Here is a 144,179-nt window from a genome sequence, read left to right on the forward strand (position 1 = left end):
GGAGCAGAAGCACTTCTTTGGGGAAGGACATGATTCTACAAGCTTGAGAGTACCCTACATTTCTCAGCTCAGTTTCAGTTTTATTTTTTTCTAAAATGTCTAGCCCCCTCCCCTCACTCCATATGAGATTTCAGGAATGACTCTAAATTGCACATCTGAGAAATTTGACTCAAATCAGTTATCTAAATGTGGGACTGATAAAGAACTATCTAAGTAGCACTAATAACTCATGACAAGGATTGTATTGCCTTCCCACCCATCCCCCAATCTGAGGTAACTTTTTAATTGTCAAGTGTGGTGATGAGCTATTTCACAAGAACATTAAAGATTTCGCATGTAGTTCCCAATCCTAAATTTATGCACGCTGAGCGCAGAGATCGTTCTCTTTCATCCAAGAAACAAATTTCACAATAAACAATTTATTACTTTTTAAAGCATGGTGTAAGAAATAAGATACAGCATAAAGTCGATATTCTCAGCAGTTTACTTCACAGGACCTGGCTTATTTTGAAAGAAAAAACTCTGTTTTCTTTTGTTTTTTAGGCCCTCCTTTTCCCCAAACCTTTCATATCTGGGAATGGGGAGGTTTAGATCAGTGAAGGTAAGAGGGACAGGGGGGTGGGGGGCAGAGTTGTAAGTGCTAACGTAAGGAATGGATTCAATAGGCAATGAATATTACACAAGAAATGCTTACCTCCATTCATTCTCGTTTTCAAATTTACCATTTATCAATTGAAATAGATTTCTGTTCAACATTTTCCAAGACCGTGTAAAGTAAGACCAATGATGTTGGCTACCATTCATCTACCATGTGGCAAGCATTTTTCTTGCATTATTTTTGATACTCTCAACAATCCAACTAGATAGTTGATACACTCATCATTTTATTATAAAGAAATTGAGAATCATAGTACATTTGTAGCAAATAACCAAGTTGGAATTTCAATCCAGGTTTGTCATCTTTTTGTAAGGATTTCTTGTCTCTTTCAAGGGATATCACTGAAAATACTTTTCCCAAGAGAGGTGCAGTCATCAATGAATTATCTGGTGCTGTGACTGAGTTACATAGTTGATGCTCTAGAGCCCACATTTTTTTTTTCTTCTGGCTGCATCCCTTTGGTCTCTAACACTGGACTCCTTTCTCATACCATTTATCAGACTTCTTTAAACTATGTTCTCCTTCCAGGAAAAAACAGAACAATTAGAACTTATTCATCCAAAGTCATGAATTTTCATAGATATACTTTTGCGATAGAACAGAAGACAAAATGGGCACCTGGGTGGCTCAGTAAGTTAAGTGTCTGACTTCAGCTCAGGTCGTGGTCCATGGGTTCGAGCCCTGCGTTGGGCTCTGTGCTGACAGCTCAGTCTGGAGCCTGCTTCGGATTCTGTGTCTCCCTCTCTGCTTCTCTCCCACTCATACTGTTTCTCGAAAATGAATAAATGTTAAAAAAAAAAAAGAACAGAAGAGAAAAGCATTCAGTTATTATTTTGCAATATTACTATCACCACGTTTTTCTATTCATGGGAGTTTTTGAATATAATGTATACAAGTGACTATGCTGGGAATTGCAAATGTGTACACAGATGTGTACAACTTCAACTCGTGGATGCATAGCAGAATTCAGTAAATTTATCATAGCATTCTCATGATTCTTAACCCATTGATTAGAAAGAATTATCCCTGGAATTAAATGTTCTTGCCATGTCTGATGTATGCAGTGGTCTTCTTACTAAAGTTCATTTATTTGCTAATATACTGGCTGGCTACACATTTGAGGAATGCAAAGGTAACTTCCATACCTAGAAGACATCAAGGAATGATCGAGGTTGAGAGGTTTCCAAACTGTGGTCATCAATAATCTCTTGGGAGCCTGAGAAGACAGTGAAGCAACCAGGCCTCACACCTGCAGTTCAGCTCAGACAAAGCAACTCTGCATCTATATAAAATGAATATATATATATATATATATGAAATTTAAAAAGATACATATTGTATGTTATCATACACATTTTATATATTTATAGAAATCCATGTAGGTTTTCTGGGGTATTAAAATGGTTTTACTGGGGTATCTGGGTGGCTTAGTTGGTTAAGATCCGACTCTTGGTTTTGGCTCAGGACATGATCTCAGAGTTCATGAGTTTGACCCCCATGTGGGGCTCTGCGCTGACAGTGTGGAACCTGCCTGGGATTCTCCCTCTCTTCCTCTCTTTCTGCCCCTTACCCACTCTCTCTCTCAAAATAAATAAAAATAAAAACTTTAAAAAAATGGTTTTATTGCTAGAAACATTCTTAAAATTGGTTATTTTGTCAGTCCCACTGAAAATATAGATGATCACTCTGATGTCCCAGGCATACAGCTACTAAGCCTAAACCAGAACACCCATTTTTTTATCCTGCTCTTTCCTAGATTAGCTGGTATTTATACATTATATATATAAACCTCTTCTAGGAAAAATATATCTAATTAGAAATCTCTGAAAGGATGTGTGTGTGTGTGTGTGTGTGTGTGTATTTTTAAAGGTAACTTTGGGGGTGCCTGGGTGACTCAGTTGGTTGGGCATTTGACTTTTGATTTCAGCTTAGGTCATGATCTCACAGTTTGTGACATCAAGCCCCACATCAGGCTCTGTGCTGAAAACATGGAACCTGCTTGGGATTCTCTCTCTCCCTGTCTCTCTGCCCCTCCCCATTCATGCTTTCCCTCTCTCTCTGTCTCTCAAAATAAATCAATAAGCATAAAAAATAAGTAAAAAACAGGTTAGTCTTGCTGACTTGTCCTTTTATGCAGTTCAGATGTGGTAAGATAGTTTTCCCAACCTCAAACTAGAAGCTTAACATTTGTCAAGTATGCTTTTGCCCGTGAGTTGTAATAATTTTTGCTTCCTTCAGGATGGCATCTAGAAAAATCAATGATGTGCTCAAAGGGAAATTCTGTGTACATGTTTTCTTTTATTTTTTAGAACATGTAGCCTCTTCAAGTAAGTTTGCATATTCTTTCAAGTAAGCAAAGTGTTGAGATGAAATATTTGTTTGACTGAGGGAGTTTAAATAGGTGGCTCTGTTTTTAGAATGCTGTCCAGATATTACATTGATGTGTATTTTAAACAGCATTTATCCTGTGGGAGCACCCGGGACCTCCTGTTTACAACTAGAGCCTTCTGATGCCTGCTATTTCTTGCCAAAATATTATTGCCTATTCTTAGGCTTCAAACCAATTTTTGTGTTTCTCCCCAGAGATTCAAGGACAGAACAGGGGATGGAATATAGAAAAGAAAATTCATACTTGGTTTTAATATTTTCTCCATTCTTTCCCCTGGTTTCTTTCTATTAACATTGATAAACACATTGGGATATCAAAATGGGAAACCGCAGCAAATTAACAGCAACGATAATAATAATAATAATAAAACCTGGTCAGAATTTGGGTTTGAATGTCAATTTCACTGTTTATCAACTCTGTGGTTTAGGACAGATTACTACCTCTCTTTAAAGCTTTTGCTACCCTCTTGTAAAATAGGGATTGTAATACATATATGATATGGGTATTAAAATTCTATGTCTAATACATAATGGGTATTCAGAAAACTTTTAACCGAATATGAATGTGATATTATAACTAACAAAAAATCCATTAATTCCAAAATATCCTTTTTTTGCCATTATGGATAGAACTAGAATAAGGAATCTTTTTTTTTGTATTACATGAAAATTACAATATGCATTAAGTTATAATTATCTACGGAATGAAGAAATAAACATGCAGAAGCAAACATACATTTTATAGGATAGCAAATTTACCCCATAAGATATCCCTGAAAAATGGGCACTAGGACATGTAACTTTTGGCAGACAAGTGAAAGGTCAAGAACAATGTGACTTGGAACTGACAATCTCAGTAGCCAGAGCCATACCTTCGTAACTAAATCTAAAAGCATTAGTAATTTGGACAGAGCTTACCAAAATGATGGACAGGGTCACTGAAAGGTAAAATTAACAAAAGCTTAAAGATAAATTATATTAGCTGGTTGATTCTTCCCAGGTTCTACCTATGTATTGACGTTTTGGAAAACCATGTAGTAGAGAAACAGAGCAGAAAGGGAACAGTGCTTACTGAATTATGTGGTCCAAAAATTGTGTTAAGTATGCTTTGCATGTAAAAATAAAATCATTCTGGAAATCATCTTCTGAATGGTAACAGAAAACAAAACAAAACAAAACAAACTCCCCCACTCCTCTCCAATAGCAGAAGGATGCTATTAAAAATGGAAGCTGTTTCATTACATGTGTATTTAAAATGCTAAGTAGCCTAAATTTATTTCTTTTCATCTCATATCCATAGATATAGAAAAAAATGCAAGATCTTAGTGAATTAGAATCATATATGAAGTGGTATTACTTGCTAAGTTTGCTATAACTAAACCTTGCTAAGGTTGCTAAAGCCACAGACTGGGTGGCTTTAACAACAGAAATTTATTTTCTCACAGTTCTGAAAGCTAGAAGTTCAGGATTAGGGTATCAGAGGGTTGGCTTCTTCTGAGGTTCATGAAAGGAGGATCTGTTCTAGGCCTCTTTATGTCCTTGTAGATGGATGTTTTCACATCGTCTTCCCTCTGTATGTGTCTATGTTCAAATCTTCTATGTCCAAATCTCATAAGAACACCAGTCATATTGGATTAGAGCCCACTCTAGTGATCTCATTTTAACTTATTTACCTCTGCAAAGATCTTATTTCCAAACCATAATCACATTCTGAGGTATTGGGGCTCAGTTAGGACCTTAATATATGAATTCTGGAGATGAGGGGCCAAATTCAGCCCATAACAACTACATTCCTCATTTCTCTTCTTCACAGAAAATTGAAATCTTCTTCACAGAAAATTCACAGAAATCTTCTTCACAGAAAATTCTCTTCTTCACAGAAAATTCTTCACAGGAATTGACTTGGTTGTAAGACATGTTCCATAAATCCTCAATAATAATAATTCAAGAACTCTTTCCATCAAATACACAAAATAAAACTTTGTTTAGCTAAAGATGCCATAAAGAAGTAGTTTTGTAAGTTAAGTCAAAACAGAAACCATTCACATTAGAATACTTTGGGCATTTGAACCAGAACAGACCACAAAAGCTAATTTAGGTTTGAGGACTGGGTGGAATGATCACTCAGATACAGGGTCATTTCCTCTTTGGTTTACAACCAAACCAAAAACATATAATCAAAGATATATACCAGAGTGGACATGCTCTCTGTCATCTCCCCTTATTCCTACCAAAAACCTGCCCAAAGTTTGGTGGGCTCATCAGGTAGACTGAAAATCTGTCAGTTCGGAGGATTCCCAGCTGTAGTTTACGTACACTGCAGATGTAAACTTCAAGATGTACTTGAACCGAAGATGGTGGGCATGGATGTGGATGATGGAGGTGTGTAACTTCATTATTCAAGCATCCACCCTATTTCCAATAAGGAAATTCTTGCTAAGCCGTAGTTAAGTACCTGTAAGTTGTATTTCTTACTGTGTCATTGGGTCTCTTGAGGGTTCAGGGAATAGGTGTGCTCTATAGCAGTTTTCCAATGAAGCATAAATTTAAGTGTGCATGAAAAGCACTTTGTAAAATGTAAAGTACTACATCAGTTCTCTAATCTGAATGTTGTAAATAAATAAATCAGCTACTATTTGTATTTACATCTATATTTATGTATGTGCACACACACATACATACATTGAGTATGACTATGTTAACAGGCACTTGCTAAGGATTAAAGATTGAAGAAGTCAAAAAAGTAATGTTATCCCTTTAGCAAGGAATGTATAGTATAGCAATTTTGACATAGTTTGCATAATGTTAGTCTCATCAAGACCACATACTTAATACCAAAAACAGTTGCAAAAAAGACTCAGTAAGCCTCCAGAATTTGGCCATATTTTAGGCAATAATTCCAGGATGCTAAATAAAAACATATTTAGTGGTATTCTGTGCTTATTTCTTCTTTATATTGGAGTACACACTCTCTCCAAGGTCAAAGAGAGAGAAGGTTTTCTTTGCCATTTTCTGCATTCTTTTCCATTGCTGTAGATTCTGACATTTTCCAGTCTCTTTTTCATAGAAATAGGCAATTTATAGGACAAGCCCTTTGAGAAGAATATAAATGTCCCTAGGTCTTGTCCTAAGCAGTGCCAACTAGAGAATGCCAGAGTAGGGACCTTGTGTCAGGCTGTACCTGGCATGCAAGAGTGGGGAATATTCAAATTCTCCATCCCTGCATACAGTCACATAAGTCCAGGTATATGCATAAACTTGCTACTCATGGATCAGAAAACTGGGGTTATTACTGTTATGGTTACAATATTAAAGGGTTAGACAAATTTATCACAGTCTCTCAGAAAACTACAACAAAAGATTAAGGATGAATAATTTCATTAAGTATTTTAATCCAATCTCCAACCTATCTAACACTTAGAGAACATCTCCTCCATGCTTTTGGCTAAGTGTTTTCACTGAGATATGATGAATTTTCTTTCTGTACATCTTCTGTCAGAACAAAGTAGTTATAGCTGCAAATAATGTGCACCAATGTCATTAACCTTCCTGCCTTGCCAGCTAATTAAAGCTAAAGAACAAAGTCATAATTCTTCAGACACTGCAGGATGGGCTTTAAGTAGAATTGTGTGGGCTGTGAATTATCTTCAGCAGTAAATTATTGTGCAAATAGCCCATTAAGGTCCGCTAAAATTGGAAAGGTTAGTACAATTCTCATCCGAGTCTTGAGTGTTTAGTGATAGCCCACTGCCCTGTGGTAGCCTGAAGTGTACATCATGTGCCTCATGAGAAAAGGAAAGCTCTTGTGGTTTTTCTCTTTCCCATTGCACTCTAGGGTGATCTGAGCATCAGTTAAAAATTCTTGTCAAAAATAAGTTTTGAGAGTTCAAGAGTTCATCATCTCTAAAGACCCAACAAAGAATAAGAGTTTTATTTGGGCATGTATTAGAGCTTTATTGCTCTTATTTGGGCATGTATTAGAGCTTTAGAGATTCTGTTATGTCTCTTGAGTCTTATGACTTCTGATAAGCACTGTCTGTAAAAAGAATAAATTTAGCCTACTCTATTCTAATATGCTACATTTGAATTAACACCTCTCTTCTCACATGGACCTCTATTAGAAGGAAGTTATTATTTTGTCCCTGATAATCTAGATTACATTCAAATGGGTAAACAAGTGGTTACATTTGTTGTGTGATAAGTAGGTAAGAGAAGGAACTGGTTCAGTTGTGAATAATAGTGTTCGTGCAACACAGTTTTCCTCAGAGTTTCCAAATATTGATTTATCACCAAGAATTTCCCAGAAAAATACCTACAGTTTCAGGCCCTTGTTCAGCTACTCAGCCACCCATCCTACCCCACACCCCTTCCCATTTCCCTGTAGTGCCTACCTTGTCAGGACTGGTCCTTTCTGTGGACAATACCTCACTCACTTTGACCACCTTAAGAGCTTCTTAGCTGAGTCACAGCTGCACCAATTTCAAGTTCCCCTTGTCACTCATGTCCCTATGGTTTCTATTTGGATTTTTTTCATTGTTTCTCCCTATTCTCTTGAGTATTCCTGAATTTTGAGTGTTTGCTTAATCTAAGGACCCTCTAGATTCCTAATTTTTGTCATGTGAGTCTAGTTTCTTGGCCTATCTCCAGAGTCAATTGTCACATGCTGTTCTGACAAGTTAGCTATTTGAACTTGTACAAGTCTCGTACTCTCTTTGGTCTCCAATTTCTCACTAAAAAATAAGAAGCTCAGTGGTACTTGGAGCCCTTTATTTTAATGTGTCAGTGGGGTTGAATTGCTAACACTTCACATAGAAATTCACCAGTTTGGGCCATGGTTATAGTGACTTTCAGATAAGTGAATATCATGAATAACTGGGATTTAAAAGATCTTTTGTTTTTTTGTTTTGTTTTGTTTTTTTCTAAGAAAGTTGGTTTAAAAAGTATTTCTGGAGTTGTATTGATAAAGAAAAAAATCCAATAGATAACTATTTCAGTAGCTTTTAAGTATTCTAAAGAATATATTTTGGCATTATTTATGACTTATATGAGACTTGATTCTACCTAACTATCCATTTCACATAGTATCAGATTTAAAAATATATATAAATGCAAATTTATATATTTTTTAAAAACTAATATTGTTTTGATCTCTAAACACACACACACACACACACACACACACCAAGGGGTACTCTATATTTCATATATTTCATATATTAGCTCATGTATTACTCAAACCTTATAAGGTGCATACTATTATTACCTCTATTTTACAGATGCACTGACTGAGGAAGCGAGGTTAAGTAACTTGCTCAAGTTTAGACAGAATAGGAGAACCAGGGTTTATACAAGACAATCTGGTTTCAGAGCCTGTGCTTTAAATACCACACCATTCTCCTGTTTGCAACTAATTCTAAGGAAGTCTGAATGGCAGTAAGGTTCCAAAAGACAATAATATTTATATTTATAATACAAATAAAATTTCTAACACTCTCCTTCACTATCTTACTCTAAAAAAAAAAAAAGTCACACAGAATAAAAGTTATATGTCAATCTGTTGATTCTTATTCTTTTTCTCTCCCTAAACACAATCTGCATGGATTTTTAAAAATCTTCCCTACTTTGTTCTTTTCTCGTCCCTCCAAATGTATTTTATTCTTCCCCAGGGGCTGTCTCTCTTTCTCATAGGAGTTGTTTTAACTCCTCTGACTTATTCAATACAGCATCTCTACATGTTTCTTTTCTTTTTTTTTTAAGTTTATTTATTTATTTTTGAGAGAGAGACAGAGAGAGTGATTGGGGGAGGGGCAGAGAGAGAGAGAGAGGGAGAGAGAGAGAATCCCAAGCAGGCTCTGCACCATCAGCATGGAGCCCAATGTGGGGCTGGCTGCATGCTCAAACTGTGACATCATGACCTGAGTCAAAACCAAGAGTCGGATGCTTAACCGACTGAGCCACCCAGGTGCCCCAGCATCTCTACATGTTTCTAAACACAAGTGAGCATGAAGAAAGCCCAAGAAAGAGGCTGCAGAATTCTTGTTAGAGGCAGGTTAAAGAATCATATTACACCTCAACATTTAGTGTCCCTGTATACAGCCATATAACTTCAGGTGTGGATGTTCCACAGGGAACTTGAATTTTTATGGGTTTCTCCATGCTATGATTTCCATCATTAGTTTACTTCTTGCTCTAAAATTCCCTGGGTGATGAAAATGAAGGAATATTTGGGTCAGATATTTGGCCTGTGTCATGGAGGCAGATGAATCAACAAGTCAAAGAAGTAAAAATTCTGGCTTCCATCTAGTCATTGTTTTTCTGAAAACTCATGGTAACAATTTAAAGGATAAAGTCTGCTTTGAAAAAAATGTAAGTTATTGTTTTATTACACATGTATAAATTTCTGGCTCACAAGATGAACTGAATTTTTCACTCTCCTCCTGACTGTTTAAGGGGATAAGGAAACACAATCTAAGGAGGAAGAGATCACCTAAGACAACTTGTTCGTCTTAGAAGAAAAAGAAAATGAAGAGACCTAGACATTTTACATTAGATTTTAGAGCTTAGAGCTTCAGCATTAAAGAAAGGCACATTTGAAATTTGCTTTCAGTAGATGACAAAACTTTCTCAAAAATGGTTTGAAGTTGAATGTTAGGTGGGCAATTAGCAAATGACTTATAAAACCGAGTTGCAATTCATCATCTCAAATTGACAAATTAATAATTGATTTTATTCTTTCAAAACTTTAGAACATGACTTAATCAGCACCTGCTCATATGTGAGTGTGCGGGCTGAGGGAAGAGGGATAAGTCAGGCTGACTCACCATTGGTACAAGACATTTTCACTTCTGCCTGAGACAAGAATGAAACTCAGATGAGTTTACTTCTGAACACACTGCTGACTAATCACTATGATAGCATTTAAGTAGTCATCCTGCATCATGAATGTTTAAAACAAAGCTTTATTTTCTACAGATGGAACTCATAGATTTTTTGTTTTTACTTTATTTTCACATATTCACTAAACTTATAGAGCTTATTAGGAGTTCAACTACTGGGAATAAACTATCAAAGATGCAAGAAAAAAACTCTTCCAGCTCTAGGGATCTAAACATAAATGGTAGATTAGAAAGATATACATAAAAATCAAATACAAGTAGAATAATCCAATTCAGTGATACTTTACAGTTCCTGGAAATTTTCTTATCTGGGTAGATAAAATTGCTTGTTTGCTAAGAACAAACAAGAAAAAAATAACCAAATTAAATGCCAAATATTAAGCACTTAAACAGATATATTTTGTGTCTTGGATACCTTCTCAGATTTTCATTCAGAACCCAGTTATTCTTAGTTTACATACAATCTGAACAACTTTGGTCATATCTTATCCCAACCCTTCACAGATTAAAAGCAACTAGTTAGAGAGTGGACGGCCATCTACATGCAAGGACTTTAAGGATATCAAGGAATAAAAGTAGACTACTTCACAATGAGGTAATAGGCAGAATAATTAAAGACTTAAATGCTCACAGGAATCATATGCAAAATTCCCCCTTAGCCTCCCAATGGTTATGCAAAGTCAATTTTTAGAGCACAGTCCAGAAATATATGGGCATAACTATTACCAGAATTGTCAAGAAGAGGCTTACTACATCCCTTATGTGTGAATTTATTTGAATGGATTTTGATCAAAAATGGTTTTAACTGTTGATATTTATTTAGTTAAATCTTACTAATCTCAAAGATTGCATTCTCCAAAATGGCTTTTTCATAAAGTCCATTTAAGGCAGAAATACAAGAATCATCGCAAGATATTGTATATGTTAAGAATCAAGTATGTGGCAGTCATAGTTTTCTTGTTAGAGTCAAAATTATCTCTGGCAGATGCTGTACCTGGGGTGTATAGCTAAAACCAAACACATTTTTTCCCAGGTTCCACAGTAGCACTTTCAGCTGACTTTCTTCAGAAATACCATAAAACACACACACACACACACACACACTAAAGGAAGATCTAGGGTGGACCTCTTATGACCAGTTGGGTGATAGGAGACTGAAGAAGTTCAGATGGCCCCATAATTCTCCTTGGTGGAGAAGGGGGACATTATCTAGAAATATGAAGACCAGAACAGGTTTAGAACTTATGACCTTTAAACTTTAGTAGCTTCCAGAACTGTGTCTCTAACCCTATCCATTTCCTCATGGGAAACAGTGAGTGCCAGAAGGAATATCTACAATCTGTACCTTTGCCCAAGATGTCAAAGATGATTCATTCTCCTAGAGCAGAGAAAGCCAGAGAATTCTAAGCAATAATGGCTCTTTGGCCAGACTACTACCTGCCGCTCCCAAGGGAGGCTCATGAACAATCATTTCCAGCATCCCCTCTCTGAAGTTTCTGGTATTTATTTTTCCCACAGGACTCTGAGGCCTTGGCAGCTGGATAGCTGTATGAGTCTGTCTCAATCATCTCAACTAACGGCTTTTATCAGAGGATCTGTTCAACTTTATTTTGCAAGCACTGATGGTACACTATTCTTTTTGAGACATACCTCTGAAGGAAGTTACATTGACAGCTACATTGAGGCAAGACACTCTACCACACCACACACATTGTATCCTGCCCAACTCTTTTGCAAGGAAAGTTCAGAGATTAGAGAAGAAACTGCCCATTCATGCCCTGTTTGGTACTTTCGGTAGCTATTATAGGCATTATAAAGTTAACTTCTGTGTAACTGACTCCATTTAGTTCATTTGTTTCTGTTTGCCTGGCTATGAAGAGAGTGTTTGATTTTTCCCTGTCAGAATTCATTTTCCAGGAAGAAACCAAAGAGTTTATGAAAAGAACACACAGAAGAAAAATATTCAATTAGCTTTTTAAAAAATATTAAAGATTTGAGTAAGCTGCCATAGCTTTTCAGGTTTAATATGAATTTTGGAGAATGCTTATAATGATTTTTCTTGGTATTATTACCTGCACCATAGCTATAAAATTATTCTCACATAAGAAACTCATTAATTACTAGTGTCTCATATTATTTTTATGTTATTCCTATTTATTTATTTTCCATTTGGCAATATAGGATTAAAGAAAAATGTTTAGCTGATTAAATTTATTAGTCATAATTAGAATGGTATAATTGATATTTTAACAGATAATTATTTTTCTTTTATATTTTATCAAGAGTATTCTATATTCCTAATTTTTATATCAGCATATTTGAGAATGAAGCTTATTGTCTAACATAATAAAGCTTACATAATAAAAGTCAGTGGATAGATGAAATTTAAGAAATAAAATGCATGAAAAATATTTATAAGTAATATACTTATGATTTGGGAATATATTTTTATTTAGTTATTGTATCTATTGCATTAATTAGTTTATTGTTTTATAGGGGCACATAAGTCGTTAGGGAGCAAATTTTTAGGATCTTTAAGATCTGAAACTCTTTGAAGGGTCAGAAATGTCTTTCATTTCTCTGGAATCTAATACCATGCATAGCACTTGATAGTTCTATGAACCTGGTAAGATGGCTATGTTTCCAACGGATATAATTTCCAAGGTAATTTAAAAATAAATGGATTCGTTTATTCTTACACTCATCCTTTCTTTTGTCTGTGAACATATATTTCTTGAATAGTTACTACATTCCACACATTGTATTTTATGTTGGAGGAGAAGGAGCAATAAGGACATATCCAATGTTTAAAATGCCCAGAATTCTTAAAATAACAAAGGATAATAAGGACACATCCAATGTTTAAAATGCCCAGAATTCTTAATATAACAAAAAATGGTCTGTTTTCTAAACCACTTTAAAAGTCTAGCATAATTCTTATGAAAAAAACAAGATAATAGCATAAACAAAAGGGAAAGTATAAACCTACCTCACTCATATATTATATATAATAATTAAACAATAATGTGTTGAATGAATAATTTATCATGGACACAGTGAGTTCATTCCCCCAAATACAAACATGGTTCAACATTGGAAAATCTATTACTGCAACTTACTACCTATGAAAGGGAAAAAAATAATATAGTATGGATAGATTAAAGACATGTATTGTAAATCTATGAATGAATTAGGAGAAAATAAAAGAGAACATGTTTTAAAATTGTGATGGAAACGTACATTAATAGCATATTCAGAAGACATAAAGAAGATAGACTTACTTGCTTAAGACTTATTTGCTTAAAATGTAAAAACAAAAGACGGTTTTTACAGAGAAAGATACCATCAGTAGAATTAAAATTTAAGTTACAGACTTTTGGTCCTGCGTACAATGGCGTCAACACCCCTTTATCTTCCACTGAACTCAACTGTAACCTGGACAGAATGCATGGCCAGCTATATGAGAACTCTAAGAAGTAAATATAAGACAGATTGGGGAAGAACCAAAATTCAAAGTACCACTGAGCCAGCTGTGTGTTTGCCATTTCCTTCTCCCCAGGTGTGTCCTAGCCAGGACTCAGCACATTGCACAATCCAGAATAAGCACTGTGAAGAAGACAAATGTTCTAACTCAAGAAACTGAAAAAGAAATTCCTAAAACTCAGAGAGAGTTGGGGAGATTTCTTGGATTCTTTCCCCTTCTTTTCCTCTATTACTTTTGGAGGAGTTGTAGTGGCAAGAGATTTTCCTCCCCTTTGTTTTTTAATTGCTATTAAGTTTTCTTTGGAGAAAAACATTCTTTCCTTGAAGGGGAAAAACAAAGTTTGCATACACTGTGACTTGTCCTGGAAATACAACTGGCTCTTCCAGTACACAACACTACAAATATCGAAGTATATGGTAAACATACGAATAAGAAGGTAGCACGCTTCCTATGTACAATACAGTATTTTGAATCCTAAAATAAGCTCCATAAAGTACAACTGGCCAGGCAGAAACCAGTCAAAACCTAGAGGGCCGGGAAGTGTCGTCTCCTTCAATCCAGCTGTGGCTTCAAGAAGGTGTCATCAGACCTGCTGTGCTAATGTTTTCCTTTTCTCTCTGCCCTGATGTGTGTAACCCAGGACAGGGTGGGAGAGGGCAGTTTTCTGGTTGGAAGTTTGCAAAGAGCTGGAACTGGAAAGTTCTTGGGAGATAATAAAGAGGAAGCACTCAGGAAGACCACACTGTCAAGCCATTTGTGACATCCTGGGCTCACCCCCAATCTGTGCCTTACCGGAAGGAAGTGGCATCAGAATTGAAGCGTCAGCTTGGAATCTTGTATGGGTGAAATGTCCTTCAGCACTTAAGGGGAAATTAGACACATTCTCAGATGAAAGGAAACTGAAAGTAGTTCTTGGCAGCAGCCCCGCTTTAGAAGATTGCTAACGGAAGTTCTTCAGATCCAAGGGAAATGATACCAGGAGGAAACTTGGAACATCAGGAGTGAAGAAAGAGAAACAAAGGGAAAATATCTAGGTGTATATAATACTTTGTTTTTCTCCTCTTGAAGTTTGTAAAATGTGTTCGGGTGTTGAAAGTACAAAATAGACCATTCTCTGATGGGAGTCTTAGTGTACGTAGAGGTAATATAAAAAACAGCTGAAGCATAAAGGAGAGAAATTTTAGTGGTAACATTTCCATATTCCAATTAAGTGGTAAAATAGTGATTCTAAACAAACTGAGAAAAAATAAGTATATATTTGTCATTCTTAGAGTAAACTCTAAAAAATTATATAATTATATAGCGTCAAAATGACTAGGAGAGTGATATTTAGAACACTGAATAAGAAGAGTATTAAAAGAAAAGATAAAAACACCAATGGTCAAATGATTTTAAATTTAGAAAAAATATAGTCTTTCTTCAGAGTCCCTGTGGATGTTTCCCATAATATATCCTTGATATTTAAATTTTTTTAATGTTTATTTTTGAGAGAGAGAGAGAGACAGAGCGCAGGCAGGAGAGGGGCAGGGAGAAAAGGAGACACAGAATCCAAAGCAGGCTCCAGGCTCTGAGCTGTCGGCACTGAGGCCGACGGAGGGTTTGAACTCACAAACTATGAGATTGTGACCTGAGCTGAAGTCTTAACACTTAACAACTGAGCCACCCAGGTGCCCCTATCCTTGATTTAAAAAGAGATTATCCAATATCTCTTTAGGGATGTTGTGTTGAACACACACACACACACACACACACACACACACAGACACACACACACACAGCAAAGAGCAGTGAAACAGATTGAGTGAAATAACTGTAGAATTTTTAAATTTTCCTATTATAGCTATTTAATTTATGAAAAAGACAACTGCTGTCATTTTTTACCATCATCCAGTCACATTAAATAATAAATAATTACTAGTTCCCTTGAATGACCAATTGTTAAAATTTGAGCTGCACATGTGTTTGGGTAGATTTGAGGAGCGGTATTACAATTTATTAACATTGTCTTTGTTTTACATTACAAATGCTACATTTCATTAATGTATGAATGAAATAGGCAAATGGTGAAATAGGCAAATTTCTGCTAGATGCTTTATATTCTGTGACTACACTAAAAGCAACATGTATTGATTTTATGGAGCATCTGAAACTCTCATACACTGCTGCTAAGAATATAAAGTGGTATTTTGAAGAACTGTTAGCAGCATCTACTAAAACAAATACATGCACACTCTATGCATTAGTTTTTTATTACCAAGTAACAAATTACCACAAATTTACTGGCTTAAAACAAAACCCTCATTAGCTCACAGCCTACACTAATTCTACCAACCTCCGTTGCAATTTATTGTAATATGGGGCTGTGATAATATATTGAGAGCTCTTTCCAAATACCTTGCTAAAGTCTATGTTCTTTATTTGTACTGAATTTTCTTGAATTAGTAATGTTATTACTAAAGATGTGTTTGCTCTTAAGTTGAAGGATCCCTGGCTCTTAATAGTCATTAGAAATCAGAATGATGTGTTTTCTCTTAGCTGCTTACAAATCACCTACGCATTAATTCTGTAGCAAGATAATACTTTGAAGTATTAGCACTTTTATACCTGGAAATTCCTTTTTACCCTAGGACATGTTCTCCATTAAAACCAGACCTTGAGGCTAAAAAATCCATTGCCTTAGAACTCAGTAGTTCAGGAATTAAAAGGAAAAAGGCAAAGAAGTTGATTTTTTGCTTTGATTTTCAAAATATGTGGCTGAAGCACATTTATGAGACCACTCCTAAAATGGTTTGGGGGCTTATGGATAGCAAAGACCATTCCAAAATGGGCGTAACGAGGCAAAGACCTTAAAAGTGCCTGGCTGTGGACACAAGTTCACAAAATAGTACATGGAGACACAGATGCCATGTATTTTTGGACAGAGATGATAAAGTAGGGGTGGTGGTGGTAAATTCCTTTCTTTGGGATCTAGAACATAGAGAGAAACTTGATAGAATGGAGACATTTCATAGGTTGCCAATTTGGGTAGATCATTATGATAGAGAACCAGAAGAATTCTTGTCATTGATGCCCTATCTCTGTATCAGGTACCCTGAACTTGGACGCACCCCGAGTGTAAAATGGGGAAGGAGAAAACTGTCAATAGGAAAATTCTGGAATTATCAAGGATAATGATTGAAATAATATTGCCACTTAGTAAAATGTATACATTTGTGGACTACCTTATTTCATTTTTATTTGTCTATTGAAGTATAGACACACAACGCTACATTCGTTTCAGGTGTGCAGCATGGTGATTCTACAAGTCTCTATGGTGTACTATACCATACAGCTCACCACAAGTGTAGTGTCAGCATACAATGCTACAACAGTATTATTCACTATATTCCCTGTGCTTTTCCTTTTACTCCCATCACGTATTCATTCTATAACTGTCACCTGTATCTCCCATTCCCCTTCACCCATTTTGTTCATCCCCTCCCCACACCCTGGCAACTGTAAGTTTGTTCTCTGTATTTATAGGTCTGTTTCTGCTTTTTTTGTTGTCTATTTGTGTGTGTGTGTGTGTGTGTGTGTGTGTGTGTGGTTTTTGTTTTTGTTTTTGTTTTTGTTTTAGATTCCACATGTAAGAGAAATCATATGGGATTTGCCTTTCTCTCTCTGTCTTATTTCACTTAGCATAATACCCTGTAGGTCCATCCATGTTGTTGTCACAAATGGCAAGATCTCATCTTTTTTTTTTTTTTTTTATGGCTAAGGACATTTATGGATACTTTTTCACATCCAATTTTATTAATCTGTGACCTGTGAAATTTGAAATTTGCACCAGTCAGTCTGGAATCATGCGTGAAATCAGCAAGTATTTTCCACCACTTTTGGATGTCAAAACTGTGTTTACCGACCTCCAGTCTTCTAATACTGCTTCCATTCTCTAAAATTCTTTAACGTTTACAAAAAAGAACTCAAAAAAGAACTCAATAATGATAAATAAAATTTTCTAGGAGATTCAAACTTATTTGCAGCAGGCAAAATTCTTTCCTACATGTTTTAAAAAAGTTTGCTGTGAGAACAGTTTGAAAGGGTTTCATAGTGAACACCCATATATTCACTCACTACCTATTTTCTACAATTAATATTTTATTATATTTGCTTTATGATCTATCCTTTCTCCCTACCTATCCATCAATTTCTATTATTTTTATAATATACCATTAACTTGAGTAAAATTTTTTTTATGGTTACCTTGTTCTGTTGGTGTAAAATCTATATACAGTGAAATATGACTTTTAAGTATAACATTAGATAAGTTTGATATTTATATCCCAATATTATATTGTCTTAGAAAATTTTTCTATGCCCCTTTCCAGTGGATTTTGACCTACAACCCTTACTATTCTGATTCTTTTAGTATTTTCTCTAGTTTAGATGGACTCATGCAATATGTCCTCTGTGAGTCAGGCTTTTTTCACTTGTGATGGCTTCAGATTTATTAATTTGTTGTACATTAGTAGTCTGCTCATTTTTATTGAGGTATTCCATTGTATGAATACACCATTTATATATCTGGTTTTTGATTATTTCAATTTTTGACTGTTATTAATGAAGCTGCTATAAATATTCTTGCACACATCTTTTTGTGGACATTTGTTTTCATTTCTTTTGAGTAACTATCTAGAAGTAGAATTAGTGGTTCATAGGAACAATGTAAGTTTACTTTTACAATAAACTGCCAGACCTTTTCCAAAGTGGTATCTTATTATGGTTTTTACAAGCTTTTAAATTACACTGTGTTTTGGGTTTGTGTAAATACCATTTCTTTCACTAGAGATGTTGAGGAAAAATAGAAAATAAAAATTTCTGGCTTAATAACACAAGTATTCCTTTTTGTCTAAATATAACACTTAAAAACAATTCTCCATAATAGTTGTTCATTGTATCTAAATTTTGTTTCAGTTTTGACCTCTGCCTAGGGGCATTTTATTTCATTAATTTTAGATTCAAAAAGCATTTGTGAGTACCTAAAAAGGTCTAGAAAAATTCCCAAGCTTGATGGTTAAATAAATATGTCATAATTTCTGCCCTCAGTGGTCTTAACAAGAGGCAGATGTGTAAATAAGCATGTTTAAGGGTTATAGATACTATTTTGGTTGCATATATATATGGAACAGGAAGGCAAGAGAAAGGAACTGTAAAATTTACCTGGTGAAATAAGAGAAAAGCCATGAAAATCTTTGAGGGAGGAGATATTTGTACTTAATTTTTTATACAGGACTTTTAGAAGATGTTATGATGGTTTAAATCCTTCATTACTATTATCTGTTATTTTTATACATTTTGTGAACATAATGGTTTTCTTTCTCTGCAGTCAATATTGTGGAAAGTGAACTGGACAAAAGATGCTCATTCTAGCCCCATCTCTGTCTCTTGGGCCATGATTGTCTTTTTTTTTTTTTAGTGTTTATTTATTATTGACAGAGAGAGAGAGAGCGCACGCGCATCAGTGGGGGAGGGGCAGAGGGAGAAGGAGACACATGCTCCAGGCTCTGATCTGTCAGCACAGAGCCCAACGCAGGGCTCCAACTCACGGACAGAGAGATCATGACCTGAGCTGAAGTTGGACGCTCAACCAACTGAGCCACCCAGGTGCCCCATTATGATTTTCAAAGTCCTCATTTCCTAACTTGTTTCCCTGACAACCCCAACAACATTGTGGGGTGGGGGAGAATGTATGGCAACATCCTTTCTTAAAACCTAACAAATGTGAGGCATTGTGAATGTATACTATCAGTAATAATATCACATACCCTTTTTTTCTTTGCATTTTTCTCAGATGGTCTTCAAAATGCTTCCATGCTCAATGTCTTGATCCACACAGGTGTATATCTACATGAAATATTGCACAATTGCCTCTTAACATGTCTTTTTTTGATCCAGAACACTCATCCATCACCTTATTCCCATTATTAGACTCATCTCTTCAAGTTTGCATTGTATCCATGGAGTTATAGTTACTAAAATGTGTTCTAATCTCCAATGTACCTTGTTTATTATTCCTACCCTGTTTAGTAGCATATGGAGATATGCAAGAAACGACTTGCTTTAGTTTCCTACTGCTGTTGTAATAAATTACCACAAACTGAGTGGCTAAAAAACAATACAAATTTGTAATCTTTTAGTTCTGGAGGTTAAAAATCTGAAATGGGTCTTACTGGATTAAAATCAGTGTTTCTGCAGGGCTGTATTCCTTCTTGGAGTCTTTAGAGGAGAATCCTTTGCCTTGTCTCTTCTGGCTTCTGCTGGCCATCTGTAGTTCATGGTTCTTCTTCTCTCATCCATCTTTAATGCCAGCAGGATAGCATCTTCAAATCTCTCTTTGACTCTGCTCCTCTGCCTCCTTCATCCACATTCAAAAGACTCTATAATTACACTGGGCCCACTGGATACTTCAGGATAATGTCTTTATCTTGAGGTCAACTGATTATCAACCTTAATTCCATCTGGAACCTTAATCCTCTCTTGCCACAAAACATAATTTAAACACAGGTTCTGGAAATTAGAACATGGGTATATCTTTGGGAGTCCATTATTCTGCCTACCATGCTGGTATCACTTTTTGTTTATTTGTATGTTGTTTTTTTTTTTTTTTTACCTAACAGTGTTCTTATTAGAAACCCTTGGCACCTCCCTCACAGCCCTTTGTTCCTGTAGTAACATGTTTTCCACGGTCACTTGCTTCCCAACTTTGGGAGCCTTCTCTCTCCCTTGCATTTACTTTAAAGCTTCATTTGGGCAAATGACTTGCTCCCAGAGCTCGAGAGATCTCAGTCCTAAGAAGGGCTTTGGGCTTCAGTGTTCCATTTGGCTATCCATTTATTTCTCTTGTAATCCATTCCCCTTTCTTGTTAAAGTACTAATATTTAGTGAAAAATAAAAATAACATTTTTATCATTCCTTTCCATTTTTCCATTTCTTTTTCTTCCAACAGTTCAGAAGCTTTTGAGGAACTTGGGTGGCTGAGTCAGTTAAACATCTGATTCTTGATTTGGGTTCAGGTCATAATCTCACAGCTCATGAGATTGAGCCCCAAGTTGGGTTCCTCGCTGACAGCACAGAGCCTGTTTGGGATTCTCTCTCTCCCTCTCATTCTGCCCCTCCCCTACTTATGCTCTCTCTCAAAATAAATAAATAAATAAATAAATAAATAAATAAATAAATAAACAAACTTAAAAAAAGTTTAGATGCTCTTAATAACCTTCATGACCTTAATCATTTATTTTTGGAAGGTTTCAATCATGAGTCCTCAAATAAGAAGTAAAGGATAGCACACAGAAGTTTTAATTAACGGACAATCTACTTACTGTCACCTTCTATTTTTTCATTCCTGGTAGATTTTGTATATATGTGTGTGTGGAGAAGGGGTAACACTAGTTTTTGTAATAGATAACCCTCAAATTTTTATTGTCTCAACATTAGAATTTTATATCTCACTAGCAAATAATACAGTATGATTGTTCCTGATTGGCAAATAACTGTCCTCCATATGGTAATTCAGGGACCCCAGTTCCTTCCCCCTGAAGCTCTGTCAGTCAGTAAGGCCTTGAAGTCCTCAATAGTCCTCAATAGAAGGGAGTACTGGGGATATAATGCATAGGAGTTCTTAATGAACCTAACCTGGGAGTGACACATATAATTTATCCTCAGATTCTGGTGGTATGAACTAGCCCTATGGCCACAGATAAAGGCTTGGTAAATACAGTTCGAGAGTAGACAGCTGCTTGCCAGTGACAACTCTATACTGTGGAAGGGAGAGCATGAACATGGGCAGACCATTAGCCATCTCAGTCATAGCACATTCTTGATTGGCTGTTATCCCTCATACTTTGCCTTTCATATCCACTACCCACTATCAAGATCTTTATTAGTTCTCTATGATTCTTCCCCAGAAATTCTGCACTGTCTTCATATGAGTGGAGAGAGGTGCATGCCCATGGGGTGGTTTGAGACGTGTGGATTACACATATCTCTTCTGTATGACATATTCTTTAACATATCATACAATACATCTGGTTTTCATTCTCATCTCTCTCCCCAGCATTGCCCCATAGAATGTTAGATTTCTGTATTCTTTAAGTTCAGAAGGCTGGACTCCTCCACTGTGAGAACACTTTCATTCTTATCTTGTAGCTCCAACAAAGTTACCTTCCCTTCTCTCCTTTCTCCTACTATTTCTCACCTTAATGTAGGTTTCAATTTTCCCCAGATTCTTCCACTTCTTAATTTTTTGTGTTGCTTTAAATTGTATATCTAATATCAGTTCACCCACTCTGACAAATCAGATTATAATAAAAACATTTCCTTAAGACCTTACCTTTCTTCCTTATGCAGGGCAGCCAGTTTGAATAAACACACAAAGATTCAATGACTGCATCAGGCAGGAGACTTTGGAATAATTCCCTGGGCTTCTATGTGGTCAAGCCTGATTTCTCAACTATTTCCTGTATGATAACTCTTGGTCAATGACATGCTGCATATAATTGCTAAAAATGCATGTGGGTGGTCAATCCCAGAGTTGGCCATTCTCTGGATTAAAATAAATGAACTGAGAAAACAATAGTTACAAAATGGGTTTGGCTTCCATTTTCAAGGGTAAAAAACACAAAGTAAGGTTGGTTATTATACTGTCTTCTTGATTGAAGATAAGTAAAAATCTTTATTAGGGATTGTGAATTTTATTGTTCTAGATTTTTCTATAAAACTGATCAAAGCTATGGCTCATCACTACCAAATCCCAATCTTACTCTAATCAAATATTTATAGGTATAGTTGTACATGATTCTCTGTACAAATTCAGGGGATTTCAAGAATTTTGAAATCACCTGAAACCCTATTTTAGACTTATCTCAAGGATGTATATAGCACAGGGGTCAAGATCATGGCCTCAAAGACTGTCAGCACCAAGCTTTGTGATCTTGAGTTGGTTTCTTCTTTTTTTCTTTTTAAATGTTTATTTATTTATATTGAGAGAGAGAGGGGTGGGAGAGAGAGAGAATGGTCTGGGGAGGGGCAGAAAGAGAAAGAGAGAGAAAATCCCAAGCAGGCTCTGCACAGACAGCCCAGACCCCAATGTGGGGCTTGAACCCATCAACTGTGAGATCATGACCTGGGCTGAAATCAAGAGTTGGATGCTTAACCGACTGAGCCACCCAGGTGCTCTTTGAGTAAGTTCCTTAACCCTGAGATGTCTCAGTATTGTCTTCTTTTTTTTTAATGTTTGTTTGTTTGTTTGTTTAGAGCAGGGGAGGGACAGAGAGGGAGAGAGAGAATTCCAAGCAGGTTCCACACTGTCAGCACAGAGCCTGAGGTGGGCTCCATCTCATGAAACCACAAGATCATGACCTGAACCGAAACCCAAGAGTCCTATGTTTCACTGACTGAGCCACACAGCACCCCTGTCTTCTTTTAAATTAAGTAAAAATAACAGACCCTCTCTTATACAATTGTTATGAGGTTTAAATCAGTTAATGTTTCTAAAATAATGCCAGCTACATCGTAAATATCATATAATTTCTTACTAATTAAATAACCTTATAGTAAATTAATTTATCAGTTATTTTTCTTCTTGAGTTCAAAGGCTCAAAATATAGCAGGTCATTGCTATGTTCTTCTTCATCCAAATTCCTACTTAATGAACTTTTCATGAAGACATTAAAAATTCTATCAGTTATTATACTAGCTAATATGGACTTTCCTATTTTTAAAGTGTCATATCCTTACAGTGATATACATTATTTGTAGAATCAATGTGTGAATTAGGCAATAAACAAAACATCATTTAATTGTATTGGAGGAACTATATCCTTATTATTACAACAAATGAACTAAAAAATCTAAGAAAAATTCTTCTTTAATAATTGACATATATTTCCCAAGAGATGGATTGATTAATTAGCAGAGAACTTGGTGGCCCCTGGATGTGAAAGGTAGAGGAGAATATTGCAAAAAATATTAGAATTTTAAAAAAAGAGAAAAACAGATTGTGCTATAATTTATTTCCCCTCTAGCCCCAGTCTTGTCTTTCTCCTCAGTGGCTTTTATTCCCACCCGGTTTTTAGTAGTAAGAACATGAAACATTATGTCCGTAAACCTGTAAGCAAACCATACTTGCTAATGAGTTTGATTCTCTCAATTTTTTGTTTTCTTGTCTTTCTCTCTTTTATACTATTAATTTTTCATTTAACCTTTAGCCCGACTGCACTAAAATGTAGAGCTTATTTATTTTTCTTGCCTTGCAAGTAGAAGGAGTATGGATGCACATGTGTCTGTGTGTGTGTGTTGGCTCAGGGGAATGTCTCAAAATACAACTTATAACCAGGAGGTGAAAGAAAACTTCCACACAGAGCGCAGTGAATTATAGAAATGAGCTGTAGAACTTGCTGAGCTAAAATAGAAGCAGTTCACAGGTAAAAACTAGAAAATTCTCATTCCTCTGGGAGGAAAAAACTCTCCTGATCTTCGACTATTTTAGTTTATGGGGGGAAAAACTCTGTCTTGAACCATTTTAATACTCCACATCTTAACTCAAAGTATCACAATTCTGCTGAAAAACACAGTTCCCCTTTTGGCACCGGCCATTTAAGCAAGCTAGTTCCTTCTACAATTAGGAAAAGGAGTCAAGGTTGGATATTGCACTGGTGTTCTGTCTTTAATGTTTCTGTGAGTCTTACTTAGTGGCTTCTATTTTGTAAGTGATGATTTCCAGAACTTCATCTGTTCCTGTCCAAGTAGAAGGTGATTGTAGCCTCACTAAATTGCTATCACATTTGTTATGAAAACAGTTTAAACCAGAATCTTGAGAAAAACATATTTTATCGACATTGACATTCAACAAAAGTAATTAAATCAGAAGCACATTTTTGGCTATAATAATGTCTTCCCGACAAATGAAATAGACGTGAATTTAGTATTAAATAAATGCTCTTTTAAAATAAAGGTTTAACAACATTTTGTTTGTTGTCAACTTTTTAATGATCCAAAGGCTGTTTTAAACATGTATTATCATTTCCCATAGGAAAACTGGAGTCATCTGATAGGCTCTGTGGAGAACAAAGCACTGGGTGTGATATAAGAGATCCAGATCTTGCCTCCCCGTAAATCTTGGCTCTATCAACAGAAGTCAAAAGATAATCCACTTATCCCTTTGCCAAAGAGGGTCAAAAGTGAGCCACACTTAAGACTTAAAGCAATGCCACTCTACGTGGAGGAGGGCTCAGTCTCCCCCTTGCTCCTCATAATGATTTTTTGCCATTTTCCTTTTTCACTATATACATGGACAACAAATACAAAAGAAAAAAAAACACACACACACACACACACAACCCACCCACCAAAAGAAAGCAGTTTGAATCTCTTGTCATCAGATTGAATTCCTCTCAATCCTTTAATCTTGTCTTTCACCCTATTTTAGACAATCCCTCCTCTGGTCATATTCTAAAGCCAGTCAGGACCAATAAATACAACACATTATAATTATAATTTCAATTTCACTCACCCTACACTCTGACAACCTTCTCCTAAACTTTCAACTTGTTACCTCAAACTTTTCAACCCCTTCTCATGCTTCATTGATATATTATCGGTTTCAATATTTTTCGTCCACTTGATACACTCTTGCTTTCCTTAGCAAGCTTAAGTTCCATGGTCAGTCACTATAATTAGTCTCTGGCACATACTTTTGACTCCAGGATTACTCTTTGTCTTTGCCTCACACACTTGGCAAAACCAAAACCCTGGTTCAGTCCAACTCTCAGCCCCCTTGTGCCAGCCCCTGTGTAGCTTATTCTTGTGGAGAAATATACAACCATGATAAGCTTGTTCCACTTGACATTCATGAGCATGAAACTCACAGTGAGCCCTTAATATTTTCACAAAATCATTTTAGTGTCCCCTAATCATGTCAATATCTTATTCTCTTCAAGGACTATTTCATATCCTCTCATTTCTCTAGAAACTCCCAAGACCTTTTCCCCTATTCTCACTCTCAGCTGATGGTTTTACTTCTTACCTACCTGAGAAAATTGAAGCAAACCATATCTACCCTCTAACTGCCATCTGTCCCCACAGGCTCAGCCTTCTGATTGATAAACTACCATTAAGCCTACTTAAGCCACTTCTCACCATCTCCATTGTTGCCATCATCAGTTACCTGAGCCATCATCATATGGAGTCTAACCAGTCCTCCTATCTCCCTGCTTTTATCTTTGCCTGCCACACTTAGTCTTGTTACTAAGTGATCCTTTCAATAGCTAAGTCAAATCATGGAACTCCCCTGCTCAGATCCTTTCAATGGCTCCTCATTGCATTCATTAAAATCGCCTACAAGCCACTGTAAGAGAATACAGAGTCAGAGAATACAGAGGGCTCAGAGAATACAGAGAATTCAGAGAATGCAGAGGGCTCAGAGAACAGCCCCTATTACCAGCCACCCCATTATCTTTGTCCTTTGATCACTCCTTTCCAGACCCCCTTTCCTTATTTTTGTTTCTGGAACACTAGAGGGACTTTCCAACATTAGGGTTTTGTATGTAGTTTGCCCTCTGTGTGAACTGACCTTCCTCCATACATGTACGTGTCTCACTCTCTCACCTTCTTCAAGTGTTTTGCAAATGCCCTCTTCTCACTGGGACCTTCGATGACCATGTTATTCAAATTACATTTCTATGCCCCTCAGCATTCTCCACACTTTTAAGTTGCTCTGGCTTTATAGTAGTCACTGAATTCTAACATACTATTTAATGTATGTATCATGTTCATTGCTTATTTATGCTTTCTGCCTGCTAGAATATAAGTTCCATGGGAAAGATGTCATTGGTTTCCTCTATAGATGGATTTAAAGTGCTAAGAGAACTGTGCTGGCTCAGAGTAGACATTCATATATGTTGGATAAATGATGACTATTCATAAAGATTTGATACTGGCATTTATGAATGAATTTCAATATCAAATTTCTAGATCTATATATTTGATGGAAATATTTAAAAGCCTTTAAATTAGGAAAATATAAATTATATGCAAGATCTCATGTACACATACACTCATAAATACAAGAACCAAAAAAATTCAGTGAAGAACTTCTTTCATTTCCACAAACTAATAGACTATTAAGCCTGAGAGAGAGGACAGCCCTTTCACTTAAGCCCTCTGAATAATGTCTTCGTCTTTAACTAAATCATTCTTTTGTGGAACTGGCCATAAGGGCACTTAACTTGGAGAAGTGAAATAGTTTATATGATTTTGCATCTCCTATACTGGGCTTCCAGGTGGCAGGTGTAGGTAAGACATGCCAATATAACACGACATGACAAATCTTCTGCTGAGGAAGTGCAGTTAGAAAAATAATGGCCTTAAATAAAAGTCACCAATCCCCTATTTTAGTCTCTTGGTACACATGTAGTATTAAAATTATAAATTCTAAAATATTTGATAACATTGTAGACAAGAGTTTGAAGAAAAATATAAACTCTCACAAAAAATTAGGACTTCTTAATCTCTCCCTCATGAATAGTTTGGGCAATGTGACAAAAATAAAGATTCAATCACAAAAATGCTATTTTGAAATCAAATTTGGCCTACATTTTGATATTTGTAGGAATGCTGCATGTCTTATTCCCTGTAATTATGTGGTTGGGTTAGATCTTAAAATTAAGTGAAGTATTTAAAGTTGACGTATCAATGGAGAAACATGCCCCGGGGCAGGATTGGGGGGGGGGGGCGGAGTGTGCAATAAGAAAACATACTTTTCTACCTTTAGAAAATTTGACTTAGAGATTTGGGACCGCAGATCTTACTATGATAGTGAAAGTTTCAAAGGTTCTAGTCAGACTGAGGTAGAATTTTTAAAGGAATTCTTTTTAACTATAGTACTTGACTCAGTTTACAACCATGAATTCCAGAACCATGCCCAGGGCCTGAGCCAGAGTCTAAGCTTTCTTCTCTCAGTTTTAAACAAACCAACCAGCCCAGCCCTGAGAGTTGGCAATAGAACAAAGTGGAGGATAAACTGATTTTAAATAATGGTACTTTATTGAAGTCTCCAACTGTCCTTGGACACTTCTTTAGTGCATTTTATAATTATAGAAGTTCATGAGGTCCAAGCACCACTGGACTCAAAGTAATCCAAACATAATGATTGCACCACAGTACCATTGGCAGGTGCCAAGAGTGGCAGGTCCGTGTTTTAATCACTGGGCCCCTGCCTGGGATTCTGGCCCCACTCTCCACACATAAGCCATGGCCAGACAGGGAACAGGAAGGGGCCAAAGTTCACAGCTGAAAGTCTCACCCCTCTCCACATGTTCTTTAATCAAGGAAGAGAGGTAAAGGGTAGGCACAAAAAGAAAGTTGAAAGGAAGAGACAGGACAAAATAGAATAGGGGAAAAGTGAAGAAATAATAAACATGTATTATCTTCACAGAAGTGAGTTAAAATTCTCCAGAAAGAACCAGCATACCTCTTCAAGCCATTTCATCCATCATAGTCATCCTGAGGCAGCTATTTGAACCTAATAGAAAGTGGGTAACCATATGAATATACAGAACTATTTGCCAAGTATTTGGGTATGAAAGACTTACCTCCCCTTCAAGGCACTTCCTTGTTCTCTGGCTGATCCTAAGAAGAACACCAGGATTTGGAAAGGAGAGTCACAAAGAATAACACAAAAATAAAAAGTGACAAAGACATATAGGTTGAGGTTGTATGAGGATGTAGTAATAGGGCCAAAGTCAAATATTCAAATTCAAATTTTTTTCTCATGTTTGGGACATTTGGAAAAAATCAAAATTTTGTTAAGAGTTTTTCCTCTGAATTGACACTTTTTTTTTTTTGCATTGGAATTTTACTTAAATTTGTTTCTGTATCCAATAAGATTTATTTTCCTTTTTTTTTAATTATAAATTGACTGTCAGCCTTAAAATTATGGATTTTACCCCTGAGATAATGAGATTTAATCACATATTTTTTTTGAAATTTAGTAACAAAGTAAAAAACAAATGTAAAAACTCATGAAGTCTAATTAATCCTTAGAGAAATATACATGTAACTTTCTTGGAAAATTGGGCTAAGGTAAACTCAAGTTACTCTTAAGATGTTTATTTCCTTTTGTTTTCCCAACGTGCAGATGGTTCCAAATAGAGTTGCATTATAGACTTGGACACAAATTATTTTAGATTTGTGCTGCTTAAACAGTTGAAGGAGCCCTTAGCAATATTGATAATGAGAAACAGGACTAAACTAAAATGTAGGGAATTGAAATATGACATTATTAAAAATATTTCTATAAAAATAATAATGATTCTGACATATCTAAGAAAGCATTTATAAAGGTCAATAATGTTATTTAAATAATGTTCAGAATAAACCACGATTAAGGGAAAAATCTTTGTCTTCAAATATTTCCTGCTAGAGAAGGAACAATGCACTGGGCATGGCTCTGGGACCCATGATATCTATATGATCTATAAAACAAGAAGGTTGGATGATAATCTTTGGGATCCTTTTCCCCCTTTGAGCCTCTATTTTTTAAGTTTAAGGAAGGAATGGAAAAGGCCAGGGGCAGCAGTTACCTTCTATATGGGTGTTTCCTTTGGAGGAAAGTGAAGCTCAGAGAGTTTAGAGTTTAATCACAGTGAATATGGCTCAGGCCTTCTATTCAAGTCCAGATGAATTACTATATGGAATACCATTACTGTGTCCCTTCTCTTATTTTTAAGTTAGTACTGATAACTTACATTTTGTTTTCCTCGCAGAGACAAGTAGTGAACTGATCAAGAAGTTCAGAAGACTTGTATTGCATGTTGTTCTTTGACAAGGACTCTCTGTCAGGCTCCTCTTTGTCCATCTTTGATGTCTAACCAAGTTCCCTTTACTCATTTTCCATCTTCTCCTTCACCCTGCCCCCTGGCTATGAATCTGCACTGGTCTCTACTGTATTCAGAGTTTAATTCAATCTCTATCCGTTATTACAGTAGTTTTGAACTTTATTGTCATTGTCTTGAGCAATGTCTTCCTTGACATTTGTAACACATGTCTGGTATATAATTTTTCTTTAACATTATTAAACAAAGAGTAAACCAGAAAAGCTCTGGCAATGCCAGAGTGTCTCTCTTTCATCTCTTCTAGAAAAACAGAGGCACTAGGAAAAATGAGCCTGAATCCGTTGCTTCCCATGCAGAGGGAAGGAGAGGAGTAGAAAAATGAGGATCATGAACTCTGGAGCCAGACACATCAGAAATCAAATTCTATTAAGTGGTGTTTAGTGGCTGTATGACTTTGGACAAACCTTCATTTTCTCATCTATCAAATGGCCATAATCATAACACCTACCTCAAAGATCATTATGGGGATTGAAATAAATATTAACCTCTTATTGTTAAGTTTTCAATCAATATTAATAATAATCAGGGATGCCTGGGTGGCTCTACTGGAGTCTGCTTAGGATTCTCTCTGCTCCTCCCTGCTCTCTTTCTTTCTCTCTCAAAATAAATACATAAATTAAAAAAATAATAATCACAAAACCTTTCTCAGAGGAGGGTATCACTCCTACTGACCATCAGGCCCTCATTCTAGCCCAGCTTAGACTTGCAAGAACCAGGCGGACTAAAAGAATGATGCGTGATTGGCAAAACTGAACTCTGGGTTAAGACTAGTTTTGAAAGCTGTATTTATGTTCTAACCCACTGAGGTTGGCACTATCTCTAAGGCAGCAGACTTTTCAACATATTGCTGCTTAGTTGAAGAGATATGACTCAATAAGATGGTAAAGAGGGACGTTCTGGATACTCTGGGTACCCTGCATCCATAGTGAAATGCTCTGTCTCAGGAATAAATGAAGCATTTATAAAAATCTCTTAGACACTAGGGAATCTGAAGCACAAAGACAAGAAGTTAGGTATGCAGCAAATAAATGGAGACAAAATTTCAAGTAGAGAAAGGGGCTAAGTTAATTTAGCATGTTCCAGGCACTGCCTAAGCTTTATGTGTTTCCATGGTATTTACCAGACCGCAAACATGGCCATTGTAGTGACAATTAGAGAAATGCTATTTTTGAACTCTATATTTTCTCTGTCAACGTGGAAATATTTTTCTCTCAAAGATCCAATACTTAATGAAACCTCTCAAGATTTTTTCCATTATCTTTATACCACAATAAAGTTACAGCCACGAATGTGGGAGGTGGGTAGTACAAACAGCAAAGAAATATTGATAAGGCATTTTAAGCCCTGAAAGATTTTTTAAAACATTACTCCCTATTCTATGGGCCAGGGCATTCATGAACCTCTAATATTATTTTTTTTTCTGGGCTGGGTTTGTGGAAAATACAAATACTTTGGAGCTCACATTTGAGAGTGTAAAGTAAAGAAAGAAATCAGAGCCCCTACTCTCTACTCTTTCCTTTATAGTAGAATAAAGCAGGCAAAGGGATATTTAGTCTTGACTCACCTCTGCATCACAGAAATTTAGCATTTCTTGCACCTTCTTTTTAAGTGGTCAGAATATTAGGCCTGGAGATGTAATTCACTGTGACATGCTTAAAATCTGAAAACATTCACTTGGACAATCATACAGTCAGAGTTTACAGGAATGGCTGTCCAAAAAAATGTCTCTAATGAAACATGCTGTTGCAGCTTAGTAGGTAATTACCAATATTTTTATCTACAAGTCACAAAAAATTGAAAGAGTTGCTCAAGTTATAGTATCAGTTTTAGGCTAATGGTATAGAGCAGGAAGAAAAGGCAACACATTCCTCATTAACAGCTTCTGTGTTGTGATAGAGTGTTAATAATTGTGTATCATGTGCCTTCCTTTAACTGATTAAGTACTGTTGTGTGCAAAGGGTATGTTAGAGCTGTAGCTTTGGGGTGAAAAAAAAAATAAACGAGCTGACACAGAAAGTTTGTTCAAATATAATGGGAAAGAAATCATGTTACTAAGAAAGGATTAGGACTGAACACTCCTTCTGTCTATCCGCCCTATCTTAGATTGTTATTTTTTTTTCATCATATATCTTATGAAGTGTTTCTCCATTTCCAGTCATGTTTAGAATACATGGACCAAACATATATAATAAGCATGTGAAAAACATTTTGCTAGAGGTTTCCTTAGCAGCTTGTAGCTGAGCATGCAAAACCCATCCATTTGTTGCACAATTTGCTGACAGTGTACCGTGCACTTGCTGTGTTGCCAAATACAGACCACCCAAAAGTGATGCACAACCATACAGTGCTCTGGTCGAGTTTACAGCCTAGGGACTGAGAAATGCACGAAATAAGAAAACACACAAAACATTATCTAATTGTATACTATAATAAATGCTTGGAGAACAGAAAGCAAGGAGTGATTCAAGAGACTAACAATGGAAGATACATTAAGTTGTCAGGAAAGACTTCATTCAATAAGAGATATATGAAGACAGGGGTGCCTAGGTGGCTCAGTTGGTTAAATGTCCGACTTCGGCTTAGGTCATGATCTCACAGCTCGTGAGTTCAAGCCCCATGTCAGGCCCTGTGCTGACAGCTCAGAGCTTGGAGCCCGCTTCAGATTCTCTGTCTCCTTCTTTCTCTCCACCCCTCCCCTGCTCATGCTCTCTCTCTCTCTCCTTCAAAATAAATTAACATTAAACAAATTTTTAAAAAGAAGGATATATGAAGACAAAAAGCAAAGAGAGGAAGCTATAGCACTCCAGGCAAGGGGAAAAATAAACAGGTGTAAAAAGTCCTGAGGAGAGAAAGTGCTAGAAGAAGGCCAGTATGGCTAAAGTGCACAGACCATGAAGGAGCTAGACAAAGGATGAAGGTGGAGAGGGAGCTGAGACCAAGTCATGCAGGGTCTTGTAGACCACAGCAAGAATTCTGAATGAACTGAATGCAAGAGAGTAACAAAACCCAATTCATATTTTTGAAAGATCTTTCCATTTTCTATGTGAAAAATGCACTGAAGGGGAGCATGGTTGTAAGTAAGGGAAATGTTTGCAATGCTTGTGTAGAGGTATAGCAAAGCAAAGGGGATAACGAGAGGAGCAATAGAAAAAGAATGAAAACTGATTTGAGATAGACTTGGTCAGGCTTGTCATTGTACTTAATGTGGGAGATGAGGAAAAGAGAAGGTTTAAAAGTGAGGAAAAGAGAAGGTTTAAAAGTGCTCAATAAAAACATAAACGATCAAAACAATTCTATAATGTTATATATATATATATATATATTCATATATGTATCAGTACATATATGAATACACACACACACACACACACACACACACACACACTGATGGTACTTTGGGTAACACGGCATACGCATTAGTCAGAACTCAGCAAAAATACTCTTATGACATGCATTCTTATATTATTATATTAAATCTTATATTCTTATATTCTAATATCTTATATTCTTATATTAAAAGAAAAAACCATAAACAGATATTAAACACTAGTTAATTATGTATGCTGAAGTATTTAAGGAAAAGTGTACTGATGTCTGCAATTTATTTTGAAATACTTCATAAGACAAGATGGATTGATGGAAAGAAGGAAGAACCAGGTGAATAGATACAGTATATGATAAAATAGGCAGAGAAAATATCAATGATATTGCCGGTCATACAGTTGGTGATAATGGTACCTTTGGAGAGGTGTTTGGAAATATGTATCAAAAACATTAAAAAATGTAGATTTCTTTGACCTAGTGTCTAATTCTATACATATGTATTATTAAATAATCAGAAATTCACACATTTATTATGTAATTTTTAAAGATAGTGAAAATAAAGGTTGATAAATAAGGACATGGATTAAATATATTTTAGTACATCTATATGACTAAATTCTTTATCCTCAGTATCATTCTGTGGGAGAAAATTAAAGCAGCTGTGAAAAAAAATTCAAAATAAATGCCCAAGTGAAAAAAGTAAGTTTGTAATATGGGATCCATATAGTATTTGAAATGTTAGATATTTTGCCAAAATGTTACCAACTACGTTATTTTTATCTTTACATTTTCTCTATTTTCCACATGTTCTGCAATATTGAATATATGTTTACTTCCTTAATAAAAACAAAACTGTAATTTTAAAAGAATTTTACCATAAGTCATTTAAAATTAACTTAGATACCAAGATGAGCAATATTTATCTGTTGTAGGGTAAGACTAAAATGTAAAAGTAGATTGTGGCTTAGAATTTATAAAATGTAATCAGAATATTATATGGGAACTTTGTTAATTTTTGGCTACATTGAACTCTTAATTATATGTAGTATGGAGAAGCAAACAGTCTCCATGAGGTTTTAGAAATGGCCAAGAGGAGTTGGGGCCAGAAAAAGAAGCCAAGAAGATTGTTGGCTGACATTTAAAATCTCAAAGCAAAGACAGGAAAATCACTATTTACGTAGGACAAGCCTTGATGTGTCTGGAGAAAATTGTTTATATTTTGTTTTGCGATGGCGTTGGGGTTTTGTGTTTTTGTTTCTTTTCGTTTTGGTTTTGGGTTTTTTGGTTAAGGTAACGGAAGATCTATGACCCACTGACCTTCTTATACCACTAGGTTAACCTTTGATTTAAAAAATGGTGGATTCTTTCCCTGGGGCTAACATAGCCCTTCTAAATCTCAGGCTTTCTGGAATTTTTGTCAGGAACCTCAAAAGTCTCTCATGATAGTCTTTAGAATGAGTGATGAAAAATGCAAATTAGGTGAGTTCTGTAAGACTGTTTTCTGGATAGTTAGCCACCCTCACCCCAACCACCTGCCTCCCCTCCAGGAAAAAAAACATCCACAAACCAAAGAACATTAAATTATCTATTGATTGACATCAAGCCGGATAGTTCTCAAATTTATGTTTAGTCCTGTGCTAGTTGATGTCTTCGTAGATAATTTTAATGAATATCAAAATAAGTTAAAATTTTAAAAGAAAAGACTGACTGGCAAGACATTCAATAATAGAATGAATGTCTAGAGATTAACACAGTTTGGAATGATGATATGAACTGAGATTAAAAGCAGGGGTGCCTGAGTGGCTCAGCCAGTTAAGTGTTGGACTTTTAATCTCAGCTCAGTTTTTAAATCTCAAGATTGTGAGTTCAAAGCCTGCATTTGGCTCCACGAGGGGCATGAAGCCTACTTAAAAGAATAAAAATAATCAACAAACAGAGATGAAATATAAAATAAATAAGTGGGAAGTTATCTATTTTCATTGCAAATATCAACTGCATGTGACCAGGATTGGAGACTATTGGTTTAAGCGTTTGTATATAAAATCCAAAGATAGGTGACTGACTGAAATCTCATTATTTGCCAGCATCAAGATTCAGTTGCCCAAAAAAGCTTATCCATTTCAATATGATCCATAGGTCTAGATACTTTTAATGTGATCTATGGGTCTAGATGAACTATTCTGTCCTTAGCATATTATAATTAGGAATATTGTTTAATATGATCCATGGGTCTAGATCATTTTAATGTTATCTATGGGTCTAGATTAACTATTCTGTTCTTAGCATATTACAATTAGGAATACTGTTTTCCACTCTTGTCACATTTTAAGAGCTTACTATACAAAAGACTTACCTAGCTAATGAAAGATTTGTTTTCCACATTGAATACCTTAAGATTTTTCATGGTTGCCAGAAGAATCAGATGGAAGTATAATAAGTATCTTCAAATATTGAAGAGCTACCATTTTTAGAGTGAATTAACTTTATTTGGTGAGGAATCAGAAGGCAAAAAAAGGGCTAAAGAGGGCATTGGTCTTTTCTATATATACTATCATCTCTTGGAAGTCTAGGACTATGTGTTATTCTTCTATTTCCAGTGCTTAGCCCAGTGTCTGTAATACTTAGCATTTGTGATTATTGGTGGAATGAATAAATGAATAGAGAAAGACAGAGTTTTCTACGCATAAAACATTATTTTTTTAACAATTAAAACTGTCCACAGGGAATGTTTTGGTCCCCTAAGTAATATTTTGTTGTTATCTTTTTATCCTTTATTTTTAAAAATTATATGTGTCTTAAGGCATACAGCCTGATGACTTGATGTACGTATACATAGTGAAATAGTTGCTATAGTCAAGCCAATTAACATATCCATCTCCTCACCTAGTTATCTTCCATGTGTGTGGTGAGATCACCTGAAATCTACTCTCCTGGCAAACTTCCAGTATTCAACACAGTATTGACCGTGGTCATCACACTGTATGTGACATCTCTAGACTTATTCACCCTATGTAACTACCACTTTGCACCAGGATAAAACTTTTCTAAAGTTAAAAATAACACAAAACAAAAACTGTCCAAAAAATGGAAATGGTAACAATATATTCACTAGAATGACATAAGCAAAATCTACATTACCATTTTCAGAAGCATCCAAGAAAGAATTCCTGCTTTTGCAGGCACCTTTTTTTATTCTGTTTCCTCTCAGTCTCCTTTATCTACAAGCAGCTATTTCCCCTTATCATTTAAAACTACACTCATCATGGTGTCTAACAAGTTCCCTAGTTTTAAATCTAATGGACACAAATGCTCAGCAACATTTGGCAATCTTGACCCCTTGCTTCCTTTAAGACATTCTCTTTCTTTGGTTTCCATGGTAACACAATCCGCTATTTCTTCTTTTTTTTTAAATACCATCTTTATGCCCATACTTTTCATCTTCCTTTTGGGGTTCCCATTTTTCCCTTCATCTGCATTCTACCCAGAGCTTGCTTTTCATCTCATTCTACAATTCTCCAGTCTTTTATTTCAAGGAGTGCATATATAGTAATGACTCACAGATCTATTTTTTTAAATCCCAGGTAGTTAATTTATGTGTATCTGCTTACTGACCATTCACGTTTGAATGACCCAATAGGAATTCAAATCCAATATGTCTAAAATGAATCCCTTATTCTTATTGCATTCCAAATCTAAGTCTTCTTTCAGTGAGTGATACAACCAATATACTTTTCCAAAACAGAAAGTTAGTTATTATTCTTCACTTTCCTGGACTTTAGTTAATCCACCAAGACATGAGTTCTGAATCCTACCAATTCTATCAGCCAAACATCTAATATAATAGACGTGTCCTCATAACATATGTCCTTATATGTCTTAGGCCTTTCAATTAAACCCTCCACCAATTTCTTAATTTAAGCCATCATGATCTTGCACCTGGATAGCTGCCATAATTTCCCATCTTATTTCCCTGATTTGAGTGGTTTCTTTTTAACACAACAGGAAAAGTAATTTTTGTAAAAATACAAGAATGATGTGTCACTCCTTTCCATCAGATCCTTCAATGGCTACCAATTTCTTTCAAGTTACAGTGCCAAGTCTTTCAGAATCTAGAATCTACTTATATTTCTAGAGTCATCTCTCATTAATATCTGCCTCTCAGATCCTGCATAAGCTCTACCTATTCTTATTAATCAGTTTGAGAAAACACCATGCTCAGCCTCATGCCTGGCTCTTTAGATAAGAAGATTCTATGCTTGAACTAATCCTCCTTTCCTGTTTTGTACCCACTTCAACTCCTTAACTCAGGTGCCACCTATTCCAGAAAAACCTCCCTATGCTACCTCATTTATATACCAGTAACACCCTTAGTCACCCCCTTAGAGAATTCATTATAGTAATTTGTAATTGATTAGTTACTTCTTTTAGTTGCCCTTAGATTACAAACTGTGAACAAGGTGGGGCATGATATGTAGGCCAGCACTCTCTCCCCACTAAATAGCAGAGTGACTGGCATTTAGAAAATATCAAAAATTTTTTTAAGGAAACAAGTGAATATAAAGAAGGAATGTTGGTCAAATAAGAATAAATAAAATGAAACAAGTAATATTTTAAGAGCATGGCAGGCACACACTGAAGGCTATTTAGAGTTTTTGATTGGAATTATGGCAAATAAATACCAACATCTGAGAAGTGATCAGAACGTTAAGATAAGGGTCACCTTAATCTGAATAGGACGTAGTATGAAGGACAAGGAAGATTTATCATTTCCATGTGCCTTAGGGTGAATCCTGAGTTATGGTATTCTGTTCTGTGCATCAATCATTGGAAGAAATGTTTGAAAAGCTGTAGTGATTGGGATAGCACATGGGACAGTAAAAAGTCTTAAAACTTTTATTATCAGAAATGGTTGAATTAATTGGAGCTAATAATCTAAAGAAGGTGAATAATTGAAGACTGACTCCAAATATTTGGCTGAAATATGGCTGACTCCAAATTTTTGAAAGATTCTCCTAAGAGAAAGGATCTGCTCATATGGTTCAGAGGTTAAAGCTAGTATGAATGGGTCTACATGGAGATTGAACATCCTCATCATAGAGGGAAATTTCATATGATCTAGAACTTTACAAAGAGTTTTAAGAGGTAAGACTTCCATGTCATTAAAGGTATACGTAGTATAGAGGACTACTAAGGGTTCAGGAATTTGGGAGTATACGAAGGGTTCGTGATAGCTGATCCCTGTTCATATATGAAGGTTTGTCAGTATGTAAGAGATGGACAAAGGTATGAAGCTAGAGTCTTGCACTCTGTCCCATAAAGGTCAAGAACATAACATAAAATGTTCTAAGTCAAGAGTCAGGGTCAGAACCAGAATCAGCGAGCCACAGGACATAGCAATAGTATGCTACTCAAAAAGAGAATCATGCAGTCCAACCTGGGTCCAGTAGACAGACTTGTGCTCTTGTGGAACAATTAATAAACGTGAGGACCTTGTTTCCCAAACTTAGCCTTTATTTATTTATTTATTTATTTATTTATTTAATTTTTAACTTTTATTTATTTTTGAGAGACAGAGAGAGGCAGAGCATGATCGAGGGAGGAGCAGACAGAGTGGGAGACAGAATCCGAAGCAGGATCCAGGCTCTGAGCTGTCGGCACAGAGCCCTATGCGGGGCTCAAACCCACAAACTGTGAGATCATGACCTGAGCTGAAGTCGGACGCTTAACCAACTGAGCCACCCAGGCGCCCCCCAAACTTAGCCTTTAATCCCAAACACTATGCTGACAGTTATCTGAAACTTCCAAACATTTGATTATTCTCTTCAAATGTTAGACGGCATAAATGACAAACCTTAGCAAACACAAGAGAGACAAACCTCCCTTCTGCAACTAGGTCTTCCAGGTCCAACAAGAGGATGTGGAGGCCTTAACAAGAGGATGTGGAGGCCTTCCATGGCTTAAGGCAATATAATTTTTCTGGAGTTCTTTAAAAGCTGCAAATTGAGGGATGCCAAAGAGAGAATCCGGGACCTCTGAATTTAAAGGAAAGTTCCTAGATATGTGGGCTGCCAGGATCCTCCCAATTTGTCCTCAGCCAGACCCACTCTAGAGTTTTGTTTTCACATCCTCCACAGACCTCATGTCAGTCAGAGCAGTAGGAAGAATCACCATTTGACCTTCCAGTAGGATTTCTTTATGAAGAGCACTGTCCCTTTAGCCCCTCAATATCTAAAATGAAATCTATGGAAATACTTTTGGCACCAGATATTCCTGGGAAATACAACCCCCTCAAGAATTTCATATGCCATTATGTAAATACACTTATTGGTCTTTTCCCTGAGAGTAAATTTTGGTACTTGGTGGAGAAAAGGATATCACTACAAGGGAAAGCGTGTGAAAGGGAAGTGTGCAGATGGTAGTTTCCTCTTCAGAACTTGCCTGGAGAAAGTGTTTTTGCTACAAGAGGGCTGGTGTGTCCCCTTTGCTTGGGACTATCTTGTGAAGATTTTGACTTTGTTTTCTAAAGTTGTCCAGAGTCTACACGGGTTACGAATGCTTTGATCAGCTCCAAATGCAAGGGCACACAGTGCCCTATTTTAGGTGCCAAGTTTGTGTTCTGTTGGAAACCACACTGAATAGTTTGGCAGAATCAATGCTAAATCAAGCAGAGAGATTTCTCATTTTTATGAAACACCCACAAAAGTCAACATTCTGTTTTTTAGCATCTATCCACCAAGTAACAGAGTAATAAAAACAGCATTGGAAAGACTTGAAAGTATTCACAGTATTTTATTCTGCCATCTAATATAATTTTGATGAAATATCCTATGGTTTAGTTAATAAAAACTGAACAAGAAAACAAATATTTATTAAACATCTATCTTGTTCTCAGAAATTTAAGGAAAATATAGAGTACATATAAAAAATTGATCCTATCCTGAAGAGTTAGTAATTTGGTGTATGAGAGAAAGCAAGCATACCAAAAAACTTATTTAATTTACCCAAGGTAATACATATTAGGAAATGGATTTTTCCTTATTCTTGTTCCATACATGACAATCTCTTCTCTAAAATACATCTTGAATCTATTCTTTTCTTTCTTAGTGGAGGTCACCAATCATCTTAGGCCAGGACAACCTCTTTTAAACTAGTCCCTTCAACCCCATCTCCAAATTAATCTCCATATGGCAAACTAATCATTTTAAAGCAAATTCAATTATGCCATTCTTTTACATAAGATCCTTCGAGGAATTTTCATTACGCATTAGAAAAAAAACCACAATCCTCATTATGCTACAAGGTCCAGAATGAGGCAGCCCTGCCCATCCCTCCAATCTCCTCTTGGGCACTGTCCTCTATAGTCCACTTGGCTCAAGGACTTTTTCCATGCTGTAACCCTCTTCTTAAAATATTCTCCTCCCACCCTTCCTTGGAGCTAGGTCCTTTCCATCATTTAGGACTTAGCTTAAGTATCCCCTTCCCAGAGAACACTTCCTTCAACACTGGGTTTAAAGTCCATCTGTGTTATTCTCCAGCTCCAGCTCAACTCCTTATTTCATTCTTAGCACATTATTCAGCTTTCAATTTTTGCGTTTTTTAAAAATCAAATTGCATGCCGGTGTTTACCCTATCCCTTGCCCCACATAAGCTCTGTGAAGCAGGAACCATATTAGTTTTATGCATATGGCTCCCAGCCCAAGTACCTACTTTGGAGTAAGTGTTTTAATACATTTTGTGTGTGTGCGTGGATGACTAAATAAATGAATGCTCCATTTTTAAAAGGTAGGCTCATGTTTTCCAATGTATGTAATACTTCATATAAATATATATCAGGTAATGAAGTAGAGAAGAGAAGAACTGGGCCATGAATTCCATCAGTGAAAGAGAAGTGAAGCAAACTGAGGTATGTGGTTAAATATTCTATCTGCTCAGTCTGTGAAGCAGCAGTTTGGAAATACTGGCAAACTATAGTTTGCTTTTAACAAAGATAAAGAAAAGTAAAGGTTCACATGTGCCCACAGATTCAGGGACAGGTTGATGTAGGAGAAAGGGCTTGGGGCACCATCTTGAAGGAAAGATGGAATTTGAGTTGGATTGGAAGGGTTAGGAGGAAACTATGAGCAAACCATGCAAAACCAAAGATGCAGGAAAGCTGGCATTGTATGGCTTGATGGGATACTAAGGAATCCTAACTTCCTTCTTTTTAGATACCAACATTCCATGGAATTAGAGTTCTGAATTCTCTGTTCACCCACTTAAATACCCTGATTTATTTCAAAGCAGTTCTTTGCTTTTCTTGAAATGTTTCATAGAACATGGCTTCCTTTGACAAATCCATAAGAAGTGAAAGAAACCAGAATGTTTTACTCTGTGACCCTTCCTGATATTTAGATTTTATTATAGATCATGTAATGCTTTTATCCTTATTCATTTGAATGAAAAGTTGGTAACACTTTAGAACATGCTTGCATCTGAGAATAACTCATGGCCAAAGAGGCCCATTCATTAGGGCTCTCTTGTGATAAAGCCAAGAGGGAGAAAAATGTCTGACTTTGTCATTTGGTTAACCCTCCTTAAGAAAAGTACTTTATCCAGCCTCATGTTGTGCATCTTGAGAGGAGACAACCTTGGAGGCTAGGAATTTCAGAACTGGCCTTTCCAGTATATCTAACACTTCTTATATACTGTGTCAGATTCTATTTGTTCCACCCCTTCCTCCAGCCTCTATTACAAAACCAGCTCACTGAACCTTTACTTAGTTTCACAAAACTGCATCCTGATAGCACCTTGCACAGGCTCATTGCAGAGTGCTGCTTCTGCCATGGGCTTCTCTTCTGCTGCAGGGATTTTCTGGGTGCTCAGGCAGGCAAACAAGGAAGCTTGGGGAGTTAATACTGATGACCTCATCCTTGACCAGTGGGCCAGGAACTGATGGATATATGCTTTCTCCTTTGTCCCCTGGTTGGACAGCTCTGAGGCATATGTCATATGTCTTCACTTAAAGTCACATTGGATCAAGCGCCAGCTACCTGCAGTGGATAAATAGGTAGCAGATTCTTGTACTGGCTTTTTTTTCTGGCTTTTTTTTCCTTCTTTCCCACTTTCTGTTTTGTCTCTCTCTTTCTTAAATAACTACGTACAAACAAGCCTTTGTCCCAGGCTCTCTTTGGGGGGATTTAAAGCTAAGACAGCCTTTAAAACAAAGCCAAGAATCAGTAAGATCAAACAGCAAGATGCTAAAAGTACTCACAAAAGCCTGTAACCCAAAATAGCAATGATGCAGACAATCCACAGTTCAACACATCACCACTGTAAACACTAGCCTTTGTTACAGAAATATCTGCCCGGGTAGCTATTGGGGTGAGAAACTGGGGCCAGTTTGGTTAGATAAGAACAGGTTCCCAGCAGAGAAAACAGGGAAGATGGAGTTCTTTAACAACCAGAAGATACCCTGAGGACTGTGGGGTGGAGCGCTAAGAGCAGCATTGAGAAGAATGGTGAGCCGATGCTGAATGCAATCTAGGTGACTCAGTTTTGCCTGGCATCTGCCCAAGATATGTAACTGTAAGGGCTGGCACTCTGGTGCTCTTTCTTTGTCCAGCTTGCTACAGGTCAAAACCATGTGGCCTTTGTACAAGTTAAAAATACTTTTAACAATCTCACAAATGGTTAAAACCAATCCCATAGCATTAACAACAGCAAGCCTATCGTTTTGATATGGGCAATGGGCCATGAATTATGGAGGTAATTGTAGTAAAACATTATCTGGTTTACTCACAGAAAAGGGTAAACCTTAGACTGATAGTCTTGGGTACTTTTAACTCTCTGCTATGCCCTACTTAGCCTGCACAGAATCATAGAGAAAGTGCTCCAAGGAAACTGGGCTCTGGCAGAAGGAGCGACCATGCTAAGGGCAGGAAGCAAGGTCTTCTGGTTTCCAAATAGGATTGAGAAGCTTTCTCTAATTCATGTACCTTTTTGAAAGAAGAAGAAGAAGAAGAAGAAGAAGAAGAAGAAGAAGAAGAAGACCACCAGCAAGGTTGAGTGGTAAAGGCAGGTCTAGGTCACAACAATATAGCCCATTTTTGAGAACTTGTTGTTTTCCTTCTTTTATTACAGACGTGGCTTTTTATTTCCCTCATACATCTGTTTTTTCCTCTACTTTCTGCTCCTCCTTGCTATAAATATTTTTTTGGATACATACATACATAATCACTCAAAGTGTTTGTAACATCCACTCTATTCTCTTTAGCAAACACTTTAGTCTGAAGCTTTAAGGTTTTCAAAAGCATCTTAAAAAGTCAGCACTTAGCATGTTTCCCTACCCCAGCCACCCAGACGCCATTGATTATGTTGTGATTTAATGTTGAAGAGAACCCTCTGCTGGGCTCGCTAGAACTTGAGATTTTAAGAGGCTTGCTCTTGCCTCTTAAGTTCAGCTAATAGCCTTTCTATTGTTCAACCTTCTTTCCTTTATTATTATTTTTATTATTTTTTAAAAACATCTTGATGTTCTGAGTGCCTTAAATATCTCCCACAGGATACTTTTCCCCAGATAAATCTGATACTTTGTAATACTTTTGTTAAACGTTTATAAAAAAAATTTAATACATTCCCATTCTATGGGAAATAGTGATAAAACTAAATTTTCCCATTAATATTATGTAACTAGTTAACCTAAGGGGTCCCAACAGTTCAAAGCTCACGTAAATATTAACTTTAATCCCTCACGTCTGGGGCTTCCCATTGTTAGTTTAACCCAGAGTCTAATAACTCGACTGCCTGAGGCAAATATCCTCAGAAGCCACTGTTCAGTTTCAAAACCAGTTTGGAGCTCCTGAATCACTTCTTAGGCTCTCACTTTTTTTGGCTCACCAATCCTGGTTTTGCTGTTGTCACTTTTTTGTTTTATCTCACAAATATGTATGTGAAATGGATCAGAATATAAATGTGAGTATTTGTGGCCGTTGTAGTTTTCACTTGATTGCTAAGTCTATTTTGACTCATGCAAGAAAAACTCCAACGTTTAGAGTCAGCAAATAGTTTACAAAAGTACTTTCCTAATGGAAATGGTGGAAGAGTCTAAAAGGAGTTAACGAGTGAGTCAGTTTTTATTATATTCTAAATAGAAAACTTCAGATCTTTGAGTACCTTAAATCCAAAGAGTTTAATCCAGCAAATGAATATTCATTACTCAATAGAAGCTTGCTGACAAATGTGGAAAATAAGCTAATAGGAAAACAAAGAGCATGTAAAATATGTTATTTTCATATTGTTTCCTGATGAATGGTTGATTCAATAAGCATTCCCAAATCCTGTCTCCATGCCTTTCTTTATAGAATTAGCCAAATACTTGTTTCTTCAGCCCTCCTTCGCTTTCCTAATGAAAGGGACCATGGTGGTTGGCATCAGCACTCTGTCCTTTGGCCTATCAACAGTAAAGGAAATCTACCTCCAGACTTTTTGTAATTAAAGAAAACAATGAAGTTCATTTGTCTAGGCCACTATCAGCTGGCTTCTGTTATTGTATGCATGTCAACACATTTAAACTGCTGCACCGCTATGTTTAAGATGTGTGATTCCAGGACCAGTGTTTGCTCATAAGGATCATTGTCCTTCACAGACTAATGTGCAAAAAGGAAGCCACAAACAACTATCACTGCCTAATCAAGGAATTGAAATATTCTCCTAATAAAGTATTCTATAATGAATGAATGTTCCTTTATTCAGACAGGATTAATTAGTTTTGTACCGATTAGGATGAAGAAGCAGGATAGAGGGGCGCCTGGGTGGCTCAGTTGGTTAAGCATCCAACTCTTGATTTCAGCTCAGGTCATGATCTCATGGATCGTGAGTTTGAGCCCCACATCAGGCTCTGTGACTACAGTGCACAGAGTTTGTTTGGAGTTCTCTCTCTCTCCCTCTCTCTCTTCCCTTCCCATACTCTCTCTCTCTTGCTTTCTCTCAAAAAATATATAAAGAAAAAAAGAAGCAGTACATAGATTTTATTCATCAGTAATTAAGCCTTTTGTTTGTTTGCTTGTTTTTGCTGTAATATAGCTTTCCTAAGCTTGAGTGGTAGTTTTTTTTATGTGTATTTATTTTTAAGAGAGAGATAGTGAGTGGGGGAGGAGCAGAGAGAGAGAGAGAGAGAATGCCAAGCAGACTCCACACTTAGCACAGACCCCATTGTGAGGCTCAATCCCATGAACCATGAGATAGATCATAACTTGAGCTGAATTAATGCCCACCCAGGTGCCCAGGTAGTAGTTCTTTTTTGATGGGGAGTGCTAAGAGAAATAACTACTCTTAAGTATGTTGGCAGTCAGGAAAAAAAAATGTTGGATTATACATTTAAATGAAGATACTCTAATTGAGAATACTGGGAATTCAGTTATTATGTTCCAATGTCTTAACAATTTCTTTCCTTCCCCCCTGAATAGAAGTGAAGTGAGAACTAGCTTGATCCCTTCAGCCTGGATTCCTTGCAGGAAAATAATTTTTGTACAGAGATAAGTAGTCATCATTGCTCCTCTTACTTCAGTAAAGAGGGGAGGGGAGATATGAGAGAAATTAGAAATTCAGTTGTTATTATCCAAACATATCATTCTTCTAGAACTACCATTATTTGTTTTTTTTTTAATGTTTATTTTTGAGGAGGGACGGAGGTCAGAGAGAGGGAGGGAAACATGGAATCCAAAGCAGGCCCCAGGCTCTGAACTGTCAGCACAGAGCCTGATGTGGGGCTCAAACTCACAAACCATGAGATCATGACCTGAGCCAAAGTCGGATGCTTAATTGACTGAGCCACCCAGACACCCCTAGAACTACCATTATTTGTATAAAAAAGTGACATATTCATTCTTATTAGAATGTTCCCTTTTGTTTAACTGGATGAGAGATTGCTCATAGATCTAATACTAGCCTAGAGACCAAAGAAATTGAGAAGGGCACATCTGCACAGGGCCATTCATATTAGAGCTCAGGGCTCAGAGGATCCTTGGCATAAGACTTGCTGTGTTCAAGACAACACAAACATCTTTTCTTTCAAAAGCATTCAAAGCCAAACATGAATCCAGATAAAGGGTTTAGGTAGAATCTATTTTAATATGTTTCTGTGTCTAAACTTAATGAGCTCTTGAGAATAAATGAAGGAATAATAACTGAATAATAAGGTAAGAGACAAAGAGAAGACTCCTAACTTCATGTGAGAAGATTGAACAACAGGATTTAATTACTCTTATCCCCCCTCCCCTGTTTTAAAAAAAATTCCTGAAAATTCAGACCTTTAGGTTTCATTGGGGCAATAAGGCAAAACTGAATGTCCTTTCTCCCCATGATAAAAAGAAATAATCCTAACTAGACGTATCAGTTTCCTAGGACTGTCATAGCAACGTACCACAAACTGTGTGGCATAAACAACAGACAGTTATACTGTCTCACAGCTCTGGAGGCTCAGTATTTGAGCTCAAGGTGTCAGTGGAGTTGGTTCCTCCTAAGGACTGCGTGGAAGAATCTGTTCTGTGACTCTCTCCTAGTTTCTTGGGCTGTTTGGCAATCATTGGTATTCCTTGACTTGTAGATGCATCACCTCAGTCTCAGCCTTCATCATCACTTGGCATTATTTCCATGTGCACATCTACCACAATGTCCACATTCCCCTGTTTACAAGGATACAGTCACATTGGGTGAGACTCCATGCTAATGACTTTATCTTAACTTGATCATGTTGAAATATCTTATTTCTAAATAGGGTCACATTCACAGGAAGCTAAGGTTAGGACTTCAACAACTTTTGGAGGACATAATTCAACCCATAATATTAACTTAAGGCTCTCAACAAAATAACAAAGAACAAGTAGGCTTCAAGTCCTCCAACAAAGACTCCACGAAGTTCCAGAAAATCTCCTCCCAATCCTGTGTCTTCAGACTTGAATGAAGTTTTTAGAAAGCAACATTTATTCCTCAAATTCCATGTTCAAGATCTTAGAAAGGGAGTAAAAGAGTCAAGGAAAGGTCATCAAAATGAAATAAAAGTAAATGGAATGTTTGGATGAGCAAAATATAAAGAATTGTCACTGCAAACATGAACATTTTATGGCAAAAATAGGTAACATATTAAACAAAAGAGAGATGAAGAACTCAGTCTGGAAAAAATTATAATCCAAACACCATAAGAAAACCTCCATATTAAAGGGGAATTTAGTGAAGACATAAATTTTGAGAAAAAATTATTCAAAGATAAGATTATTACAAATAGCAGAATCACATTAAAAGAAATATTACTGAAGGAAAAAAAATCAAGAATTAAAATGGCATTATTATAAACCAAGAAGTTGGATAGCATCTAAAAGAATAGAAGAGTTCAATTTTAATTACTTATCTTATCATTGATTACTTATAATTAATTACTTATTGCAATAAATGTAGAGAAAGTAGGAAATATATAGAGACAAATGAAATTCATCAAGAGAAAAAAAATACAGAAAAGAGGACAAAGACCATCCAACATAAATGTAATTGGTAGTCTTTAAAATCATTCAATGATACAATGGCTAAAAAGTTTTTGAAATGAATTTATAGGTCACACATAGTTATATGAAAAGAGATAAATATATGTTTATGATAAGTTATAGCTTAGAAAATAATTATTTAAGTATATGGATGGAGATTTGAGTAGCTTATAAGGAGGCAATTAGGGTGGCCTTAGACATCTTTCCACCAGCATACCATGCCAGAGAAAAATAAAGCAGCATCTACATTTATAAAAGTATAGGAAATAGAAACTATAACAAGACATTTATACCTCGCATTGTTCTTCATTAAGTCATAGACTTATTCTTAAAATTACAGAGTTTTCTCAAGCGTGAAAAAATTGAGGAAATGTAGTACCCAAGATCCTTTCCTTCAAAAATTGATTGATGACCAAATGTAATAACAAAGATAAATATATATATATATATATATATATATATATATATATATAAATTAACTGAAAATAGATAATCTTTGCTAAAATATGAGTGTGGAGCATTTGAATACAGATTTTAAAAAAATAACTATGGGACTTACAGTCATATAACAATGTAAATATTATAAACCATAGCAACTTAACAGTATAATTAACAAAACTAAGAATAATAGAGAAGTGGAAAAGTGTAGAGTGTACTAGTTTACTTTGCTTCCAAAGCAGGGAGACAAATTGGTAGTAATTGGTTTTAAAAAAGAAAAAGAAAAAAAAAGGATTTTTTAATTTTTCATTTTTTATTCTTTTTAGGGAAAGTTTAGTAGCTACCATCTTCTGAAATTAAAACAAAAAGTATCTGAACTTTACCATTTCCTTTATTTGCAGTCTGATTTCTTTCATTCTGTTAAATATAATAAAAAATAAATTCAGGACGCCTGAGTAGCTCAGTTGGTTAAATATCCAATTCTTGGTTTCAGTTCAGGTTATGATCTCACAGTTGGTGGGTTTGAGCCGTGTGTCCGGCTCTGCTCTGTGTGGAGCCTGCTTGGAATTCTGTCTCCCTCTCTCTCTGCTCCTCCCTTGCTTGAACTTTCTCTCTCTCAAAATAAATAAACTTAAAAAAAAATAAATTTCAATGTTTTTTGTTAAAAATAGCATGCAAGATGTGATTTTATTTTTATAAAATTTCTTTCTCTGTTAGTGTGTCTATCCTTCTCTTCATATATTTATAGATGTTTGGAATAATCTCTACCTAATATCTATCATAATTTGTTCTAGGTGGAGAAACGTGGGAATTTTTTAATCTTTTGTTTTTCTGTACTGCTGCAATTTCTTCTTTGAATTTGTAGCATTAAAGCAATAACAGGGGTGCCTGGATGGCTCAGTTGGTTAACTGTTTGACTTCAGCTCGGGTCATGATCTCACAGTTCATGTATCTGAGTCCCATGTCAGACTGTGCTGACAGCTTGGAGCCTGGAGCCTGCTTCGGATTCTGTGTCTCCCTCTCTCTCTGCCCCTCCCCGGCTCGCACTCTGTCTCTCTGTCTCTCAAAAATAAACAAAACATGTTTTAAAAATTTTTTAAATAAAAATAAAACAATAACAAGTCAGTTTTCAAAACAATAGAAATGGCTATTTGTATAAGACACTAAACAACTAAATAGAGAACCACTAACCATTTCTGTATCCTTATTCATTTTAACAATCATATCTGCTTCCTCATCTTTAGTTCCATAGTTTTACGCTCTTTGAATTTTGAAGAGTATTATTAGGATGCTTATTAACTTAGGAGCCCATTCATATAGACATCCTGTCATAGTATAGTATGAAATATTCTTATGTTATTGATTCTACACAGAAAAAGAGTTCATATTATCAATTTCCTTGAAGAGAACATTGCTAGCTGAACTTATTTGAGCCTTATTTCTGTAAATGTTGTTGTTGGCATAATGAAATATTGTCAGCCTTCAGCTCACTAAGCATATAATCCCGTCAACTATTAGCTGTCTTCCTCAGGGAGTGCAAACACATTGCTAAGGACCTGTCATCTTACCAAGCTATGACTGATAGCCCCTAGCAGAATACACAAATGAAAAAGGACACAGTTTTAAAGAAGCAGTGTAGAGTAAATAATGTCTCTGTATGACCAGGGAGGGGCAATCTTATGGGAACACTGTCTACTACTTTGTTAAAACTAAAAGAATGCTAGAAGTCCATGTGGCATGTTGTTTTCTTTCCAACTTTCTTCTTCAAGTTTTGGGCAAATTTCCAATTTATTATGGTTCAACTAGAATTGATGCATATTTATAAATATAATTCAGACATTGCAAAAGTTTACTTTTCCTTTCATTGTTCTTATACCTTAAACAAATTGTTCTGAGGGAACTATTGGTACAAATGAGGTCAATTTGTACTTTTGGTTGCTAAGGAGCTGGTCAACTGGTGACCTGATTTCCTTATTCATCACTGTTGGATAAAGTCGCCAATGCACTAAATATTCCAATATGTGGATTCAATAAACAGAAGTTCTGAAGATCTGGTATGCACAAAGCTTCATGCTGAAATGGAGAAATAATTAAAGTCCAGGTGATCTCTTATGTCACTTTAGATTTTATCTTTTTCATAATTTACACACACACACACACACACACACACACACAATGACAAAAGGAGCTGATAGAGACTTTAGACATCTTTTAAAAGTAAAATATTTAAACTTTATAAACTGTCTCTGGTATGATCCATTCAAAATCACCATAATTTCTGGATATAGCCAGAGTTGAAAAGGATAGAAGGAGAACTTTTTTTTAATGTTTGTTTGTTTGTTTGTTTGTTTGTTTTGAGAGAGAGTGTGAGTGGGGAGAGGGAGACAGAGAATCCCAAACAGGCTCTGCGCTGTCAGCACAGAGCCTGATGCAGGGCTCAAACTCATGAATGGTAAGATCATGACCTGAGCCAAAATCAAGAGTTGGATTTGGATGCTTAACCAACTGAGCCACCCAGGTGCCCCAGGAGAAGAACTTTATAGCACAGCTGTATCTAGCTAGCTAGCTAGCTATTTATAGGCTCCACGCCCAATGCATCTCACAACCTTGAGATCAAGAGTTGCATGCTCTACTGACTGAGCCAGCCAGGCACTCCAACATAGTTGTATCTTTAAAATAGAGTACAAGATAACCAGCAAAAGAAGAAAAAAGAAAGGGTCACTTGGAACAATTGTTGGCATTTTTAACTTTGCATCGTGGAAGTGCTCAATTTAATATAAAGATTTTAGGAAAAAGAAAAGGCCATGCATTCATGCAGCATAATAACACAAATATAAAACTGAGTAACTGACATTGCCAGGCAGATCAAAGTTGAAAATGTCAACATCCTATCTTCAATATGCCTTCCATGTAGTAGGTGGGATGATATCAATAAATAGGTAACAGTGATATGAAAAATGACAAACTGTGAATTTTCCAAAGAAGTGTGGTGGCCACTGTGATGTGCTATGCACATCCCCTTCAAGAATGAAAGATTTGTTCCCCCACTGGTGGCAGAAAATCTTTAGGTGTCAGCCTCTGCAGAATTGCCTTAGCTGAAGAGAATCACTTCGATCAAGGACATACAGGCTTGCATCCTAATGATTAATTGATGTGGGGGTATAAATGCCAGCTCCCTTATCTCAACTTCAGAACACTCCACAGAGTGATCTGAGGCCCTCACTAAAATTAAACCAACGTCCATTGCTGCTCAGTCCTGCTTTTTAATCTTTCCTTCCAAGGGTGTTGTTCTCAAGGTTACTCCCTGAGAAATCATCTACATGTTAATTGCTGCTTCCTGAGGAACCAACTCTGTAGAACTTCATATCACTAAAAGTTTGAGAAAGCAGATGGTGAGATGGAATTTTGGAGCTGGATCATTTACCACTTGGCTGGCAGTAAGACCCTAATCACTAGTCTTAGGAGGAACACAGATAGCCCCTGGTCGGTGGCAGTGTAATCATTAAAACTTGTAATGGTGAACTGGGATAGAATAGTGGTGGAAGAGAATTCATTAGCCGGTGTGATATTATCAGGCTTTTGAGAAATGGAGTAGAAATAGCATCTATAAGGACTATGGAAGTAGATAACTCTTGCTAGGTTTTATCGATATGCAGGACCAGTAGGCAGAAGATGAGTTATTATCTGGCTTGGGTAACTGATACTGGTAAGGCTGCTGTCATACAAGCAGTCAGGGAAGAATGTGTTTGGGACAAGATAGTATGTTTGGGATTCTCTTGATGGCTGCTTATCCCATTTTGACAGTAAATGGACAAGTACATTGTGGCTCTCTCTCATGTCATGGAAGCAGTGTTGCTTTAGAAGCCAGAAGACCCAGGTGAATTCTAATGTGAACTAAGTATTAATTATCTATGTGAGTTACTACATAGCTCTGGTTTTTAGTTTCCTATGTATGACATGAGGAGGCTGAACAGCTGATGTCTAAGTTATTTTCAGCATTATTATTATAAAAGAAAAAATGAACACATATTATAGTATGACATTTAAAAGAAGCCACAGATTTCATGTTTTTTTAATGTCGCATTTCGTGCACAGTCTAGAGAAGAAAACATATAACCTTGTGTTTTTCACTCTTTTAGTACAGTAAATGGAACAATTCATTATGTGATGTAAGGAATCATCAGTAAAAGATAAATTCACCAAATAGAAGCAAAAGAGCATATAAAAGCAGAAACCATCAGAATATCTCTACAAGTTAAAGTATCTTGTGCTTCTGTTATACAGATGGATAGAAAGAATTCATACTTCAGAACTGGGATGAAGCATTCACGTGAAGGAGAGGAAGTACCACCTGATTTCTGGAATCTGATTCAAAACAGTTCACAAAAAAAGTTTAATGTTTTAGCATTCTACTGCTTAGTTATAATTTTAGAATGTTTAGTTTAAAAATTACCCGAAAAAACCTAGTAGAGCTTTTCTGGGTCTGGTTTGAAGATGGTCTCTGTAGTAGTAAAATTTTTTAAATCCAGTTAATATAGCAAGACAGAATAGGGTGGGTGATAACCATTCACACATTTTCTTTTCACCACCTGCTAAGATTACTCAGGAAGCTGTAGTGTATATGGAAATATGTCACATTAAAGCCCAAAAGTCCTAATACAAATTACATTCACCTTATGAGTCAGACAAACCACTTAAAATTTCTGTTTTGTTAAATTGATTTTTTAAAAAGTGTGTGTGTGTGTGTGTGTGTGTGTGTGTGTATGAGACAGAGAGACAGAGAGACAGAGAGAGAGAGAGAGAGAGAGAGGGGAAACTCTGAGAACAATGAATATTACTGATAGGTCAGTTGTTGCTTCTTTAATTCATTTAACTTCATTAATCAAAGACTATCTTGTAGGTAATTGGAAACCACTATGAAGTCATTTTTCCACTTCAAAAATGTTGATTTTCTTTATAATAAGTAATCTTAATAAACTTCCATTACCAGGTTTACAGAGATCATAAAAACTTCCACTGCTATATGGTATCAATAACACTACTATCCTCATGACTTAGTATATGAAACAAAAACATCAGGAAGAGAACCCGGTTCAGTATCTTAACTGATCATCATTGTTCCTCATTAGTCAGCCAGCAATAGATCTGGTTTGCCATAAGAGCTGTGGGTATGAGATAATTATATTAACTTCCAAACAGAAACCTAATTCTAAGCACAATCTTAGCATTTGTTGTTGTTGTTGTTTTTAATTTTTAGGATAAGATTAGAATTTGTTTTTTCACTCATCATTCCTTTACCTTACATGTTAACCACATACATGTGATGTGGCTATTTAGATAATAATAATTTACATAATAAAATATTTACTGCTTTGCAGCTTTGGCTCTACACTGGGTCTAAAATATTCTGATTACAGAGCTTTCTCAAGATCTTTGATCTTTTGTTTCATAAGAATTGTGTATGCTCTGCATACATAGTATAAGCCACACCCACATTTTCCAACTTTCCCTCTCTACCTGTTTTTCCCCTGCTCTGCTTTCTGCTATGCCTTTCATTTCATTACTCATTCATTTCTAAAAATAGATGTAGTGACCACTCATTCTTCTGAAAAATTCTGAAACAAAGAAAGATACTATATCCATAAATAGGAAGACTCAATATTGTTAAGATATCAATTTTCCTCAAATTAATCTATAGATTTAAAACAATGCCAGTCATAATCCATCAGGCTTTTTTAGTGGAAATTGATAATCTGCTTCTAAAATGTACATGGAAATTCAAAGGAACTAGAATAGACAAAACGATCTTCAAAAAGAAGAAAATAAGTATTTACACTATCTTGCTTCAAGATCTACCATACATATGCAGTAACCAAGACAGAATAATTCTGGTGTAAATCAGTGAAACAATAAGGCTCGGAAATAGGCCCACCTTGTCAGATTGCTCAGTTGTCTACAAAGGCACTAAAACAATGCAATGGGGAAAAGATGCTGGAATGATGCTGGAAGAATTGAACACATAAACATAAAAGGTAAACATGTAACAGTGTTTTTAGAAGAAAACAGGTTTTTAGGAGTTGGAAGACAGAAGTTTTATTTTAAGACCACAATAATCAATAACCATAAAAGAAAAATTATTTTATTTTTATACTACTGAGTAAATTACTCTTTATCAGAATTTTAAAAAACCTTTGTTCATCAAAAGACACAATTAAGAAATTGAATAGGTAAGCAAAATCCCAGGAGAAAAATATTCACGAATTATGTATCTGGCAAAGGTCCATATATATTTCTGAAGAGGTAACCTACGTCATTAGTCATCAGAGAAATAAAAATTAAGATCACAATAAGATGCCACTCCATACCTACCAAAATGTTTGAAATTTAAAAAGACACAACATAAAATGTTTGTGAGTATATTAACCAACTAGAATTTTCAAACCCTGGTAGCTGGAGTGTAAAATGGTACAAAAATCTTAGAAAAACTTTTGGTAGATTCTCATAAAACTAGATGTTTACCTTACCCTATAACTCTGCAATTCTGCTCGTAGGTAGTCACCAAATAGAAATTAAAATATATGCTCGTATAAAGACCTAAAACAAATGTTCATAGCATCTTTATTTATGTTAGATTAAAAACTGGAAGCAGCCCAAGTGTCCATGAAAAAAATAGATAAATTATCATGTACTCAGCTTTTTCCCAATGGGTTTGCCACCAGAACACAGGTATCATGAAAACCATCCCTAAACCTAAACCAAAATGGGAAAGGAAGACTTTCATATGATCATCATTGTCATTGGACATGTAGATTCAGGCATGTCTACCATTACTGGTCATCTGATCTACAAATGTGGTGGGATTGACAAAGAACTATTGAAAAATTTGAGAAGGAGGCTGCTGAGATGGGAAAGGGCTCTTGCAAGTATGCCTGGGTCTGGACAAACTGAAAGCTGAATGTGAATGTGGTATTGCCATTGATATCTCCCTGTCGAAATTCAAGACCAGCAAGTATCATGTGACCATCATTGATGCCCCAAGACACGGAGACTTTATCAAAAATGTGATTACAGGCACATCTCAGGCTGACTGTGCTGTCATGATTGTTGATGCTGGTGTTGGTGAATTTGAAGCAGGTCTCTCCAAGAATGGACAGCCACCAACTTGTTCACCAGCTTGCCCTAGTGACAAGTCCTTGCCCCTCTACGATGTCTCCAAAAGTGGTGGTATTAGTACTGTCCCTGTGGCCCTAATGGAGACTGGTATTCCTGAACCTGGTGTGGTGGTCACCTTTGCTCCAGTCAGTGTTACAACTGAAGTAAAGTCTGTTGAAATGCACTATGAAGCTTTGAGTGAGGCTCTTCCTGGGGACAACGTGGGCTTCAATGTCAAGAACGTGTCTGTCAAAGATGTTCATTGTGGCAATGTGGCTGGTGACAGCAAAAATGGCCCACCAATGAAAGCAGTTGGCTTCACAGCTAGGGTAATTATCTTGAACCATCCAGGCCAAATCAGTGCCGGATATGCACCTGTGCTGAATGGTCACACAGCTCACATTGCCTGCAGGTTCGCTGAGCGGAAGGAGAAGATTGTCATTCTGGAAAAAAAGCTGGAAGATGGTCCCAAGCTCTTAAAATCTGGTGATGTTGCCATCGTTGATATGGTTCCTATGTGTGTTGAGAGCTACTCTGACTATCCTCCTCTGGGCCATTTTGCTCTTTGTAACATGAGACAGACAGTTGCTGTGGGTATCATCAAAGCAGTGGGCAAGAAGGCAGCTGGAAGTGGCAAGGTCACCAAGTCTGCCCAGAAGCTCAGAAGGCTAAATGAATATATCACCAGTACCTGCCACCCCAGTCTTAATCAGTGATGGAAGAATGGTCTCAGAACTGTTTGTGTCAATTGGCCATTTAAGTTTAATAGTAAAAGACTGGTTAATGATAACAATGCATTGTAAAACCTTCAGAAGGAAAGGGAAATATTTTGGGGACAACTTGTGTGTGTGTGGCAAAAGTCAGTACTTTTTACAGACACAACTTGACCAAATATCTGTCAAAGAATTTTGAGATCCATTAAAACAAAAGTTTAATGAGAAATAAACAAAACAAAAATCAGCTATGGTATACTCAGTCAATGGATTACTATTAAGCAATAGAAATGAACAAATTACTAATACATACAATGTTGATGTGCCTGAAAATTTTTGAGGTACCTGAGTAGAAGATACCTTATACAGAAGTGTACATATTTTATTGTTCAATTTATATGAAGTTCTATAATAGGTAAAACTAATCTCTGGTGGGAAAAATAACCAAAACAGTAGGTGTCTTTGGGGAATATGCAAAAGGTTTGATCAGGAAGGGGCCCAAGAAAACTTTCTCGGAAGATAATGATATTCCTTATCTTGACAAATCTTTGGGTTACATAGATATTCCTGTACAACAAAAGTTATCATATGGTGCACTTAAGATTTGTGCAATTCACTGTATGGCAATTTAAAGTTTATTTATTTGAGAGAGAGAGCACACACAAGAGAAAGAGAATGAGCAGGGAGGGGCAGAGATAGAGGGAGAGAGAGAATCCCAAACAGGCTCCATGTTCTGCACAGAGCAGGGTTGACTGTGAGATCATGATCTGAGCCAAAACCAAGAGTCGGACACTCAACCAACTGAGTCACCCAGGTACCCCGCACTGTATGGCAATTTAAACTAAAAAAAGAAAAAGCTATAAACAAATATTGAACTCTAGTTAAGGACACGCATCCTGAAGTGTTTAGGGGTGAAGGGTACTGATATTGGCAACTTACTTTAAAATGTGTCTGTAATGAGACAGATTGATGAAATGTCAGAGAAATGGATGGTTGGATAGATATGTGACAAAGCAAAGTGAGCAAAACGCTTATTTTATTTTTTAAAAGATTTTTTAAATGTTGATTTATTTTTGAGACACACACACACACACACACACACACACTCACACAGCATGAGCGGGGGAGGGACAGAAAGAGATGGAGACACAGAATCCACACAGATTGAGACACAGGCTCTGAGCTGTCAGCACACAGCCTGATGTGGGGCTTGAACCACAAACTGTGAGATCATGACTTGAGCCAAAGTCGGACCCATAACCGACTGAGCCACCCAAGTGCCCAAAATGTATATTTTAACATCTAGATTGTGTTCAAGTCAAGCTTCTTATATCTTTGAATTTTTTTGTTAATAAAATATGGGATAAAAGCAGTAAAAAAAAATGAAACTTAATTTTAAAATTTAGTGATGCTTATACTAAATAAGCTTCTAATTTGAAATTATCTGACTCAATATATTATATGTATTATGAGAAGATAATTTATTAAATGGCAACAAAAAAACAGAGCCGTGAATGAAAAAACTGTTTGTAAAGTGCTAAAAGAATCCAGAGTTTCATGGGATTGAGTTTGATTTTTTTTTACCCAACATTTTCAGTAAAACACTTGTAACCATGATAGCATATTTGATTTTACCATATAGAATAAGATTCACACTTAAATTAGTATGTAAAATTTTTAAATTGAAAGAGACCTTAGCAATCATCTTTTAATCCCTCTGTTTTAAAGATGTGAAAGCTGATGTCCTCAAGGACTGTGAGTTTACTCTAAGTCACAAAGCTAGTAAATACCGGCATACTTACCAGAAACAAGACAAAACAAAACAAAACAAAACAAAACTGTGAAATCTGATTCATTTCCCTTTGAAGTTCTCTTGTACGAGTGTGAGAATCAGTCAGACCAGCATCTAGACTACCAGGAAGAGGCATCTGTGAGAAGGGAATAATAATGCCTGCTCTGCTACAGGAAATACCAACGCGCTTTGGATTGTTCTTAAGATGGTGAGAAACTTAAATACCACCCGTTATTTTCAATGTATGTGTAATACATCAAGATCTACACTTCAGGTCAGTGGATTTCCAAATGGGACTGATGTACTGGCTGTGATTTAACCCATTATTTCCCATAAAATTTACATCGGTCAGAATGCATAATCCAAGTGACCATGAGAGACAAATACATATGAAAGTCGAGCAAGAAGTGGCTGGAACACATTTAGATAGTTAGAAGGTTCATTAATCTTCACCATAAATTAAATTCTCTAACTGAAGGAGAATTTACAAGTTTTATTTTTGTATACAGTCTTCAAAGAGATTTGGAATAAAACAAATGTATTCAAATGCATAAATGTAAGCCATCCTCAAAGTAAAACATTAAATCTGAAGAAATATATTATTTGATAGGAACATAGCAATAAAATATGCCACAAAAACCCACAGAGTCTAAAGGATTTTCATTTCATGTGGACTCAAAGTATTCCATTTTCATTATTATTTTTTTAAATTTATTTAGAGAGACAGAGAAAGCGTGAGTTGGGGAGGGGCAGAGAGAGAGGGAAAGAGAGAATCCCAAGCCAGTTCCACACTGCCAGCATGGAGCCTGATGTGGGGCTCAAACCCATGAACCAAGAGATCATGACCTGAGCCAAAGTCAGATGCTTAACTGACTGAGCCATCCAGGCGCCCCCCAAAGTATTCCATTTTTAAAATGCTAACTTTTAAATATATATCGGCATAACCTTTACTGCATCTTGCCCCTACAGAGAAGACTAAAAAAGAAAATATGCTCAATAATTAGTTTCCTCATAATAAAATTCCCAGAAGAGCGTTATAAAAAAATAAATGTCAAGATTGCCATGGATATGTAAGAATCTTCTGGGAACTCTGTGGAACACTATTTATTAATATACAGATAAGTACCTTTTATCTATTCAATGGCTGAGTGAGTAGAAAAAATAATAAATGTCCATAGAGTTTTACAATTTTCAGGATATTTTATTTCCTTTTTTTTTTAACTTTTATTTATTTTTGAGGGACAGAGAGGCAGAGCATGAATGGAGAGGAGCAGACAGAGAGGGAGACACAGAATCTGAAGCAGGCTCCAGGCTCTGAGCTGTCAGCACAGAGCCTGAAGCAGGGCTCGAGCCCACGAACTGTGAGATCATGACCTGAGCCAAAGTAGGATGCTTAACCGATTGAGCCACCCAGGCGCCCTTTGTTTTCTTTATCTGATATGATCTTCATAGTATCAAACTGTGCAATATCAAAAGTTGGAGTGGATATTAATATCCTTATTTCACCTGTTAAGCAGTTGAGGCTCAAATATTAGTCTAAAAAATAGCAATGTGCTATTAATAAAATCAGATGATGGAAAAATATATAGTAATTTGTCAGGTTCTCAGAGTAAATAAATATCAAAGACATGTCTAAAACATACGCTTTTAAGCTAGTGTTTTTTCCACTGAAACTTCTATCTACATTTATCACTTAAAGTGCTATCACATCAAGTCATCTTTTTATTTTTGAAAAATCCATTAGTTCCATCAAAGCATCATAAATCTGTTTCCATGTTTTCCTAATATGCTTGACAAAACGACATATAAACATAGAATTCCAGAATAGGGCACGATAAGTCAGTATACTCAAATTGATGGTAGTAAGAATGAAATGGTAAGCACAACTTGGCCTTTCTTGCTCCTTCTTTCTCCTTTCTTTCCTTTCTTCTATCAATTTATCTATGTATCATCTATCTGTCTATCTATCTATCTATCTATCATCTACCTATCTATACTTTTAAGTACATCAGAATATACTATTGTGAAAATTAATAAAAAGAAACCTCCTTTAGAAAGGATTCAGGAGGCAAGCAAGGGAGATCTCGTGCCCTACTACTCATCATCAATTGCAGACCCAGCGGGAGGAAGAAAGTTTTCCTCTTCCTCAACAACAGGTAGCAGCCTAACCAATGAGAGTCATAACTCAGCCAATGAAAAGCCACTATACTTCAAATTCCCAGTTACTCCAAAAGACTTTTTGTTTATGACCGCACTCCCTAGTTCCCTCTTTCCTCTATAAAACAGTCGTCCTCTCCTGTATCTTACTGGTTTTGCAGTAGGTTGCTTCTCCCAGATTGCAATTTTCTTCTATTCCCAAATAAACCCATTGTCTTGTTTTGCTGGCATAATAGCTGGCAGTTTTATTCATGAGGTTAACTCTATTAATTATTTAATAATCTCTAAATAGTTCTTTCCATGTTGGAACATAATTATTTTTTAATTCTGTGTTGGTTATTTTATAAGGAGAGGTACCTAAATCACATGGCTTCACATGGGATTAGGAGAGCTGCAGAATGGAAAAAGACAATTAGGAAAGGAAATAAGTGGGTAGACTTTGAAGGACACCACACCTTTTGAATTCATCCATAATTACAAGGTGTTATGTTTCAAACTCTACTCTGAATCTGGGAACCCAAAGAATAGAATGCTGATTGAATGATGGCTTTAGCCTAAGTGACAAGTTTAAATTTTATTCTCCAGGCATTATGAAGCCTTTGAGTGTTCAAATTTGTTTTGATTTGGTTTTAGTTTTGGTCTAATGGGAGAAATAGGGTAATCCATTTCAGATTTTTATAAAATAAAGTATAGGGTTCATAAGAAAGAAAAGCTGAAAACATGGTACCCGATTAGAAAACCAATAGAGTAGTCAACACAAGAGAATTTAGGGCCTGAGTTGAAGGAGTAACAGTGGATTTAGAGAAGGGACAGAATAATACTTAGGAAGTAGAATCAATAGGATATGGTGAATGAACAGATATTTAAATTAAGGAAAGAGAGGGGTCAAAGATGCCTCTGAAATTCCTCTTTAGAAAAATGACAATTCCAATCAAGCAAACATTGGAAGAAATGTTTGTTTGTTTGTTTGTTTGGCCTTTTTTTTTTTTTTTTTTTTTTTTGTCAAGGCAGTATGTGTTGAAGAAAAGTGATTCAAATTAAGTTTGGAAAATGTCACTTATCTACTCTCCTCAGATAAATTGCAAACACTGTTAGGATTCTGCATGGAGTATAGCAGATGGTGGTTACTGAGGGGGGCAGCAAGGGATTTGCCTTGATACATACTTTATCAAGAGAAGGTAGGGCTACAGAACTGCTAACTCTAAAATGGGTAAATCCGAGTACTTTGGGTTTCATCAGTGAATAGTGGAAGTTGTTTTTTGTTTTGTTTTTTACTTTTATATTCAAAATTGATAGGCAGGAGTCTCTATGTACTTGTACTATGTACTTAATCTGTGTGCTGTATGGTCCCCAGTCCCAGAAGCCCATAAGCAGCACAAAGAAGGCAAGAAAACACTTTCTTCCACTTTAGATCTTTAAAATTTCTGGATCTGTGGGGATGAGCAGAATACTGATGCTGTCACTTTCTTGTAATTATATGTACTTAAGTGCCTTTGAACCCAATGAACTTAGCTCTGTAAGACAAGCAGTCAAAACACCCCCCTTCATACTTCAGTCAAAGGTTGAAAACCGCCAGTTATATTAATTTATACATTTGTTTGGGAATAAAACTTTCTTCCATTTTCCAAAGGCATCTAAACCCAGGCTTCTCCTCACCTAGAGCATCAGAATGGCAGCTTCCAAATAAACTCAACAACCCAAGCCAGGATGTAACACTCTCTTTGTTGTCAACATGGCATCCAAGGCAGCCATCTCCCCCTCCGTACCAATGGCCCCAGCCCCCTTACACTTTTACTTCATCTTCACATTCACCCAGTGTGGTCTGTACATAAAAGAGGAAAATTGCAATTGTTTAGACCCTGCAACTCCCTTCCTGATCCCCTAACTCAAGCATAGGCTCATTACTTTGCTAATTTTTGAACTTTTACTGAAACTCCCATAGAGAAATTGAGAAAAGACTTACTTGTTTGTTCTATGATATCGTGGTATCTATGAAATTTCATATTTAAAAAATTGTTTCAGTGTTTGGGGCAAGGGAGATTCCAAAAATGCTGTCTCAATTTTTTCCCAGAGGAGGACTCAACCCTTTAAATTGTTGGTTAGAATTTGTGGTTTTGCTTTTTTTAAACATCTGCTGCCTACTGTGGCTGTAGCAATCAAACGTTCATTCCATTTTATCATTCATTTGTTAGTTAAATCAGCAGAATCTGTCTCTATTTAATAACCACCCGAAGTGGAAATGAATTAGTCCTATAATTTAAATAGTGAACAAAAAATACACAGCTAATGAACATTTTTTTGGAGTCAGTTATTTTTTTCTATGCTAGAAAAAATGATGTGGAAATGTTCCTATCAGGAGTATCTCAATGAGTATTCTTACAGTATTCTTGAGAATTCAGGAAACATGCTTGCCCATCAGGAAACAGAATTACATGGATAGTAAATTTGTTTGGGTTTCCTCATGGACTCAAAAGCAGTTCCAAGGACCCAGGAATTTTCTATTGCAATTCTCTAATTAATAGATCATATGAATACTAAACATGAAAGGGCATTGTGTAGATAAATCAATTTAATTGAAATTATTTTAGTAATTAACCAACCTCGTTCCTTCCAATTACTCTTCAACGAACTCCTTGTCCAGGCAAACATAAATTGAGTTTCTGGAATTCTGCAAGTACTTTTCTTTAGAAACTTTTCAAATTCCCCATGAAAAAAACTTAAGAAGTATATTTTGTTAAGACTGTCTTGCTTCATTCTTTAAATTGAGCCTAAACATTTTAAAGAAATAAAAGTATCCTCTTACTGAGCTTGAGTTTTTCCATTCTGTTTTTAAAAAGTAATGGCTAAGTTAAGTAGAAAACTACATTATCATTAATATTTGAAACCAGATATAATTTAATAATTCTTACATGGCATGGTTATTGTTTGAAAGAAATTTCAAACTTATTAAAATGACATAATCTGAATGACTAATTTTATTACATTTTGTTGCTGAGGAAATACATGAAGTACTCTCAGCTGTGATTAGAAATTTTAATAATTTCTTATCTGAATAATAAGTGATGGAAAGAATAACTAAATTAAATGACAAACATGCAGGACACTTTCTAAATTAATAGAAAGTGAAAATAATTTATTATTGTTGCATTTGCTCTCAAAGGACTTTGTGGTTTCTTGTTTTGACTGTTTTAGATTTTGCCAATCTACACTGTTGTTTTTTTTTAAGTTGGTTTATTTATTTATTTAAGAGAGAGAGAGAGAGACAGAGCATGAGCAGGGGAGGGGCAGAGAGAAAGGGAGAGAGAGAGAATCCCAAGCTGGCTCTGCATGGTCAGTGTGGAGCCCAATGTGGGGCTCAAACTCATGAACCATGAGATAGTGACCTGAGCCGAAACCAAGAGCCTGATGCTTAACTGATTGAGCCATGCAGGTGCCCCTGCACTTTGTTTTATGGTCACCAGTTTTCCATCTTCAAAGAAATTAGAAAATGTGAAAATTACTTTAGTCTGGTTATTAAAATGGTAGATTATAATTCACTTAAAGTGAAGTTTATGAATGAGTTGCTCAGGTAAGATATGCCATCACTTCCAGAGATCATTAAAAGTAGGCGCTGCTCTGTGCCACCTGATACTGGTGTGTATTAGGAGGGTTAACCCAAGTGTGCACAACAGATTGATGTGAGGAGCCACCGAAGGCAACAAGATTGGTTAAGAAGCGATCTCAGTGCAGGCCTCCAGTTATGGTATGAGTAAGTCACAGGAATAAAAAGCAGAGCATAAGGAATACAGTCAATGACACTGTAATGGCGATGTATGGGGACAGATAGTAGCCACACTTATGGTGAACGTGGCATAATGTATAAACCTGTCAAATCATGACACTGTACCCTGAAACTGTCACGTCGTGTGTCAGCTATACTCAAATAAAATCTATGTAAAGAACTAATCTGAAAAGTTCAAGTGAGAGGTAATTATGTCTGCATTGGTGGTGCAAATGGAAAGAAATGACACGTGAGAGATTTGGAATAGTATTATAAAAGGATATCAGACTGTGCATAAAAGAAAAGTTTTTTAAAAGAGACAATTTTTTAGAAAGTATAAAGGCAGGATGAGCAGAGATATTATTCATAGGTGAACATTCAGAGAAAAATGCTGATACATGACTGGAAGAGCAAAGATTAGTTCAATTGTAAGTTTAAGTTCAGTGTGAGGTCCTCACTGGATGATACAGGTAAAGCTATCCCGTAAGCAAATGATAGTAGAAACAGAGAGAGAGCATAGGACAAAAGTTAGGACAAGTGCTGAAATTTAGTCATCTGCATCAGTACTTTTTACGTTTTAATACAGATATGAATCGTCTAGGACTTCAAAAATGTACCCTTTGTCCTAGTACATTTCAGGTGGGGCACGAGAGTCTGTATTTCTTTTTATTATTATTATTATTATTATTATTTTTAAGAGAGAGAGAGACAGAGACAGAGGCTGAGTGGAAGATGGGCAAAGAGAGAGGGAGACAGAATCCAAAGCAGGCTCCAGGCTCTGAGCTGTCAGCACAGAGCCCGTCGCGGGGTTCGAACTCACAAACCGTGATATCATGACCTGAGCCAAAGTCGGACACTTAACTGACTGAGCCACCCACCCAGACACCCTGAGATTCTGTATTTCTAATGAGCATCCAGTAATGCCCAAACTACTGGTCTGATGACCACACTTTGGATAGTGAAGTACAATTTTTCTCAAATGTCACTACTCCTTGGAATCTCAAAGAAATTTTAAAACAAACAAAAATGACTCCCGTTTCCTAGCCCCAGAAAATCTAACTGCGTTGATTGGAAGTACTGCATTTTAACTCCTAAGGCAATACGAATATGCCACAAGGTTTGAGAACCTTGTCAAGGTGGTAGTTTGAAAGACTGAAAAATAAAAACAATCCCCATTTAGACAGGTGTAGGGAAAAGTAAGACCATAAGGAAAAAAGCAACCGGAAAGATGCAAGGATAACTAGATGGGTTTTTGTATTTTGTAAGTCAAATCAGAACTCAGTGAAATCACTTCTGACTTCTGACTCCAGAATATAGGAGAATATATGATGCTCTAAGTCACTAAATTTGTGGTGATTTGTTTCAGCAGTCATAGGAAACAAATGCACCTATGAATTAGATATAGTTATTGTTTTAGTTCAGGCTGTTCCAATAGAATACCATTGATTGAATGGCTTAACCAGTGAACATTTATGTCTTACTCTTCTGGAGCCTGCAAAGTCCAATATTAAGGTGCTAGCTGATTAGGTTCCTGGTGAGAACCCTCTTCCTGGTTTTCAGAGAGCTGAGGATGGAGAGAGAAAGAGCAAGTTAGCTAGCTCTCTGGCATCTTCTTATAAGGGCATTAATGCCATCATAGGGACGCTACCCTTATTACCTAATGACCTCCTTAAGGTCTCATCTCCAAATACCATCACACTGGGGAGTTTCAATGTATGAACTTTGTGATGGACACATACATGAAGTTCATAGCAGTTAATATCCTGATTTTACAGATGAAAAATCTCAAATACAGAGAAAGTAACTAATTTGCCCAAAGTCACATAACTTCCAAATGATAGGATTTGAACCCTAACAGCCTGATTCTGGAACCGTCAAAATTAACAATAAGTAGGCTTACAAAGGAGCCTTCCCACCATTTTATCCATCCATTTCTAGTCTGTTTCATATTAAAAGGTTGCTGAGACTTTCTTTTCAATTATGTCTTGTGATTTTTCAGCATAATGCTTAACACTAAATGACCTAAGCTAAAATTGAGAATATTATTTCAGGCATAAAATTTCTTCATTCAGAAAATATTAACATCTGCTTATGAAATTCACAAGCATTATACTAGTACCAAACTAAGAGATTTTGATAGTCTTACATAGAACAAACTCCAGCTCCTTGATAAACAATTAAAACTTAATTCACTAGAATTTAGCCTTCATCAAAATCAGAGGATTAGAACCTCAGGGTTCAGCAGGAATGTTTATCTCCTCTCAAAGTAACCATAAAAACAGTGATTCTCAATAGTTTGTGTAGGAATGTAAAAGTTTATTCCCATTAATTGAATTTCAGAGAATAACTAAGTTGCACACACTTTACCAAAAATATTCTAAGCAAAAAGAGTAGTACATACACATGGGCAAAATTCAAACAGTGTAGAAAGGTATACAATGAAAAATGAGATCCATGTGTGCCATAGTTTCTTCCATATTAAATTAACTGTTTCCATATTGGAGGGTGATCATATAACTTATTCCCTAACCAGCATATTTTTAAGAGTGACAAGTGCTAAACAGACAGAAAACCAGTGAGGGGGCAGGTAAAAACCAGGACTTAACTGGGTTAATTGGTGAAAATTGAAGATATTTTCAGGTTTTTCCAATAGCTAAAAATGCTGACATAAGGTTTATTGCATCTTAACGTTCTTTTGTAAGAATGACTACTGAATGAATCACTAAAAATATGTCAAAATCTGTGTGGATTTTGGTTTTGTCAGATATCAGATTACTCTCTAAATACACAACACCACTTTATTCTTCCACCAACAAAGTAGGAGAGCCTTGTTATCCCACCATCTTTCCTATAAGAAATAATACCACACATATTATTTTTTGACAATATATTTACATATTTAATAAATCACTTCTCTGATTTGTTTTGTATGCCTTTAGTTTTAAGTAAAATTTGTTATTTATTTGTTTGTGCATTTGTATATTTTCTGATACTTATTTATTCAAATCCTTTGCCCATGTTTCTATTATTTTTCTATTGTGTATGTATATGTGTGTGTATACATATAAAATATCTGTATATATGTCATATGTATAATAGTATGTATAATATTTCTATTCTAATATTTCTATGCATAAATAATATACATACTGTACTACATATAATATTTCTATTCTATCTAATATTTCTGTTAGATTTGGTTTGTGTAAACTCTGTGAATTCAAATAATTCACCCATTGCTTGTATATGTATTCCAAATATTTTCCTAATAGACTCTTCATCGTTTCTTACAGAATTTTAAGAATTGTACTACTTATATGTTCTCAAATTTATTATTCATTTGCTTATTCTAAAGCCATAGCATTTTGAGCATTACTTTCAAAGAGAATTGATACATAGTCAAAATCATTGTCTGGGTCTTACAAGATAAGAGTTAGGTCTCTACTTAAATGCTCTTCTGAACATTTAGATATGCTCTATCGATGGGCAAAGTCTATACAGGTAATCTCATACACCATCTCCTCTGGTCATAAACCATATTAAGGAAGAGACTCTAGATGAACTGGCTTGAATCCATTGTTACTGCTACTCAAAAATAACAATCACAACAATACCCAACAATTGTGACATTGATAGTGTACCATGAACATCATCTTAGTACCAGATGTAACGGAAAGGAAGAAAATTAGCAAGTACGTTAGTCAGATTTCTACTTGTACTTATGAAAACAGTCCTATTCTTCATTACCTGCTCATCACCGTAGTATGCAAAAGATAATATTCTGCTTTCTCACTAATGCAAACCTTTCCTCAACACTCTCAACTTGTTCAGTGGGCTGTCATTAATTAACAAGGCTCATTGTCTTAATTTAGTTAAGAAGTAATTGACCAAACTATAATTGAACACCACTTTGAATGAAACCTTGATGAGTTATTGTTATTATTTTGAATTTGCATTTACTTTGGATGAAATATAAAATTATTTTGTTAATTCATTTAATTACTAGTCAAAACTAAGTTGAGTATCTTTTATGGGTTAGGAACTGATAAGTTCTTGAGATTCAAGGATAAGTAATGCTGTAGCTACATGCAAGAAATCCAATGTTTAGTTGTGGATTAAGGAAAAAAGGTAGGAGTGCCTGGGTGTCTCAGTCAGTTAAGCGTCCGACTTTGGCTCAGTCATGATCTCATGGTTTGTGGGTTCAAGCCCCGCATTGGGCTCCGTGCTGACAGCTCAGAGCCTGGAACCTGCTTCAGATTCTGTGTCTCCCTCTCTCTCTGCCCCTCCCATGCTTACACTCTGTGTCTCTCTGACTCCCAAAAATGAATAAATGTTAAAAACAAAAAAGAACAAAAAAGGCATATTGTAAAATGTAAAGGTTTTTAAAAATATAATACAATAAATGGAAGAGGTAAATTCAAGTAGAACAAGTATAAAATCATCAACAGAGAAAGACTGTATATACTCAAGTTAGGAAAAATTATCCAGACATCCTACTTATGCCTAATGTAAACAGGAGTTTAAGTGCATTAAAATGTATTTTGAGTGTCCTTTGGAGTTCATTATATACAGGTGACCATAATCCTTTACCGGAAATCATTCATCATTGCAACCAAGCTCAGTTTCAAGGGAGATTCATGAAATAGTGAGGGAAGAAGTGAGTGGACATCTGCTTAACCTGTTAAATAAGCCTAAACAGTTTGGCAGATCACGATGACAAATTTCTGAATCACATTTGCACAGTAGTCCAATTCATTTTGAGAATTTTTAAAATCCCACTTGAGAAAATTGGAAAAAAATCAGGTAGTATCATAAAAAAGACTTTTCATACCAGAAAGGTGAAGAAGAGGAAGAAGTGAAAGGAGAAGAAAGGTCAAAAGCTTCTACAATCCATTTATGAAAACACCAGAATTGAGCAATGGCCCCAAGGCAACAATAAAAGTAGAACAAAATCCCTGAAACATTAAGTATTCTCTTTTGGTTGCTATAGGCAACTAGATGTTAAGCACACAACTCCTAGTTCCTGCTCAATTACCCTGTGATACCCCTACTACAAAGCTTTAGATGGTGTGAACATATGTGTATATGAGTATTTCCGTTTCTTTAATAATACACAATCCTTATTAAAAAGCTAACCTTGAAGATAAGTGATAAAATTCAGATTCTGTGTTATTACAGAGTCTGGGGCAGGAGTGGTGGATTGTTCTTGAGACTCCAAGATTTTCCCAAATGTCTGACTCATTCAAACTCTACACATAGACTTTCCAAAACAGTTTTTATCTCATTTCGAAGTTAAACTTTGACCATATACTGCAGAGCTTTTTATTTGCTTTCAGAAGGGAATTTCTTACCTTATGAGTGTATTTAGAAAGACCCAAGGATTGCTCATAAAAACAGTCAAAATCCCAGTCAGAAGTTGCTCAGCCACTCTCCCGTATGCCTTCTAGAAAGGGCTGTTGAGAAAATTCAGGCCTATTAGCTACAGTCGTTGAGGTTTGTGAATTCCAGTGAGACATAGAAAACCGTCATCTCAGAGATTTAGTAAGCAGGCCTTCTGACCTAACATTCCCTCTTGGAATCTTTTTCTACAGGATGATTTAATAGTTGTCACCCAGCTTGGGCTCTCAGCAACCATGCAGTATAACTATAACCATCAACTTTGACTGGTATGCTCATTTACTACTGGCTAGGGTCTACAAAAATAGTGAAACATGGCCCATTTCACCAAGCAACAAGCTTTATCACCAATAGCAGTGCCAAGGGGAGGCTTGCAAACTGAGTGATGCTTTAGCACTCCCTCTTATCAGTAGCCATGCAACCCACCAAAGATAACCCAAATAAATATAATAGCTATGAAAAAAAAACAGTATTCTTGCTATAGAAACACAGCCCCAAGAGAAGTTTCCTGGCCTCCAGGCTTCCATCCAGATTGGGGTCCATAAACACTCCCAATAGAAATTCTGGATTTTAGTGTTGGAAATTCTGGAAATTAGTACTTCAACCATCTTAATATTTCTATATAATTCAAGGAAGTGAATTATTTATTGAGAAACTATTCTGTTTATTTTATTTCACCTGATTATTTCATCAATGCTTTGAGGTAGATATCACTATTCCAGTTTTACAGATAAGAAAACATACAATGAGACACTTTAAAGTAACAAGATCCCAGCCATGGAACTAATAGTGGCAGAATTAAGATCTGAACCATGCACACCTCTGTGTGTAGAACAGAGCTCCTACTCCATCATCTACACACACAAAGATGTCAATACTGGCTTTCATTAGCTGCTGCATCTCTTTGTTTCAATGTTTGGGTTTGGTAAACCTTAACAGCAGTCAGAAAATATATTCTCGGTCTGAGAAAGATGGCATAAATCCTAATCGGTATCTAAATTCATAGGATCCCATGTGATGTGTTCATGGTTATGTGTTTTGTGCAACCTTTAACTCTTGAAGCTCTCTTGGCCACTGATTACTTTGCAGGACTCTTGCTGTCCATCTTTCTCTAATTTCCTCCATATCTCTGCTGATTTTTCCCATTATAAATGCTTGATGTCTAAATATTTTCAGGATCTTAGAACACCTTCTACTCTTTGATTTGTCCGTAATCAATTCTTGTCCCTACTCCCGACAGCAAGAAATATTCTACCCCTCCGCTATTCTATGCAAGGAATTTTTGTCAATGTCAGCTGCATCATTTACTTGTAGTGGATACAAGCAGAATGGGAAGATATGAAAAAACCCTCTTTTTTCCCTTTTTTCCCCTCTCTGACCTCCCAAAATAGTTACAGTTAGCCATCCTCATCTCTGTCACTCAAGAGATAAGACAACTTAAACTTTTTTCATTTTACAATGAACCTTATCCAGTTCTGTTCTCAATTTCACCTGTAAAAGAACTATCCATTATTCACCCATTATATCTGCAACTTTTTTCACTCCAGTGGCTTTGTTATCATCCCCAAATCCTAGATTAGAATTCCTTCATTTACACTGTTAGCCCAGAAAGACCTGTAGTTCCACTATACACGAGTGTTGGCTATAAAGGGGCCACTTCCTTTTAAAAAGCTAGATAAATAAAAGAATACAATACCTAGGAATAAATTTAACCAAGAAGGTGAAACTGCTGTATACTGAAAACTACAAGATGTGAATAAAAGAAATTGAAGAAGACACAAGTAAATGGAAAGACATTCTGTGCTCATGGATTGGAATAATTAATATTGTTGAAATGTCCATACTACCCAAAGCAATCTACAGATCAATGCAATCTCTATCAAAATTAAAGTGTCATTTTTCAAAGAAATGGAACAAGTAATTCTGAAATTTGTAAGGAGCCACAAAAATCTATAAATAGTCAAAAAATCTTGAGAAAGAAGAACAAAGTTGCAGGAATCACACTCCCTGATTTTAAAATGTATTTTTTTTAAGTTTCTTTATTTACTTTTTGAGAGAGGGAAAGAGAGAGAGTGCCGGAGAGGCAGAGGGAGGAGGAGACAAAGAATCTGCACTGCATTGTCAGTGTAGAACCAGATGTAGGGCTTAAACTCACAAACTGTGAGATCATGACCTGAGCTGAAGTCAAGAGTTGGATGCTTAACTGACTGAGCCACCCAGGCTCCCCTAAAACTATATGTCAAAGCTATAGTTTTTAAAACTATATTATATTGGCATAAAACTATGGAACAGAATCAATGGAACAGAATAGAGAACCCATAAATAAACCCATATATATACAGTCAATTAACTTTTAACATAGGAGCCAAGAATATGCAACAGGGAAAGGACAGTCTCTTTAATAAGTAGTGCTGGGAATGCTGACCTGCCACTTACAAAAGAATGAAATTGACTACTATCTTAACACCATACACACAAATTATCTTTAAATGGATTAAATGCTTGAACATAAGACGTGAAACCATAAAATTCCTAGAAGAAAACATAAGCAGTAAGCTCCTGACACAGGTTTTAGAGATTATTTTTTTAATCTAACACCAAAAGCTGCACAGCAAAGGAGACCATCAACAAAATGAAAAGACAACCTACTGAATACAAAAAAATACTTGCAAATCATGTATCTGAGAAGGGCCTGGTATATAAAATATACAAATAACTCATATACGTCAATAGTAAAAAAAAACAACCCCTAACAATCCAATTAAAAAATGAGCTGAATAGACATTTCCCCAAAGAAGACATACAGATGGCCAACAGGTACATAAAGAGATGCTCGACATCACTAATCGTCATGAAAATGGAAATCACAACAATGAGGTATCACCTCACATGTGTTAGAATAGCTATTATCAAAAAGAAAGAACAACTGTGTACTGAGGAGGTGGAGAAAAGGGCATCTTGGTGCACTGTTAGCTGGGAAGGTAAACCAGTACAGTCGCTATGGAAACAGTATGGAGGTTTCTCGAAAAATTAAAAATAGCATTACCATATGATCCAGAAATCTCACTTATGGTTGTTTATCTGAAGAAAAATAAATCACTATTTCTAAAAGATAGATGTACCCCCAAGTTCCCTGAAGCTTTATTTACAATAGCCAAAATACAAAACTTAAGTGCCCATTGATGGATGAATAGATAAACTGTGGTGTGTGTGTATAACAAAATTATATTCAGCCATAAAAAAGAATGAAATCTTGCCATTTGCGACAACATGGATGGACCTCTAGGGCATTATGCTAAATGAAATAAGTCAAACAGCAAAGAGAAACACCCTATGATCTCTCCTATATGCGGAATATAAACAAACAAACAAACAAGCTCACAGATACAGAGAATAGGTTGGTGGTTGCCAGAGGCAAGGGTTTGGGGCAGAATAAATGGGTAAAGGGGGTCAAAAGGTAAAAGTAAAACAAGTGCAAAAAAGAAACTGAGGTCTGTTTGTATTTAAAAATATTCTTAAGAGGATCAGTCTTCAATCTTTTAAGAAGCACAGACTGAGGTCACTTTGGGAAGTATTTGCAGTAGCCTCCAGCCAATGTTGTTTACTTGAAAACCTTGTTCAAAAAAAAGTTAAGCACACACTTGCCATATGACTTTTTAACTTCACTCCTAGGTATTTGTCCAATGTAAAATGAAAACATGCTCACCCAAAAACCCGTACGAGAATGCTTATAGCAGCCTTTTTAATACTTCTCCCTAAATGAAAATAATCCAAATGCCTTATACTAAGTGAAAGAAGCCCCAGGATATGTGTAAATTTTGGGGGCCAGCGAAGGAAATCTCCACATCCTGGCGCGCAGTGGTTGTAAGCCGTTTTTCAGAAGCGGAATGGCTTCTGAAACACACCTGAAACTGTCCTAGCTGAATGAGACACCCTCCCCCCTCCCTAACCCAGACGGAAGCTTCAGCTCCTGGCACAAAGTTGGGGAGAATTTTGTATTGAGAACATAATTCATTCCCTAGGCCCTTTCTGCCTCCTCCTCAATAATTTCTGGAAATTCTTACACAACAGTAGTTTTGAACGGACCCACCTTTGGAGAACTCAGTTTCCAGAACCTTCCGGCCACCATTGAACCCCCACCTTATGCCCAAGCCCTGCACAAGGTGCTAGAGCAGCAGAGCAAGATAAGAACACTCGGGAATTTGTCCCAGTTGAGTGGGAACTCTGCTCCTCAAGGAGAATGTTTGAGGTCAGCCCTTCCACACTTGCCACACTGCAGCTAATTTCAGAGTGGCAGGGAAGCTGTACAGAGGAGATGCCAGAGATGAAAGAACTGGAGTGGGGTAAGAGCACAGAGACCGGCAGTGGGTGTCCCTGGAGTGTGTGTGAGTCCATGCAAAGCACAGGGTGGCACAGAAGGAGGACACATGAAGGATGATTTTCTCTGATTCAGGCATTTCTTGTGTAATAGCATCTTTGCACACTCAATCCCATCTTAGGATATGCTTCTTGGATGAACTAGAAGAACAAACAAGCATTTATACTACTTACAGGACCATGAAATATTTTTTTAACTGCAAGCCCAAGCTCGGTTTACAGATGAGCTGGTCTGTTACATGAGTACAAGCCATAAATAGACAGTGACTAAATTATACTTCATTTAAAATTTTTTAATGTTTTTATTTATTTTTGAGACAGAGAGAGACAGAGTATGAGCGAGGGAAGGGCAGAGAGAGAGAGGGAGACACAGAATCCAAAGCAGGCTCCAGGCTCTGAGCTCTCAGCACAGAGCCCGACGCAGGGCTGGAACCCACAGACTGTGAGATCATGACCCGAGCCGAAGTCAGACGCTTAACCAACTGAGCCACCCAGAGGCCCCAAAATTACACTTCATTTAGATGTGCCCTTGAAAGATAATAGGAAAAACTTCCCCAAAGGAAGAGCCTTGAACCATGTACCTAGTTATTTATTTTGGGTGGAGGTGGACTGAAATGACAACAATATATACCTAGAGAACAATACACAACCATCTCCACAATTTACCTTTGATTCAAGCCTTCTTGATTCTTCATCCAATCTTATTGGCCTTTACAGTAATTGCTGCCTCCTGGATTCTGATATTTTGGTGCCCCACCCCCCACCTGGCTTTTATTACTTCGTGGCTACAGCTCCATGGATATTAATAACTCAGCTCTACAACCATCTCCCCTACCATCACCCCGGCCTACACAGAAAACCTACTACTGAAGTTCCATTGATGCTGGCGCCCCTTTTATGAACACATTCCTCGTGGATTCAGTGAATAGTGTGTCCTTCTGGATTTTCTCATGGAACATGATTTTCTGCAAGGTCTTCATATAATATATCTCTTCCAGGATGCTTCTTTCAACCTCTTTATTACTTCTGCTGTCTATGAGGGAAACTTGTCCATTTATACTTTGCCGAATTTTGACCATCACTTTGTCCAGACTTCTACAAGTCATTCCAGCAGCAAGTTGTCTTCTGGAGCTAGATCTTGTGTCTTGAGAGAGTGAGCCCAAGTCATGGAATTCTTGGTTATCCAGCCTTACTAAGCACTTTCAAAATTCAATAACAGGCATTCTTCTCACTCCTACTGCTACATACTAGTTACCTTTTGCAAACCAGTTGATGGGCAACATCTTGTTCTTAAATCAAGCTTAGCACAAATCATTCACAAATCCCAAGCTTAGCACAAATCCCATCCATATCATGCCAAAATTTAATGTTACTTTTTGGCCTGGCAGTCAGGACAGAATGTGGAGGCATTTCCTGAAGCAGACTCCTGTTGCCTTGCAATGAGGAGGTACCTGTAGAATATTCTAGCACAGCAGAAGTGCTAGTTCTTACTTTGGAAGGGTTGGTCACCTCAACAAGCCTAGAGAGTTCAGGCGAGCTGCAGACTCAACCTCTACAGAGACATCCAGCCAGATGTTACCATCTTATACTACAGGGCCCAGGCTTTCCCATCAGGGCCTTTATCTCCACATATTGGAATTGACTTGGCCATGCATGGAATGTCTCTAAAACTCTGAAATTTAAACAATAAGGTCCTTGGCCTGCTGCTCAGCAGGCCTTTCTCCCATTGCAGAGGGTAAGGGACTTTTTGTTAAGGCCTTTGGCTCTCACGCATAGCCATCAAAATCAAGACTGTTTTTCAAAGGCCCTTAATCTCTCATTTTTCCTCTTCATGTGATCAGTACAACTTTTCAATAACCAGAAAACTCCACTGTTTTTCCGGACTTCCCTCTCTGTATATTTTAAATTCTTTTATTCTTTGGCCTGTAACATTATTTTTCTACACTAGGATATTCTTCCAAGGTCTTTAGTGGTTAAGCTGCTTCTGTGTTCCAGGTATTTCCCAGGCCCCACCTACCAACCACAATGGTGTCCTTTTCACCTGCAGGGCAGTGGATAAAGTCTTGAATCTCAATCTTACCAAGTGTCTTCTTGGACCACTCTTGGAACCACAAGTGTCAGTCTAGATCATCTGAGAAGCAGGCACCAAGACAGAACCAAGAATATTAGAGATTTATTAACGAAAATGCCTGTGATGGAAAACAGAGCTGGAGGAGGCTGAGAGATCTGTAATATCACAGTGTTGGTCTGATTCTTGTGAAGGAGAGTGGGAAGGAGTAAAGGTGAGGCAGAAGGGTCTTAGATTATGGTGAAGTTCTATATAACTTTATCAAGTCTGACAGGGTGTTCTGAGCTCAAATGATCAATCTATCAGGGAAGTCTCCTGTATACCTTCCAAATTTACCTCTTCTGTATTCAGAATACTCAGTTATGATAAATATTTTACCTTGTCATCTGTGGTATGCTGGTAAATGTGTAATAACTGGGTCTCCAGAAAAAAAGAAAAACAGTCCTGATTGACAGCAATATACCAGCATATCTCATTGCAGGCTACCAACAAGGTATCACTCAGTGCGAAGTTGAAACTAGATGTAGCAACAAATATCATTATATAGTATTTCCACCATATAAATACAATAGACATAAAACCTCAAGACCATGGAAAATAGCAGTAACAAGGGAATAATGGTTATTACCTTTGTTTTGCGTATATTATTTAATTACATTTATATAATTTAATTTTAAATATTGGCTGTTTTAAACAACAACCTTACAAAATTCCTGAAAAATGTGCAATTGGGTCTGGCTAGCCGGTATGAGCCGCTCTACCATACGATTTTTTTATGACCCTTTTAAGTCCTCTTCCCTGGCTTACATCTTCTTACTCCATTCTCCTGAAGAGCTACCTCTACTTTGGATCTTCCCCATCTCTATCTTCTTGATCTTTATTGGCAGCTCCATTTCTATGCCTTTGGTTCTCCCAGCTTAGCAATCCAGAGAAACCTAAATCTGTAAAATAACCAATTCTTCCATACAGTACAGAGAACTGGCAACTCTAGACATCCTAATTAGAAAAATCTCGCCTTACATTCCTGTGCCATCAGTTTCTAGAAGACAAAAATAAAAAATTATCTGCAAGCCTAAACCAGAAGGCCCATCAGCAAGAACATCTTATGTAAGACATGCATCCGTCCTGGTCGAAACTTGATCTTTCAGTTCACTTTAAGGTCTGATATTGGGTTTTCCCAGGGGTAGACTCTGCTACAAGGAATCAAGGGCAAATAGTTTACCTGTGGGATACAGGAGACACAGGAATGCCAGCCAATAAAGGCTACACTACTAAACCATCTACTGCAGGGAGCAACGGGAGTTTGATCCCATGGAGAACCCAGGAAACTGCTAAGCACACATCTAAGAATTTGTGCAGCTCCTGAGAGCCTCTGTGAGAAATGCTGGGGAGGTGGAATGAGGCTGTGAATTTTCCAGAATTTCTTCTCTGCTTGGATAGAGCTTTCCTCCATTCCGATAAAACAGCCCTCAGGAATACATGTACAGATCCCAGCAACTAAACGTCCACTGGAGCACGCTGGAAGATGAGGAGTTGTGGCCAGAGCACTGACAACATCTGCTACCCACAGTAAGGGGCCCCTGCAGGAAAAACTTCCTTGAGAATCTGGGATTTCATCTTTCAAAATGGCTTTGCCCCTTTATCATTACAATTCCAACCATTTTTTTAAAATACCCAACGTAGTCATATACCCCTCTTATGACTGTATGTATGTCTTGTATGTGCAGTATGTTAAAACATAGCATGGAGAAGTGGAATTTCTTTCTACATCTTTTCTGACTTTGAAGATCAGAGTATATTTATTAATATTTTATCAGAAGGGTGTTATGGACTGAATTGTGTCCCTCCCCCCAACTTCATATGTTGAAGCCTTAAACCCCTATGTGACTGTATTTGGAGATACATTTTTAAAAAGTAAAGTTACATGGGGTTATATGGGTGGCCCTCAGTCCAATACAGTATTACTGATGTCTTCATGGAAAGAGGGAAAATCAGGGAGGTGCGCACCCAGAAAAAGGGCCGTGTGAGGACACAATGGGAAGATAGCCATCTGCAAGCCAAGGAGAGAGGCCTCAAGAGAACCCAAACCTTCTAATACCTTGATATTGGACTTCCAGCCGCCAGAACTCTGAGAAAATAAACTTCTGTTGTTTAAGCCGGCCACTCTCTGGTATTTTGTTATGGCAGCCTTAGCAGACCAATGCAAAGGGATACTGTCTCCTCATTTCTCAACTGTAGTATAACCTAGCATAACCCTGAGTTTAACAGTGACTTTGAAACAAATTAGAACCTTTCAAAGAGATTTTCAATTCATTACTCATGAAGGCTATACAACCTTCATATACATAGCACTATAAGTTTCCAAAACATGGCCTCAAAACCAAGACTGAAAATAAAAGTGCTGGAAATTGTTTTATTATCTCTCTCACTTTGTTTCTGACATGACTGAGTTTGGAATGCTGTCCTCTCATTGTGTTTAAACAGCCAAAGGTATTAGCTCAGTCTGAATTTCCCAAATATGATACTCCTGTCTCTACAATATCCAGGAACTCACTTTTATTTATTTAAATAAACCTATGTGTTTATTTTAAGGAATAAAATATTCATTAGGTGTGTGACTTCTGAAGTTTTGGGCTATTTCTCAGTGACTATGATAGTAACTAATTATTTTACATTGATGCTTCGGTACATGCTTTAATTGATCCATTTATATAGCCAATAGCATAAAAGTATGAAGATAATTTCTGTTAAAACAAAAACGGCATCACTAAGACAATAAAATTTTCACATTATTTCAGATAATACCTTTACAAAAATAGAAGCAATGCTTTTCTTGAATATATTATGAATATATTTTCTCATGTCCTTTTAAAAGCTCCAGCTTCTTTTGGTTAGGTCATTATATAGCTAGTAGTTACAATTTGATTTTTAAAAGCTCTTTAAACACATTAAGACAGTCTCATGAAACCTAATCTCTCTTTCCAACCAGAGAGAAGGTTTAGCAAAACCACGGATGAAATAATGGAAAATATTCACAAATTACGTTCAAGTTGTTCCTAATCTGGTCATTTAAAAACTATAGGTAGTACGAGGTACTTTGGGCAGCAAATTCTGCAAAAAAGGATTCAAAACTGGGACTGTAATGACCAGATTGTGCTGATGAGTCTTCATTAGCATCTTCAGTGAACTAAGTGGATACATGTTTTTTTTAGTTTTTTTTTTAAGAGTGACAGAGACAGAACAAGTGGGGGAGGGGCTGAGGGGGGGTGGTGGAGAAAAGAATCCCAAGCAGGCTTTGCACTGCCAGCACAGAGCCCGAAACAGGGCTGAAATTCATGAAACTGGGAGATCATGACCTGAGCCAAAACCAAGAGTCAGATGCTTAACCAACTGAGCCACCCAGGCGTCCCTGGATACACACATCTCCTAAGTGGCCTAACAGACTGGAGATAAAGAAAACAAGAATAACAGAATCAAAATCAGTGTCAGCAGAACAAATATCGCAAAACAATGAAATACATTTACGTGCCATCTCACTTTATGTCTTGCCTCTTCGGTCCTTCTTGACCACCTTCCTTCCTGCCTCATGACACATCTTATTTGCAGAGTGTCAGTTTCCACACAGGATCAATCACCCAGAACAAGACTGGGATGTATTCTGGACCTTTCCTAAATGATACCTCCCATCATTATCTCCCTATATTATCGGGGCTCTTCTCTCAGTAAGATAGTGTTTGTTGCTTTAAATATTTGGCATTATTTTCTATGAGGTATGATATTGCCTATGAATTAAATTTAAACTAAAATTTAGAAAACCTATTCCTAATTAGAAAGACTTTTAAAGGATAATCTAATTCTAGATAAGCCTAGTAGAATAAGGAGTTTTATATTTTACTGTTCTTTTAAGACTGCCTTTCCCCACCTAACCGTAATAACAACGAGGTCCCTTAAAATACTCCCCCCACCCCACACTTTTGCTAGCTGCTAGCATTTTTCCTGGTAATTGATGCCTGCTAGTGAAAGAGGGGCCATGCCATGAAGTATGGAACTGATTGTTAATTAGGTTTCACCATAAGATCAAATGATACCCAACCTTCTTTAAATTCTAAGGTAAAGAAAATACTTACGGTCTTAGTCTGGCTTGGTTTCATTAATGTACTGTGTTGATAGGTAAACACAAAGACTCCATACTTGAACAAAAGTTATCTCCTGTTCATCCACCATGTCCAGAATGGACATAAAGTGAGACTGGCTCCGCGTGTCACACAAAACACAGGCTGTTGTATGTTTCACACCTTTTATCTGCATCCTGTGTATCACATGGTCTTCTTGATTGAAGAAAAGAGACTGAAATCATACTTGGACTTTGTACCATCTCTGCCAGCAAATTACATATATCACTTTGCCTCACAACCTATTGTCTAGAACTAGTCATGGGGCCCTGCCTAATTACAAGCAGGCGGAAGAGTGAAATCCAGCCATGTATTTAGAAGGAGAAGAGAACTGCATATGGATAAGCAACAAAATTTTCTAAAAATAATTCATCTTACTAGACCCCTTAGTAGAATGATAATGAATTGGTAATTTTAAACCAATATAAGCAATTATAAATTATACATATATATGTATAAATTATACATATAAGCAATTTTAAAGCAGTTAAGAAAAGTGTTGCACATATTAAATCACTTTATAAAGCAAACATATCCAATAATATACATCCACATTGGTGTTATGTTCCTGCAAAGGTATATACGTGAGATACTTTTTGATAACTCCTTCTTGAAAATTGTGTTCAGATTCAGTAATACATACCCATGTATGGTTTTAACTTCATAGCTCCTTCTATCTTCTTCTTCTTCCTCTTCTTTTTTTTTTTATTTTAGAGAGAGAGAAAGCATGAGCGGGAGAGAGTGGCAGAGGGAAAGAGAGAATCCTAAGCAGGTTCCATGCTCAGCACAGAGCCCAACACAGGGCTTGATCCCACAACCCCAGGATCATGACCTGAGCCTAAATTGAGAGTTGGACGCTCAACTGACTGAGCCACCCAGGTACCCCAATTTCATAGCTTCTTGGTCAGAGATAGAATGATTGGCTTGATAACTTGTCTATGCTGTAGCTTTACTCCAAATTTTATTTATGTGTGTTTATTTCATTTATTTCTTCAAAAGTATGCAATACTATTTAATGCAGGCTCTGAAGAAAATTTACACAAGTAAATTTCTAGAAATGTGTTAACAACTTAGTCATAGAATGTGTTGTAGTTGGTTGCTTTGAATGCCTACCTGAAAGGATAATACATTTGAAAGTGTGATGTTGGTTCCAAATTTTTATTTAGAACTTTTATTATTCCCTTAAATTCATAATCATACTTATTTAAAAATTTAGTGCAGGAGGATATTACAAAGTCAGCAAAATTTAAATCCCATACAGAACCTAAGTGTGAAAACAGACTGATAATAAGCCGAGCTGATGGCCTGCTGCATATCCTTTTACTCTGCCTGGGAGGCAGTTTTACATTTCTCTAATAAAATGTTTTAAGTTTTTATTTATTTATTTTGAGAGAGAGAGAGAGAGAGAGAGAGAGAAAGAGCGTTCAACAAGCAGGGGAGGGGCAGAGAGAGGGAGACACAGAATCGTAAATAGGCTCCACACTATAAGCAAAGCCTGACTCAAAGCTCCATCTCATGAACCGTGAGCTCATGACCTGAGCCAAAATCGAGAGCCAGATACTTAACTGACTGAGCCACCCATGCTCCCCACATTTCTCTAATATTTGTAATAAAAACAAAGGTACAGGAAAATCCAGGAACTAAATATGAAAATTTTGGAAGGCACAATCCTCATCATAAAAAAAAAGGTGACAAGGAAAGAAAACAAACCATGATAACTGACTACTTCATATTATCACCAGTTGAGTTTTTGAACACACAAGGCTAGCTAAAGACAAATTATGCATACAGAAGGACGTGGTAGACCATATTCTTGGCCCACATTACTCAAAGGCAATTTGTAATTCTTGTTAATCTTACATTTTTTTGCACTTCAGATTTTCTATACCATTGCGGGATTTTTCAAGACAGGCTGTGCACTACCAGCTTTGTATATCTATCCCACTTTCATTTTATTCCTCAGAGGTGTGCTCCCAGATTTAGTTAGTGTAACTATAAAAAAAAGCCACTCATCCCAATGGCAATTAGGAACATGCACAAGCTAACATGACATTCATATTGCAGAGTTCGGCCATTCTCATTTTCTTTCAAAATTGTTGCTGAACCACATAACCTTTCCAGAAGAGCAGATTATTTTAGAAATGCAAGTCAAGTTTTTAAATTTATGTAAAGAGCCTCAGGCATGAGGATTTAATAAGGTAAGACATTGCTTTAGGAATCTATGCTAGTGATCTCCTAGGTTGCCAGACGATCTTTAATGAGGGCTACTATCTTACCCTAAGCCACCGGTCCTGAGCACAGGTGCCTCAATGTTATTAGTACAGGCATTATATAGCATAAGAGATGCTTTGGGCCCGTGCTCTAGAAATCCAGGTAATGTATATGTCTTCTGAGACCCTGGTAATGGCACTGAGATTTCCCTAGTAGAGAATTTTTGGATCTTCTGCTTTTAGCCACTCAAAGATCTTCAGTCAATTCACCAAAGATCTCCTGGAAAATCAGAATGGTGTCAATGAGGTTTTCTGGGGAATATGTCTTGTTTAGTCCTGAGTCCTGGAAGCACTGAGACCCTTGCATAAAAGTATTAGAATGCTTAAGATAGATTAGTACTGGGGCGCCTGGATGGCTCAGTCAGTCAGTTAAGCATCCAACTTCAGCTCAGGTCATGATCTCATGGTTTCTGGGTTCCTGGGTTCAAGTCCTGCAAGGCTCTGCACTGACAGCTGGGAGCCTGGGGCCTGCTTTGGATTCTCTGTCTCCCTCTCTCTCTGCCCCTCCCCTGTATGCACTCAATCTTTCTCTCTTTCTCTTTCTCTTTCTCTTTCTCTCTCAAAAATAAGCAAATAAGCAATTTTTAAAAAAGAGATTAGTACTGTACTTGAAGAATGACCATGAACTACAAAGTACTTTGGCAGAAGTATACTACCAAGAAGAGAGGTTTTCATAATTATTTTTTTCTTGCTTACTTTTATCCAAACAAGCTTTGCCAGACTGCTTCTTGTGTTACTAAAAAGTCTGCAAAAGTTCATAATTCTCCTTTAGGGGTGTCATGGTCAATGTGATGTGTCAACTGAGCTAGGCTACAGTCCCCAAGGATTCAAACAAACACTAATATAGGTGTTGCTGAGAAAGTATTTTGTACATGGGACAAGTATAATCAACTGAATTTAGTAAGGGAGATTATCCTAGATAATCTTGGTGGACCTGATTCAATGAGTTGAAAAGTCTTAGAGGAGCTGAGACTTCCCTAGAGAAGGGTTTCTACTTGTGGAAGCTTTCCTCAGTGCCCCCGCTTTTCCTGATGACCTGCCCTTCAGATTTTGGACACATATTTCTTCATATAGATCTCCTACTGGTTCTGCTTCTCTGCTTGGACCCCAGTTGATGCAAGGGGTAACATACCCAGAAAGCCCTGCACCAGTATTCAGACTAGATCTTAGGCTCCTCAGAAAAACCTCACTCTACACACTGGGAGTGCTGCATTATTAGAAATTTCTGCTACCAATAGTTCACAAAACTGCTATTTATAGACTGAACAAATGCACAGAAATATCAGGCACTGACTTGCTCGCTTCTGACTGTGTAAGGCTGAGGGCAAACAAGACAAAGACGATCCTTTTGAGTGGGTTTGGGCATTCTTATGGTAGCAAACATCTCCACTTAAACGTGAAAGACAGCGTTGTATCAGGTGTGACATGTTTTGCCTTTTCATAGCTTTACAAATGTAGGGTCTACACACTTTCTGGAGGGGAGAAGAGTTTATCTGCTTAATCACAAGGCAAATCAAAGCATTATTAGCTTAATGTAGAGACTGTGCAACAAGAGAAAATATTTTATCAGAGTTTTGTTCTCTACTTTTTAAAAAAGCTATCAAAAATTTAATCAGCAGTATCATGGTATATTATTATATTTTAGACTTTGGAATAATCTGAAATATGCAGATGATCAACACAAGACTCATTCTATGAGCTTGGTCACCTAATGCATGAACAGCATTACAGTCTCGGTTCTCCTGATGGGGAGATGTGAAGAACATGGCTGCCACACCACAATATTTAATTTTAAGGCATTATTGTATCTATTTCAGTTTTCCTTATGATTTTCTGAAAGATAAATGAGTTTTTCCAAGTCAATCATTATACTTCTTTTTATAGGATGATAATCATTATTCGTCCATCATTTCTTCTTTGAGCTTCAGGTATCAGGAAATTTCAGAATAAAATTCAGCATCCAACTATGGTTATCTATCAACTCAGGTTTATTCTATTATTATATTTTACAGCCCCCTCTGTAGTTTTAAATGTTCAGTTTTTATTTAAATGATCACAAAACCAGAGCCTGAGTTGAGTACTTGGGCTCAGGTATCTGTTAGGGGGGTCATTCCCAGAAGGAAGGTGAAGGAACAGGGACAAGAGGAGGGAGATGAAAAGTAGGAGCATTCACAGCATCACCATGGTGGGCAGTGGGACTTGGTTTATTCAGATCCTTATGAGTATACAGCATGCCCCCTGAAGTGCCCTGAAGAATGAAATTGGCACCTTTATCCCGTGAAAGAAACTCACATAGAAAGCAGACTTGTCACTTAGATAATACACTAGCTCCTGTCCCCCACTGATGGAGCCTCCTGGGTTATTTCTGCTGTGGGTGAGGCTTCAGAGGAGGCGTTTAGGGGTAGATCCTGGATCAGGATACTTAGCACGCCAGGTGAGTATGAATCTCAGCTGCTGCTGAACTCTGACAGGCCGAGGAGACTGACGCAGGGCCCCGGAGGCATCTGTTCAGTCACATCATGAATGTGCTTTTCAGTATAGCACTTCTCAGAGTCTTTGGGAAGGTAGTTGAGGAAAAAAAAATACAGACACACACACATGAATAAACTCACATACACATAAAGTGATTACTTACAAGTATCCTCTGCAAGCTTTCCTTTATTTAAGTTTGAACCTATAATTACAAAGAAGAAGAAGGAATGAGTTGAAGGGACGTTTTATAAACAGAAAGTGAAATAAATGCACAGAAAAGTGTCTGGATGAACACACATTCAGTGGTTGCACTGGAATGAAATTTACATTCTCTGCAAGGGCTTTACATAAATTAATAAAAGCATTGCTTCCAATTTCATGGAGGTAACAGAAGCAATCAGGTGATTCTTTTGAAATCCTTCTCCCACCGCTCTACTCATTCACAGGCCCCTGTGAGCACATACCCGGCCTTCCCTCTCATGAAATAGATGAACTGTCTGTGTTCCTGTGAAGTACAAATCTACCCCTTGTGGTCTGTCCCCTCCCGCCGACTCCACTGAGTTTCCCTCTCTTCAATCATTACTCTTCACTGCAGCAAGATTTTCCCCTAAAGGGAACACAAAAGCAAATAAACCTTGGCCTGCTTTCCCCCTGCATTTCCCGCTTACTTTCTCTGCTTCCCCTTACTACAAAATTTCTTAAATGATTTATATATGCTCCCTGCCTGCTGTTTCCTCCTTCCTTCTTCCTTAAATCCCTGCCAGTTACGCAGACCCAACCACTCCACTAAAATGGCCTCCATGTTCCCGATGGAAGCTTCTCTATCCTCACCCTGGGCTTTTCTCAGGTTGGACACAGTGAATCACTGTTCCTACCCCCCGGCTCCCAGGACACCACTCTCTCTTAGTTTTCCTCCTACTTCACTGGCCACTCCTTTTCTCGTGGCATGCCCACACCTTAAGTGAGAGAAGCTGATTGAAAACAACTACAGAACTTAAGCACTTCGGGGTGCTGGGTGGCTCAGTTGGTTAAGGGTTCCACTTTGGTTCAGGTCATGATCTCCTGGTTTGTGAGTTTGAACCCCGCATTGGGCTCTGCGCTGACAGACCAGAGTCTGCTTTGGATTCTCTTCTGTCTACCTCTCTCTCTCTCTGCCTCTTCCTCCCCTGCCACCCCCTGCTTCTCAAAAATAAATAAATAAACATTAAAAAAAAAAGAACTTCAACACTTCCAAGAAAAGTGAATGTGGGATCTGGGTAAGTTGAGAACAGGGAACACTTTGATGTGGTGAACAATGTACAATCCAAATCTCCACAATGTGTGCAACAAACTTCACTCTCTTCCCTCCTTAAGTGCAGTGAGACTGAATTCGTAAAGGTGCCCGGGGAATAAGGAGGGCAAGTAGATTACAATAACAATAATGACAACAATAATAACAGTTTTAAAATGCAAATTTATTCTATAATACAATTAATTAATATAAATCCTATAATAACCAATACATATGAATACATAAGAGACCAACAAAGGTTTCTTAAAACACTGCTCTGGCCTTCTCTCATAAATTTCTCTTCTACATTTTTAGCATGAGTGGGGCAGAAGTCTGAAAGACAACTTTCCTGTAATCACTATAGAGGGTGTACATGATTGGTGGGAGAGGAAATTAATCAGTGGTTTCAAAAATCTCAAAATCCATCCTCAAAATCATCGATTGGGACAAGTGTGGGAAGATAATAAGACTTTGAGGAGCTTAATGCAGTGGTCAGAGGTGCAGGATGGAAAGAAATAAAAAAAACTTAACCTGTCTCCTCAGAAAGAAAAAAAAAAAAATAGTGCCTGAGACCCTAATGAGAAAGCAGAGGTGCTCAGAGCAAAGAGTATCTATCATTTTGACAACCTGCAGGGTGGAATGATGGAAGAATGTCTGGGAAATGCTCCAGAGAAGGAAGAGTGAACTTCCCATAAATGAGATGTATTTGCTACAATGTACTTCTAGCTGTTTCTATAAAAAGTGTCAACAACACATATATACCCAGCAGGCATATTTCTATTCGATACATTCTCAGCCCATGAGTTATAAAAATTAATTGCTAGGACAGTTCCATATGGTTAGGACATCTGCTAAAAGACTTCCCCCAAGCAGATTCAGGGAAATACAATTAAGGAAAGCATGTGGAATGTTTGGAGTCATTTTTATGAGTTTCTAGTTTAGCTAAACTTCTACAGCTGTCGGGCTAAGGTGAAGCGTTGCCAAATTATATTCACATGTACCCACTGACCAGCATCACAAAATATTACTAAGATTCAAAGCTGCATATTTCTGGGCAAGATTTCACCCAGTACAAGGAGATCTCTCTGAAGGAGGTAGAAAATAATAGGAAGTATTTCAGTGCTGACCTCAGGGTTCAGAAGAGACACACTTGGTTTGGTGGAGGCAGCTGTAAAAGCCCCTCAACTCTTGAGAGTCCTGTCTACCTCTCCCCCACCCTCCCCCATCCTCACCCCTGCACCCACGCCCCTTCCCCGGACCACTGGCCATTGGGCTCCCACTGAAACCAGGGCTTTCCCTAAAGGAAGGTCTTACTGACTTGGAAATATTGATGCTAAACTTGCCTTGGAAGGCAGAAGCAGTTATCCTTGCTTCTACCAGCCTACGTAGACGTTCTACCAAACTACGGTTCCCAGACAAAGGTTCTTACGCATTCTATCATAATATTTAATTTTTAAGGACATAGCAAACTGAGCATATCATTGATACCAAAGATAATCTCCAATGTGAAAAAACGCATTATCATTCTTTCGTAATTACTGAAAAAACAGCACTGCATTCCAAACAAGAAAGTGTAGCATGTATAGGAAAACTCTGGCAAAACTATTATGGGAATCAGTTTTTATAATTTGTTTTTCTTGTAATCCGCATATCTCCTTTGACCTTTAGTTCTTGACCAAATGTAGGACATGTTTTTTGCCAAGGCATAAAAATTATTTGTATTTTCAATTTAGTGCCCATTCACACTGGTTAGTCTAAAACCTCTAAACAAATATGGATTTTAGGTAGTTGCATATTTTTTATTTTTATTTTTTTAAGTTTATTTATTTATTTTGAGAGAGACAGAGACAACACGAGTGGGGGAGGGGTAGAGAGAGAGGGAGAGTAAGAATCGCAAAGCAGACTCCGCACTGCCCGTTGCCAGACATGGGGCTTGAACTCACAAAACCCTGAGATCATGATCTGAGCCAAAACCAAGAGTTGAACGCTTAACCGACTGAGTTACCCAGGTGCCCCAGTAGTTATATTTATAAATATATTCTTGTAAACTGGTTATACATATCTCAAGAGAAACACAGCATCATGGAATGTGGGGAATGGAGCTTGGTCTGGTCAATCAGTCTTTGATATTATCCAGAGAGGATGTTTTGATTGGTTATGGAAATATGTGGAGAGAGTTTTCATCTAGCACTTGCCTAACTCAGTGTAATGAGCGTGTTTCTTAAGACTATCTGTTAGCGGATAGAGACAGTACTGGAGGGATCTCTTTGTCACTCTGGGATGCATAGCAAGTTTTTACTTACTATATTTACACCAGTATCAGTGATTATATATATATATATATATATATATATATATATATATATATATCACTGGATTCAGTTTCTTTTTTGCTGTTATTTTTTTTTTTTTTAGTTTTGTTCATGGTTATTATTGTCTTTTGTATTCTTTTCTTGTGATATCTTTGTCCTGCTCTGATATAGTAAAACTAGCCTCTAAGAATGAATTGGGAACTCATTGTTTCCTCTGTTTTGAACTATTCTTCTTTTTTTAAAGAAGAGTTTTTGTGTTGAGTACTATTTCTTCTTTAATGCTTGGTAGAATTGACCAGTGAAGCCATCTAAGCCATGATGATGATGATGATGATGATGAAAATGATCATATTTTTCATTAGTCTTTCTATGCACACAGCTGGTAAACCCTGTCTTTCCTTGGCCCTCAGATTTTGCAGTGAGTTTATGATTGTAAAAATAAAAGGATTTGTTGATTTATTTAACCCTCACAATAACACTCTAAGGCAAGTTATTTTATTACCCTTAATTATAGACGAAGAGCAGAGAGTTAAGCAACCAAAGCGAGTTCACACAACTGGTAAGTGGTGAAGCCAGGATTCAAACCCAGGCAGATGGATTCTAGTGCTCATGATCTAACCCCCCTAAAATTTGTGAATAATGTTCTTGTAAATACTTTTCTCTTCCTTTCTTCCCTGCTTCCTTCCTTCCTTCCTTCCTCTCTCTTCTCTCTCTCTCTCTCTTTTTCTCCTTTCATCATAACAGGCTCTATCAACTGGGTTCACCACCTACTCACACTCCAGAATCCATCTCTTTTGGCAGAAGCATGAAAAATAATTGCTCAATTATAAAGAAAATGAACTGTCTTTTCTTATTTACTGGTTGAGGTGAATTGAATAGACCTCTGCTTCTTAATCCTTTAAAAAGTAAGTAATAATGCAAATAAATTGCATTTTCAAAGGACCCATCTATGCTTTTACCCAAGTATAATTTTTATCTGAGCTTTGAAGAGTTTTATTTAAAATTATGACAAATCCACCTTATACAGTTAAAGGTATGACTCTAAATATCTATTAAGTGATTACATAAGCTAATCGGCAAAAATTCTAATGTTAGACTTACTTCAGGATCCAAGAAAAGTGCTGGTAGATCTCCATTCTCTATTGCCTTTCTCACACCCTACAAATGCCGTCTCATGCCTGGTATTCCGGGTGAGTTGTTTCACATGGGTTGCCTACACACAGAGATCTTCCATATGGGTTTTCCTATGGCAGGGCCTGCTATCTGTTCTCTGCCCTTGAGATCATGTGGGACTAGAGCCATATCCTCCTCCCTCCTCTTTAATTCCTTTGCTTGTTCTCTCAAGCTTCCTTTGGGATCTCTTTACCCATTTGTCCTGATACCTTTCAGGGATGGAAAGTTCTAGACTTTTCAACCAACCCAAGGAAACCTATAGCAGAAAGGATACTATTTGACAGACTGGTGATTCCATCATAACAATAGTGCTATCACTGATGGACAGAGAGAAATCTTTCAAGTCTTAGTGAGTGAAGTATAAATATCCCCAAGCATCATTTCAAAAGCAATCTCCTTACTTGGTGCCCATTCCTTTAATATTTGACTATCATTTTTCATTATTATTTTCGGAAATCATCTGGATAAAAACAGTATGTTTATGGAAAGTCCCCTTGCTTTTACCCAATAAGGCTTTTGAAGTCACAGGCATAATAATGCCATGAACTTGGACAGAGCCCTTATACCAAGGAATGCTGAGTGCTTTCAATAACCAAGTGCCAACTCACCAGCCTGCCTGGAATTTCTGTTAGTAGACCCTTGTTCATTTTCTCTAACTTTTCTTTACCACAAAGTAAGGATATAAAACTGAGATGTCAATATACATATAATTTATACTAGTAAATGCTGTGCTATCTCTCTTCCATTTTGGAAATTTCCCCAGGCTCCCCCCTCGTATCATTGTGTGACTTTTTTTTCTCCAAATGCTTTAATGTTGATTCATTAGAACTAGAATGTTAAATTATAAAATTATATATATATATATATATATAAAATATATATATAATATAATATATATAAATATAAATCCTGGTTTTAAGGTTGTGCTATAGTTAGGCTAGATGTCAACAATGAGGGGCATTAAAAGTTGTATATATATACAACTATATATATATATATATATATATATATATAGTGCCCCCAGTGTTGACATCTAGCCTAACTATAGCACAACCTTAAAACCAGGGTATTGATACAACCAGGCATTGATACAACTATAGAGCTTGTTCATATTTCACTGATCATATATGCATGCGCATGTGTGTGTGTGTGTGTGTGTGTGTGTGTGTGTGTAGCTCTCTGTAGTTGCATCACATGTGTAGCTCTTTGTGACTATCACCACAATTAAGATACTTAACTGTACCATCACCACAAGGTTCTCTTGTCCTACCCCTTTATAGCCACTCTGCCCCAGTCCCAATGCATGCTTAACCCCTAGCAACCACTCATCTGTTTTCCTTATCTATAATTATGTCACTTCACAGACATGTTACATCAGTGTCCTCAGGAATGGATTCCAAGTATGTATCCTTTTGAGATTAGTTTTTTGCACTTCATGTAATTTCCTTGAGGTTCCTCCAAGTTGTTGTCTGTATCAATATCTTTCTTTGTTCTTGCTGAATAGTATCCCGTGATCTGAATGTACCCATTGAAAGGCCATCTGGGTTGTTTCCAGTTCTTGACTATTAAAAAAAAAAAGGTGCCATAAGCATTCATGTACACATTTTTGCATAAATGTTTTAAAAAATTTCTCTGTGATATATGTTCTGGTTATGTGGAAGTCTATTTTTAGCTTTGAAAGTAAGTGCCAAAGTATTTTTCACAGTAGATGTACCATTTTACATTCCCAAAGGCAATAAATGAATTTTCCAGTTTCTGTGCAACCTCTCCAGCATTTAGGGTTATCACTATTTTTTTTTTTTTTTTAGCTATTCTGAAAGGTTGTTATCTCCTTCTGGCTGTAACTTGCATTTTTCTTATGACTGATGATAATGGCAACAATGACAATGATGATGGTATTTTTCATAGCTCCTTCGTTGAGTATAGCTGGTAAGCTCTGCCTTTCCTGGACCCTCAGATTCTGCCCCTCAGCTGTTGCTGAAAATCTTTTATGTGCTTATTTTCATCATACATGTCTTCAGTTCAATGTCTATGGGTGCCTTCTGCCCGTTTTTAATTGGGTTGTTTATTAATGCTGACTTTTGAGAGTTCTTTATATATTCTAAATACAAACCTTTTTTTGTATGTGTGATTTTCAATTATCTCTCCAAGTCTGAAACTTGTCTTTTCATCCTATTAAAGTCTTCACAGCACAAAATTTTTAATTTTGATGAAGTCCAATCTAATTATTTTTCCTTTTATGGAACATATTTTGGGTCATATCTAAGAAATCTTTGTCTAATTCTAGGTCCTAAAGATTTTCTCTCATTTTTTCCCTAGAAGTTTTATAGTTTTCTGCTCAATATTTAAATCCATGACCCAGTTGAGATAATTTTTGTGTGAAATGTGAATTTTGGTTGAGATTCACCTTTTTCCCAGGGATGTCTGATTGCTGCAGCACCATTTATTGAAAAGGTTGTCACTTGTCCATTCAATTGTTTTTGCTATTTTGTCAAGAAGAATTGGACATATGTGTGTGAATAGATATTTCTGGCTCCTCTGTTCTGTTGATCTATGTGTCTGTCCCTCAACCAGTTTGACACTGTCTTAACATTGGGAAGATTTATTATTTCACTTTATTCTTCTATTTCAAAATTGTTTTGGCTATGCTTGGATGCATCATGCTTAAAGAAAATAGACTCTATTGATACATAAAATCAACATCCAAAAGGTCAAGTCTAGCAGCCATATGTACAGTACCAAAAATATCATATCAGTGGAAAAGAAGTTGATTTACATTATCTATGGAAGAAGTTTAAAAAAGACTATTATTCCATTTCTAAGAATTTCTTGCAAGGAAATAATCAGAAAATTTATTAAGTTGTATGCCTAATAATATAGAAATGCCTCAGTGGCTTCAAAATAGCTGAAATTCAGAATCCAACTCTAACAGATCAGGATTACACAAAAGAGTATGGTCCATTTTCTATTGTTGGTCTGCAAACTGGTTTTTAGTGAGTTCGTGACAAGATAAAGAACTGAGAAGAAGCATTAAGCTTTTATAGCAATTTGACAAAGTAATATCATATCTGTTGAACTTTGTAATTAAAAATATGGAAGCTTATATTTTATGCCCTTTTTTCTTTCCTTTTTTTAATCATTCATTTTTATTGCCGCTTCATTTGTCACAAAAATAATGATCCACTACAGAGGAAATTTTTTTAAAAATTGGTACTTTACCACAGATAATACTTTTATTTATTTGTTTTTATTTTTTTTTTAATTTTTTTTCAACGTTTTTAATTTATTTTTGGGACAGAGAGAGACAGAGCATGAACGGGGGAGGGGCAGAGAGAGAGGGAGACACAGAATCAGAAACAGGCTCCAGGCTCCGAGCCATCAGCCCAGAGCCTGACGCGGGGCTCGAACTCACGGACCGCGAGATCGTGACCTGGCTGAAGTCGGACGCTTAACCGACTGCGCCACCCAGGCGCCCCTATTTATTTGTTTTTAATATTTTTTAGTGTTTATTTTTGAAGGAGAGAGAGACAGAGTGTGAGTGGGAGAGGAGCAGAGAGAGGGGGAACACAGAATCTGAAGCAGGCTCCATGCTCTGAGCTGTCAGCACAGGGCCCGATGCGGGATTTAAACTCAAGAACCGTGAGATCATGACCTGAGCCAAAGTCTGACACTTAACTGACTGAGCCGCCCAGGCGCCCCTCACCACATATACTTTTAGAAGCAGTCATAGGATCAGTGCTTCCTAGCCTGTATCATTTCATAGCACAGCTTTTTAAAAAGTTGATAATATTTGTGTGGGACACTGGGGTAAAGTCAGGGCATTTAATTGCTTTCTAACTGGGTTTCAATGAAAAATATTACTATTACACCACATATTTGTGATAAGAACAGCATAAATCAAAACACAGAAGAAATTATTGAATCAAATAAAATATTTTCCAATATTTTAAAATGAGAAATTTGAACTTGTTTTCTGTAAAGGTGATTCTTTGCATCAGGACATGAGAGTTCAATTTGTATCTAAGGAATCTTAACAGGTTTCCTTTTCTTCCATTAGCAAATGAAACCTTGAATTTTTTTGTTGGAGAGTACTAACGGGGTTTTAAGTCAACTAGACTGTTTTCATATCAAGTATTTCAAAATATCCAGGATACTCTAATTTGCAGAATGATCATGCATTGTCACAGCAGTCCTGATGCAATTCCTGGAGGCACAGCACAAGGAATACTGTCAAGGGGACCGGAACAGCGACGTAACGGGTCAGAGGGTAGCTACACTTGCGGAGAACAGAGCGTAATATATAAACTCGTCACATCACTAAGTCGTACCCCTGAAACTAATGTAACATTGTGTACCATCTATATTCTAAATTAAAAAGAGAGAACATTTTCAAACAAAGAAAAAATATACTAAAAAACAAAAAAAAACAAAACGCAGAGGATTTGGTTGTTCCATTTTTACTCTTCTTTTCATTGAACTCTGTACATTAATTAAACAAAGCTTATGGGAAAAAGGAGAACAAATTTTATGATACATGGAAACAGAAATGGAGGATGTTACCTGGAGCCGCCATTGCCTGGTGCCCCGTCTCGCTTCCTTTCCCTTCCCCCACGTCTGGTCACAGGTTGATCTCTTCAGCATGTGCCCCGACACCTGGAATGTAAACTCCTTCCACAGCTCCCCAGGCCCTCGGTTATGGGCAGCAGCAGTGAGCTCTGTGGCTGGCCGTTGATCTAGACATCCAAATAAGAGAGCACCTCCAGGACGTTTTCACTGTGGACTGGGCACACTGGACATGATGTCCACACTGGGTCACAATGAAACAGCCTGTGCTTGCTACACTCACTCTTTCACAGCTTACAAGGTTAATCGCTACCCTGCTCCAACGAGCACCACGCAGGGCTGCTCGCAATCAGAGGTAACTCAACCAAATTCTTCCCTAGTTCTCAGGCCCTGCCCAGTTACTGTTTGGGCAGAAGAGATCAGGATCTCCCGGCTCTTCATTTGTGTCTCTGCACATCTGTCTAGAAGCTCTGCAGAACAATCTCCACCTTGCTCACTGTAGTACCTCAATCAATGGCACAATTGCCTATCACATAGTATGTGCTCAATAAAGACTTATTGAATGAGTGATTCTCCAGCAGTACACGACTGGTTAAATAAATATGATCTGTCAATACAAAGGGATACTGTGCAGCCCCTACATGGGATGAAGCTGTCAATGAATAGCTCTGGGTGAAAACATTAAGTTGCCAAAGAGTATGCATAATGTAATCCAGCTTACATAAATTATATGCATTTGTGTACACATACAAGGATATTATAAAGAACTTTAACAAGCTGTTGTAAGCTTTTTAATTCTCTCTGGTCGATTTTTTTAAATGTTTATTTTTGAGAGAGAGTGCAAGCAGGGGAGGGACAGAGAAAGAGAGAGGGGCAGAGGATCTAAAGCGGGCTCTGCGCTGACAGCAGAGAGCCCAATGTGGGGCTTGAATTCACGAACTGGGAGATCATGACCTGAGCCAAAGTCAGACACTCAGCCGACTGAGCCACCCAGGCGCCCATTTCTGGTTGATTTTTGATCTTTCTTATAATCACTAATGAAGACACGGCGTCACAATAATTAACAGTGAAGAGTGGGGACTCAGAGAGAAAGAACAGTGAAAGAACAGCCAGTCCAGGGACTGAGCTTTGTTCTCTTTCTTTTCAGTTGCTCACGTGGTGTCTGAACTGAGCAAATACACATCGTGAACACTTGTAATGATCCCTATTTCCCAAAGTTCTTCCACATGCGCTATCTCATCTGTGCCTCAAGTAAAATGATGACATTTGTGCTTTCTCTTGCTCCCGCTGTTGGTGAGTTTTTCTAAAAGTCCCTTCACTACAAATGGTTTATCAATGGTTTATCTTGGGTACTGTGGCTACTCTGACCTCTCAGGTCAGGCGTCGTCACTCAGCTTGTATGTAGAACTACTTGGAAGCCTCCCTCCAGTGAGAAACAACTAGATGTCTTAGTAAGGCAGTTTATGCTGTATTTATTACCTTATGAAATTTTTAATAAAATTGCTTTTATGGTTTTTACTTAGATTCTATTTTCTTAAGTCACAACTCTATGGGGAATGAGCCAGAAACAAATTCAAATAAGAGAAATTATGTGTACTTAGACTCACTTCTCTGTGCTCATGGCTAACACTTGGTTGAGAAGCATTCCTGCCCCACCTGACTCCCTGCTAACATTGGGATATTATGGCCTAATAGGTTCCTGCCCTCCGTGCAAATAGATTTCTAGCTGCCTACATCAAGGTGCTCCCTGACATGCCCAAATGTTGCTTAAGCTTAAAGCTCAAACCTTTATAAATAAATGAACTAAGAGAAAAATACAATGATTCAGCCAAGAACACACACAGTGATGAAGTTTAGACATGACTTAACCTACTGTATTGTTTTGCTCACTTAAGACATTTTTGTAACCTTAGAAAATGATAATAGGCTACACAGTTTTAGACATTCAAACATGCTTTTCAAGAAAAGCCTTTTTTTTTTCAAACAATTTTTTAATGTTTATTTATTTTTGGGACAGAGAGAGACAGAGCATGAACGGGGGAGGGGCAGAGAGAGAGGGAGACACAGAATCGGAAGCAGGCTCCAGGCTCTGAGCCATCAGTCCAGAGCCTGACGCGGGGCTTGAACTCACGCTCCGCGAGATGGTGACCTGAGCTGAAGTCGGACGCTTAACCGACTGAGCCACCCAGGCGCCCCAAGAAAAGCCTTTTTTAAATAACTGACTTCCATCACATTTTCAATAAGACAAACATTTCTAATAGTAATTGTTCCACAAAGGGTGAACACATACATTATTCAAATATCTCCCCACACCTATTTCCCTGAAGTTGGTTTAGAGATCAATCATTGTGTTTATTTTAGACTTTTGCATTTTTATAATATGGTATTCTTTTCTTAATATAAAGGAAAATTGAGACAATTTAGAAAAGTATGAAAATATTTAAAAAGTTTCCATAATCTCATCACACAGAACTAAGCACCATGGACATTTTATAGCAGCATATTTTTGTCATTCAGTTCTCTATGCAATTTTAATTGATAATAGATCATGAGCATTTTCCTGTATCGCTGAACAATTTCTAAGCACGAGTGAGAATCCAATTTTCTGTTGAGACTGTTATTTTTAAAAGTATTTTTAGGAGAGATATCTATGCATTTATTTGCAAATACTTTTTGTCAGATTAACTCTCAATTTTATGGCATTTCTCATATATAGAATACCTTAATTTTCATATGATATAGTTTAACAACTTGTCATTTTGTGCTTTTATTCAGTGTCATTTTGTGCTTTTATTCAGAGAATGATCTTTCCCATACTTGAGTAAGGTAATATTTACACAACTTTTCTCCTAGTCCTTTTTTTTTTTTTGATATGTACCCAGAAGTAGGACTGCTGAGTCATATGCTAGTTTTAAATTTTTTTAATGTTTATTTACTTTTGAGACAGAGACAGAGCACGAGTGGGTGAGGAGCAGAGAGAGGGAGACACAGAATCTGAAGCAGTCTCCAGGCTCTGAGCTGTCAGCACAGAGCCTGACACGGGGCTTGAACTCATGAACCGTAAGATCATGACCTGAGCCGAAGTCAGACACTTAACTGACTGAGCCACCCAGGCTCCCCTGCTAGTTTAAATTTTTGGAGGAACCTCCATACTGTTTTCCATAATGCCTATACGAATTTAAATTATCACCAACTGAACAAAAGGGTCCCCTTCTGTCCATATCCTTATAAATATGTTATCTATAGGGGTTTTTTTTAATATAATAGTCATCTTAATATATGTGAAGTGGTATCTCATGGTTTTGCTTTGCCTTTCCAGGTGATTCGTGATGTTCAAATACCTTTTCATATACAAATGTTGGCCATTTGTATGTCTTCTTTGGCAATTGTCTGTTCTAGTCCTCTGCCCATCTTTTAACTGAGTGATTTGGTTTTGTTATTGATTTGTAAAAATTCCTTATATATTTTAAATATTAACCTCTTACAGATATATGCTTTGCGTTTATTTTATCCCATTATATAGGTTGCCCTTAAATTTTGTTAATTTTTCCTTTGGTGTACAGAAAGTTTTAGTTTGATATAGTAACACTTGTATATTTGCTTTTGTTGCCTGTGATTTGGTGCCCCCCCCCCAAATACTGCTAAGACTCATGTCAGTTGGCTTTGTCCCTATATTTTCTTTTTTTTTTTTTAAGTTTATTTATTTATCTTGAGGGGGCAGGGGCAGAGAGAGAGAGGGAGACAGAGAGAATCCCAAGCAGCCTCTACCTGACAAGGGGCTTGAACTCATGAACCCTGAGATCATGACCTGAGCCAAAACCAAGAGTCAGACGCTTAACTGACTGAGTCACCCAGGCACCCCTATCCCTATATTTTCTATAAGGAGATTTATGGTTTCAGGTCTGACAATTAACTCATTAATCCATTTTGAAGTGATTGGTGTAAGTTTAGGGTGTAATTCCATTCTTTTGCAGGTGAATATCCAGTCTTTCCAACACCTCCCAATAAGCTCTTTTGGGGGGGGGGGCTTTTAAAAAAGGCTTTATTGAGGTATTACTGATATGCAATTAATTGTACATATCTAAAGTGTACAATTTGTTAAGTTTTGACATATGTGCACCTCCGTGAAACCATCACCACAAGAGGGAACATATTAATCACCCCCCAACACTTCTTTGCATTCCCTTACAGCCCCTTTCCCTACTGTCCCCAGCCTACTTCCCAGGTGTCCACTACTACTGTCATTGTAGACCAGTGACTTTTCCTCAAATTTTATATAAATGGCAACATACACATGAACCCTCTCCTCTGTGCTCTTACTCTGAAGTGTTGTTCTGAGATTAACCCATGTTGCGAATAGCTTGTTCCTTTTTATCCCACTATTTGGATATACCACAATGTGTTGATCCATTTGCCTGTGCTAATCCTTTTAAGTGTTTGCTGTTGTTATTGTTGTTGTTAGTGGTGGTGGTGGTGGTGGTTTGTTACAATTCCTTTCTAAATCTGTAATTTTATTTTGTAATATATTGTGATGTAAGGGTCTTACTTTCCTTTCCTAAATTTTAATCACTTTTCTCTGTGTTACCTCTTAAATAATCGGTTATTTGCCAAATAATTAGACAAGCCGATTTTGCCATTCACTATTTGTGTATATAAATATATTTATAAAAGCACCAACTCCAGGATTCAGAGTATGAGCCAAAGAAGGCACCTTCTGCACATTTGTGTTATCTTTTCACTCTTCCTTCTACTTCCCCAGTTCAATACACCAAAGGTGGTTCTGGGTGGAAGAGAGTGAGCTGCCCCCACCCCCCAGCACCCTCAGTGCCCTCCCCTTGGCAGCCTCTGTGATTACAGAGCTATGGAGCTATCTTAACAAAAGCTACATTTCTGCATATTTAATAAATGAATTAAAAAGAACAGGAAGAAGATGGTGTGCCTGGCTGGCTCGGTTGGTTAAGCGTCTGACTTTGGCTCAGGTCATGATCTCGAGGTTTGTGGGTTCAAGCCCCGTGTCGGGCTCTGTGCTGACAGCTCAGAGCCTGGAGCCTGCTTCTGATTCTGTGTCTCCCTCTCTCTCTGCCCCTTCCCCACTCACACTCTCTCTCTCAAAAATAAAATAAAAACATTTTTAAAAATTAAAAAAAAGAACAGGAAGAAGAAAGAGAAGAAAGACATTTATGACAAAAATTATTATCATGTGGAAAGATTTAGGATAATTACAGTAAACACAGGAAGAAAAATACAAGAAAATTTAAAAGATGAGATGTTTAGCAATATGGAGGTGAAGCAGAGTTGAAACAATTGAAGCAATATTGTTATTCCTGAAACAGAGGCATAAATAAATACAGTGGAAAATGTACTTTGATCTAAAAGAAGATTTCCTAAAATTAAGAGAAAATTTAATCTGCAATTTGAAATGATGCTTTATATTCCAAGAAATATTGATGCAGAATAATCAATACTGTGGCATATCTGGCTCATGTATTAAAATATAAAGATAAATCTTCAAGCATCTAAACAAACTAAGCAATCCGTCAGTAAAGAGATAAAAAAAGAAGTCTGGTCTCAGATGTTTATGTACATTGGACTTTCCAAGTGCTTTCCAGGCACCGTTCTAAGTGTTTCAAAACCATTATTGTAGCTCCCTTTAGTTTGACAATACAATGGAATTGCTACTGTTAATTATAGAAATCAGGGAAGAAAAACTCTTATTGCAAATTTTGATCTAAAACAAAATCACAATTCAAGTATAAAGGCAAGAGTTCCACAATTTTAAATAAGAGAGCTTGGGGACTTTAATAACCAATGCCCTTCCTGAAACTTATATTGTGAATAAAATCAGAATAATCAAGAGATGATTTAAAATAATGTACTCAAAAATGGAGAAGCTTTGGGAAAAAACTGGTGATGGTCAGTGAATATTTGAACCTATGACAAATATTAAACAAAAGTAAGGATTGTTAGGTCTATGGAAGTCTTAAAAGTTTTGAAAAGCAATAGTGATAACTAATCAACTATACCCAATAAAGACGAGATGGGAGAAGGAAGGATAGAGAAGATGTAAGAATCCTAACTTCCTTACCTTTTATATCAGGGAGACCATTTTTCAGAAAATTGAAAAAAGAAATTAAGGAAAAAATTGATTATAATGTTTTTATATTTTTATAATTGTCCCTCCCATCCCATGGGTTGAAGAAACATTGACTGCAATGATATTCAGCATTTCCTTTACCTCAAATTCTGTTTCCTTCTTTTTTCCATTAGGTTCAAGTACATTTAAACTTTAGAATTTTATTAAAATGGCACGTACAGAATTATGGATGTATTATAAAATGAAACCTATCCAGAGAGCTAAATATATTTGTCAAACTTCCTTCACATCTTCACGCCAGTCTGTTTGTCTGTCTTTCTCTCTATATTAACGCACAGACGATATTTGTAGTCATGTTCACCAAATGCTGATTCTTGTTAGTTTATGGTGGTGGCATTTTGAGTCATTTTTACCTCTTCTTTAAACATTTTTAGAATTCCTTGAATTTTCCACAAAGAACTCATGTTTTGTTTTGTTTTGTTTTGTTTTAATAAAAATAATGAGTTGATTGCATACAAGTGAAAAAGAAAAGAGAGCATCCTGATACATGCCAGAAAACTTTCAGGATTATGACCACATTTTAAAAGAAAATATTAAACTATGCAACAGATAACATTCTTGCAATGAAAGAGTCATTTTCTTGGTTTCTCCAAAACCCAAAATATATCTGTAACTAAAAATATCCACTTAGTCTGATGTTCTTGTTTCTGAGATGGTAAACTAAGACCTTCTAACTAGTCCGTGAGGCCTCCCACACACTTACGGAATTGGGAGATTGAGTTGGGGGATTTCCCTATGTTTGCCTTTGAACGGAATCATAAAAGTATGGATTTAAAAAAAATATTAGGGACATCAAATCCCATTTCAGAGATGGGGTAAAGAAAAGCCTATAGAACTTAGTGATTTTCACTGAAAGATTCACGACTAAGTGAACTAAGGAGACAGCTGTTAAGACCTGTCTTCTAAAATCGGTCGAATTTAGCCACATTGCCACCTTATATATTTGATATTTTTCATACAATGGAGACAAATGTTTCACCAAATAAAAATTTTATATCATCTGAGCATATAAAAAGAATTTTCCTTATGCTCTTTTAGGGTAATCTGTAATTAAACCAAAGCTTTAAAAGGCTGAAAGACAAAAATTCATAGAAAAGAAACCTCCTATTCATCACGGTCAACAGGATTCATATCGTGTGCTGGCCTAGCAGGTGATCTCTTTGGGTTTGGTTTGTTTGTATTATGTAAATTTTCTATAATTACATTTATTGTTTTGGAATATCAAAGTTTCAAGAATCAGAACCTAGGATATTTTTTTTTTCAAGAACCTAGAAATTTTACTCCTTAGCTTCATGAAAGAAGTCTCTCTTTCCAGATAGGATAATGTCAAATCCTTTCTCTACAAAAGCTATCCGAAATCCGGAAAATAATTGGGAGAAAAGTAATTTTTCAAAGAGACTGTTCAAAGTGCACCCTGGGTCCTGTGAGCAGCAGCAAATACCAGCAGGAGAGGAAATGGGTCATCGTGTTTGGGGACATCAGCTCACGAGCCTGAGTCACTGCTCGAGGCCTCCCATGAAGCAGCCAGAGCTTTGTCACCAATTCACTTTTTTTCCAGTATGAGCGGAGGAATATTCATCTGTTTCTGTGGTGATGCAGGCTTTCACAATATCCTCTGGCCAAAGAAATGTAACCACAGCCATAATGATTTCAGACTCAAACTATTTCAGCAGCAGCAACAACAGCAAAAACACAGCCGCGGCCAATTCCCAAATAAACTCATGTGAACGCTTCCTATTAGCTAATTGTCAAGGGGATTTTTATGGGAAACCATATCAAGAATGTTGCAGAGCTTCCTAGGATGCAGTTTTTCCTTGCTTGGATGTGAAGCCGAAATGGAATGCCAGGGAAGTAGAGTTTATTTGTCGGCGAGTTGGGATCGAAATGTGAGGCTTCCAAGAGCCTGGTATTCCTTCCCTTTGGTGCTCAGTAATCTCATGACTGTTGGTGAGTCACCTGACCTCGGTGCTTCTGGGCTGTTCCCCTCTCACCTATTCACCCCACCCCCACTTCCACCCCCCCCACCCCGCCCCCCGCATTAGAGAAAGAGATGATATGCCCGATAAATATTTCCCAAACTGTTTCCTTCTGTGACATTCACAGCAGATGACTTTCACATGTGTGACACTTTCCCAAGAGCATGTCCGTATTTTGACATAAAAGAAAATCTGGTGGGGAATAAAGCAAATAATGTTACAGACGGACCAAATCACAGATAAAACAGATCATGGGTTACACTGAATTCTCAGGGTATGAGCTAACACTCTGTCTCTTCTCTCCCACTAAAGAAAATATATTGGAATGATTGAGAAAAGTGGTATTACAAGGATAAATTTAGTTCCACACTAATTTATATGCCAGTAAATTAAGGCTAATCTTTTTTTTTTTTAAGTTTGTTTATTTATTTTGAGAGAGAGAGAGAGCAGAGAAAGGGAGAAAGAGAATCTCAAGCAGGCTCCACTGGGTCAGCACCAAGCCCAAGGTGGGGCTCGATTCCACAAATCACATCATGACCTGAGCTGAAATCAAGGATTGGACACTTAACTGAGCCAGCCCAAGAAGATTAGGGCTAATCTTCTTAAAGTACAATGAGTTTTTATAAGTCAATAAGGCAAAACAGTTTTTCTAAAAAGAGCAAAAGAAAAGCAAGGATGTCTTATGAAAACAGAACTGTACATTTGTAAAAAAACAAACAAACAAACAAACAAAAAACAAACATTAAAAGGCCTTCAAAGTAACTCATCACTTAGAGAAATCAAAATTACTAGAAGGGCAATTTATTAAAATGTTCAATATTTAATAATACACACAGCTGTCTAGGGTATGAATAAAGAGAAACCCCTATGTGAAAATGTAATTGACTTAGCCTTTAGAAAGATTCTGACAATATATATCAAATTTTGTGTGTGTGCATCTTTTGATCCGCCAATTCCTTTTCTAAGAATTCATCATATAAATGTACTTACTGAATTATTTAAATTGCATAATTTTTTTTTTTTTTTTATCAAGAAAGTAAGTAGCTGTAGCCTAATGAATGAAGAATCAAGGCTGGATTTGGTAAAACTAGATTTAAGTTTAGGCTCATCTTATTAACTACAGAAACTTGAGCAAACCACTAAAATGTGTTTGATTGTCAGAATCATTTTGTAGTTTCTAATAATATCTACCTTATAGGGTATTTGCAAAAATTAAATGAGAATGGATGGATGAGATCTCTTTGGAAATTCCAAGTTATCAATAATCTTTTTACCAACACCACCACAACTAAAATATTACGGTTGCTGTTGTATCTGATTTTATGAAAATAATCAAACACATATATCCTTTAAAATGAAGGCAGAAAGGATTCTTATCTTTATTGAAAGAATTTGCTCCTGGGTTGCTCCATATAAATCATGTTAATCATATGTTTCAACAATATCCCATCCTAAAACATCAGTTTAAACAGAATTTATGGAACACACGTCAACTAGAAAAAATATATATATACATAAATCTTTGTGATTTTAAATATAATACAGAAATATGACTCTGTGTTTTTCTACTAGTTCCTGAACAGAAAAAAACAGTACTCTCATGTTGCAGAAAGTAAATTAAAGTGGATTGCTTTATGTTAGACAAGAACAACTGTGCTGATCTCTGGAGATGCATCCTGGAGAACTATGATAAAAACATCAGGAAGGAAGAATCTGCTCGCAGCCTGTGTATGATCCAAAAATGAATCATCCTGACACCACGGTTCTCCAAGCATAACTTAGTGTCAAAAGTTAACTTGATAACAAAAGGAGATTTATGGATTTCTTTGAGATTCTGTATATTTTAAATCTGATTAGATCACCCCAAAGGACACCTGGACCGCCCTGACCCACTAAGTAGAAACTTAACATGGTTCCACCTAACAGAGGGTGTCACTGACACAGAATCAACACGCTGATTTCTAGCTGGAACGGCATTTTCCGACTCTATTCTGTGGAATGTTGGGCTGGAGAACATTCCTTCCAGGAAATATATAACGAGCACTATGTACACACACACACTCACAATGCTCTATGATTAAAAGAGTTTGGGAAGCATGGCTTGTTGTTAATCCCCTGGTGAGGGCTCCTGATGCTCATTGGCTTATAAAAATGATGAGTATTCTTACCATATAGAAAAATGGGAAGATGTAACCTGGCCCTTCCCAGTCTTCTGTAATCTAAAATTCTTTTGTGCTCAACACATCTGTCCAATTTCCAGAAAGCATTATGTGGGATATCAGTTTGGAAGATACTGTTGTGGGAATATAAAGCATGGTTTCAGAAACAGTATTTTGAAATGGACTTGAATGATGCTTGAAAACAGGGCTTTAAAATACATTTCTCCTAGAATTGAGAGTCACAAAAATATTTATCTTCATGGATTGACTTTTTGTTTTGTTTGCTTTTTACTTTTAGCGGATAATGTAACATAGAAAATAAGTGGTCTCCCATTTGTTGGATTTATTGTCTACTCTGTAACAGGCACTGTTATAGGCAATGGGGATATAGCAGACAATGTCCTCTCCCTTCATGGATCCAACCCTCCAGGAAGCCAGTTACCATGCTGCTTTAAAAGGGCTGACTGATTGGGGCACCTGGGTGGCTCAGTCTGTTAAGTGCCCAACTTCAGCTCAGGTCGTGATCTCCCAGTTTGTGGGTTCGAGCCCTGCGTGGGGCTCTGTGCTGACAGCTCTGAGCCTGGAGCCTGCTTCAGATTCTGTGTCTCCCTCTCTCTCTCTCCCTCCCTGCCCATCTCCTACTCATGTTCTCTCTCTCAAAAATAAATAAATGTTAAGAAAATTTTTTAAAAAGTCTGACTGATTAAGAAGTTACATGACTAAAGATAGTGTAAGTTATTTGTGGACCTTCCATGAGTGAAGTGACTTAAGAATTTCCCCAAGACATGTCATTGCTTTTTGCTTGTCTGCTGCCCATTTTTTTCAGCATTTAAAAAAGTATAGTAAAACACTCATAGCATCAATTTACCATCTTAACAACTCTTAAGCACACATTCCAGTAGTAAGTACATTCGCATAGCTGTGCAATCAGTCTCCAGAACTCCTTTAATCTTGCAAAAGAGGTTTTCCTATTTTGTATACATTATATTTCTAGATACTCTATAAGAATGGAAAAACATGGGATAGGTCTTGGGTAATTTTTAAGTATGCAGTAATATATGAAAATCAAAAGCCTTTGATATTATCAAATATAATAAATCAAATTGAACACAATAGTTCTCTCTCCTAAACTTCTTTCTAAACTCCTAACCTTCTCCTAAACCTTCTCTCTCCTAAACTTCTTTCTCTGCAGCATTTACTTAGCAATTCCATGTTCAGATGAACAGTTTATTATGAAGCTTTTGGTAACTTAGCACTGACCTGCAACACAAGTGGGTCTGAAGGAGCTTGGAATACATACGGGATCATCAAACTCTAATTTACAGCCAACGTTATGAGTTAGAAGTGGGGTAAGATATCAGCTGCCACATCAATAATTCCAATTTGCTACTTTTAGAGTTACAGCACAATAAATAAGGAACCAACAACACTGATCTTACCTCTCTAATCAAGCATTCAATGCAAACCACGGAATATTACTCAAAGTCATAGGGAAGCATATACTGTAGCTAAGATTCAATATATTCTACAAACTAAGCCAGTTTCTCATCCTTTCACTGGAGTCAAATTCGCTATCACACTTTTGCAAGGACCTTGACAAATAATACTGGTCTATTATTACCTACACTTACCCAAGTTAATTTACAGACTGTTTGAAAACATTTTAATTTAATTATTTCTCAGCAACCTAAACAATTTGTATACTTTTCCATACAGCTTATGAGGTAGTGATCAAATTCCCGCATATGAAGATGAATAAAATTTTGGTACATAGAAGTTTACTGGTACATAAAGGTGACTTAGTCGAAATCAAAGTCTCCTTTGTATCATTAACTCGATAGGTGAATTTACTCATAACCTGCACCAATATTCAGCGAATGCTTACCAGTAAGACTCTACTGGTTACTTACAGCTGGTGTTCTTTTTGAATAATTGTGCCACCCATGCTGACTGGCTTGTGACTATGTTATTTTTTTTTTAATCAGTTGGAATATCATTACTGCTTATAATTTATAACTTCTCAATGTCCCTGTTTGGATCTCTAAGTTAATTAGCTCAGTAGTTGGCAGTGGGTAAATATCTGCCTATTTATTTGATCGTTTGCTTTTCTATAACAGGAATTCACAAGCAATTTATTTACATGTCTTTACTATCACCACCCTCCATAAAGCTGAAGATACTGACAAAGCAAATGCAGCTACTTCCTTCAAAAAGTGGAAGCCCCTTTTTATATGACTACAATGTTTGAAGATCTGAAAGTTACGCTTGTTTTATAATAAGAAATTTGCTTAAATCTGTCCCGGAAATGATTTATTTGGGGTTTCACGTTAAGTACTTCAAGCTTTCACTAGCTGTGGATGCTGCAGGATTTCACACTATGTAACTTCTTTATTTCACCATGGTTGAGTTACTCAAGTAATGTAATTCTTTTAATAAGACGTGGTAGCAACTTTTTGTCCCGTCTGAAAGACCTTTCCCTGAATTACTTTGTATTACAAAATCATCTTCAAACAGACAACCACAGACATTTGAAATTTCAGGCGTTCAAAAGCTTTGTTCATTTAAGTGCTAGAAAGTTATTACATTCCAACTCATTTCCAGTTCCCAGGCTTACTGAATTACTGACTCATGCTGACTCATGCATGGGTCTTATCCCTGGATGCTTCTTATTTATAACCTGAACAAAGTCTCAAGTTATTTCTTTAACAGAATTTTAAGAAAATAAAACGCAAAGAGAAAAAAATCTACGGTCTGCAGCTCCAATTGATGTTTTGAGTTTTGTACCTCATTTACCAGAAATATCTCAAGCGAAGCTGGAAAATCCCATAAAAGATATGACAGACATAAAAGAAAATGGTCCCTCAACTATCATAACACTACTTTATATCTATATAGTAAAATGTTTCACATTCATCTGAACTGCATAACGGTCATGTTTTGCATGTAGAATATACTTCTCCTGTTATAAGGCTCTAAATTCCTATGGGCGGGGGGGGGGGGGAGTCATTCCAGTCACATCCTATTTTCTAATATCAGAAACTGCCTGACAAATGTCCCTATTGACCTCTACCAATGAGTTTGAATTAACCCATATTCTGAGACCAGCTATGACCCAAGTTCAAAAGCATGTAGGTACCTCTTGCCTAATCAGGTATGTGGTTCAGTGTCAGGGGTCACCTTGGCTGTAGGTGGGCAGGGGCTATTGTACAGTCCCTTTCATTTCCAGCCCCTGGTCCTCGGATCCTTACTGGAGGCACTTTCTACCATGCAGCTAATTCCACTGCTTATTTAATTGCCTTGTTGCCCAAATTACCAACTCAGTCTCTAGTCCTTGACAAAAAAAAAAGCAACAATGGATTAGTTTCTTAGGAGACTAAGAAAGTGGACAAGAATTTAAAGTTTATTTGGACTAGTTTCTAAATTTTTAGCTGAACCTCTCCTTTACTGACAGGTTTAATGAAGGAGGAAGGTTTGCCATGATTTGCCATGCTCATATGTTCTTTTTGGTGTTATCAGAAGAGAAAAACTAAACTAGTGCATGTTCACAGAAGGAAATTCAACATTAACTTGTAGACATTGTATGCCTTAAGCAGAACTCTAACAGCCAGAACTGTAGAAGTTTGGAATCAATACTTCAGTGAGAAATTTCCTATCTCTTGTAGTGCGCAGTCATATTAGCCAACATGAACAATCAGGAAAAACTAATGATTCAATGATCATTTCTCAGTCTCTTCATCTTTTTGATGTATCAGCAGTATTTGACACAGCTGATCACAATCATCTATTTCCTGGATTATTGCAATAGTCTCCTAGCTAATGTCTCTGCTTCAAGCACAGTCAGTCAATAAGAATGCACAATAATTGTACAGAATCTTGCCAAGGGCTAGAGATTGAACTGATTAGGTAGAAGGGCAAATGAAACAAACAATGGAATTAAACGGGTGGCAGAAAGTGCCTCATATAAGGATCTGGGTACTAGGGGCTAGGAACAAAGAGGTTGAATAATAATCCCTGTCTCATCTGCACCCAGGATTGTTGCTAACCATAAAGTTAAGTACCTCTTATCTACTCATGAGTCTAAATTTCCATGCACGTGCCCATTAAAATGGGATACAGTTTAGTAAAATTGTTCATAAGAACAGGGGCCCACAAAAATTCTTTGCCTAGGACCCCATATAACCTATGGGTGGCCCCGACTGAAATCTTGCATCGGTCCATAAAATAGAACATCTTTAAATGAGTTTTCTACCCAGAGCACACCTTTTGATATGCTCTGTACCGCCTGTAATTGTGCTGATACCAGACCCACCACTGTCTTAAGCTCTTTGCATGTGCTGTTCCTAAGTAACTCTTCCATTAGATACCTACAGGTGTCATCCGTCACCTTCTTCAGTCTTACCCAGGAGTCATCTTCTCAGTAAACCTTCCTTTCATCACTCTATGTATTAATGCAACTATCTCCGTTTTCTGTATTATTTCCCCTTACTATGTTCTTTCTACATAGCTCTTCCAGCCATTTTGCATATTTACTTGTTTGTTCTTTATATAACCCTATGAAAATGTAAGTAAGAATTATCTGCTCATTCACTGCTCTGTCCCCAGTTATCGAAGAATATATTTGTTGAGTGAATAAAGGGATATTGAATGAATGGATGAATGAACGAATGATGGCTGGTCTTTACTTTGAAGTTTCCCTTCAATTCCATAACCCTTCATAAAGTCCCATTTATAAAAGCCAGTGCATATATCAATTTCCTTCTAAAAAGATATCACAAAACAATGAAGAACAAGTCAATACTAAAGTTAAAAATATTTTCAATGAAAATTTTACAAAAGATGATTTTCTGTTTTTCCACTTTGTACAGGATCATTAATGTTCTCCCATGATCTTAAAACCTTGGAAGGAAGTATTCAATTCCAAAACTATTTGCCAATTGCTTTTTGTCTTATTTTAGCACAATATGTAATTTTAATTTTTCCCCATTTCCATGACTTATTTTGAGTAAGTTAACTTCTGGCTTCTTTCCTCGTTTAATTTTTGCCTAGTTAGGCTGGTTTTCACTTCCACCATACTCCTGAATACTCTTTCTCTAACTCATATTATTTTGTGGTTGCCATATCCACATAATCATTTTTCTATTGTGATAATTTCAGAATAATGCTTAATAATATTTTCTATGAAGGATAACTCAGGAGAACATGCAGTGATATGCAATGTGTATAAAACCTGACAAACACTTTCTCATTAAGAGAAAAAAAGCTACAAAAAAATCATTTTATTTGATTCCTTCATATTTGATTCAGAGCATAGAGGAGTATTTGCAGTTCCCATGACTATTTTTAAAAAATATATTTCAGAGTGGAAGTTTACATAAAAGACATTAATGTACTCTAAGTACAAAATTTGATTGTCATCTTTTTTCTCCCTTCACATAGCTGGGACTGGCATAAATCAACTATAAGAAACATACTGTGACCTTTTTTTTTTAATTTAAGACCAATGTTAGTAACAAAATCTGATTTCAGACTAATTTTGGAACTCAGGCTTACAAAGAGGAAAAAAAACTCTCCAGCAGAAATGAACATTTAACTTTTCTGCCTTTCCAATAATATATTAATAAAAACAACTTTCTAATATAGTGTCGGTCAGTAGAATTTGAACTCTAAGCATTTTAGGAGTGGTGATCCAGCCCCAGCCACACTGGTCTCCAGTGTAATTAATGGCGTCATTTTGAAGACAAATGGACTATGTCAAGGGAAAACTGTGATTTTCCATCCAGGATCTATGGAATTTTATCATTTACTCCCAATTATATTATTTTTATGACATAACCACCTAAAACTTAGATTAGTAGGTTTATATTTAACAAATTAGAAAATTGGAATGCCAATTATCTATGGAATATTACACATAGGTACTAGCATTAACATCAGGTACTACTTTGACATAATAGTTAAGAGTTTGCTTTGGTATCAAACTACCTTGCCACTTAATTGCCAAGGAGCTTTGTGGAAATTTTTTACTGTTTGTGATATTGTTGTTATTATTATCATTGTTAAGTACTCCTGAGCATGTGAGAGTATTAATACTCCTTTCTATACAATGTTTATCAAATGATAATTAAAACCATGGACTTCTGGGAAATAATAGGAGCTCTCCACAAGCAAATAAATGAAATAAGTAGCCATAATTTTTTCGAGAGCCCACAAGAGTGTGATTTCACTAGAATAAAGGATGTAGAAGTATAAACAACTGCCCAGCAAAGGCAAGATGAATTTGGAGTTCTAGAGAGCCAGAGTTACATCACGAAAGAATCATGGCCTAGAAATTATGGCAGGTGCTAGTGGCAGTGAGCACCATTAATTAGAGGTGAGGGCCCCAAAGACATATTTGAAAGCACAACTTTGTTGAGTAACTCCAGGATAATAATGAAGTTAATTTCCAAAACCAAACACGAAATATGTCATCTTAAACGACATATTTTCCTTAAGGAAACATTTCACGTTTAGATTACACGAAAGAATATTTAATAATTTCATAAAATCATGATGTCTACAGGCTTTCCGAGTAGTTAACTAACTGTCTGGCTTAGCTAACCCAGCCTCACTCACTTCTTACCTTTAAAAGGGGCTGAAGGAGGGGCTCAGTTGGTTAAGCGTCCGACTCTTGGTTTCAGCTCAGGTCATGATCTCATGGTTTGTGAGATGGAGCCCACTTCACGTGGGGCTCTGCACGGACAGCATGGAGCCTGCTTGGGACGTTCTCTGCCTCTCTCTCTCTCTCTCTCTCTGCCCACCCCCCACTCATGCTCCCTCTGTCTTCCTCAAAATAAATAAATAAACTTAAAAAAATTAAAAGGGGCTGAAGGATATGTGTTGATTTCATCAGTAACTAAAGAATGGAGTCTCCAAAACATTTTTTTCTTTTATTGCTAAACGAACATTGAAGAAAATACCTCACATGCATTTACAAGTTGATATCAATAAGTTTTCAACAAAAGTTTAATTACGTATAAAAGAAAATCCAATATATTGTAAATACTGCCTTTTAAAATAAAACTATTATAAAACTTTTAAATGTATCCACTAGAGTCTAAACACCATGGTGGATCTGATACCCAACATTACCCATGAACAAATGCATGAGCAATCTCTTTAGTCCTCATAAACTTTATATCTGCTTTTCCCCCATAAACTACAATTTCCATTCTAGTCTCCACATAGAGTTTTATCCCAATGTAATATAATTTCACACTTGAAAACCTGACAGTAATCACTCATATGTCTATTGAAGAAAAATACGTGCATGTTAAAGTTACAAATTTTTAATTCTTTGACTCACAAGTCTCTAAGTGATAGAAAGTTTTGTGTTAAAAAGCCATTACAATGATTATTAGTCCATGATTAATCAAAATGAAGCAAATATCATACAATTTGGAAAAATAATCATGAAAAGTATTTTTGAAAATGCATATGTTGTTGTATAGGTTCATTCACCAGTGAGTTAATATGATTACAAATAGTATATTTTTGGCTAGATTACACAGCATAAATTCAATTCTTATTTTTTGCTTTTGTAGATGTTAGTGCTGAGAAACTATATCTTCACAAAGCAAAGAAATAAAAATGTAGAGTTTTCCTAGTGCACTGCCGCTCTATTCTTTAAGTTCCATGTGAGTTTTGTGGCAAAAGCCACTAGTGATCTTTCATTAGACTTATTTTTAATGATGTATTGGCTAGCATTTTTATTATGTCTCTCCTTCAATGTTTTTGAAAGTAAAGGATTGACAACCACCAAGCTTGCAAAAAAGGATTTCTTACCTATTTATTAGAGTTACTCATTTTCTCATCTCTCTCCCCTATATTTGAAATTAGGTCTTTGTTTGGTGTCACAAAGCTTTTAATACTCAGGAGCATATACCAAGGTAAGAAAATTAGTGAGAGGTATGTCTCACTAATAGCATGATACAGTGAGAGGCAAAAGTGAGAGAAGAGTGATTTTTAAGGGAATATTTGGGCCACAGATAAGTTCTCAGAAAGATTTATTTTAGGAGTTAAAAGTTAGGAGTAAATGTTAAAGATCTAATAATAGATTCCTGTAAAATTAATCCCGTAAGCTTATTATTCTTCCCTTCTTACCACATTATTCTTCCCTTCTTATGTACTCTAGGGATACATGTACCCTAGTTTCAAGAATGCTTTTTTTGAAAGCCTCTGAAAACAGTGATGAATATTTAGAGTAGGATGAAAGTCCCTAAAAATAAGACTTGGTATTTGGAGGGTAATGAATAAAATACATTGTACAGAAATGGTAGTTTCTTTATTTGCTTGGTTTTTTGTTTAGATACAGAGGTGAAAAATTGCCCTTGAACATCCCAACTGAAACCAGGATATCTCAGCCCCCAACAGATCTCTTTAATTTTGTAAATGCTCAGTGTCATTAGCCTATCCTTGTGTAAAACTATAATTCAATCTCACATTGACTATGGGTATAGTTTATTTTTGGTCACACATAAGAACTATTAAATTGTATACTTAAAAAAAATTTTTTTAACGTTTATTTTTGAGACAGAGAGAGACAGAGCATGAACGGGGGCGGGGGGGGGGTGGGCAGAGAGAGCAGGAGACACAGAATCGGAAGCAGGCTCCAGGCTCCGAGCCATCAGCCCAGAGCCGACGCGGGGCTCGAACTCACGGACCGCGAATTCGTGATCTGAGTCGAAGTCAGACACTTAACCGACTGAGCCACCCAGGCGCCCCATAAATTGTACACTTTAAAGGGGTGAATTATATTGTGTATGATTACATTTCAATAAAACTCTTATAATAAAAAAATACAGTATATAGGAACTGAATAAATAACCTCCCGTAGAATAAGGACCATTGATACAGGGACAGTTAAACAGAAGAACTCTCTAATTCATGAAGGTTGAGAAGAGGATGTGAAAAGCTCTGTGCTTACTCAATCACTCAAACAAAAAAGAACATTATATTATTCTAGAATTCTAAACCTGTGTGGTATTTCTTGAAATTAAAAAGAAGCAGTGGAAGTAAACAAAGTTTTGTGGGTTTATTTGTTTTTTACTTTTTCTTACATGCATCAGCTTACACAATGGTATAACTATGTATCCATTATTCTTTAATTGATCAAATGAGTACCAAAGTATCTGAAAGAATAGTGTGATACAGAAAATGGGGGAATTTCAAGAGACATAAAAGCCCATTCAGTCACCACTTTTACAGACTTTTACAGTGTAAGAGGCCCAGAGAGGTGAATATATCACACAGGGAACTTATTAAAGGCTGAGTGAGACCAGTTACCACATCCTTCAGCCAATGACAAGGTATCTTACCTTAAAACACTGGCTGCAGGCCCTGTGAAACACTGGAATCTGGAAGGGTGGACACCAGGTAAAAGATTACAAATTATGATTTCTTTGAAAAAAGATTGAAACAATTAAAAAGCAGGAAAGTTGAGGGTTTTTATTAGAGAGAGAGAAGAAAACTACCTATAGAACATTTCAGTGAAGGGGCGCCTGGGTGGCTCAGTCAGTTGAGCCTCTGACTCTTGATTTCAGCTCAGGTTATGATACTGGAGTCATGAGATTGAGCCTTGCCTCGGGCTCCCAGCGATGAGCATGGAGCCTGCTTAAGATTCTGTCTCTCCTTTTCCCTCTGCCCCTCTTCCGCTTGCATGCACACACGTGCTCTCTCTCTCTCCCTCTCTCTCTCTCTGCCCCCCCCCAAAAGAACATTTCAGTGAAAGCTGTGGAGTTAATATCAAAAGGAAGTGGGTTTTCAATTGAATCAGTTACGAAAGATACCCACTGAAACACAGCGGCCCCACCACACATCTCTGGTGGTAATGAGAGGACCGTAGCATTAGATAGACTCATATGATGAATCCTGAAGCTTGAGTCAAGAAGGCCAAACAACTGGGTGGAAGACAGAAAAGATCACTGATGGGATAGGTTCATTACTGAGGTCCTCTGTAGACAGCCTCATCATTCTTCACATGGAAGGAATACATCACATGAACTCCCTCACAAAAAGACACTATGTACAACCAGAAAAACAATGAATAATCAGTTAAATAATGATCGTTCATGAGATCTGTCTTATTGGTGGTATATTACTAGGTAATTCCAAATTCCATATCCAGGATTTCTGCTAAAATCATAAATAATTTCTCATCACTCAAAAAATAACTTTAAAAAACTTCTAAATAACTGATCTTACAACTTTAGAACATCGCATGAATTGATTTCTATATTTTATTCCATTCAAAATAAGTTAGTGAGTGTGGTCTTATAAGGATTCTCACATTAACACAACATCCACGGAGAAACAGCTCTTTTCGCATCTGGCAATTTGTATTATATTGAGGCTGTCAAAACTTAGACTGCCCCAACATTTCCAGGGCCTGGAGCAAGAGTATGAAGGAAGGCTCATGTACCATATGTTTATATATTTAAAGGTATAAAACAAACCACAAACTGCTTAATAAAACGTGCCCCATCCCCCTACACTGGCTAATGCACATTCAAAACAATGAAGTGAAAAATACGGGCAAGACTGTGGATTGTATTTAAGAGTCAATGGAACACCCAAATGTATTCGCTTAAATGTGTCCAAAATGGATTAAATTATTTTGGCACATCTACCATCCCGTTGATGTCTCAGTGGTAATTAGAAGAATTCCAAGCACTGTGTATTGTTATAAATACCATCTTCCCATAACTTGTGTTCCAATGTCAGTAGTGATCTAAAGGATGAAAAATAACATGTGGATGTACTTAAAGTATAACAAGTTTGGACAGAGTTTCATTGGAAGTGTAAACTCCAGTGAAAATAAAAGGAAATTGTTGATATCATTTTATAAATGATGCATACTTATATAAATATGTAAAATAATTTATATTTATAAATAATTTGTAATTATATTATGAATATATTTTTTCTGAAACATTTGAAATTACCTGTTAAAATGAACAAGAAAATATAATTACGGAATACCGAATTTTAAATAACTTCAATAGCAATGGTTTTCATTGAATTTTGAGAAGTTAATTATGTTTATCCAATCTTTTTCTAAAAAATCACCAATTTGGCAAATCAGCAGCAGGAAAATGCCAACACGTTACACAGAAGTGACCTAACACTTATAATATAGTCCCACAAATATCTATTATGGCTATTCACTTTGAGTTTGGCTAAATCAAACCAGTATCATGAGGTTATCCTTACCCTAAAAAATGAGGAGGAAAAAAAAAAAAAACCTAAGCATTATAACGTGTGCATGTATGTGTGTATATGTGTATTTATTTTTGTATCAATTCCTAAATCCTATATTCCAGAAAATGACCGAAATTATTTTTGAAATACCAAGGAAGTACTTCTATCAAGACCTAAGTAAGTTGTTCTGGTTTTGAGGGACAAAACCAATCTATAATTATTTATGCCTCTTAATGCTTTCAGAGGAGCTGTCCTCCGAGTAGCAAGTGTGGCTGTGGTCTGGATGAGCCGGGGGAAGAAAGGAAAAAGCTGCCAGCGCCAGAGCAAGAAACACATTTGCATGACAGGCAGTCCTGCACAGTCTCATGGATCAGTTTACTAGTGAGCCAAATCACAACGAAGCTTTGAATTCACACTAAACATGTTACGGGCCCTCCAAATTACAACCTAACCTGTACTCAGTAAGAACAAATCAATATTTTTCTCAGCATCTCTAACTGAATGCCGCGAAGGAGTGGTTTCTCATCCTGGGTAAGAGGCAGGCTGTCTAGATTCTTGGAAACCTTGTCATGCGCAGCTAACAGTGCCGATAATGCCCGAGAAATGTACTCCCCGCACTGACCTCTAATTTTCTTTGTTCTTTTCCAATCTTCCTTAATGTGTCCTCCTCCCTATATTTGTCTATCATTCTTTCAACTCTTTCGTGTTCTTGATTTTAGTTGGGGAGCACATTTGCGTCACCGCGGTTGCAAGTGGTTCAGAACTCGGGGGAGCCGGCGGGCCAGCAGTCCTCTGGCCCCGTTCCCCAGATCCCTGCTTCACTGTCACCAGACTGCCACCCATCCTTGCCAACACCTCTGGTCACAGGGCTGGTAAGTATGTGTGCACTCACATATGCATGCGTAGCTGTTTCTGAATCACAGACTCATCATAAGTTTTCGCATGATATCTACAACCGCCAAAATCTCACCGCACTTTTCCCAAGGCTGAATTTATTCATCTAAAAAAAAAAAAAAAAAAAAAAGGCATTGAGACTATTCTGGGACTTTTACTATGCAGACATATTAGGGAGGCAGTAAAAGAATTTTATTTGAAATAACAACCAAAAGCCAACTTGGAGCACAGCAAGAAGGGATTAGACCACCGCATAACTAGCCTTATTGGAATCAATTCCAAGAATGTAAGAATTTACTGAGAGGCAGTGTATTTTCTGGAACTGTAATCAAAGGTGGATGGGGAGGATAGGCAAGTAAAGGCAGCCATGGGGAACTTGAACTTTCATCATCTTGGTTACAGTGTTTTCAAGTATTAACTGTGCCTGGCAAGCAAAACGCAGTTAAAAGCCTAATAACCAAGCATAAACTTCACACATCTAAATCTCTTGCAATAGTTCTAGTCAATACTTGGCAATCAGCTTTGCAAATGGGTTTTAAACAAGCACTTATAATGATGAAACAATATAGCGGAACAAATTGCGGTAAGAAAAGCATGTTGTTGATGTCAAAGAAGTCAGCCTATTACCGTAATGCTAACAACACATTTTTTTGTCCACACTGACTGTGGTCCTGGTCACAGGCTAATTTCGGATGCCTGCTTTTAAAATTATCATCGGTGCATGGAGAAATGTGGAAAACCTTAGGTATGTTCAAAAATTGACAAGTCAATTCAGTTAAAACAAAAACAGAAATGTAGACCATAACCCTGATATACTGACATATATTAACAAGGAACAAAATTGACAATCATTTTAGTTATTTTATTGACACGTTATTAACCCAAACATCACTCTTCCTTTTATGGCACTCTCCTTAGTGGCTGTAGATTTTTTTTTTTTTTTAGTTACTGGTCACACATGTGCATTTTAATTCAAAATAATTATTATATGATTCTTATAGACAGGTTTATTCAAAAAGTAAAAACTGCCTATTCCTTTTAGGGTTTGAAACATCGTTAGATTTTTTCATGACTTAAATAGTATTTACTGAACACCTTTGTTTTCATAATACTTTATTAGATGCTACTGTGGAACATGGTAAATGATACATTTCATCCTCTTAAAAATCTAATCCCACATCTGGAAAGAAAAAAAGTATCTGCCGGTTAAAATGAAAATAAATAATTAATTATTATCGGCCAAATTCACCATTTAGCTAGTAATAATTGGGGAAATTCAACTGAGGAAGAGTCAGTAGAGGAGTCAAGCTGAAAATTTATGTTGAGAAGTCATATGGTGGTGATATTAATGGAGATGACTTTGGAGCCAGAAAGATCTAAGCTCAGAGTCCAAGTCTGTCCCTTACTTAGCATGACTCGGCCTTTTTTTTTTTTCCATCTCTAAAATGGGGACGGTAACAATCCTTAACTTTAGAATACTGCTGAGAGGATTAAGTGGGGGAACCTAATGTAGAATGCTGGCACATAGGAAGAATTAGATAAATGTTTCAGTAAAAGGAATAGTGGAGGCTAAGGTTGCAAAGGAAGTGTGATACATTGCAGGCAAAACAATAAAAGGGGTCCTTTGGCTATAATACAATTATATATTGTATAAATTATAAGAGATGCCTTCTATAAATAATTTCTGAGCTTATAAAAAGAAAGGAGGGGCACCTGGGTAGCTCAGTGGGTTGAGTGTCCAACTCTTGATTTTGGCTCAGGTCATGATCTCAGGGTCGAGGGACTGAGCCCCGTGTCCGGCTCCATGCTGAGCCTGGAACCTGCTTAAGATTCTCGCTCTTTCCCTCTGCCCCTCTATCCTGCTCATGTACACTCTCTTGCTCCTCTCGAGTTAAAAAAATTAAAGAAGAAAGGAAAATATCTAAAGGCAGAGAAGAAAATGATGAAGAAAGAGAATGAGGAGATGAAAGGGAAGGAAGAGAAACAGAAAAGGAGAAGAAGGAGATGACTTTAGACTGACAAAAATATTGCCAATGGTACTGAGGAAAGCCAAAATAAAATATAATAAAAAGTTTAACATTTTGCTGGGAAATATATGTTAATCTGAATTTGTGACCCACAAGCAACTATCACTCCAGAATTAGAATATAAATAAGATTTTTTTCTCAGATAAACACATAAATGAGAGAATTAGCCACTCTTAGGTGTACTTTAAGAAAAAAATAATTGTCCTAGAAGGAATAAGAAAGGTCTCTGAAATGAATGGCAAGCAAAGGCACAATTTAATATGTATGTAAATCTAAGGTGACTGTGCCTTTAGAATTAATACTCTTGCTGCTATTATTACTTCTCATTGTCATTATTTTTATTAAAGAAGAGAAGCTGTTAGAGACATAAACTGGTAGGAATACTTCAGTGGTAATTTTGACAAATTTCTGGAGGCAGACTCTGGACTAGTCTTAGAGTAAGGAATCTCTGGAGGTTGCAACCTTAAGGAGTCCCCCACATTTTCATTGGTTTACCTTTAATAACCTCACCATATTCTCATGATAAAGTTCTTAGAAAGATACCCTCTAAGCTTTGGCAGGAAGAAGGGAAGAGGAGTCATTGTGATACATGTCTAGATAATTCTCTATTTAAAAAGCCTATTCTATAGGGAAAAGATTTTGCCAAAGCTTTATCCCAGCCCAAGGCTATTTCTGCCATTACAGCCCCTTCTAGACTTTTTTTTTTTTTAATGTAAAGAGGAGAAAAGCTATATCACTTGAGAAATACTTGTGAAATCCATAACACAGAGACCCAGACCAACGAAACAACCGAGATTTAATCCCAACAGTATAGAACACTTCCAGTCTCCCACAGCTGACCACCATGTCGACAGGGCTCTGGTGTAATAACAGTGGTAACAGCCGAAAGTGCTGGAAGACACAGACTCCCTCAGAGAAGGAATACTTAAGACCAGAATCAAGAGGGGAGTCAAAAAGGTGAGAGAGGAAATGTGAAGCCTCCGGCACTGTGGTATTGTTAAATACATCCCAACTCTTAGCCAGATTAACAAATTCTCACACTAAAGGCCTATTTACTGTAGTTTCTGTTACTTATACATCATGTTCAGTTTTCATAAAACTACAAGGCAGGCAAAAAAGAAAAAAAAAAACAAAACACCTCAGAGTCTGAACAGACAAATCAAGCCCCAGAACCAGACTGCTACATGAGAAAGATATTGGAATTCTCAGACTGAGAACTTAAATAACTATAAATAATGGTTAAGGGTTCCAAAAGAAAAAAGTAGACAACACGCGTGAACAAATGGATAATATAAGCAGAAATATGGACTCTCTCAGAATGAATCAAAGGGAAATAATAGAAATAAAAACAATGTAACAGAAATGAAGAATGCTTTTGATCAGTAAACTGGATAATGCCAAGGAAAGAATCAGTGAAGTTTGAAGATGCCACAATAAAAACTTCCCAAACTGGAATTTAAAGATTTTTTTTCTCTTTTTAATTATTTTTAGAGTAATAATAATAAAGGAACAAAACATCCAAGAAACATAAAAAAAATTTCAAAAGGTATAACATACATATAATCAGAATACCAGAGAATGAAGAGAGAATAATTCTACAAGAGAATTATTTGACGTAATAATGGCTAAAATTAGTGACAGAAACCAAACCAGAGATCCAGGAAGCTCAGAGAATATCAAGTAGGAGAAACACCACCAGCCACCAACAAAAAACTACACATAAGCATATTATATTAAATGTGCAGGAAAAAGAAGACGAAGAGACAAAATTAAAAAATTATTACCTATACAATAACAAGAATAAGAATTATAATGAATTACCCATTAGAAACCATGAAAGCAAGAACAGAGAAGAGAGGAATATTTACAATGTGGAAAGAAAAACCTACCAACCTAGGATTCTACATCCAGTGAAATTATCCTTCAAAATCAAAGAGAAATACTTTCTCAGACAAACAAAAGCTAAGGAAATTCTTTTTAACAGATATGTCCTGCATGAAATGCTAAAAATAAATGAATGTAAGATAAAATCTATTTTTTTTAGTTCATATAAGAGATATTTGACTGTTTCAAGGAAAAGTACTAACAATGTATTGGTTGTGTTTAGTGTACAGAGAAGTGAAACAAATGACACTGGCATAAGGAACTAGAATGAGGAATTTGGAATATTCTGTTACAAGATACCTGAATTACATGTCAAACAATATAGTGTCATTTGAAATAAGACTTAAATTAGTTAAAAATGTATATTGCAAATTTTAGGGCAACTGCAAAAAATTATAGAAAGAAATAATTGACTTGGTAAAAGAGCCATTGACATGGCTCAGGTCATGATTTCAGGGTTCGTGAGTTCAAGCCCCATGTCAGGCTCTGTGCTGACAGTGCAGAGCCTGCTTGGGATTTTCTTTCTCTCCCTCTCACTCTCTGCCCCTCCCCGCTCTCTCTCTCTTTCTCTCTTATAATAAATAAATATAAACTTAAAAACAAAAACAAAAACAGAGAAGGCCAAAATGGAGAGGGAGAAAAAGAGAAAGAACAAATATGACAAATAGAAAAATCACAAACATGATAGATATTCATACAACTATATCAACAATCACATCAGATGTAAATAGCTATAAATACCTACAGAAAGATAAAGATCATCAGAGCAGGCTAAAAAAATAAGACCCCCCTATATTTTGTTCACAAGAAACCCATTTTAAATATAAAGTTCAGATAACTTAAAAGAAAAGGAATGGAGAAAAATATACCATGGTAACCCTCATCAAAAGAAAGCTGGACTAGCTATATTAACTTCAAGCAAAGCAGAATTCAGAACAAGAAAAATTATCAGGGATTAAAAGGAATTTTATTAAAAATTTTTTTTTACATTTATTCATTTTTTAGAGATAGAGAGAAACAGAGCATGAGCAGGGGAGGGACAGAGAGAGGGAAACACAGAATTTTAAGCAGGCTCTAGGCTCTGAGCTGCCAGCCTAGAGCCCAGCACGGGGCTTGGACCCATGAACCATGAGATCATGACCTGAGCAGAAGTCGGACCCTTAACCAACTGAGCCACCCAGGCACCCTGAAAAAGGAACTTTAAATAATCCTAAGAGGAACAATTCTCCAAGAAGACCTAAGAAGCCTAAATATACATGCATCTAACAATAGAGCATTAAATACATGAGGCAAAAACTGATAGAGAACTGAAAACAGAGAGAACTGAAAGGAGAAATAGATGATGGAGAAGTCCACTGTTACATTTGGAGATTTCAACATCCATCATTCATTAACTGATAAATCAAGCAGGCATAAAATCAATAAGGATAGACTTGGCTTGAACAGCTTGATATAATTGACATTTATAAATGATTCTGTCCAACAACAGCAAAGTGTATCTTTTTCTCAAGCTCATGTGGAACATTCACCAAGAGATCATGTTCATGGCCATAAAACACAGATTTAACAAATTTGAGAGAATTCACACAAAGTATGTTCTCAGGCCACAGGGATTAAGATACAAATCAATGATGGAAAGATAGATGGAAAATATCCATAAATATTTGTTAATTAAGCAAGACTCTTATAAATAACACATAGGACAAATAAGCAGTCTTAAAAGAATTTTTAAAATATTTTGAGCTAAATGAAAATAAAAATATCAAAACTTGTGAGATGCAGCAAAACAGTGCCAAGAGGAAAGTTGCAACATTAAATACATCAATTAGAAAAGAAGAAAGATCTAAAATAAATAACTTAAGCTTCCATTGTACAAAAGAAGAGACAGAGGATGAATTAAGTGTAAAGAAAGCACAGAAAAGAATACACATTGAAGCAAAAATCAATAAAATTAAAAACAGAATAATAATAAACTCAACAAAATCAAAAGATGGCTCTTTAAAAGATCAATAAAATTGACAAACCTCTAGTGAGATTAGCAAAAAATAGAAGAGATATAAATTACTAATATAAGAAAGAGGGCCTATGGCTACTGATCCTACGAAATTAAAAGGATAATATGGGAATATTATGAACAACTCTATGCCCACACACTCTATAGCCTAGATGAAACGGACCAATTCCTTGGAAGACACAACCTACCTAAAACTCATACAAGGAGAAGCAGACAATCTGACTAGACTTATATTTATTAAATAAGTTTAGTAAAGAAACTAATAACCTACCAAAGCTGAAAGAGGCAGGCCCAGATGGATTCACTGCTAAATTCTACCAGATATTTAAAGAAGATTACATACCAATTCTCCTAATCCCCTTCAACAGAGAGAAGTAGAGGGAATGCTTCCCAACTCATTCTATGAGACCAGCATTGTTTTTATACCAAAATGAGATAAAAATATTACAAGAAAGGAAACCACAGATCAATGTCCCTCCACAATATAGATGCAAAGTCCTCACAAAAACATTAGCAAATCAGATCAAACAATGGAAGACTGTACACCACACCAGGATATTCCAGGCATGCAAGGCCAATTCAATGTTCAAAAAATGAATGTGCCACAATAATAGGCTGAAAAAATCATATGATCATAGCAACTAATGCAGTAAAAGCAGCTGAAACAATTCAACACCTATAAATGATAAAATCTCTCAGAAAACAAGAATGGAGGAGAATTTTCTCAATCCGATGAAGAACATTTCCACAAGAATCAGAGCTAACAACATCATACTTAATGGTGAGAAACTGGCAGCTTCCGCCCCCTAACATTAGGATCAAGACAAGTGTGTCTTCTCTTTCTATTCCTGTTAAGCATCATACTGGAAGTCCTAGCTAGTGCAATAAGGTAATAAAAGGATAATGTATACATATTGGAAAGGAAGAAACAAACCTCTTTGTTCACAGATGACATGATTGTCTATGCAGAAAACCCGAAAGAACCTTTACAAGAGAGCTTCCTGGGACTAATAAGCACATATCTGTTGACATCAAAGGATAAAAAGTTAATACGTAATAGTTATTTTTGCTCTCCTAAGTCCTAGTAATAAACAGTTGGAATTTTAAATTAACAACATACCATTTACAATAGCACAAAAATAAAACAAGAAAAGAAAAGAAATACTTTGTTACAAGTTTAACAAAATATGCACAGGATCTGTATGTGGAAAATTACAAAACTCTAATGAAAAATATCAATGGTGTAAATAAACGGAGAGCTATACTCTATTTACGGTTGGAATATCAGCGTCATTAAGATGTCAGTTCTTCCTAACTTCATCCATAAGTTCGGTGTCATGTCCTGGTAAGTGAGGATGGACAATATGGAGCTGCAAATATCCAAGACAATAAAAAGGGAGATGCTTTCCTTGGTCCCTTCCTTCCAGGCTCATACCAGAACCTGAGCTATTGACATGTGACTCTTTCATTGCAAAGGAGTGAGAAAATTAAACCCCAGGAAAGATCAGAGAGATAAGACATAGTGAAAGAAAAGCTGCTGTCCAGGCCTGACTCAGTTTACCTAAACCTCACATTTCCAGGCTGCCTAGCATAGAGGCCGTCAGAAGTAGGAAGAGGCTTGTCTCCAGCTGCATGGCAGACAAGTAACTCAAAAGAAGGTGCATCCCAGTGAATGTGGACCCCAAGGAAGACCAGAAATCTTTGATCACCGGAGCTTTATCCCGTTTCTTTAGTGCCCGTGAAAGCTGCCATCCAGCACAATGGTCCAACAAATGGACTTAGATGGGACATATCTGGCAGCATCTCTCCTGAAAGCTGGAATTTGATGTAAAAACAAACTTTGTTCTAGAGACAAAAAAAGGTTCAAGGCTACAGAAGTCACACGTAAAAAGGAAAATACGAAGACAGCTGATGTTAGATAAGGTTTTATTCATTTGCTAGGGCTGCTGTAACAAAGTGCAACAAACCGAGTGGCTTAAACAACAGAAATGTATTGTTTCTCAGTTCTGGAGACTAGTCCAAGATCAAAGTGTCAGCAGGACTGGTTCCTCCCGAGGGCTGTGCGAAAGCTTGCCTCTCTCCTAGCTTCTAGTGCTTTGCTGGCAGTCGTTAGCATTCCTTGTCTTCACCCCATGCATCACTCCAGTCGCTGCCTTCCTGGTCACGCAGCATTTCGAACACGTGTCTGTATTCAAGTTTCCCCTTCTCATAAGGACACAAGTCATGTTGCATAAGGACCCATCCTAATTACCTCACTTTAACTTGATTACCTCCGTCTGTAAAGACTCTAACCGATCTCTAAATAAGCTCATATCCCGAGGTACGTTAGATCTTCAACATATGAATTTGGGAGTGGGGGAGACACAATTCAATCCATAACGATGGGGGCAATGTAACTTTAATAATAATAAGTATAGGAAGCTGGCTCCGTAATATGCTATAAGTATAAGAACATTTATTAGTGGCTCCAAGCGTGTTTTTAGTAATAATACATGTTTTCAGAAGTTAGAAGAAAGCAAGATCAATTTTCATTTACCCTAGGCTAATGGAGTGGTATGATAAATTGATTAATAATGCCCAGGGTATGAGAAATGAGAATAAATTATTGAGTGCACTGGAGACATAAAACAAACACATTTATACAGTGCTCAGCTCAGCATATTCTAAAGAGCCTTGAATCCATGCTTAACTTAAAAACTGGTAAATCATGCATTCTCCCTAAAACTGAGTGTAAATTGCCAATTGGGGCTTTCCAATGCTTCTGTTATGACAAACTAGCAGCAGCATCCACATGAAGAAAGGTAAAGAATATATTTTTCTTTCTTTTCTTCTATGTCTCATAGCTCAGAGACCTCAGCTGTATCAACCAAAATACAAGACAGTTGACTTTCTATTGCAAACATACTGCTCATTGATGTTGCCAGAGAAAATCTCTCCTCATCCCAATTCTATTTTCTAATTCTACACAAAGTGACACAATTTGTCCTTGAAGGGATGGTCTCTTCAATATGGTAGATGGAGTGAAACAGACAAAGGCACAGCTTTCAAGGAGCTTCCTCTCCTCTGGAAAAGACAGTGACATATCTACATTAGATGATTTTCCTTTGTACTTGCCCAGAATCATTACCTGCCTTCATGATTTTTAATATTTTTTTTTTGTATTATGAGATCTAGCTTCTAAATATAGAACCCAAAACTCATACCACCCAATTTCCTTTATTCTATCATTTGTATCCAAACAAATGAGCAAATAGAAGAGGCAAATGTATGGGGAGAACCAGTCACATGGCAGGTGGGCCCGTGGAATCTGAGGGTGGCAGCTGGAACTCCAGTTCAAAGTGTCCTATGCCTGAGTGGTGATGGCCATGTGTTATTGCCAGAGAGGACCAGAAGGCATGGTTGAGAGTTGTTACCAGCTTAACATAGCCTCAGGGTCTATACTTCAGCCCTCCTGGGAATTCTGAAAGTTGTCTGTGTTGTCTGATCATTTCCATACCTTCTGACACCCGTCAGAAAACAGCCTGTTATTTGCACCTGAGAACCTCTGAACAATGAGGTCATCAACTGTAAAATGACAACTACTGTGAAGAAAATAAACAGGTTGGTAAGAAAAACCAGTGGTCCTGAAACATTTTTTGCTCACAACTCCCTCAAGAAATTTTAAAGCCGTATGGATCTCTAGTATGTTTTTAAGTGACATCCAATTTCTTCATAGGAGCTTAAATTCCAACAGAGAAATATAATTTCTATATTATGGCATATACTGATCTTTTAAAATAAAATAATTGCAATGCTCTTATGTGTGTCCAAAGCAAATGTATATATATGTTTGGAAATGTACCTCTTCATGAGATGAATAGGGTTTTTTAAAAAAATACTTCAGTTAGTTTATATGTAGGTGGCTAAAAACAATACATGGCTAGAGTCAGTCTATTCCATTGTTATGTTTCATTTTAATATTTATAAGCTTTGAGAAAACTTGTTAACATAGTGAGTAATCAAAGAACTCTATTACAGCAATTTTACCTCTTTATATGTCTTATGAATGTCAAAGATGGCAGTATGAAGTCCTAATTGAATTATCAGATGATATATTGTTAAAAATAGTGTTGATGATAGACCACTATGACATTCATTGTTTTATTTTTCAGTTTCAGTGGATACCCAAATGCCCTTTCCAAGAACTATCCAATAACTATTAATTACTTTGGTTACTCATTTTCACATTTAATTCAATAAGCTCAGAAAACTCTGGAAAATCAAAATGTTATTATGTATTACACATTTACAATATTTCTAATAAGAGGTTTTTATCTTATTATGTACATAAAATCTTCTATAAAATCTTGGATCTGCAGCACTGGCACATTCAACCTATGGAAAATATTTGCTTTATTATTTAAGGCACTGTCATTTCAAACATACAAATGAGTCTTATTTTATTTTAGAAAAAGTCTTCACTTGTAATTTGAGACAAGTGTTAAACTATTTCAATAAGTATCATAGGAACCATAAAAAGTGAATCATAGTATACACTGTGAAAGATAGTTTAGTAAAATCGGTGAATATTATAAAGATGTAGAAATTATCTAATCAGCCTTTATGCACTATAAAATGAGATAATATACCATTATAGTTTTTCTGCTTAATTTTTAATGGTGCCATATCAGTAACTAAAGTTATTTTTGATAGAGCATGATAAAAGGTATGATACAGCCTTAAATATGTGTGAGTATAATGTCAAATTCTAATGGCTGGCTTTGGGGAAAAAAACAAAAAGAATTGATGATAAAAATCTGTAATAATGTGAATAAATTTATTAAAGCCATAATAACATTTTTTCTATCTATTAATGCTACTATATACTATTAATATACTATATTAATGTTGTAATGAAACTGAAAATTACAACATATAGCATGTCATTTCTCCTTTTTAGCTAGGAGGTAGAGAATATTAAATAATTTATGAGATAATATAATGAGCATTTACTAAAATTATGACAATAGGTCAAGATGTGATTTGACAGTTTACATTTGAATGTTCATTAAAGTTAAAAAATTGTATATGTGTTTTTTCCATATATTTTTATTGAATGTATATTGAAAATTTTGATAGTGTTGAAGAACATCTAGTTACCAATTAACTATGAGGATTAGCATTAGAATTGATGCAGCTTTGACACTTTGAAAGTGATTGTTTTTAAGAGAAGATAAAGTATTTTAGAGATAAGCATTAAGAATTTCTGAATATAACTGATAGTTTAAATATGTTTTTAAAACTTGTTTTTTTGTTTCATTCAAAATTTTTTTCTCATGCTTTCTTAGCTTTGCTCTCATAGTATCCTCTGTTAAGAGTGATGCAGTCTTTTATTCTTTTTCAAGTTTTTACTTAAATTCCAGTTAGTTAACATACAGTGTAAGATTAGTTTCAGGTGTAGAATTTAGTTTAGAATTTACAAACAACACCCAGTGCTCATCACAACAAACGCCCTCCTTAATACCCATCACCCATCTAGCCCATCCCCCACCTACCTCCCCTCTGGTAACCATCAGTTTATTCTCTGTAGTTAACAGTCTGTTTCTTGGTTTTTTTGTTTTGTTTCTTAAATTCCATATATGAGTGAAATTATATATTTGTCTTTCTCTGACTGACTTATTTTCCTTAGCATAATACTCCTTAGCTTCATCCATGTCATTGCAAATGGCAAGATTTCATTCTTTTGGGTGGCTGAGTAATAATCCATTGTTAAAAAAAAAAAAAAAGTGATGCAGTCTTTTTGTTCATCTGACTTTGTTAAATGAGTAACTCCTACCTGTACACCCCACCATATATCTGCATTCAAAGCATCCTAACACAGCCAAAATACCCTGCTATCAATGCCACATTTCACTGTTAAGAGAAATGTTTATAACACAAAAAAGGGAAGCAGCCTTAAAGGTTTATGGTCTTAATTAAGCATTACAGTAAGCTTTCTTTGCCCCTTTGCTTGGCAGCTGAGAGATTTTCATAAACCTTGGTAAAACAAAATATGTGGACGTTAAGCCAAGTGACAGAGTCCCTTAAATTTGTTCTGGCTAGAATAACCATGGGAATGTCTTGTTTGATGCCACTGTGATTACTGGGTTAAGGTAGAATGACTTACTTAGATAGAAGAGCTGTAGAAAGCCTCATGGCTGAGATGTACGTGAACTGAGGCATTAAAAATGAAAAAGAGCCACGCTACCAAAAGTTGGGTTGAAGATGATTTTAAGCAAAGGAAACATATACACCAAAGTCTTAAAGTAAGGATGAACTTGACTGATCCAAAGATAAAACAAGCCAGTGTGGATGAGCTGGAGAGACCGACAGAGAGTTTGACATGTGAAAGGATACAGAAGTGAAACAGTCTAAGTCCCCCATGAAAAAGCAAAAAGTTTGCATTTGAGATGCAATAAGAATCCATAAAAAGGTTTTAAGGATAAGAATTTCATACATATGTACGTTTTAAAGATATGACTCTGGCTCTTAAATGGAAAATCCATTAGAGGAAGCAATAGATGGGACATGGTCAGAATCTAAGTGACAAATAATGATAAGGGAGATAAGGAGTGGTAGAACTGAAATTCACTTTGGAGGTGAAGCTAACAGTACTGTTCAACCCAATATTTACTGATGGATTGAATTTTCAAAGTATGCAGGAATGAGAAATTGTGATTGGTACCCTGGAATTTGGATGCATGTCGGTGTCATTTTTTGAGATGAGAACTACTGGACAATAACAGTACTTAGGGAGGAATTCTATTTTGGACATGCTAATTTGTGAATAGAAATAGATTAAATTTCCCCAGTAAAAATTCTCCCAATAAAAACTTTCATATTAAATTAATAATATTTTTTGTATTCTCTGAGTAAATACCTAGTAGTGCAATTGCTTGATTATAAGGTTGTTCTATTTTTAACTTTTTGAGGAACCTCCATGCTACTTTCCACAGTGGCTGCACCAGTTTGCATTCCCACCCATAGTGTAAGAGGGTTCCTTTTTCTCCACATCCTCACCAACAGCTGTTGTTTCTTATGTCATTAATTTTAGTCATTCTGACAGGTGGGAAATGATACCTCATTGCGGTTTTGATTTGTATTTCCCTATGATGAGCGATGTTGGGCATCTTTTCATGTGTCTGTTGGCCATCTGTATATCTTCTTTGGAAAAATGCCTATTGATATCTTCTGCCCATTTTTTTAACTGGATTGTTTGGTTTTTGGGTGTTGAGTTTTCTAAGTTTTTTGTATATTTTGGATACTAACCCTGCATCAGATAGGCATTTACAGATATCCTCTCCTATTCCATAGGTTGCCTTTTAGTTTTGCTGATTGTTTCCTTCACTGTGCAGAAACTTTGTATTTTGATGAAGTTCCAATAGTTTATTTTTGCTTTTTTTCCCCCTTGCTTCTGGAGATATATCAAGAGGGAAGTTGCTAGGGCCAATGTCAAAGAGGTTACTGCCAGTATTCTCCTCTAGGATTTTTATGGTTTCAGGTTTTAATCCATTTTTAATTTATTTTTGTGTTTGCTGTAAGAAAGCGGTCCAGTTTCATTCTTTTACATGTTGCTGTCCAGTTTTCCCAGGCTATGTGCTGAAAAGACTTTTTCCCATTGAATATTCTGTTCTCCTTTGTTGAAGATTAATTGACCAAATAGTTGTGGGTTCATTTCTGGGTCTTCTGTTCTGTTCCATTGATCTATGTGTCTATTTTTGTGCCAGTACCATACTGTTTGATCAGTGTTTTGCTTTGTAATATAACTTGAAGTCTGGAATTATGATGGCTCCAGCTTTGCTTTGCTTTTACAAGACTGCTTTGGCTATTCAGCCTCTTTGTGGTTCCATACAAATTTTAGGACTGTTTGTTTTAGCTCTGTGAAAAATGCTGTTGATATTTTGATAGGGATTGTATTAATGGATACATGCATCAATGTTTATAGCAGCATTATCTACAATAGCCAAATTAAGGAAACAGCCCAAGTGTTCATTGAATGATGAATGGATAAAGAAAAGGTGGTGTGTGTGTGTGTGTGTGTGTGTGTGTGTAGGAATATTACTCAGGTATAAAAAAGAATGAAATCTTGCCATTTGCAATAACATGGATGGAGCTAGACAATATTATGCAAAGTGAAATAGGTCAGTCAGAGAAAGACAAATACCATATAATTTCACTCATATGTGGAATTTAAGAAACAAAACAAATGAGCAAAGGAGAGAGAGGCAAACCAAGAAACGGACTCTTAACTGTAGAGAATTAATTGATGGTTACTAGAGGAGGGTGGGCAGGAGAGTATGAGTTAAATTGGTGGTGGAGATTAAGGAATGCACTTGTTATGATGAGCACCAGATATTGTATGGAAGTATTGAATCACTATATCATACACCTAAAACAAATATTACACTGTGTGTTCACTGGAATTTAAATAAAAACTTTAAAAAATATGCATGAGAATGCCAATCCAACAGTTTTTGTTTCCAAATAGAGAGGAAAGTCATCTGAAATATGGTCTGCTGTTTATATAGAGTAGAAGTAAAGGCAAAAATAAAATTACAACTGAAAAGTTGAAAGCAATAATTAATAACAAAACTCAAAAGCATTTGACTTATAAAAATTACATTTAAAACAAAATAGCAATAAAAGGTTAAAATAAAGAGATGGACTGAGACATATGTGAAAAGTTCTGAAACATTGAAGTCCTATTAATATCTATGCAGAATTTAAAATAAAAAGAATTAAAGTCTATTTTGTATTGGTATGTTCTTTTTTTTTTCAGAAGAACCTTTGTAAGCACTTAAAAATTTTTTTTTCAATATATGAAATTTATTGTCAAATTGGTTTCTATACAACACCCAGTGCTCATCCCAAAAGGTGCCCTCCTCAATACCCATCACCCACCCTCCCCTCCCTCCCACCCCCATCAACCCTCAGTTTGTTCTCAGTTTTTAAGAGTCTCTTATGCTTTGGCTCTCTCCCACTCTAACCTGTTTTTTTTTTTTTCCTACCCCACCCCCATGGGTTTCTGTTAAGTTTCTCAGGATTCACATAAGAATGAAAACATATGGTATCTGTCTTTCTCTGTATGGCTTATTTCACTTAGCATAACACTCTCCAGTTCCATCCATGTTGCTACAAAGGGCGATATTTCATTCTTTCTCATTGCCACGTAGTACTCCATTGTGTATATAAACCACAATTTCTTTATCCATTCATCAGTTGATGGACATTTAGGCTCTTTCCATAATTTGGCTACTGTTGAGAGTGCTGCTATAAACATTGGGGTACAAGTCCCACTCTGCATCAGTACTCCTGTATTTCTTGGGTAAATTCCTAGCAGTGCTACTGCTGGGTCATAGGGTAGGTCTATTTTTAATTTTTTGAGGAACCTCTACACTGTTTTCCAGAGTGGCTGCACCAGTTTGCATTCCCACCAACAGTGCAAGAGGGTTCCCGTTTCTCCACATCCTCACCAGCATCTATAGTCTCCTGATTTATTCATTTTGGCCACTCTGACTGGTGTGAAGTGATATCTGAGTGTGGTTTTGATTTGTATTTCCCTGATGAGGAGCGATGTTGAGCATCTTTTCATGTGCCTGTTGGCCATCTGGATGTCTTCTTTAGAGAAGTGTCTGTTCATGTTTTCTGCCCATTTCTTCACTGGATTATTTGTTTTTCAGGGGTGGAGTTTGGTGAGCTCTTTATAGATTTTGGATACTAGCCCTTTGTCCGATATGTCATTTGCAAATATCTTTTCCCATTCCATTGGTTGCCTTTTAGTTTTGTTGGTTGTTTCCTTTGCTGTGCAGAAGCTTTTTATCTTCATGAGGTCCCAATAGTTCATTTTTGCTTTTAATTCCCTTGCCTTTGGGGATGTGTCAAGTAAGAAATTGCTACGGCTGAGGTCAGAGAACTCTTTTCCTGCTTTCTCCTCTAGGGTTTTGATGGTTTCCTGTCTTACATTCAGGTCCTTTATCCATTTTGAGTTTATTTTTGTGAATGGTGTGAGAATGTGGTCTAGTTTCAATCTTCTGCATGTTGCTGTCCAGTTCTCCCAGCACCATTTGTTAAAGAGACTGTCTTTTTTCCATTGGATAGTCTTTCCTGCTTTGTCAAAGATTAGTTGCCCATACGTTTGTGGGTCTAGTTCTGGGGTTTCTATTCTATTCCATTGGTCTATGTGTCTGTTTGTGTGCCAATACCATGCTGTCTGGATGATTACAGCTTTGTAGTAGAGGCTAAAGTCTGGGATTGTGATGCCTCCTGCTTTGGTCTTCTGCTTCAAAATTACTTTGGCTATTCGGGGCCTTTTGTGGTTCCATATGAATTTTAGGATTGCTTGTTCTAGTTTTGAGAAGAATGCTCGTTCAATTTTGATTGGGATTGCATTGAATGTGTAGATAGCTTTGGGTAGTATTGACATTTTGACAATATTTATTCTTCCAACCCATGAGCATGGAATGTTTTTCCATTTCTTTATGTCTTCTTCAATTTCCTTCATAAGCTTTCTATAGTTTTCAGCATACAGATCTTGTACATCTTTGGTTAGATTTATTCCTAGGTATTTTATGCTTCTTGGTGCAATTGTGAATGGGATCAGTTTCTTTATTTGTCTTTCTGTTGCTTCATTATTAGTGTATAAGAATGCAACTGATTTCTGTACATTGATTTTGTATCCTGCAACTTTGCTAAATTCATGTATCACTTCTAGCAGACTTCTGGTGGAGTCTATTGGATTTTCCATGTATAATATCATGTCATCTGCAAAAAGCGAAAGCTTGACTTCATCTTTGCCAATTTTGATGCCTTTGATTTCCTTTTGTTGTTTGATTGCTGATGCTAGAACCTCCAACACTATGTTAAACAACAGCGGTGAGAGTGGATGGACATCCCTGTCGTGTTCCTGATCTCAGGGAAAAAGCTCTCAGTTTTCCCCATTGAGGATGATGTTAGCTGTGGGCTTTTCATAAATGGCTTTTATGATCTTTAAGTATGTTCCTTCTATCCCGACTTTCTCAAGGGTTTTTATTAAGAAAGGTTGCTGAATTTTGTCAAAGGCCTTTTCTGCATCCATTGACAGGATCATATGGTTCTTATCTTTTCTTTTATTAATGTGATGTATCACATTGATTGATTTGCGAATGTTGAACCAGCCCTGCATCCCAGGAATGAATCCCACTTGATCATGGTGAATAATTCTTTTTATATGCTGTTGAATTCGATTTGCTAGTATCTTATTGAGAATTTTTGCATCCATATTCATCAGGGATATTGGCCTGTAGTTCTCTTTTTTTACTGGGTCTCTGTCTGGTTTAGGCATCAAAGTAATACTGGCTTCATAGAATGAGTCTGGAAGTTTTCCTTCCCTTTCTATTTCTGGGAATAGCTTGAGAAGGATAAGTATTATCCCTGCTTTAAACGTCTGGTAGAACTCCCCTGGGAAGCCATCTGGTCCTGGACTCTTATTTGTTGGGAGATTTTTGATGACTGATTCAATTTCTTCGCTGATTATGGGTCTGTTCAAGCTTTCTATTTCCTCCTGATTGAGTTTTGGAAGAGTGTGGGTGTTTAGGAATTTGTCCATTTCTTCCAGGTTTTCCAGTTTGTTGGCATATAATTTTTCATAGTATTCCCTGATAATTGTTTGTATCTCTGAGGGATTGGTTGTAATAATTCCATTTTCATTCATGATTTTATCTATTTGGGTCATCTCCCTTGTCTTTTTGAGAAGCCTGGCTAGAGGTTTATCAATTTTGTTTATTTTTTCAAAAAACCAACTCTTGGTTTCGTTGATCTGCTCTACCGTTTTTTTAGATTCTATATTGTTTATTTCTGCTCTGATCTTTATTATTTCTCTTCTTCTGCTGGGTTTAGGCTGCCTTTGCTGTTCTGCTTCTATTTCCTTTAGGTGTGCTGTTAGATTTTGTATTTGGGATTTTTCTTGTTTCTTGAGATAGGCCTGGATTGCAATGTATTTTCCTCTCAGGACTGCCTTCGCTGCGTCCCAAAGCATTTGGATTGTTGTATTTTCATTTTCATTTGTTTCCATATATTTTTAAATTTCTTCTCTAATTGCCTGGTTGACCCATTCATTCTTTAGTAGGGTGTTCTTTAACCTCCATCCTTTTGGAGGTTTTCCAGACTTTTTCCTGTGGTTGATTTCAAGCTTCATAGCATTGTGGTCTGAAAGTATGTATGGTATGATTTCAATTCTTGTATACTTATGAAGGGCTGTTTTGTGACCCAGTATGTGATCTATCTTGGAGAATGTTCCATGTGCACTCGAGAAAAAAGTATATTCTGTTGCTTTGGGATGCAGAGTTCTAAATATATCTGTGAAGTCCATCTGATCCAATGTATCATTCAGGGCCCTTGTTTCTTTATTGACTGTGTGTCTAGATGATCTATCCATTTCTGTAAGTGGGGTGTTAAAGTCCCCTGCAATTACCACATTCTTATCAATAAGGTTGCTTATGTTTGTAATTGTTTTATATATTTGGGGGCTCCATATTCAGCACATAAACATTTATAATTGTTAGCTCTTCCTGATGGATAGACCCTGTGATTATTATATAATGCCTTTCTTCATCTCTTGTTACAGCCTTTAGTTTAAAATCTAGTTTGTCTGATATCAGTATGGCTACTCTGGCTTTCTTTTGACTTCCAGTAACATGATAGATTATTCTCCATCCCCTCACTCTCAATCTGAAGGTGTCCTCAGGTCTAAAATGAGTCTCTTGTAGACAGCAAATAGATGGGTCTTGTTTTTGTATCCATTCTGATACCCTGTGTCTTTTGGTTGGCGCATTTAGTCCATGTACATTCAGTGTTACTATAGAAAGATATGGGTTTAGAGTCATTGTGATGTCCATAGGTTTCATGCTTGTAGCGATGTCTTTGGTAGTTTGCCTCACAGGATCCCCCTTAGGATCTCTTGTAGGGCTGGTTTAGTGGTGACGAATTCCTTCAGTTTTTGTTTGTTTGGGAAGACCTTTATCTCTCCTTCTATTCTAAATGACAGACTTACTGGATAAAGGATTCTCGGCTGCATATTTTTTCTGTTGATCACATTGAAGATCTCCTGCCATTCCTTTCTGGCCTGCCAAGTTTCAGTAGAGAGATCAGTCACGAGTCTTAAAGGTCTCCCTTTATATGTTAGAGCACGTTTATCCCTAGCTGCTTTCAGAATTTTCTCTTTATCCTTGTATTTTGCCAGTTTCACTATGATATGTCGTGCAGAAGATCGATTCAAGTTACGTCTGAAGGGAGTTCTCCATGCCTCTTGGATTTCAATGCCTTTTTCCTTCCCCAGATCCGGGAAGTTCTCAGCTATGATTTCTTCAAGTACACCTTCAGCACCTTTCCCTCTCTCTTCCTCCTCTGGAATACCAATTATGCGTATATTATTTCTCTTTAGTGCATCATTTAGTTCTCTAATTTTCCCCTCATACTTTTGGATTTTTTTATGTCTCTTTTTCTCAGCTTCTTCTTTTTCCATAATTTCATCTTCTAGTTCACCTATTCTCTCCTCTGCCTCTTCAATCCGAGCCTTAGTTGTCTCCATTTTATTTTGCAGCTCGTTGATAGCATTTTTTAGCTCCTCCTGGCTGTTCCTTAGTCCCTTGATCTCTGTAGCAAGAGATTCTCTGCTCTCCTTTATACTGTTTTCAAGCCCAATGATTAATTTTATGGCTATTATTCTAAATTCACTTTCTGTTATATTATTTAAATCATTTTTGATCAGTTCGTTAGCTGTTGTTATTTCCTGGATGTTTTTCTGAGGGGAATTCTTCCGTTTCATCATTTTGGATAGTCCCTGGAGTGGTGTGGGACTGCGGGGCACTTCCCCTGTGCTGTCTTGAATAACTTGAGTTGGTGGGCGGGGCCGAAGTCAGACCTGATATCTGCCCCCAGCCCACCACTGGGGCCACAGTCAGACTGGTGTGTGCCTTCTCTTCCCCTCTCCTACGTGTGGTATTCACTGTGGGGTGGCATGGCCCGTCTGGGCTACTTGCACACTGCCAGGCTTGTGGTGCTGGGGATCTGGCGTATTAGCTGGGGTGGATTGGCAAGGTGCACGGGGGGCGGGAGGGGCAGGCTCAGCTCGCTTCTCCTTCGGTGATCCGCTTCAGGAGGGGCCCTGCGGCACCAGGAGGGAGTCAGACCCGCCGGAGGGATGAATCCGCAGAAGCACAGATTTGGGTGTTTGCTCGGTGCAAGCAAGTTCTCTGGCAGGAACTGGTTCCCTTTGGGATTTGGCTGGGGGATGGGCGAGGGAGATGGCGCTGGCGAGCACCTTTGTTCCCCACCAAGCTGAGCTCTGTCATCCGGGGCTCAACAACTCTCCCTCCCGTTGTCCTCCAGCCCTCCCATTCTCCGAGCAGAGCTGTTAGCTTATAACCTTCCAGATGTCAAGTCCCGCTTGCTGTGGGAACACACTCCGTCCGGCCCCTCCGCTTTTGCCAGCCAGACTCGGGGGCTCTGCTTGGCCGGCGGGCTGCCCCTCAGCCCAGGCTCCCTCCCGCCAGTCCGTGGAGTGCGCACCGCCTCGCCGCCCTTCCTACCCTCTTCCGTGGGCCTCTCGTCTGCGCTTGGCTCCAGAGACTCCGTTCTGCTAGTCTTCTGGCAGTTTTCAGGGTTATTTAGGCAGGTGTAGGTGGAATCTAAGTGATCAGCAGGACGCGCGGTGAGCCCAGCGTCCTCCTACGCCGCCATCTTACCAGCCTTCCCTAGTTTCAATCTTCTGCATGTTGCTGTCCAGTTCTCCCAGCATCATTTGTTATAGAGACTGTCTTTTTACCATTGGATGTTCTTTCCTGCTTTGTCAAAGACTAGTTGTCCATACGTTTGTGGGTCTAGTTCTGGGGTTTCTATTCTATTCCATTGGTCTATGTGTCTGTTTTTGTGCCATGTATTGGTATGTTCTATCATGAGAATTTCTGCTCCTACAACTATAATACACATTTCTTAAACATCAACCAATAAAGTAAACAAAAAGTAAATATAAATATTTTAAATTATTAAATTGACAGCTACAAATTTAACTTTGCCATCTACATTTTCAAGTATTCATTGGAGATTGGGGAGAAAATATACACTGGATCATGAAGTCTTCCTCAATAAATTATAAAGTGCAGAAATTATAGCTATCAATTATCCTACCACAGTACAATTCAGTTAAAAGTAAGTAAGAAAAACATAACTTCTAAATCCCATTCATCATTATATACATGCAAATACAATTTAAACACTTAAATTATTCCATATTAACTTGTACATCTAAAAGAGAATCATAAATCAAATTGTAGACTATGATGGAATACTAAATATTACCTAACAAATAGCAAAAGGATTTCTATTAAAATCAAGAAGACATAAGGGTTTGTGTAAATAGCATTATTATTGTTATCACACAAAAGTCAAAAGTATGGCTTTTGTAAAAAACAAATAAATCCAGTGGGGAAGGTATAGGTTGCTCCTAAACACTGTTGGAGAGCTTTTCTATTTGAAAAAAAAATTAATATATATAATAAATTAGACTCTTTCCTTACAGATACATTAAACTACATGAGTTAGACATTAAAATGTAAAATAAAATAAAATTCCCAAATACAAAAGATAAAACAAATAATGATACATTTGATTACAAAAAAATCCAAAATTGCCTTAGTGTTAAAAATTATAACACTTTAGCTACTCTGACTGGCGTGAGGTGGTATCTCAGTGTGGTTTTGATTTGTATTTCCCTGATGGGGAGCAACGTTGAGCATCTTTTCATGTGCCTGTTGGCCACCTGGATGTCTTCTTTAGAGAAGTGTCTATTCATATTCTCTGCCCATTTCTTCACTGGATTATTTGGTTTTTGGGTGTGGAGTTTGGTGAGTTCTTTATAGATTTTGGATACTAGCCCTTTGTCTGATATGTCATTTGCAAATATCTTTTCCCATTCCGTCAGTTGCCTTTTAGTTTTGTTGATTGTTTCCTTTGCAGTTTGATTGTTTCCTTTTATCTTCATGAGGTCCCAATAGTTCATTTTTGCTTTTAATTCCCTGCCTTTGGAAATGTGTTTAGTAAGAAATTGCTGCAGCTGAGGTCAGAGAGGATTTCTCTTGCTTTCTCCTCTAGGGTTTTGATGGTTTCCTGTCTCACATTCAGGTCCTTTATCCATTCTGAGTTTATTTTTGTGAATAGTGTAGGAAAGTGGTCTAGTTTCATTCTTCTGCATGTTGCTGTCCAGTTCTCCCAGTACCATTTGTTAAAGAGATGTCTTTTTTTCCATTGGATATTCTTTCCTGCTTTGTCAAAGATGAGTTGGCCATACGTTTGTGGGTCCAATTCTGCAGTCTCTATTTTATTCCATTGGTCTATGTGTCTGTTTCTGTGCCAATACCATGCTGTCTTGATGATTAGAGCTTTGTAATAGAGTCTGGGATTGTGATGCCTCCCGCTTTGGTCTTCTTCTTCAATATTACTTTGGCTATTCAGGGTCTTTTGTGGTTCCATACAAATTTTAGGATTGCTTGTTCTAGCTTTGAGAAGAATGCTGATACAATTTTGATTGGGATTTTATTGAATGGGTAGATAGCTTTGGGTAGTATTGACATTTTAACAATATTTATTCTTCCATCCCATGAGCACAGAATGTTTTTCCATTTCTTTGTATCTTCTTCAATTTCCTTTATAAGCTTTCTATAGTTTTCAGCATGCAGATCTTTTACATCCTTGGTTAGGTTTATTCCTAAGTATTTTATGCTTCTTGGTGCAATTGTGAATGGGATCAGTTTCTTTATTTGTCTTTCTGTTGCTTCATTATTAGTGTATATGGTGTATAAGGATGCAACTGATTTCTGTACATTAATTTTGTATCCTGCGACTTTGCTGAATTCATTTATCAGTTCTAGCCGACTTTGGTGGAGTCTATTGGGTTTTCCAGTCAGAGTGGCCAAAGTGAACAAATCAGGAGACTATAGATGCTGGCGAGGATGTGGAGAAATGGGAACCCTCTTGCACTGTTGGTGGGAATGCAAACTGGTGCAGCCACTCTGGAAAACAGTGTGGAGGTTCCTCAAAAAATTAAAAATAGACCTGCCTATGACCCAGAAATAGCACTGCTAGGAATTTACCCAAGGGATACAGGAGTGCTGATGCATAGGGGCACTTGTACCCCAATGTTTATAGCAGCACTCTCAACAATAGCCAAATTATGGAAAGAGCCCAAATGTCCATCAACTGATGAATGGATAAAGAAATTGTGGTTTATATATACAATGGAATACTACGTGGCAATCAGAAAGAATGAAATACGGCCCTTTGTAGCAACGTGGATGGAACTGGAGAGTGTTATGCTAAATGAAACAAGTCATACAGAGAAAGACAGATACCATATGTTTTCATTCTTATGTGGATCCTGAGAAACTTAAGACCATGGGGGAGGGAAAGGAAAAAAAAAGTTAGGGAGGGAGCCAAAGCATAAGAGACTCTTAAAAACTGAGAATAAACTGAGGGTTGATGGGGGGTGGGAGGAAGGGAAAAGTGGGTGATGGGCATTGAGGAGGGCACCTGTTGGGATGAGAGCACTGGGTGTTATATGGAAACCTATTTGACAATAAATTTCATATTTAAAAAAAATAAAAATTATAGTACTAATTGGCACTTGTATAACAGGTGTTGGTATCTTTACTCTTTGTTAAAAAATTTTTTTTAAAAATAATTACTAGCTAGGGGTACCTGCGTGATTCAGTTGTTTGAGTAACTGACTTGGGCTCAGGTCATGATCTCATGCTTTGTGGGTCACATTGGGCTTTGCACTGACAGTGCTGAGCCTGATTCACATTCTCTGCCTCCTCTCTCTGCCCCTCCCCTGCTCACACTCTCTCTCTCTCCAAAATAAATAAGCATTAAAAAATTAAAAATGTATATTCCCTAGCCAAAAGAACAGAAGATGTGGATTCAGTTAAATGGATTTCAGTGAAAGTAGAGGAAATAAAAGTAGTCAGCAAACAAGAAACACATTTAATCTCACAATTAAGCAAATTAATGTTAAAATAATGACATACCATTTTTTTTTTTTGCTTATCAAGTTGTCAAAAAGTAGTGAAGGGACTATGAGCCTGCATTCTGATTTGACTCTGCTAGGAATATAAATTGATGAATCTTTTCAGGAAAATAATTTGCTATTATTTATCAAGATTTTAAAAAGAATTCATGTGAATTTGATGAAGTACTCTTACCTCTAGAAATCTCTCATTAGTAAATTATTACTGATATGGAACATTAAAATCTATGCATTAATGTTTAGATGGGGAAATGCCTATGATACAGGTGAAAGTTGAAGACATTCAACTGTACATAAAATAGGATCCTTTATTTAAAAGTTTGTATGTTTTAGCGGTGCCTGGATGGCTCAGTCAGTTAAGCCTCTGACTCTTGATGTTGACTCAAGAGGTTGTGATCTCACAGTCATGAGATTGAGCCCCCCGTCAGGCTCTGTGCTGAGTGTGGAGACTGCTTGGGATTCTCTCTCTGTCTCCCTTTACTCCTCCCCTGCTCACACGTGCTCTTTCTCTCTCTCAAAAAAAGTTTATATGTTTAGAAATATGTTGAAAGAGACTACAGAACATACCAAATGTAATGTTGTTTTTGATGGTTAGAACATGACAAATGTTTTTTGCATACATATTCCATTTTCTACAATAAGCAGCATGTCTTGGGTGCCAAGGAAAAACTATGTAATTAATGTAAAAGACCCTCAGCTGCAAAATGTAATAGTTGTTTTAACACTCCTGTAGACTCTTTCTTTAATAATAAGAGACCCAAATAATTGCCATTCAGATTACAAATAATGTTAATTATTGCTATATGAAATTCTCATAGCATTAATCAAATTAATTATAACTATTAGCTTTCATAAAATAGGGAATGCTTGTCTCTCTGGTCTCATAAATTTTGAATATGGGAACTTCAATAACATATGCTATGAAACCATTTTGTCCTTGAAAGATTAAAACAATTCTGTTGCAGCTTATGTTACGGTTTTTAGCTAATGTCCTCTTCTCACTGCCAGAATTTAATCATGCTGAAAAAAAATTTTTTCATCATACTGTACCTTAAGCAAGAAGCCTGGAAGTTTCTGTCAACATACTTAACAGATAGTAAATACACAAATGCTAGTCGTTTGTGATTCTTAGTCTCTTTGGCCATTTGATTACACTGTACACATGCAACCATTATCACACACACACACACACACACACACACATTTTTGCCAGCTAAGGCAAAAATAAATAGATGGGGTAGATAGATAATCGATGCATTGATAGATACAACAAATACATAAATAATACACAAATAATTAAATAAATGGAGCTGAATCTTTGCCTCTTCAGATCCACTTTTTATAAACTACCTCACCACATCCAGTGTCCTCTGGCTTCCAGCTTAAGTTTGGCCAATGGGAGGCACCGCATACTGGAAGAGAAGGCTCCCTCCATGCTGGGCCTTACTTGCCAGTCACTGGGTTTCTCTTCCCATGGGCTTCTGCTAGGTTCATATTAGAGCTCTTACAGACTAAGGGCGCCATGGCTCCCAGTTCTCTACCACCTACACTTTCCCCAGCTGCTCCATATCCTTGCTGGGATTGGCAATCTTTTTAACTTCAGCTTGTGTGGTAGATGTGTGTCTGTTGTCTGATTGTGCCTTCATTTGCAATTCTCTGATCACTTGGCTATTTGGAGATATTTCTTTGTGAAATGCCTGTTTTCATATCCTAGTGATCATTTGGATACATTCTTCTATGAAGGGTCTGTTTAAGTCTTTGCCCATTTTTAAAAATCACATTGTCATTCTTTTTTGTCTGTTTATTTTATTTTGTAGGAGCTCTTTGTTACGAATATAAATCCTTTATGAAATATATGTGTCACAAATATCCAGTGTCTAGTTTGCTTTTTAGCAGTTTTAATGCTAAAAATGTCTTTGAATAAATATAAAATTCTAATTTTAATGTAGTCCAGTTAATGTTTTCTAGTTCAGATTGAGGCTTTTGCAGTCTGTGTGAGAAATCTTTGTTTACACCAAGGAAAATATTGAAGATTTTCTTCTGTTTGCTTCAGGTAGCTTTACTGTTTCCTTTTTTATATCAGGTCTATGATCTATCTCAAATTAATTAACTAATTGATTAATTAGTTAATTAATCAACTATCTAAAGGATCAAAGTACATTTTTCCATTTAGATATCCACTGAACCCAGCACTATTTACCCTCCTAAACTGGAGTGGTGCTTTTGCCATTTGACATATCGTATATCCTGTGTGGAACTATTTCTGGGCTCTCTATTCTAGTCTATTGGTCTGTTTGTCTGTGCTGGTGGTAAGCCTACACTATCTTAGTTTCTATAGCTTTACAGCTAGTCTTTATATCTGGTACTGTACATCCTTCATTTGTTTTTCTCTACCAAAATTGTCTTACTTTATTAGGTCTTCCGCATTCCCATAGAAAATGTGTCAATTTATACACACAAAAATTAGAAATGTCAGTGAGATTGCATTGTATCTGTAGGTAAATTTTAAGAAAATTGTTTTTAAAAATATGAGGTTTTAAATTTTCTTTTAAATACAGTAGCATTCCATAGGTTTTGTTATATTGAATTATCTTTCACTTTAAAATATCTCCTAATTTCCTTTGTAAATTCTTCTTTGACTAGTGGGTTATTTAAAAGTGTGCTGATTAATTTCCAATCTTTTGAAGATTTTAAAGCTATTTTACTCCTGGTGATTTCTAGTTTAATTCCACTGTGAAGAGATCTTTGCAGGACTTCACTTCTTCATGATTTGTTGAGATTCACTCTATGGTCCAAGATATGTATATTTTGGTAAATGTTCCCTATACAATTGAAAAGAATATAAATGTTATGGTTTTAGGGAGTCGTGGTCAATATATGTCAATAAGTCAAGGTGGTTAATTGTGTTGCTCAAATCTTCTAAATCTTTATTGATTTTAACAATTTTTCCATAAGTTACAGAAGAAGTGTGTTAAAATCCCTAATATTGACTTTGCTTTTATTCTTTCTCCAATGTTGTTACCTTGCATTTATATATTTTAAAATATGTATTTAAGTGAATATAAATATTGAATTGTTATATCGTTCTCTCGAATTGACCATGTTATCATATGAACTGACACATTTTTATCTAGTACTATTTGCCTTATAATTTACTTTGATATCAATATACTTACACCAGCTTTTTTTCCCACTAACGTTTGCATGGGAAATATTTGTCCTTGTACTTTCATCCTTTCTGTTTTTCTAATTAATGTGTGCTTCTTACAAATCACATGTAGTTCAATTTTCTTTGTTCACCCAATCTAACACACTCTGTCTTTCAACTGAAATATTTTCCATTTACATGTGATATAACTACTAATATACCTAAGTTTAAATGCTGCGCCTCCTCAAGGGAGTGGCAGGTTCTTCCAAGTAAGAATTGAAGCAAACAAGACAAGCAGAATACAAAAATGATCATTGCTACTGCCATGCATCCCTGGGAAGACAGACGGGTGGCAGAAGTGGTGAAGTTCTGGCAACTGCTAAGTGGAGCCGGAATTTAAATATGAACTATACAACTGAAATCTAAGATCTTTTCTCTTCTAACAAGAACACGTGCCCTTTTCTACTTTGAAAAGATCTTTTCTAATGCTACAATCTAGAAAGGTACACAGAAATGGTTTTCTGTGTGATGGTGGTTTAACACCGACTGGAAATCCTATGCAGAGTCGGGACTCAATAAACACGAGCAACCTTTCCTTAATTGGAAATTTCTTCCAGCTGTCAGTAGACATATGTTTAATAATTGCCCTCTATGAGTAAGGGCCTAAAACTGAATAATATAAAATGGTATTTTGGAGGAATATGGTGAAGTAATATCTGAGGGAAGTGTAAAGGCACTAACTTTTCATTTTCTTTATTAGGAAGACAATAGATGACATTTAAGGGGAAATATGGATAAGTATGAAAATATGTAGGTAAAAAACAAGGAAAAAGCTTAAAAAGTTGAAATTTAATATTTAAGGTCATTCCATAAGTTGAAAAATAGGTTAATAAAAATTCCATAAATGTTATTAGTTGGTAAGAAAAAACGTTTTAAGTTAATTTACTAAAAAGGCTTTTAAAGAAGACAAAATTTCATAAAAATATCATATATATCTTGACAAAGACAACATTGTAAGCCTAGAAATAGCTAAATACCTCTATGCTATCAATTTCCTTCAGTATATTACATTTTTCTTAGAAAAAAAGAAAATACTTATTTTCTGCCCACACCTATTTTGTGAATGACTATCCAATACAATGTTATACTGAAATCCTAAATTGTTTCAACCAAACCATAAGTCTGAGATATGAAATTAGCTACTATATACTGAACTGCAGCCCAGGTAAATTACTGTTTGCTCAGGGGACCACTATTGAATGTGGATCATTTTCAACATGATTTTTAAATTACGTAATTACATTTATTTGGTTTGTTTCTAGAGGAAATATGCACAG

General features: G+C 36.6%; 1 pseudogene; it reads left to right on the forward strand.

The window, feature by feature from the left end:
- The first annotated feature begins 54,359 nt into the window (after positions 1-54,359).
- Positions 54,360-55,651, forward strand: LOC125934628 (elongation factor 1-alpha 1-like; annotated as a pseudogene).
- The last annotated feature ends 88,528 nt before the right edge of the window (positions 55,652-144,179 follow it).

Source organism: Panthera uncia (genome assembly GCF_023721935.1).
Source record: "Panthera uncia isolate 11264 chromosome A1 unlocalized genomic scaffold, Puncia_PCG_1.0 HiC_scaffold_17, whole genome shotgun sequence".
NCBI classification, from domain to species: domain Eukaryota; kingdom Metazoa; phylum Chordata; class Mammalia; order Carnivora; family Felidae; genus Panthera; species Panthera uncia.